We start from the raw sequence: 125,051 nt of genomic DNA, 5'->3' as shown, positions 1-125,051 counted from the left end.
CTACACTACTTATGGTGCTCACTCACACTATTTTTTTACCCCATATCAGTTAATGGAATGTGCTCCATTCTTCAGAATATCCATAATGTGCAAGGTACTGAGAAAACATACAAAAACAATTTTTTAGTTACCTGTAACTCTCATTACAATGATAGGAATTGAGGAATATCAATTCAAACTGCTTTCTTTTAAGATGCTATAAACAAAGCTTTATTGTGAGCAATTATTTCTCTTCAAATGTTCATAGAATTAGTAAAGGTGGACAAGGAGAGTTAAGAATAAATAACATGCCAAGCACTTTATATAAATGATCTGGTTTTAAAAAATGATTAATCGGTGAGCAAGCATATTTGATGAAGTAGAGAGCCTTTGTCCACAGGTCTTTCTGACCTCTTTTTTACTTTCTGAACAAAATGTCAGATCGGATGTAGAAAGTGACTTATTGCCATTTCTAAATCCTTCCCCTGAAGCAATGGGCTCCAGATATTTTAGAGTTATTTCCAACTAACTGGACCACGCTGTGGACTGCTTTGTAAAAATGCATGACTTTCCGATGAATCCGGAGGGATTTAAGCTGTTATGTTTTAAAGATGCTAGATAAGGATTCTAGTCTGTTCTGGGAGCCAGTAACCCAACCTAGTTTGGACCAAACATAAAGGCTGCTGCAGTTTTTACTCAGAAACCTGCACATATTTTAAATGTCCTAGAGAATTACACCACACCTAAAGTCCAACTTCCCTCCTTAATAAACACACCCCTGACTAAGCAGAATATAATAGAGGTATAATATTGATCTGCCACTCCAGTGTATCGGTTAACACACATACCCAGGGAAATTCAAGCTCTATACCTTATCAGTTAAACAGCATCTTCATTTGGCCCCAAACTACCTTTCCAGCCTCAGCCTCACCTCCCTATTACTCTAGCCTCCACATATTTTCAGAATTTTTACTATATCATGCTTATCTGGTACCCTCTGCCTTGAAGGCTGCTCCCACTCACTCCCACATGGGCACCCATAAACACACATGCACACACAAGCACACACATTTTTTCCACCTGGAAAATGTTTCGTTCTTCAAGATCAGATGACATCTTCTGGTGATTTCTTCTCCAATTTCCACACCACTAGCTTATCACATATTTATTTATATAGGTGTCTAACTGAAGTCTAATACCTCTCGTACAACAATCACATCTTACTCCTTTGTATCTTCAACAACTAGTTTCAAATCCTTGTTGTTCAATTTTCTACAAAACAACAAGATAGTGTTCACTGAGGCTGGCCAGATGATGGACAACACTTGGATTTACTCTGCAGCTGTAAGTCCAATTGGCATGTTTACAACCCCTTATTAAGCAGAGCTGCTAAGGAAGGGAGTAAAGGCAATTAAATAAATTATTAAGTTAAAAACATCTATTTTTTTATTAAAGAGCTACTACATTTATACCAACACCATCGTCATTCGGCTTTTCACTGTTCCAGCGGCCAATAACTCAAGAGCTGGGACCATATTCTACTCCGATTGTATGTAATAAAAACAGGGAACATACTGAATTGCTAACAGAGACATGACAGCAATGGCCATGCTAATTGAAACTACTTAAGTCTGGTTTCAAATCGAAGAGGAGAACAGAAGAGAGGGATAAGGAGGAACCTAGAATAAAGAGGAAAGGGGGGAAAGGAGAGATTGGATTGCTGTGAAAGACAGCAATAAATTGCTAAGAATTCATTTTTACCATTTTCGTCTTTTTGAAAGTGGCAAATACAGACATTCTTATGAGCCATAATGATAGACGATCAAAGATAAATACTACCCAGTGAAAAAGTTGTTCTGTCTCTAGAGCTTCGTACAAAAATGATTTTAATAGCATCCTGCTTTCTCTCAATATGTTTAGGAAGGTTCCTTTCATTCTCTAAATTTGAACTATTGATATCTGTTTCCTAAATTTGCCCCAAACATTTCAGAAAGTCAGTAATTGAGGAATGTTGCTCTGTACTTTTTTGTAATTCTTATGTGTACTGTGAGTGAGTGTACTCTTACATGAACCTATGCATAGCACATGTTTAAAACCTTACACTTTTAATGAGCACGGTGAAGTGTTTGCACATATATTATCAGCTCACTTGATCCTCACAGTAACATTTTAGGGTTGGTATGGTGAAGAAACTGAGTCTCAGAGAAATTTAGTATCTTGCAGAATTAACATATAAACACCAGCAGCCTGACAGTACCCCCAAGTTTCTTTCTGTGTGAATATTTTAAAAATCATTAGAGATGAAAAGGGAGGGAGGTGGGGAGGGCTAGGAGGGTGGGCTTACATGGAAGTAAAAGGCAGAAAACTGTATTTGAACAACAATTAAAATGTAAAAAATCATTAGAGATGCAGTTTTGATTCTTTATATATATGTATATATATGTATATATACATTTAACACGCTGGCACTGCATTTTTACACCGTGTTTACTGAGCAAGAAGTATATTTATGGTGCAAAACAATATTTTTCCCTAGACACTAAAAATCCCCTAAGAATCCACATGTTACTTAGAGGATGCATTTCCAGGTTAATTAGCCCTGACCAACCCAAACACAAATATTTACTTTCAGATAAAACCAAAAACTTCCAACCGTTATTAATTCCTTAGCAGGCAATGCAAATTCGCTTTTTCTGCCAAATCCAGCAGAGGGCAGGATGCTCCCACCAACGGGCAGCCAAACGGGGCCACTCCCTGGTGGAGCTTGTGGCAGGAAGGCAATCTCCTGTTCTCGCCTGCATCTGCAAACAGGCGCAGGCCTGAGTGGAGAGTAAGGGCTCCGTGCCATGGCCTGGGAAACGTCAGAAAAAGTTTTGCTTCTGAGGCTGCCTACATTTTGTTTGGAACTTATTTTGAAGATACCCGAACATTAGCCAATTCCAGTTCTCTCTCTGGAATATTTTGCTGAGGAGGCTACACTGGGAAATTAATTTAAATATAGCACATGATTTTCTATTTCTAGTTAAGGCCATCTCAGGTCACCGCAGGTACTTACATGTCCTGCGTTGGTTCCCCCACCTCAGCCCAACCCGCACCCACTATCAGTGTGTTTTTCAGAATTTATTGTTCTGTCATCGCTTCACAGCCCCCATTGAGAAGGGTTAAAGACCCAGTGCCCACTCATTAAAATTCTTTCTCCCTCCCCAGGGATAACTCAGGAGGCATCTTCTCCAGGAACTTTCTGGAGATCTCGGCTCTAGAGGTCAATATTAAGAAACTTTCACCAACTGAACTACTACGTGGTTTTCTATCAGGTCTTGGATCTAGAGAGATACAGCCTATTCCTTCTAGTCCAGATTGTAGCATGTAAGTGCAAAATGGGGAGACCAAAGGTAAATGCCACAGTTCACAGGAGAAACTGACCAGTGCTTTTGAAAGTGGCAGAGTGGGGCCTGAGATAGGTGTGGCACTTCTCCCTGTGTTCACGGAACTTACGTTCCAGTGGGGGAACAGACATATGATTATAATTCCATCAATGCTACACCGGAGAAGTACATGGTGGTACAAAGAGCATTCTTAAACTGGATGACTCATATCACTTCCTTCATTATTCATTTGACCTCATCTCTTTGCTTACTCAAGCAATCACCTCTTCTAATAGCATAAAGTCCTTCCAAGATCTCCAGAGGGCTTCCCTCAAGCCCCAAACTGGACACAGTCCAGGGTACCACCTAGCGTTTAGTCCTCGTGTCTCCTCAGGCTCCTCCAATCTGGGACTGTTTCCCAGTCTTACCTTGTCTTTCATGACCTTGACACTTTTGAAGGGTACTGGTCAGTTGTTTTGTAGAACCCGTTTCAGACTGGTTTGTCTGATGTCTCATCATGATTAAATGGAAGTTATGTATCTGTGGCAAGAACACCACAGGAAGCCGGCCATGCCCTTTGCAGTGTGTCCTATCAGGAAGCCCATGATATCAGTGTGTCACATTATGGGTGATGACCTTGACCACTTCATCCAGTTAGTGTCTGCCAAGTTTCTTCATGGTAAAGGTACTACTTTCTCTTTGAAATAGAGATTTCAAATATTCTGGTAAAATATTTTGAGATTATACAAATATCTTGTTTCTAATTATACTTTTGCCCACTAATTTTGGCATTCACCAAATCCTCCTTAAAACAATGACTATAAAATATTTGCCCAGTAATAATTTTGTATTTCAACCATTTCTTTTACATTTACTCATTGGGATTCTACTATGAAGAAGAGCAGTCCTTTCTCCTATATTTATTTTTTAATTTTTATTTATTTATTTATATATTTTAAATATATTTTATTAATTATGCCATTACAGTTGTTCTATTCCCCCCTTCATTCCCCTCCACCCTGCACACCCCCTCCCCCACCATTCCCACCCCTTTAATTTATGACCACGTGTCTCAAGTTCTTTAGATTCTATATTTCCCATACTATTTTTACCCTCCCCCCCTATCTATTTTCTATCTATGGTCTGTGCTACTTATTTTCTGTACCTTCTCCCCCCTTCTCCTTCTCCCACTCCCCTGTTGCTAACCCTCCATGTGATCTTCATTTCTACGGTTCTGCTCCTGATCTAGTTGTCCTCTTAGTTTACTTTTGTTTTAGGTGTGGTTGTTGATAATTGTTTGCTGTCCTTTCACTGTTCATCTTTTTTATCTTCTTTTTCTTAGGTAAGTCCCTTTAACATTTCATATAATAAGGGCTTGGTGATGATGAACTCCTTCAACTTGATATTATCTGAGAAGCACTTTAACTGTCCTTCCATTTTAAATGAAAGCTTTGCTGGATAGATCAATCTTGGATGTAGGTCTTTGGATTTCATGACTTGGAATACTTGTTTCCAGCCCCTTCTTGCCTGTAAGGTCTCTTTTGAGAAATCCGCTGACAGTCTGATGGGAACTCCTTTGTAGGTGACTGTCCTCTTAGCTCTTGCTGATTCTAGGATTCTCTCCTTCATTTTAATCTTGGCTAATATAATGATGATGTGCCTTCATATGTTCCTTCTTGGGTTCAACTTCTTTGGAACTCTCTGAGCTTCCTGGATTTCCTGGAAGTCTATTTCCTTTGCCAGATTGGGGAAGTTCTCCTTTATTATTTGTTCAAATAAGTTTTCCACTCGTGGCTGTTCCTCTTTCCCTTCTGGTACCCCTATAATTCGGATGTTGGAACATTTAAAGATGTCCTGGAGGTTCCTAAGCCTCTCCTCCTTTTTTTGAATTCTTGTTTCTTCATTCTTTTCTGTCTGGTCATTTTTTCTTCCTTCTGGTCCACTCCTTTGATTTGAGTCCCAGTTTCCTTTCCATCATTATTGGTTTCCTGTGCATTTCCCTTCATTTCAACTAGTTTAGCCTTCATATGTTCCTCTAATTTGTGACTAAAATCAACCAGTTCTGTGAGCATCCTGATCAGCAGTGTTTTGAACTGTGCATCTGAAAGTTTGGCTATTTCTTCATCACTTAGATTTATTGGCTCTGGGGCTCTGAGTTGTTCTTGAGCCATGCTTTGGTCTGTTCATGCCTGTTACGTATGAGGAGTGGAGCCTTAGTTGTTCACCAGGGTGGGGCCACCCAGGTCGCTGGTTTGTGATCGTGTATGTAGGGGCAGGATCAGAGAGGGACAATGGAGGTTCCCTCTGCCACTTCCTGCTGCTGGGTCCTGTGCGGTCCATCTCACTGCTAGCTCCTTCACTGGTTTATCTGCGCGTGAATGTGTGACCGCAATCAGTCCTCAGTGGGTCCACCGCCTTGTGCCCTCAGTGGGTCTGCCCACTTCTCCACACCTGGGATCCGCCCACGACTGCTGGCGCACCTTGGTCGCACACCCTGGTAGATCCGGTGGATCTTTCCTGCCCAACCCCCCTCTGCTTCTGGCTCTGCCCCTCTTACTGGTTTGGCTGAAGGGTTTGTTGTTGTCAGACTTCCGTGTAGTTCAATTTTCTGTGGTTTGGCTGCGTTTTTGTTGCTAAAACTTGTTGTTTTTAAACTTAATTGTGTGAGAAGGTGCAGTACTTCCACCTATACCTCCATCTTGGCAGAAGTTCCCTCTCCTATATTTATTTATTTAGTCTGTTATCTGTTTTTATCAGCACAGACTCAGATATTTATTTTTTTCTATTGCTTATAATCCAATATTATCATTATTTGTTTTGTTGCCCAAATTGTCCTAGCTTTAGCACTTGCGGGCTACTGCAGGCAAGTTTCTAATCCTCTCTGTACACTCCCATCATTTACTGAACACTTACTTTCTGGCATAAGATGATACAGGCTTATACTGTACTTTCTGCACAGCCCTGGATTCAGCCATTTTACTGAAAAGAGGTACTTAGAACTTGAGTTCTAGGTATTGGGTACACTCATTGCTACTGGGGTGCCAATGCTTCCAAGGTAGCAGAGAGAAGAATTATGTACATGTGTACATACACAAATATGTGCACATCTGTATCTGTTTATACATATACATATGTAGAGCTATGTGTACACAAATAGATACAGATGTGCATGTGTGCAAATAGATGGATAGATAGACAAGTAGTTGAAGCAAATACCCTCCATTGTAACCCTTCCGTTGAGTTCATTTTGGCCTCCCTCTTTCCTTCATTGTAACTCCTTTCTCTGACAGTGATACATTGGCTCTTATTATATACAATTGATTTGTTTATTTACTAAAATTTATAATATGCATAAAGTACTTGCAGAATTGTTAATATAAATCTCTATGAAAAACAAACTTACTCAAAAGAGTGCAAGATCTGTATGCAGTTCTTTTGTTTTCAGCCTTGTAGAATGTATTCAAAATACTGTTTTCCAATATTGCTTGGTTTATTATTTTTTAATCCCATTTGTTGTGGTTGTGGTATTCATTTTTAGTACAGTTAAATTCATTGGTTATCATTCATATTCTGTTTTGATTCCTGCACTTCCGGGTTAACATTATCTATTTTTAATATCTAAAATAGTACTTGGTTGTAAAACTCAGAACTGTACAGGAGGTGTACTTAAAGTAGTGACCCCAGATGTCTTCTGCCCATACCCACTCACTTTTGTGGGTAACCAGTCACACTAGTTTCTAATTTATCCTTGTCATATTCCTTTTTGCATAAATGAGCAGGTATATGCATATTTTCTCATATTTCCTTCATATTTACTTGAAGAGCACCACACTATAGACATATTTTGGCACTTTGCTTTTTTTTTCACATCAAAGTATATCCTGGATACCCCTGTATATTGGTTTGGGATGGTCTTCCTCATTCTTTTTTATAGCTACATAAGCTCTTTATTGTGTGGACATACCATAGTTTATTCAAGCACTGTCCTGTGGATGCACACTTAGACGGTTTCCCATAGTTTGCATTTACAAACAATGCTTCAGTGAAAATACATTGTGCATATGTGATTTGTATTCCTGGAGGTGTATCTTCAGAATAATCTCCTAGAAACAGGATTACTGGGTCAGAAGGCAAATGCCTATATGCCTTTGTTAGATATTTCTAAAATTTTCTTGGGAGTGTTTAACAACTATTAATGTCTAAGACCTACCTCCAGAAGTTCTACTACAGTTGACTGAAGAGTGGGGATAAGAATTGATATCTTTTTTGATACTTTCTACCCCTTCACTGAGGTATAAATTCACACACTCTCAGTGTACAGTTCAAAAATTTTTTAGTAAATTTATAGAATTGTGCAAACATCACCAGAACTGGTATCTTTTCAAAATGCTAAGCTGGTCCACTATTGTTGGTGCTTTTTGCTTTGGAGGTAATGTGCTTTTCCCACACTCCAGGCTCCTGTTGGTGTAGGTCCAGTGAAACGTGTCTCACACTGAAGAAAAGCACGCAGCTCAAAAAGCGAGTCCTTATTCTTCACAGTGTAATCAGAATCACTGGGCTCCCCAGGCTGCATCTGAGGGAGTTCCAGCTAAAGTTACACACTTATCCAAATCAGTTCCTTTCCACTAGACTCTTGTGCTGAAACCATGTCATTAACCCAGCTTTCATTTGTGACATCTTTAAGGGTTTTCTCTTATTCATGTGAATTAGTCCCTTCTATCCCAGGAACCAGCTGAGCAGAACCCTAGACAAAGAAGAATTATCTCCCTTATAGGATCGTCCTTGAATGGCCCCCTTAAGAAGCACCCATACTCTTCCCTATATGAAGGGTCTAGCTAGCATAGACTCAGACGGGAAAATGTAGGGAATGGTTTCCCCAGGCAGGTGATATTTGAACTGAGTCTCAACCGATGACAAGTAGCCTGGTGAAACACACGAAGATAAAGGAGAGCACACTTCTGACAAAGCAAGCAGCACATGCAAAAACCCTGAAGGAGGATAGGCTAGGAAGTTAGTTGTGACTAGTGTACAGAGTGGTCATGGGGGAATATTATTTCTGTTGGGTTAGCTAAAAAGTTTGGTTTTTTCCCATAAGATGGTGCTAGTAGAGTTTAGTTGTCTTTAACTTCATTTAAAACAATTGTGTTAGATCATATTGTGACAGCTGTCATATCAGTGTGCATTTAAGAAACACTTATCAAAGTTAGTGAATTTTTGTGTAGGCATTTTAATTTTGAAGATGGAAGAAAATAAGCAACATTTTCATCATATCATGCTTTATTACTTCAAGAAAGGTAAAAACACAACGGAAATGTAAAAGATTTGCGCAGTGTATGGAGACAGTGCTGTGACTAATCAAACATATCAAAAGTGGTTCCTGAAGTTTCTTGCTAGAGATTTCTCTCTGGACAATGTTCCACTTTCGGGTAGACCAGTTGCAGTTGACAGGGACCAAATCGAGACATTAATTGATAACAACACGCAGAAGATAGCCAACATACTCAAAATATCCAAATCAATAAAGTTATTGATGAAAATGAAAAACATGTCTTTTATTTTACGGAAAAAAAAAACTAAAGGGCTTTTTGGCCAACCCAATAGATAAGACTAGACAGGCAAACCTGAGGCCAGATTATCTGGGTCCTTTTTGGCCTGAAGGATTTTGCTCCTAATCTTAAAGGCAGTGGAGACCCACTGGAAAAAAAATTGAAGTGCTGAATTAGAGGAAGATAAGGGGAATGGCATGTCATGATCACATTTCCTGAGGGAAGTTCACTGTGTCTGCAGCAAAGAAAACTGACTGGCAAGAGTGGCTACTGGAAGACCAATTAGAAAACAAATGCTTTGAAACAGGGAGAAATGATTTTTAAAACATCAGCTGGTGACTGGAGTGATGCTAATACTGAAAAAAGCAAGATTGACAGGACTTAATGACTGGCTGACTCAGAGGGCTAAGGGAGAAAGATACAAAGGATGACTCGAGTTAACAGACTACACCACCCACTTGGCCTCCTTCGTGCAGTTATCTGTGGCCCTCCCCCTCACCATTTCATATTAATTGTTTTATCTCCTAGCTCTCTGTTGCTCTCTGTATCCTGAGACAATTCTCGATGATCTCAAAATATGTGCAAATAATCCTTCTATTATCCTCATTGCTTAGTATTTGATTTCCTCTTCTTCATTCTTTTCATCATTTATGTTACCTTACCCACCAATTCCCATGGACATATACTTGATTTTCATTAGTACTAACCAAAATCCCTCCATAGTTTCATTTGCAAAACCCCCTCCTGGTACTCTAACTCCAGTAATCTTTGACTCTATTGGGCCCTGTGTTCTGTTGATCCTACCACAATTTCACTGTCCCTCATCTTATCATATGCTCCCTTTCCCTACTAAACAGCTTCAATTCTGTCTCATATACCCTCAACTCCCTGAGGCCCCTCTCAGTCTCTAGAATCTCTTGGTCAAGCCACCATTATATAAGTAAATGATGCCCTTCGAAGCTGTGTGAGAATAAAGTGTATGCCAAATATCTTCTGTTTTCCCCTTAAGATCTAGTCTCTTTCCTTCTCCTCCCCACTATGCCATAGGAAGCTGACCGGTGAGGACCTCATAGAGAGAGCTCCTGTGCCCTCTGGCTTTTTAATTGTTCAGCAAATGGAGAGCCCTGGCATGAAATGGAAGGAACACAGGATAATTGAGTTCTGGTTATTTATTTCACTGGCTTCATCCCTACAAATTCACCAAAGATAGTCTGGGTCTCCTGTTAAAGTCAGCTCACTGGCCTGCTGCCGGGGACTCATTCCCCTTCCACATTTTGGAAATTCCTTTTCCACCCAAGCTTTCCCATCCAGACATGTTAGTAGCTCCACTGTTGGTGGACCTGGGTTTTGACTGCACCAACCCAGAAGTTTTGTTTTATATTTATTATTAAGGTATCACTGATACCGTGAACCAAGCAACTTTTTAAAATGTACACACCTGGAAATCTCACATTCCAATCAAGATACCAAACATTTCCTTCACACCAGAATGTTTCCTCATGACCCATTCCAGTTAGCACCCTCTCTGCTAAGACAAACACTGTGCTGATATCTAGCACCATCGATTACTTTTGCTTGTTTTGAACTTCTATAAATTAAGTCACATACTTTTTTTGTCTTGCTTTTTGCTCTCAAAATCTTGTCTATGAGATTCATCATATAATTGTATCTGTACTGTCTCCTCTTATTGCAGATGTTATTCCACTGTATGATATACTACATTTTATTTCTTCACCTATTCATGGACATTGGGATGGTTTCTAGTTATTGGGTTTTATGCATAAAAATATGAGTATTTTTGTACAAACTTTTGGTGAGCATATGTTTTCATCTTTCTTGGATAAGTAAAGATGAGTAGAACTGATAAATCACAGGGATAATCTATGTTTATATTTGTAAGAAATTGCCAAAGTTTTCACAGTGATTGAATGTTTTATGGTCAGTAAGCATTATAGCCCTAAATTGCTCCATATTTGTGTAACATTCAGCATTGTTATATTGCCTTTATACTTTTAGGCATTTTACTGAGTGTGTAGTACTGTCTTATTGTGGTTTTAAGTTGCACTTTTAATATTGAGTACCCTCGTATATGCATGCTTACTGGCCATTTGTCAACATTTTTGTGAGGTGTCCCAGTCTCTGGCTCAGTGGCGAGGGGAGTATTTAACTTTTTGTAACTGAATTATTACAATTCTTTTTATGTACTTGCCAATACTTTATTCAATTAAGTGCCTTATCTTTCTCATTTTCTGTGGACTAGAGGATAGTATTGTATCTATGTTAATGTCTTATTTTGAACGTTATGTATATGTATATATGTGTATATAATATACACATACATATATGTGGCAGATGGCACAGAGAGAAAAATATAGAAAATATAGTAAAAGGTTAACATAGAGAATCTGAGTGAAGGGTAATCAGAAATTGTTTATATAGCAACTTTTCAAATTATTTCAACATAAATCTAAAAAAAGAATTTATGATCTCAAAAAAACGACCTTAGGAAGAAAGCCTTTTAATAAGAAAAAAGGTGTTATGGATCAAATGGCTGTATCTCTCCCAAAGCTCTAACATCCAATGTGATGTTTTTAGGATGCAGGGCCTTTGGAAGATAATTGGGTCTAGATGGCAGGAGAGTACAGCCCCCATGATGGGATTGGTGCCCTTATAAGAAGAGGAGGGGGAAGCAGAGCTTCCTTGCTCTACCACATGAAGATACAGAAAGAGGGTCCTCACCAGTAACTGAATCTGCCAGCATGTTAATCTTGGACTTCTCAGCACTTGAAGCTGTGAAAATACATGTTTGTTTTTCAAGCCACTCAGCCAATGGTATTTTGTTACAGCAGCACAAGCTAAAATAGAAAGATTCATAAGACTTATTTGCTATTGAGAAGTCAAGTCAGATAAGGACTGAAGTACATTGAACAGGTAAGTAGAGGATAAATTTTAGAATCCTTAAATGCTAGACTAAAGATAATTGATTGTTTTCCTGAGAGCAATAAGGATCCATTAAGAGTTATTACACATTGAAACAACTTGTGTGATGTACTATTTTAGAAAGATTAATCTGGTCGAGTGCTCCGGCCGGCAGAGCAGTCAACTGGAGCTCAACCACCTTCCTGGAACAAATGAGTTGGGGGGACAAGAGGCACGAAGAATGGCAGCAAGACAAAAGATTCTGATCAAGCTGCAAACTTTATTTTTCCGTACTGGGTATATATATAGGGGAGGAGGGAGAGATTAGGTTGCTTGCTATTGGCTAGCTTGAGACAAAGAAGGGCCCGCTTATTGGTTACTTGGGTGCAACTGGTACTCATGGACACCTCATGTGCCTGTAGCTGATTGGCTTGTGGAGTACATGCGCACCTCATGTGCCTGTAGCCGATTGGCTTGTGGAGTGCACAGGTTCCTATAATCAACTCAATGTTTTTAGCTAGAAGCCAGGTGTAAGGTTCCCAACAGTTGAGGCATTCCGGGGGACACAAGAGACTAGTTAGAGACACCAATTAGTGTATCATTGCAACAACCCAGCAAACAGATTTGGCCTTCATGGTAGTAATGAGAATGGAAAGGGAGAGGCAGATATGAAAAGCATTATGATGAAGTAGCTCTGGACAGGCTTTAGAAATCTACAATTTTCAAAAGCCCCCCAGAAAATTCTAAATACAGCCAGACATGGGAACTTTGAGACTAGAAGGTGTACTGGCACCATATGGTGACATTAATGGAGACCTGAGCCCTGAGCACAGGAATTAGTGTGCAAAGGAAACCAGACTGAGGCTCAAGGAAATGGAAGGCTACCATGATAAAATTATAGGTTTGGTTATTATAAGACAGAATACTTGAACAAAATGAAAATTCCAAATAATAAATCTGAAGGGAATGTAATAAAATGGACAAGTCTACATCGACTAGAAATAGAGCCAGGAGTTTGAATAGAACTGTTCAACATTGTTTAGTATAAAATATCATATATTTATTAAATTATAATGCATTTTAAGTTTTATTTTGTGTACTTTGGGGATTCAAATATTTGTAATACAAATTCTTTTTAGTCCTATTCTCTTTTTTTATCTCCCTCCTTATGCTGAGCTGTAAAGATCTCCCTTCCATATTTCCTAAAGAGTGAATCAAATGCCTGTTCAAAGTTCCTTAGTGATACACTTTGTTCTCCATAGTTTCTATGTTTTGAGCCTCCACAGCACCGCATAGAGACATGCTTCAGTGTCAGACAAAATGGAATGAAGACACCCTGCCATCGTCAAAGGAACAACATAATTATCCTCCCCTCTCTCTCTCTCTCTCTCTCTCTCTCTCACACACACACACACATTGGATACAAATAATTACTAATAGTGAATATATTTTTAAGAAATTAAAGTGTGGCTAATCCAAGCCATTAAACATGAGCATGGTATTAAATGAGAGCTACAACAAGCACTTGCTGTGCCAATGAATGGTTTCCTGTTCTCCCACCCAACTCTGTCCACTATTTGAAAAGGATAGGAGGAAGAAAAAAACTCACAACCTTAAAATAAAACTGATCTGTGTTTTGCCGTCAACCTCAGTTCTCTCACAAGGCAATGAATTCATTTCTAATGGGCCGTGTTGGGATATACAGTGTGAAGCAAAAGGAGGTTCACAGTTGTGAGCATTTAAAATATAGTTTATTCTTGTATTATGACTTATTAATTATTTTCCATATGAAGAATTGTAAATCTACTTTGCCCCACCCTGTACTACAATGCATAGTGTTTTACAAAATGGGTTTAGAAAGGTTACAAAGTAGATTTCAGGAGTATTTTTTGCATATTGTGGGAGGAAAGAAAGAGTAGGCAAAGAACTCTGTGAACAAAAGTGTCTCTCCCACTAAGTCTCTCAATTAGAGATTTCATAGTAGTTAATAAGCTGTTATTTTAAAGTCAAAGGTCTCCTTAGGTAAAGTTTATTTGCACCTCATTTGCACCTGAACATCATTAAACAAATAATCAGTTTGAGTTAAAATTCAAGGCAGAAATTTTGTGGCGGGGAAAGAGGTGTTAGCGCCTTTCTGGGGAGTGGGGGACTGGTAGCTGGATGCCCCAGGGGCAGTGAGTATCTGAAACCAGGGGAAGAGATGGCAGGTGGCAATGGGATTTCAAAAGATAAAGGGACGATGATCAAATTCGTGTTGACACTTTGGTCAGAAGTCATAGAACAATGGATATGTGCCCCTCACATTCCAGCAGGACTTTCAGATGACTACGTTAAGATATTCAGACTAATAGCAATAGTTTCTCTTATTACTACATAAAAATTGTAATCCTCACAACAATTTTGCAAGCCATAGTGCATTATTATGTCCCAACTGAGGAAACTTATACATAGAAAATTTGTGTAGCTTGCTCAAGGTCACACCAAATCTCTTAAATATAAAGAAGAATTTGACCATAATTTATTTTTGACTGCAAAGTGTGCCTGTTGTTTAGAAAAGGCCTCTATATCTGGCAAGCTATAAACCTCATCTTCCTTCTTCTGGGCTCAGTCCTTTCAGGCTGAAGCTTAGTGTCTTTCTAGTCCAACGCAATGTCTTTCTGGCCAACCTATGCCCTCCTGCAGGCATGGGTCAAGGAGAAGAAAGAACTCAGACTGTGGATTCAGACCCCCTCAGACCCCCCAGCTCCCCTCTACCACTGACATGCTATGTGCCAGCCAGTGTGTTTCCTCTTCTGTACAATATAAGCGTACTGTCTTACAGTGTTCTCGGTGGTCATTTGCACTATCTATTGCTGTGTTTAAAAAAACTCATCATTTAGTGGGTTGAAAAAGTGATGTGTATTTTGCTCTAGTTCTGTAATTTGATCAAATTCTAACAGAGAGAGCTCTTGTCTGCTCCATTCAGTGTCAGCTGGGGCAGCTTGAAGGCTAAGGGCTCTGGGGCAGAATCATGTGAAGGCTTATTTACTCACAAGTCTGGAATTTCTCTGGATATTATCTGATACCTTGGCTGGTACTGTCAGCCAAAATCTATACATGGCCTTTCCCTGTATCTTTAGCTTCCTCGCACATGAGTTCCAAAGGTAAGCATTCTGAGAGAAAGAGCTGCAAGTTGGAAGCTCTGTTTCATTTATGCTCTAGCCTCAGATGCCACACAGCATAATTTTAGAGCATCCTGTTCTTTGAGATGGTCAGTACAGTCCGTGCAGGTTTAAGAAGATGAGATAGCTATTCTGTTAACGGAAGAGTGGCAACACACTGGAAGAGCACTTGGGACCAAACATATTGTGGAAGCTGTTCTTGAAATTAAAATCTGCCACCATCCACTTTCAGGCCACATCAATTCACCTTTTTTCCACATGAAAAATACACTAATTTCTTCTCCATCCTTCCTCTCTCAAGTTCTACAAGCATGAGCTTGAGGGCCAGGAAATTGTCATGTAAATCATGTGAAGCTTTTTGGGTGTGGTTCTTTGGGTTTAGTGCTTTGAGTGCCTTTTCTCCTGATCTGCAGATCTGTGAACTAAAAAGGTTTTTCTAATATTCCACAAACCCCTGACAAAGATGTTGTAGAGGGAGAAAGATCATTAAACGTATTCACATTCAAAAAGGGGACAACAGGTGGAACTGAGCTGTCTCTGGTTCATACCAGTCCCGAAATACAGACAGGTACATAGTACCAGGTTCTTGATTGCAGCTCATCCTACCACCTAGGAATTTTCCATGGCTCTTCACTCTCTCTTCCTTTGTCCCCTTTTGACCCATTTACTTATCTTTTCTATTCCATAAAATGTGGGTTATCTTTGCAGTTGCTTTGTCTACTCACTACCCACAGACTTTTGGGAGTAAAAGTGCTTTTTTAAAGTTTTATACTGTTCTCTATCTTTTTCAGTAGAAGGTGAGAAAAATTCCCTAAAACACTTGTGGGTTTCTTATGAATCAATTTGTAATCCACCCCGTTAAACGAATGCAGTACATCCAAATCCCACTGAGATAAGCTTCTAACTTGAGGTCTCTTTAAGGACATCTCCCTTAAGATTTTTAGAAATGTTGTTGTTGCATAGAAGGAATCTGTGAAGCACCCTTAAGATGCTTGGAGGGCCTTTTGTCTGTTTGAAATGGTCTGTAAGGTACTATCTTAAAACTTCATGAGGCCTTAACAAAAGGTTTTATATTTAGACATGTTTTCCTGACAGCAGCCTGGATTTGATCTCTACTCAGAAGCCATATCTTAATTTTAGCATCATTTGCCATCTGGAGAGGCTGGGAATGAGAAACAGTTTTCTTTTCCAACCCAGCAAGTCTTGAAGACTTTATATATAACAGTTCTTTCTTTAGCTCATATCCCTTCCTTACATTTTACTACAGGAAGCTAAGAAGCAGATAGAAGGCAAAGCAGTTTCGATCCTCTTTCTGCAAATTTTCTTAGCTCAGAAATAGGTATATTTCTTATTTTCTACCTTACTGCAGGAGACATTGTTGCTAAACTTCCCATCACTACGTAAAAAGAGTCCCCTTTCCTCTAGCTTCCAATACCAATTTCCTCTCTGAGTCCTCACCAACAGTATTTTCAAGGTTCATGAGGTCTCCTGTAATAGTCTCTTTGACCCCTTCAAGATTTCAGCAACAATGCCTTCTAGTCTTGAAGCTGCTACCATGTATATTAGCTTGATTTTTAGATACACTTTACTTTCTGAAATCAAAATGTGTTTCAGGTATCTACAGCTGCCCATAAAACCACCCTGAAACTTTCTGGCCTAAAAGGATGATATTTATTTGCTCAGCAATCTGCAATTGGAGGAAGCCTCTGGGTGTTTGCTCCAATAAGCAATAAGACTCTTGTTTACTTCTGCTCAACTCAGCCTTATTAGGGGCAGCTCAAAGGCTAAGGACAGAATTCACATTTTGTTTCTGCTCCATGACATGTTTGGGACCTCAGCTGATAGACTGAGTACCTGTGTGTGACTCAGGCTGGAGCCTGGAATCATCTGAGGGCCTATTAACTCACATGCCTGATGGCTGACACTGGCTGTTGTTGGCTGGGATCTTTGCTGGGGTTGTTGGCCAGAACACCGACACCTCCTTGTGTCCTGAGCTTCCACCATGTGGCTGAATTCCAAGAGTGAACATTTTGAGGGAAATAGCAAGCCAGGATATGATGTATCGCCCTTTATGACTTAGCCTCAGAAGTCACATATGTCACTTTTGCTACATTCTTTTCATTGAGACAGTCACACAGGACCCATAAGCTCAAGTGAAGGAGAAATAGATTTCGCAGATGGGGCAGTGGCAAGATTCTGGATGAGCATGTGAGGCTAAAAATACTATTGCCTCCATTTCTGGAAACTACAGTCTACCTCAAAATAGTTAAACATAATAATTTACATTAAAAAATGCTCAGCTGGCTCCTTTCTCAAAACCTCTGGAAGCTACAGTTGAATGTGTCATGACCCTCTCCCTCTCTGATGGCGGCATCATTGAAGCTGGCATCACTGGAGTCTCTTGTTCTGTTGGCGCACTACATGGAAAATCCTTCTGTCCTGGACAAGAGGAATTGGAAGAGCATTGTATGTTTTAAGAGCAGGCTGACACATTGCAGCTACAACAACAGCTGAGAAAACTTAATAAATGGTGCTAAAGGAAAAAATAAAACAAGAAAACAAAAACAAATGCTCAACACATGTCAGTTCCCTGTCTCAAGCAAAACATACATTTTTATCCTCATCCAAAGTATTACCTTAACATGGAGAATATTCATGATCCTTAGAGATACCTTAGATTGAATGTAAAATCTCATGAGTGTATATGTGTGGATAATTTTTTTATGTCAAGAGAACCCATCAGATTCTTAAAACATGAGGAACAAATACAACTAAAAACTATTACTGTGGTCTGTATTGATATTTAAAAATATATATATTATTAATAATGCCTGTAATTCTACAGGTCAATTCAGCTAGAATTTTTTGTTGGTCACCATTTAGAGGGGACCAAGCCATACGAAGTAGAATTTAATGAAACAAAACCCTTTTCTAAATTAATTCTCACTATATAATTTCCATTATCCACTGCTTTTTGAGTAATAGAGTGGGAATGTAAGAGCATAAACAATCACAAAGAAAAAGAAGGAAAAGTGATGGTTAAAAACAGGAGCATAAGTGCCACATTAGGAGCATGTCCATTATCTACCATTCCAGTTCCAACTATTTCAGAGGAGGCAAAAATTGTAACTGTTAAAAATTAGATAAAAGTGTCAAAATAATATATAATTACTTACACCCATTTAGAATAATAATCAATGGTTTTGCTCTAGAGTTTTGTAAAAATTGTAAATTTCATAGATAACTAACACTAAAGATGCCAGTAATTTAGGTGCCATACAAAATAGTTTAAACTATGCCTATGGTGAAACTGAACATTGCAGGAACAATCTGTGGGATGTTTGTGCTGTTGAGAAGTTTTTTATCCCTCAGATGTTACCATCATTTACCATCTCCCACCATCAATCTATACCAATGATTTTCAACCACTGTGCTACAAGAATTTTTAAAACATGTAATACCTAACTATTTAGTTGGGACACTGACCTCTTTTTTCTTCAATTTTTCAAATGAAAAAATCACAATAATCATTCAGTGTAAATGCCCTGTCTTGAACCATAATTATACAGGCTATATAAGAGTTGTATCTTGTTGGTCACGCTACATAACAAGATTGTGTCTGACTGGTTAATTCTTGGTACCAGGGATCCTTATATATAAATATAGGCACCCAGTTTTATTTTGAAAAAAGTCACTTTGGACGAAAGTGTAAATAATTACTATTATTTTTGTAAATCAATCAAAAGTATACCTATCTTTGTCAGATTGAAAATATATATATATTTTTGGTGTGCTGCAGAATTTTAGCAGTTAGTTTATGCATGCTGTGAGGTGTAAAAGGTTGAAAACCACAGGTCTATGCCAACCCTTTAATATGAACAAATGACTATGAGGGTATTCTGGTCTTTTTCTCATTGTCTGTCTTCCAGCGACTCTTTATGCTATTAATATGTCATAATCAGTTAAAGGAGTCCAAAATTTTATTTTAGGTACTATGGTGTTGCATTTGATTTTATTCAATTTCAGATACCTAGTACATACTCAAGATGTATTTATTTTTTAAAGGATTTAAAATAGAGATCTGTTTCCATCTAGGACAGACTATCAATACTATAATTGCCCTTCTGCCATAAAGAGTGAAAAATCTGAAATAAATAAACTATAGGTGCTATACAGGGTAAAATAGATATATGAAATATGCATGGAATATTATATATTTATATTATATAACATATTTATATTATATAACATATTTATATTATATGTTATATATATAACATATATAACATTATATATGTTATATATTTTTATGGTCTCCAGACATACAACCATAGGAAGCACAGTATTAGTATCTCTAAAACCAGGGAAATACATGAAACAAGCATGCTACTATTGTTCCAGGATCTTTCCTGAAGGATTGTGAGGCAAAATAAGAAACCAAGGTAAGCAGAAATTGGGGTTAAGAAGGCTCGGATAACTCATATTTGCAAAAACAGATCAAGTTTTGCAGAGAAATGGCTTCAAAAGTTCACATTGAGGTACCCTCGAGTCTTTTGCTAAAGGCTAGGTAGTACCACTTAGGTGAATCTTTATGAAACAAGGCAAAGAACAATTTTTAAGAAACTGCAAACTGGAAGTTTCCCAGAGAGCCCATGGGGCTGGGCGATGTTTGAGTACTGACCAGAGTGTAGAGAGCTTATTAAAACCTGGGGCTTTCAGATGAAATCCCAGGAAGGTCACAACATAATTAAATTGGCCCTAGAGTTGGGCTACTTTAGACCTACTCTAACAAAGTTTAAAAAAATAAGACTTGAATGGATAAAACTATTCTTTAAGCCCCTTAAATGCCTTCTAAATCAAACTTCAACTCTCCAGAAAGGATGACAAATAAAATCTAGACACTTAATAAGATAACCTTGCAATGTCCAGCATCTAATAAAAAATTACTAGATATGCAAATAACAAGTAAAATATAATCCATAAATGAGATAAAACAGTTAAAAGAAACAGACCCAGAGCAATGCAAAAGACTTTAAAACAATCAAGCTACCATACAATCAAGAACTAAAAGTAAACATTAAAACAATGAGGAAATAAACAGTATAAAAGATCTAAAAGATACTTCTAGAGCTAAAAAATAAATTGATAGTGAACATTTCATTATAAGGGCATATCAGGAGACTGGAAAATGCAAAAGACGGGAGTAATGACCTTGAAGTCATTAAAAAGAAAAACCTATTAATCTAGAATTCTATGTCTAGTGAAAATATTCTCCAAAAATGAAAGGCATTTTCACATTAACCAAACCTGAGAAAATTTAGTGCTTCATAAGGAATGTTGAAGAAAAATCTTCTGACTGAATAAAATAATATCAGATTAAAACAAATATATACAAAGAAATAAGAGCACTGGATATAGCAAATGTAATAAGAAAGTCTTCATTTAAAAAGTTTAATTTAGCTGGACTTCCGCCAAGATGGAGGCATAGGTGGATGTGCCGTGCCTTCTCACACAACCAAGTTGAGAGACAACTAAATATTAGCAACAGAAAACACAGCCAGAACACGGAAAATTGAACTTTTCGGAAGTCCGTTAACAACAAATTCTTCAGCCTGACCGGTAAGGGGCGAAACCAGCAGCTGGCGGAGCAGGGTTGCACAGGAGGACTCGGCCAGACACACTCAGGCCCGCGGAATCCAGGCGCAGGGTCAGACCTAGTGAGCGACCCAGCGAGCAACCAGGCGAGCGACCGCTGGGGAGACAGCCGGGCCGGGGCTGCGTGTTGACTGAGGTCGCGCATTTGTGCGAGGGTGGACAGGCGAGGGAGTGGGCGGTTGGACCGGGCCCCCACGGCAAGCAGCAGTGGAGGGCGCCTCCATTTCCCTGCTCTGACCCCACCTCCACATACAGCGTCATAACCCAGTGACTCTGAGCGGCCTGGCCCAGGTGAACCACCTAAGGCACTGCTCCTCCGCACCCAGCTGTGAGAAGCGGCAGAGGGGGTCGCCATTTCCCCGCTCTGGCCACGCCCCCACATACAGCGTCACAACCCAGCGACCTGGGAATCCAAGACACCGCTTCTTAAAGGGCCCGAACAGACCAAGAATGGCGCAGGAGGATCTCAGAGCCCCAGAGCCAATAAATCTAAGCGATGAAGAAATAACAAAACTCACAGACGCACAGTTTAAAACATTGGTGATCAGGATCCTCACAGAACTGGTTGATTATACCGACAAATTAGACAAATATATGAAGGCGAAACTAATTGAAATGAATGGAATTGCACAGGACACCAATAGCAATGAAAAGGAAACTGGGACTCAAATCAATGGAGTGGACCAGAAGAAAGCAAATAATGGCCAAACAGAAAAGAGTCAAGAAGCAAGAATTCAAAGAAATGAGGAGAGTCTTAGGAACCTCCAGGACATCTTTAAACGCTCCAATATCCGAATTATAGGGGTACCAGAAGGGGGAAAGGCACAGCCACCAGTGGAAAACTTATTTGAACAAATAATAAAGGAGAATTTCCCCAATCTGGCAAAGGAAATAGACTTCCAGGAAATCCAGGAAGCTCAGAGAGTACCAAAGAAGTTGGACCCAAGAAGGAACACACCAAGGCACATCGTAATTACATTAGCCAAGATTAAAATGAAGGAGAGAATCCTAGAAGCAGCAAGAGCTAAGGGGACAGTCACCTACAAAGGAGTCCCCATCAGACTGTCAGCGGATTTCTCAAAAGAGACCTTACAGGCAAGAAGGGGCTGGAAAGAGGTATTCCAAGTCATGAAATCTAAAGACCTACAACCAAGATTGCTCTATCCAGCAAAACTTTCATTTAAAATGGAAGGACAGATAAGGTGCTTCTCAGATAAGATCAAATTCAAGGAGTTCATCATCACCAAGCCCTTATTATATGAAATGTTAAAGGGACTTATCTAAGAAAAAGAACTTAAAGAAACATGAACAGTGAAAGGACAACAAACTCACAGTTATTAACAACCACACCTAAAACGAAAGCAAACTAAAAGGACAGCTAGATCAGGAGTGGAAACATAGAAATGAAGATCTCAAGGAGGGTTAGCAACAGGGGAGTGGGAGGAGGAGAAGGGGGGAAGGTACAGAAAATAAGTAGCATAGACAGTAGATAGAAAATAGATGGGGGGGCAAGAATAGCATGGGAAATATAGAATCTAAAGGACTTGAGACACATGGTCATAAACTAAAGGGGGGGTGATGGTGGGGATGGGGGGTAGGGTGGAGGGGAATAAAGGGGGAATAGAACAACTGTAACAGCATAATCAATAAAAAAATTTTTTTAAAAAGTTTAATCATTTAAAATATAATTGACAGTTTAAAGCAAAACTAAATCAATATATTGTGAAACTACATATATAAAAGTATATTGTATGACAAAAGCACAAAGGACAGGAGAAAGAAAATTAAAATATATTTTGTAAAATATAAATATAAATTTACATTTTAATAAATTTAATAAATTTAAAATTTATACTGTAAAACCTACAACAATCACATAGAGATATCACTAATACATATAGAGGAAATAAATTTGAGTACTAAAACTACTGAACTCATTCAAAATAAGAAGAAAAAAGTAGAAGGAAAAGAATAGACAAACAAATACAAAAATAATAAGGTAGTAAATTAAAATCAAACATAATAATTATTAAATGAATATATATACTCCAATGTCAAAGATTGTCAGACTGGATAAACATATAAGATCCAAATATATGCTATCTACATGAAATCCACTTTAAATATAAAGACAGATATGTGAAAGTAAAGGAATGCAAAAATATATATCATGCAAATACTAATCATACAAAAGCTGCAGTGACTCTATTAATACACAAAATAGACTTCAGAATAAGAATATTATGAGACATAAAAAGAGACATCTCAGAATAATAAAGGGATTTATTACCAAGAACACATAAAATCTAAATGTTTATGCACCTAAAACAGAGCATCAAAATACATTAACAAAAGTTGATTGAGTGAAAGAAGAAACCAACAAATCTAGTTACCTTCTTTCAGTAATTGATAGAGTAGAGAAAACACATAGGATAAAAAGACTTGAAAACTCTATCAGGCAACTTGACTTTACATTTATAGACTACAATACACAAAAACTATAGAATACATGTATTTTCAAGTGCAAACAGAATACTCACTCACCAAGATAAACCATGTTCTAGGTCACAAATCAATTCTCAATAAAATGAAGAGAATAGAAATCTTTTGGAATATGGACAACTCAGGACAAAACTATCAGTATACAGAACTAGATTTGGGCTTAGAAGGCTGATTCCAGTAGCCAGGACAACCTACTGTCTGCAAAGGGGAAATACTGCCACATTCTGGGAAGATGTTCTTTTTTCCAGGAGTCTATTGGTCAAAATATATAGAACTTACTCATCCTATTTGATAAGTACGAAAAAAGAGAACGGGATTTTCACCACCCTATTTTATATTATTTAGAACCATCATACTTATTATTGAGGACAATTGCTAATGTTATCTGCAAGAGAAAAGACATGAATGAGTGGAAATGAATTAAAACAGTAGTGGCATAAAGATGGAGAGGAGTGATAGATATACTAAAGAAGTAGAAACAGTATCATTTGGTTTGGGGTGAAACAAGAGGGGATCATAGGCAAGAAAGAACAAAGGTTTCTCTTGAAGAAAATACTGAGTTCATTATGACAAAATAATTGTATCCATCATATATAAAGAACACTTACAACTCAAAAATAAGAAAACAAAAACCAATAAAAAACAGGCAACATATTTTATCATACCTCACAGTATGAGTCAATATTCACAGGATAAGAAGCAAAATATCATTAGCCATCAGAACAGTGCAATTTAAAAAATTACAGTGAGATACTGTTTCCAAACCCAACCAGTAGGGGAAGGAGACCTACCACTCACCACCTACCAGGCAAATCTCCAAGGACACAGTTAGGTGGAAAAGAAAAGAATCTTTTATTTAATGGCAAGTTTCTGCCTAAAATATCTGGATAACAAAAGTAAGGGGAAAGAAAAGTCAGAGTATGACACACTGAAAATAACACAAGAACAAAAATCTGTTCACAGTGCTATTATCATCAAGGTCTTTGGAAATAAGAGCAAGCTTCTGCCTCAAAGCCCATTCCCTCAAAAAACAAGCAAAGAAAAATCACCCTGGCACCCTCTGCCAGCTCAGTACAAGGCTGCACCAAGGCCTTGGCGGGTGTAGCTCAGTGAATTGAGTGCCCTACTGGGAACCAAAAGGTCGCCAGTTCATTCCCATTCAAAGCACATGCTTGGGCTATGGGCCAAGTCCCCAGTAGAGGTCATGTAAGGGGCAACTATACATTGATGTTGCTCTCCCTCTCTTTCTCCCTCCCTCACCTCCATCTAAAAATAAATAAAATCTTTTAAAAATAAAGTTGCACCAGTAACCTCTTTTCCCACCCAAAAGTATCATGAACTTAGGTGGCTTAGCTGGTCTCCAGTCACTGTTCAGGTTCAGGCGTCTCTTGGAGGCTGCACCTTGAGGCCTCCACTCATTAGCCCACACACGCCACCCCATGCCAGGGGGAGGGGAAAGAATCAAAAGACTTTTTGCTTTCCTGCACTCTCCATTTCCAAAAGTCCTTTCCCAGAATCCCATGTGTGCTGAAAACCAATGGGAGTGTCCAGCCCTCCCCACAATGAGAGCATGTTGGCCATATTTGTCTTTGCCCCTCCCCCAGCGGTGTTCAGCAAGGGGGCAAGTCTCCAGTCACACATGCACGGCGTACACCCTTCCCCATCCCTGGGCGGGGGGGGGGGGGGGGGGGCGGGGGGGGGGGGCGGTGTCTCCCCATTACAATACTATCACATTCCCACTGGAAGGTTTAGAATGAAAAAGTCTGGAGCAACTATTACTCTCATTGATAGTGAAAGTGTAAAATGGTACAAATACTTCAGACAATAATTTCCACTTACCATCTGACCCAGAAATTATTCACCTAGTTATTTACTAAAGAGAAATGAAAACATATATCCACGAAAGGCTTATACACGAATAGTTAAGGCAGATTTATTGATAACAGCTCCAAACTGGAAAAATTCAAGTGTCCAACAGGTAAATGGAAAAACCAAATTGTAATATGTTACTACATTAGAATTGTACCCAGCGATACAAAAGAACAAGTTACAAGCCCTGGCTGGTGTAGCTCAGTGGATTGGCGGCTGTTGGAGGGGAGGACCATCTTGATGTTTTTTTTTTCTTCCTTAGATAAATAAATAAAATATTAAAAAAGCAGTGACACATCAAACAATGCGAATAAATCTCAAAAACATTATGTTAAGCCAAAGAAGTCAGATACAAAAAGTACATGCTGACATTTGAGTCTGAAGAAACTATGGTACATTCAAGTACCATCCTAAGTACCTGATGATACACATCAGGAAGCAACTGAAAACTGGTATTGGATCTTAGAACTTGGGAACAAATAACATAGGTTTGTTAAAGACAAAAGAGTAGATGAGCTCGCTGTGAAGGCAAGTTTAGGATAAAGAGAGCTACACACAGAATTATGAGTAAAGATTAGCATTTTAGGGACACACAGAAAAAGGAAAGTATGTGAAGCATGCTGAGTAAAAGAGGGAGAAGGAAGAGGAGAGCCAGAAGAAAGTGATATTTCAGAAATAACAAAAATAATTCTGGGAGAGGACATTCTCTGTCAAAGATCCTAGGGGGAACCAAGAAAGAAAAAGTTAAACTGTTCTTCACACTGGGCTCCGTCAATTGTGAGAGTCCAGAAGTCGATGTTAGCAGGGCAATGGGAGCAAAAGGGCAATTGCGGTGGATCCAGGACTGAGTGGGCAGAGAGGATATGGGGACAGAGTATGTATCCTACTTTCACAAAAGTTTGTTTTGGAAAAAAAAAGAAGAAATAAAGAAATAGCCAAGTCTGCGTTTTTCTGTAATTTTCCTTCCTACCTGCTTGTAAATTTGGGGTATTTAATACATACTCTGTAGCAGGTGAATCCTCAGTAAGAAGTTGATGATATATCTATCACCCATAGGTGATATCATGATACCTGGTAAAGGGAAAGCTGACTTAGAGAAAAGTAAATTTCATGAACTAATTCATGTATTATGTAAAAGCAAAGATCCAGATTGCACTATAGACTTGAAACGTGCTTTTGAAAAGTTTTGCTTTTGCTCTGAGCAAAACATTAAGCTGTACTTCCCTGTTCTGGTTCACTTATGTCTCATGTGATTGTGTCACCTTGTGTTTCTCCATTTAAAAATAAAAGACAAACTCAGCAGTCCGTTTCTTAAAATGCTTCAATAACCAGCAGTTGCCACGCTAAAAGCTTTAGATGGGAGATTATAAAAACAGTCTAATGCTCCCTAGCAGGTAACTACTTTTGAATGAATTCTCCTTCAGGGTTACAGTGATGTCAAATCGAGTGGCCAAGGAAGGACAGACTAAAAGCGACAAGTGAAAGCTGTGTGACTTTCAAAAGGCAAAAGTGCATGTTTTGTGTAAATATCGAACAGCACCCATATTTAACCACCGGCTTCTTGTTTAGAAGAGTTCAAATGAACAATTTCAAGCACAATTAAGTTAGACTCAAAAGAAAATCAAGCATGATTTCCTAAGTTGCTGAAGCAAGAATTCTTCTATGAAATCACCATTAGTAGTTTCAAACTCAATTTGATTATATTTAAAAATTACTGCCCAATGTTCAGAGGCATCTGGAAATTTCTTCATGCATAGACGGAATTATGAGGTAGACCTTTTTAAATAATATTTTTTCTCCTCGTGTGCACTTTAAAAATCCCCCAGCCGTATCTTTAATAATCTTTCTTTTTTCCTCTTTGTTGTGAATATATTTTGCTTTTGAGACATGCTACAAAAGTAAAGGAAAAGCACCATATAAAGACACCTACTGCACAGCGACTGCACAGCTCACCTTGAAATTCTTTACCTGCCTGCTATCTCCATATACTCACCAATTAGGGGGAAAAGGTAAGGGTGGAATCCTCAGAGTTCTTTAATAAATCTCCTAAGATGGTAACTCTTTTACTGCCTTTATCAAATACCAAATTCACATTATCATTGTTACTTTAAAATCTTCAGTCTCCCTCGAAGGCAGTTCAAGTTCAAATGCTGTAAGCAGAATCTTTCACAAGCTCTTCATTCTCCTTCTGTAGGTTATTCATTGCCATGAGTATTCCTACTTCGTTTCAGACATTTTTCTAACCACAGACTTCTTTTCTGTCTATGTAACACATAAAAATCTTTCCTATCCTTCAACATCAACATGTTCATTGTCTTGAATCTTCCACCTTAACTCATACCTCAATATCTTTACTCACACTCAGCCTTAATAATTTCTTCCTTATGATATGTCTTGAATTACTAGCTTCTAAAGTTAGATAGCTATTCCTGTGCATGCTTTGTCTCCCTAGATTATCTTTTTAAATGTGGGAGCCTATTGTTTTCTTCATACCACCGGCAATGACTAGCAGTAGCAATGCTTGATAAAGATTTGTTGGCTAATATTTGAGAGGGAAAGAATTTTAACCTGTTTTAATAATAGAAGTAATTATAATTATAATTTTTGCTAAATATGGCACTAATAAAAAAGCCTTTATAAAAAATGTTTCTCATTAAATGGATTTTAAAGAAAGTAGTGAAATCAAAGTTCTAATAATTATCCTTAACCACGGCATGTGTGTGTGTATATATATATATATATATATATATAATAGAATAGCCTGGATTTAGCGGTTTCCCCAATCTCTAGGATGCTATCCTAAGGGGGAATAAAGTAACTATTCAATTTCAAGTTCACTCATTAGGTAAATTATGTCAACAATGTGAGGTTTGCCAACTTTTGCACACTAGTGTTAAAAAATCAAAATGCTGGAGAATTACTACAAAATTACAACTGAAGAAAAAAACACTACTAGGTTGTTGCCGAATCTACAGCATTTTTAAAATTTCATGCATAAGTTCCACAATGTAGATTGACGTAAAATAAGTATTTTCTTTTTCTCTATAACTCCAAGAAGAATCTAGTGATGAAGCCAGATGAGAACCGGACTTCATGAATGTTGAGCAAGAATACCTGGCTTGTGAATCTGGTGGTTAGTACTCACTTAAGATAATGCAAGATAACAAGAGCACAGTAAGAAAACTGCCCTCCAAAGTAAAATCAACACAGTGTTAGACCTCTCATACATTGAGTCCTAGAGGAGCAAAACCCATCATTGTAGGGTTGAAAATATAAACCAAATGACCTAATTTTTAATAAGTTTATTCTGGATGAGCCACTATGAATTTGGTTAATCTATTCTTGGTTGCACTTATAACTATCCCTTAAGGTTTACTACAGACTTTTGGTGGGGGTCGGGGAGGTAATGAGTTCCACTCAGTATTTCTCACTGTGCAAAACAACATATAATTCCTAAAGTTTTAGAACTACATGTTCAAACTTAGATGAAATAACTCCTAATTCTAGTGCTGAAGGATTTAGTCACTGTGATACTATATATTAGAAGACATATGATATATTATGACAGTTAATGCAAAGTGCTATAAAGAAAAATAAAAGACTAAATGGATAGTGAATGACAAACAGCACTACTCTAAAAAGGGTGGGAAGAAGGTCTGTTTAGTAGGGTGGTGTTCTAACAGAGACTTAAACCATGAAAATATCTGGGGGAAGAAAACTCTAGGCAGAGGACTAGAGCAAATCTCCTGAGACCTCATGTGTATGGCAAGTTCAGTGACAGCAAGCAGCAGAACAGTGGGGGCCGAAGGGGGGGGTACCAGAAATGAAGTCAGACAGGTGATCGGGTTCCACGTGCCTAAGGCACTTGTAGAGCACATGAGTGTTTAGAAATTTAAATGCGAAAGAAGCTATTTTAGGCTAGAGAGCAGGTCAACCCGGTAGTCTGAATAAATGCTTAAATAAATGCAAAAAATGGTTACTGTGCAGGAAAAATCAAAGATTATCATTCTAAGTGCCCTATAGAGAAATGGCTGTTGAAGAAGAAAGTGTCTCTTCCAGGAAACAAGTAAGTAGAATTCAAGTGCCCACATAAGCCAACATTTAAATTTCCAAAACTCCCTCCAAATAATGCATGCAAATATAAATACAATTTTAAAGTAATAGAACATAACTTCATAGAAACCAAAATATGACACATTTCTTTTTATTTAAAATAGAACTCTATATGCTTCACAGAAACAAGTGCAAGGAGTGCTTAATTTATTATCTTTACCACTTTACAAAACAATACATTTTCAGAAAATGTATACATAAAAATATTACATTTAGGCAAGTAAGTACTTACAGCTGAAAGTTAGGTTACATTAAAAAGCTTTAAAATAAATACTTTCATGACTTGCTGTTGGTAAAGTTAAACATTTTGGTATGAAGGCTACCACTGAGTTTTTACTAAATTTAAAACACTATTATTTCTAAATAAAATAAGTACATATACTTATAATAAGTTATATATACTTAAACTTATATATACTTATGTTATATATACTTATAAGTTATGTGTGTGTGTGTATATATATATATATATATATATATATATATAATGTATATTTCCATAGACTAGAAATCAATGAATCATCTGAATATCATTCATTTCTCTTTGGAATTTAGAATTCTGTCCAGCTTCAACAATTAATTTTAACTATTAAAATTGCCATCTGCTTATTTTTTGATACCATTTATTGACAAATCCTCATTTTAAAACCTATTGCTCCATATTCCTTATATACATTCATTTGAACCTGTCTTTTAAAAGGTAATATCTTTTACCTTTTTAAGAGTATCAGCCAGGTTACACTAAGTCTTTACAACAGTGATTTTTTTCACAGTAGTTCAAGAGTTCAAAGCATGTTTTGCAGTGTCAAACTGCAATGGTTTTGACATTTGTAATATGCTCTTAGATATGAGAAAAGTCACATCACCAAAAGTATAATTAATATTAGTACTTTGCAAGTCAACTGAAAATTCCTCTCTTTTTTTTTTTTTGAGATCTGAATCTAATTTTCTGTTTTTAGGACATTTTAAAACCTGAAACTCAGATTAAGTTTGAATAATTTTCTCCAGTCTAGGATCGAAGACTAGAACACCTTGATACTAGTTATTGTGAAAATGAGCTGGAATTTAATATTTTGGCTCAGGTACCCTTACGGTATATAAAGAAGAAAAAAGGACCTGGATTTTAAAAAAATATTTGTTTACTTGTCATTAGCCTACTGGAGGAAATGGAAACATGGGAAATATCATTCTGTACCTGCATTAGAACTTAGGCATGCAACTGCTTCTTTACAGGCAAAGTCAATGAATAAGTTTGCACATGAAATGAAAACTCAATAGAGATATCAAAATTAGGGTATGTGTTTTGGTGCAGAATGTTCGAGTTGAAAATTTTAATCAATAGGATAAGTTGTATAATTTCTTTTGCTCTCTTAGGAATGCTAGGATGAAAATCTAATTTTTCAAAGTTTTCTATTGTATTTTTGGATGCCAAGAACCACTTCGAAGTTTTAATCTTGTTTTCTGAAGATGTATAAGCAGGGTACTTTTCTGAAGATATATAAGCACACAAGGTGATTTCCTGCAAAATATAAAAATATTTCCGAGTTGAGTAGCCAGTTGCAGCTTGGATTTCAGCCCCTGTCTGCCCCTCAGCTGACGGTGTTTGTGCAGAGCACACCTGCCCAGCCGGACCTGGTGATGCTCAGTACAGGCTAACTCCCTCACCATTCAGGTTTGCAGTACCTTGGGGTAAACATCTTGCAGTTAAAACTATTAGATTCAGAGAGAAAAACATCACATAACATGATGGACCAATAATAAGAAAATATACTTATATCTGAAAATATTAAAACCTAAGATGAGATACTCTCCCAAATGTTGTATTAAGTCTACAACTGAATTAAAAAGTATCCTTACAGCCTTTATTAGTGGGATATTAAAATGGGGATTATTAACTGATTTCAATATAGTATTATATTCAAACTATATGGTATAATGGTTTAATTTTAAAAGATGGCCCAAGCAAAACAAAGCAATAGTACACTGCATAGCAGAGATAACTTTTGCGATCACATTATGGGATATATATTTCACATTCTCCGTTCAAGTTACCATCATGTGAAGTTCAGCATTAAGGAAAATGTAGACACATTTCTTATATGTTAGCTCAAAGCTAGAATACAACTAGACTGATATTTTTTAATTTCTTTTTAAAAGAAAGTGTTCTCTGCCTTTAACAAACACCCTGTTCATCATGTCAAATTAAAAATTACTAGAGAAAGCATGAGATGCAAACTCTCGTATGTAGGTATGGGAAATTAAAATCTTGTCAAGTTCAGTGTGCAGCAATCTAACAAAGGCTAGAGTACGAGAAGAACAGGAATTATAGAGTGTTTAGAATTGAGGAAATTCAGCAAAGAGTTTTTTAACATGCTAAAAAAAATGAATGCCAAAGATACACTAATGAGAAACTAGGAGAGAGGTAAGATAACATGCTATAGATATTGTTTCGAATTAAACTACCAAATCATCTTTCAGTCCCATCCCAATGCATAAAGAGGAACAACAGTCTGAAAGAAAGGAGAGAGAAAAGTTAGGAGGCATCTTTTATCATTACTTGCCCTAAGAAATTTCACGTTCTCACAATTCCTAAATTTTATTCAGCACTACCTGGCTTTTTAAAATTCTTCCTTAGCTTATTTTAGTTTTTCTCACTGACCTCACCATGAGTGAGCAAATTACTTCAGCAGAAATAAAGAGTAGGATTTAATCATCATCATTAAATGGCACATTATGTAGTATACATTAAGGTAGCTTTAGATGTATTTTAATCATTTTCAAACTAGCAAATGCCAGGCATGGTGGGGCACATGGTGGCTGTTCCCACTGGGGTCTCGCAACAGTTCTGCTAATAACTAGCAATCATTTCATCTCCGATCCTTGGTTTCTTCATCTATAAAATATGGAACTGAATTATAAATGTTTTAATATCCTTTACAAATTCCAAGGTCTGGTTTTTGTTTTTCTCTGTGACATATCTGAAATAATTTAGACCACCAAGAGATTCTCCATCATTAGAAGGCTAAGTACTAGGATGATTAAATGAATAGCTGTTATTTTTTTAAATTAGAGACTAAAGATAATTTTGAAAGGCTTAGGGAAAAGGAGGTGTGAAAAAGAATGAAACATTAAAAAAGCTAAAGGGAAAAAAGTCAGATATCTGAAAATTTTCATTGAAAGGTTTTTGAAAAACTGCCTATTATAGAAATTTTTTAACCTTAACACTTTAATAATTTTTTTAATTTTCCAACTGACATTTTTTCCTATTTAGAAGAAGCCCTCAGAAGCAAAAAGATTACTGCCTTCACTAAATAGTGCATAAAGTCCAGTTTAGGTATTAATTTATGAAGGGAGCCAATATAAGGCATTGTCAAACATAGAAGTAGTGTGTTTCACAAAAGAACTGATATTTAGAATATCTTCAAAGACCACGACAACAGCATGTTAAGATACTAATTCTCAAACATTTCCAAGTACCTTAAAATGTTGTATTTGTAAATTTATTTAAAGGAATGATTATTGAAGACATCAACTGCCATCAACTCTACAGTAGTTATTTTCTTAATTTCATAGTGGAAAATAAAATGTCTATAATTTAAATAAATTTATTTAAGCAAAATACATTCCCACATTTATGTTAAATAATTAATCAAAAGCTATTTCCTGCAAAGCAATTTTACAATTGAGTTTTGTATAATGGCAAACGTGGGTTCCCCGCTTTCTGGTGATTTGCGAGGCAGTGCCCTGGTCCTTTTGCATAAACTCTAAAATAGCCCTGAGTTCTCTCTGCCCCATAAGTTACATGGTGGCAAAATTCCAGCATAGCAGTAGTTTTGTTTCATTTTGTTTAATGATTCTACTAAAGTAAAAATTAAATTACTATAAAATTTCTAACCTAATGAATCTATTGTAGATCTTCATTTTAAAATAAAGCTTATTTTTAAGTCTTCAGACACTGCAATTAGGATATTATTTTCATACAACCATAGAATTTAAAATGCAAAGTTAATTGAAAGTGTAAAGACAAAAAGCAAGTGCTACACCTAAATTAGTGCATGACACAGTCATATTTCACTTAATTTTCAAGTCAGAACATAAATTAACAATTCTAGATGTGACATGCCAAATATTTCAGACATAGGAGAAAGCACACAACAGAATCTGTACCAATTACACATATAGATGATAAGGCAACAAGTTCATGCTGAAATATTGACAACAAATTATGTTTCTCTTATTTTAAGGAAGTGATTGATGCTGCATATATATTCCATCACCACTTTATACAGTACTGAAATTTCATAAATAGCATTTTCCCAAGCTTTGTATTATACCCAAAGCCAAAATATTTGAAAGCAACAAAGAACACTTTCACTTTGAGTTTAAGAACAACATTTTTTAAAAATTCAAAAGAAATAAATATTACACAAAAGGACTCCATCAAGAACACATAATATGAAATTTTACAACATATATATAGTCAATTTGCCTTAACACTCTAAATTTCACCCTATTTTTGTGGAAATTTTCTGCTTCTAATGTTGAGAGTTTAAAAAAATTAGAACTTCTAACTTTTTCTAATCATTTATGTGAATCTAACCCATTTCTTAAAAAAATATACTTGGTAATTGAAACATAAAGCTATTCAGTTAGGAATTATAATTAGCCAACACAAAAACAAGAAAAACATCTCAAAACTGTACAGATTTCTCTGGAGTGAAAGTTGAACCAATAAAAATATGAAATTATATTTGGACACATCCAAATAAATTATAAACATAATGGTAAGGAAAATGGAGATGTTAAAACATCCTCACCCAACATGTAAATAAAAAAGGAAATATTATTCTTGTTTATTTGAAACTATAATACAACCATAATAAATAAATAATTTCATTCTCATATATGCAAAAACAATCTATGAGAAATAAACATAACAAGCAAGATCATTCTCTATATAACTTTTTAAAAAGCATTCACATATGCAACTTTAAAAACTGATTACATGATTTAAATTTTCTGGAATATCCAAATAAAGGTACTTTCTCAATGTGTTGCAATTTGAAAATAACTTGTCATATAGAACTCAAAACATTCTACTTTGTATTATACTTATTAGTCAATTTACTTTCTTTCCCCCCACAAAACTGCATTTCTGTTCTCATATCCAAATTAGACTTTAAAATCCCTGAAGGCAGAACCTATCTATCTTTTAACTTCCCTGTTGGGCCCCATACTGTGCCAAGTAAGATATGGGATGCCCCACATTAATTAAAGAATGAATAATTGCATGAATGAGAATGAAAGTATATACAAGCCACAGCTATCAGATTTTGCCTTTGATATCTCATCCAAGTCAAATGAATATGGAAGTTCAGTAATGTATTTGCACAGAGGAAGAAATTATAAGCACTACTGGTCTATGTGTATCCCTCAAAACCCTGTTACCCAAGTTGTGCTTTGCAGAACACTAAAATGTGGGATAGTAAAAGGTTTCCTCTTTTTTTAATAAAAGGGTCCCATGGTCAAATAATTTGGTGAATTCAGTCTAAAGAAATCCAAGTAACATTTCTTTACTCCTCAAAGCACACAACACACTAATATGCAGTATCATCTTCTAAAAAACTATTGAAAAGTTCTTTGGGTCTTCAATCATCTCAGTAGTGATGTGTTCTATGGAAAGGAGTTTAGAAAACAGTATTTTAGAATGATAAAAGATACCATGTTAAACTCCTTTACCAAAGGAGTTTATAGTTCTATAAATTCCATGTGCAATTATAGTTTTGTAGGAAATATTTCATGTTCCATGTATTATTCAGAATTCATCACTTCTGTCTCCACAGGAAGTAGAATAAACACTATATTATCATGAGCCTTGTGCAAGCACTCACTCATTTTGAAAGGGTGGAAAAATATCTATTTACAGTTACTGATGCTCTCTGTAGAACATGGTTGTTTTACTACATTTAAGATTCTAAAAATTTTTTTTCTCAAGATATCTCCTCTTCCTTTTCTGTTCTTTTCCTTCTGAGTGTGTATACAAAAGTAATAGGCATCTGAAAGACATCTTCTGGCAATGGATCTTTACGTTTGATTAATCTCTGGAAGTTTTTAGAAAACATTATTACTTATCTAATAAATAGGGTGACTATGAAATTTCTATGAAGAAAACATCAATGGATATTGTCCTAAGAATTCATGCAGGTCCATTATGATTCTGAAAAAAATAACTCAGTTTGTATTCTGTTTTACTAAACCACATATCATCATGAACAATGTTGTTCTGGCACACAGAGAAAAGTAGTTGGAATTAAAAGGACAGGAGGATGCCAGCTAACTCTACGGTGTGGACTGTCTCAAGATTTAGACCTACAACCACCCCACCACTAGCACTGTGACTTTGACACATTACTCCATGTCTCAGAATGTCAGGTATTTCACTTATAAATGAGAAAGTATAGCAACTTTAGTGGCTCCCAAACTGTTTTCTTCAGGGGGCACCATGTGATGGATTATAAAGAGTAAGGGAAGGGGGGGGACTGAGGGAGTGGCATCCTGACCTGGCTTCCATCCTCCAACTAAGCAGCTCCACTTTTCCATGTTTTATATACTAAAACATAGGACAATATTTAATTTTTTAAAAGATCTGCTTAATTAAAAAAATAGAGGATACCACAGATTGTATAATGGAAAGTTTTGGTTAGACGCAAAATGCTCTAATTCACATCTTTGATGAAGATGTTTGTTTTCATCTCGCTTTTCTCAACACATTTCTCCATTCATTCATACACTCCCGACTCAAGTAAAATAAAGCCTAAATGACATTTATTATTTTTATAGCTTATTTTACACTTTACAATAGCTTTCTTATTAAATAGATGAGTTGATGTGCTGCTTTTAAAAATATATTAAAAGACAACATGAAGATTGGATAGAGTCAACTCCTGCTTGATCTTAGTTATTTTTTCATGCTGCCTTTGAGCACTTAAATACTGAACTGCATTATCTTTGAGGTAGACAACAACAACAAAAGAGGGGCAAAAACATTCACATAAAGAGGAAAAATGAGAGAGAAAGCTGCAAGAGATTTCCTTTCCACATGGTTATCATCATTAGGCTTTGCAGTCTTCTTTGACACAAAGTTGAGAAATAGTCTTCTTTATACGGAGGGCCGTTAGGCGGGCTGCCCCGTTGGCATACCAACACTCGCGCATTATTCTCCCCATGACTCGGAGTGCCTTTAAGAGAGAAAAGCACAAAGACTTTACTCACACAGAACACACTACGAGAGAAGCAAAACCACACACACCCAGGAATTGATGCTAAGCTCTGATGAACAAATAGTATATTTAAAACAATATGAGGAGGTTAGGACATTTACACAATGGAATACTACTCAGCCATAAAATAGAATAAGATTTTTACCCATTGCGACAAAATGGATGGATCCAGCTCCTCTCTTCTTTTGACCTAAATACCTAAAAACTGTGTGTTGGAATAGCAACCCAAGACCAAAGTTACTTGGATTACTGAATCACACAATGAGCACAGATGTTGTTGAAAGTTGCCTAACCTGTAGGGGACTTTGAATAGCAAGAAATAAAGTCTTGTTGTGTAAAATCACTGGGATGTCAGGGTTTGTAAATGCCCCATAACTTTCACCATATATATATGAAAAGCGATATATATATGAAATGCCCCATAACTTTCATATATATATATATATTTGTATTTATATAATACGAATACATATAAATACATATTTATATATAGAATATATATTATTCCCTTTGTCTACTTCATTTCATACCTATATATATGAAATGAACTGGACACCTGTATTAAAGGAGAAGAACTATATGGTCTCTGACAATCCTCCCTGATACTTACCTCAAAATTGTAATAGAAAAAATATGCATAAGAACTTAGCCTTACTTCACAGCTTTGCCACTGGTTTGGGATACTTGGTCGAAACTTCTGGTCACAAACAACCTTCCTCATTTCCTCTATTGAGGGATCTGAAGGCACCATGTCATAATAAGGCAACTGGTACTCCTCAACAATTCCTATAAGAAATTTGTACAATAAGTATCCCCATGTGAATAATACACAAAAATGCCTAGTTTAAAATAATACCAATTAAATCTTCTAGGCACGAGTGTCACCACAGAAAACCAGAAAGTTGGGGTTATTAAAATTATGTTATCACTATGAAACTAAATATATAAATTTAAAGCACTCAGTTGAATAGTTATCATATAAGTTTATAAAATTTTATATTATAAAAAATTATATAATTTTATACATAATTCATACAAAAATTATATGTAGTTATTTTATGCAATACTTTTATATAGTTATCTGCCACATATCATATACAATTTATATGTAAATATATTAAATATATAATTTAATAATTATATAAAATGTATTTTATATTATGAAAGTTATGCAAATTTTGTTTTACCTAACATTCTATTATGTAATTTAAATGTAACACCTAAGTGCAAAATTTATAGCATGGCCTCATTGCTTTAGGAATAAAGTATATTTCTCCATTAAATAACTTTTCCAAAATAAAATAGCTTTCTCTTTTTGAAAATTGTTAGGCTATCTTTTAAAAACTAAATTTCTTACATTTGGATTTTAGAACTTCTTTACCTGAGACTGTTTCCAAGAAGCAACCAAAGTATATGAAGGTGGATGGTTCATCATGAAGGTTAATATTTAAAGAGTCTCAAATACAAAGACTAAACCTCAGTTACCAGAATAGTACTTGAATTCAAGAATTTCCTTATAAAATCATTTGAATTAATATAGTCTTTTTAATTGAAAATATTTAAGATGTAGCATAATATTAAAAATGAACTTCAAATCATGTTTAATTATGTTACTATTCTGACAGTTGAAGGAAACTTAAGGACAAAAACCAAAAAGCAAATCTAGACAAACAGCAATAAAATTTTAAAAAATAATGACAAACCTGTTTGAATCTTGCTATTTGCCAAGTATGTCCTAAGCCCTTTAAATGTTTTAACTAATCATTTCCCAAAACCACTGACTAAAGAAGGTACCATATTATCTTAATTTTACAAGGCAAGGAAACTGAGGCACAAAGAAAGGCATGACTCTGCTGAGGGTCACACAGCTAGTAAGTGGCTGATGCGGACCTGAATCCCAGGCTCGGGGACACCAGTGTCCATGTTCCACACCACTGTACTTGGCTTCTACAGATAGTTTCATCTCCCAGAATGCTTTGTTATCTCATCTATAAATAATGGGGAAAAGTTTGTCTTCTCATTCAAATACAATTTTAACTTGTAAGTTTTCCAATTTTTTAAAATGAGATCGATGTAAGACAAAATGAGATCAATACAAAATACAAAAAGTGACAGTATCTTAATAACGACAGTTCTTTCACTGAATGTTTGACGAGGAGCATGCTCTGTACTAAAAGCTTCACATAAATTAATTGAAGTAATCCATTAAATCCTCAAAGCCAGTGGAGTCAGTTTTTATTATTTCTTCATTTTACAAATGAGCAAAATGAGACTGAGTAACTTGCCTAAAGTCAGATGTTCGGGAAGGTGTTAAGCCATGTCTGTCTCAAGCCCTAAGTCTGTCTCACTTGAAAGAGAAAATTCTACCAGGGGTGTCCAACATTTTGGCATCTCTGGACCACATTGGAAGAAGAGTTGCCTTGGGCCATACATTAAATACACAAATACAGATGAAAACTAAAGAGCAAAAAACTGGTTTTAAGTAAATGTACAATTTTGTGTCAGGCCACCTTCATAGCCATCCTGGGCCACATGTGCCTACAGGCCAGAGGTTGGACACCCCTGCTCTACCACCATTTAACCCCAGCATTTACTTTTCTCCACTGATGGCAACAGTTCCATCAGAATGCAATTGTAGGGCTTCATTCTCTAGGATTCTTCCTCTCATTATTCATCTCTAACCTGCTGGGAACCATAGTCAGAAACTTCATCTTTGCTCACCACCAACCTCCACTTTATCCCCCACACATTACTCATCACAGGAAAGAAAAGAAAAGCCTAAGAATCAGAAGACTTCTGTTCAAGTCCTGTGGCCTTGACAAGCCATTGAACTTCTTTGGATTTCATTTCTGGCATAAAATAGGAATACAACTAACTGCATGCAAACTCAAATAAAAGTTTCAAGTGCTTCGTAAAGTGTCATTATGAAAATTAGAATATCAGGAGAACTGTCAACCCCCACCTAAGTGGTAATCATAATATAAAATCTCCGTTGTATGTAGGACCCTCCATTTTTACCACTTAAGAGTTATGCCAAAAGGTATTCTCTCAAATATTAAGAAACAATTCAAAATAGTGTTTAGGAAAAAAAAGATCACATCATATGTTGTATTCAGAATATCAAGGGAAGACAGATTCAAAGAATACGTGCAAATTCTTACCTCCAACTGAACACCTTCGGGCTATTTCCCAGTAAACTAGACCAACAGAATAGATGTCAGCTCGTTTGAAGGACTCAAAGATATTCACATTCATCGTATCATCAAGCATTTCAGGGGCCATATACCTTCAAAAACACACACTATTCAGATTCTGTGTATGAATTTATGGCAATCCAGTAAAACACAACCTTAATAAATCCTGATATAAAATATAAGTTGAGATAGCTTATATTAAACTTCACACAGGAATCTGAACTACAATAATAGAAAAAAATTAAATAATATAGTTATTGAATCAACCATAATTTAAAAAATATTTTAAATAGAACTAGGGGTCATCCCCTCATATTAGAGCATGAGTGCCAGGAGCCAAATACTTGGAAAGTACAAGCTGGAGGGGATTCAGTAAGCAAAACACTCAGCAGGAGAAATGAAACTCAATTTCCACCAGTAGCTTGTTGCCAAGGAAAGCTCCTGAGGGCAATGAGTACGTTTTATTCACATGGGCCCAGAGCTCCAAGCCAAGCAAGGCTCAGCAGCATTCCACAAATATCTGCTCTGAAGGAGCAATTTTATCACATATTGGCTTCAAGCAATATATACATCTCATATATTGGCTCCCACAAGATTACACTTTTGTTTTAACAGGACCAAATCAAAGTAATCTACAGTTCATTGAACCTGACTGAGCCTAGCTGTCCCAGGAAGATTTTGAGAACTTTTCAGAATATTCCAATGAGGATGCAGCACACTCCCAAACTGTTTTTACAAGGTTTAGATCCCCTAAGGGAATCCAGCATCCAAGGCTTTCCTGAGGGTCCCCAATGTGGGGACAGTCAGATAAGGCAAGTCAAAGCTTGCTTTTTATAAGGAAAAGAAAAGAGTTCCCTTCAGGCTGCCCAGTCTGAATGAACTGTCCTGAAGTGTTTCTGGGGTCTTACTAAAGTCTCCAAGGAAACAAGTGAAGGGACTCGGAGGAACTGGCCTGGATTCTCAAATATGGCTTGGAGGCCAACTATGCCAGCTTAGAAATTCTCTACCCTCAAGGGCCTTTAACAACTCCAGGAAATGTTTTGGTTGCTTCTCATTTCAAGGTCAAGAAATCTGGAATTGTGCCAAAGTGGAGCAGAGCCTGAAATACAAATAAAAGGAAATGGAAGCATGTTGGCCCTACAGCCACAGGCTGGCCATAGCAAGAAAACACCAGACATGCCACTACGAATGGACTTGTCCTGACGTGTGTGGTATACTCAGTTTTTTACCAACTTTCAGAGAGTTGGTTCCCTGAGAGTGGGAACTGCGTCCAAACTCTCTTTATCTTAGTACGCACCAACCTGGGAGACTTAACGGTAAATACCACTATAGGTAAATACATAAGTTGTTACATATATTTTCAATTTTTCAGAGAACACAATAGAGCATACATATATCAATATGGTGGACTAGCAAGGTGAAAGACTATTAATAATATTTATTATTGTTATGTATATGTTATACACATATATGTATATATACATGCTGTATATATGTATGTACATATATACCTGCTGTATGTATGTATGTACAGATATACACTTGTGTGTGCTCTATTGTGTTCTCTGAATATATATACATATATATGTATATAATTAATAGTCCCTACCTCTCTAGTCCACTATATGGATTCTGTATCTGTTGTTTAGAGCCTGGGCACCTGGAACTAGCCCTGAGTTTCACATTTATTAGGTATAAAGGCTGTAGAGGATGTACGCTGCATGTGGCACACTAAAAACAACACACCACCATCTTACTCACCAGTCCTCACCATCGGCCAAATTCGACTTTCTATATGACCAAAGTGTCAACTCTCCTTGCCCTTTAACCATTGTGCCACTAATTTTCCAGTGTCCCAGAGAAGACTTTTTGTCTTCTTGGGCCTGATGACTTCCCATTTGGACCTGCTGCCCCCCTCGCTACACAGATCCCAGGCACTCATGCTCACAGGGCAGTCATAAGTCTTACTGTGCTACCACAGTGAGTTACCCCACCTTTTGGTTCCCACTTTAGGATTCTGAGGTATGTCAATAGTGTTCAGGACTGAGTCATGCTTCACAGCCAGTCCTAAGTCTGCTATGGCACAAGTTTCACATTTCTTCACTAAGATATTCTTTGATTTTATATCTCGATGAGCAATGGCAGGTTTACCTGTGAAGCATAAGAAAAGCATATTCACTTTCTTCATTACCGAAGATGCAATCTCTCCAAAAGGATTTGAAGACTTGGCTCGAATGTTACCTAAAGAAGTCTTCGTGGACCACCCATTTGTTATCCTGGTCATTCTCCATCAGAGTGTCCCATTTTGCCTTCTTTATAGCTCTTATCACTATCGAAATTGTCTTGTTTTTTTTCATATGCATGTTTAATTATGTGTCTCTCTCAGCTAGACTATAAACTGCATAGGGGCAGAGACTGTCTCTTAGTCATCACCATGTCCCCAGTGCCTAGATCACTAGGTAACATTTAGTAGCCACTAATATATGTTTGCTGAGTGAACAGAGAAAAAATTAGCATTACTATGTCCACATAAAAACAGAGACTATTCTCTTATAGAACAAGTTTCAAACTACTACCTAGATCAGCCGTTGTCAGAGGAGACCCTAAAATCCCTGGGAGTCCTTGAGACTGCTTTCCAACTACATATCTGTGTGAAGTCAACTTTTCTTCACATACTTCAACCAAAACAACATATTAGAACAGACTGAATAAAGAACAGCTATGAAAATCCAAACAAAGAGATTCACAAAAAAATGCAAAACAAAACCATAATTTTTACCAGACTGGTTTTTGTGTTACAAAGAAATTACGTAAATTTTTAAAAATTGTTAGTGCTACTATTTAATTGGTTAAATAATGATTGTTGCTTTAAGTAAATTGGCATTTTTTTAAATTCTTGATTTTAGTTCTAATACAGTAAATATTAATAGACATAATTCACATATATAAAATCTTTCATGAGTTTTCAATAATTTTTAAGAGATTAAAAGGATCATGAATCCAAATTTGAGAACCATTACCCTGACTAGGCTAATGACTTTCTAGTGCCAATTCCCTATTAACTTAATAAATAGAAAAGACAATGAGTATCACTTGGCCTTCAAGTACATAATATGTAAATATTTTTTTCAAGATCACATTACTCTTTCCAATTATTTTAATTATCAAAGGTAAACATTTACACTATTTGTATTTTCTGAATATAAAGCACTTGCCACCAAAGCAAGACCTCCCGGGCATACACGCTAAATGGCAAAGATGGAGTCACCAGGAATAAAAATATTATTATGGATGATACACAAAACGACATGGATGCTGATGAGAGTTGGTGCTGTGATGACAAAATCTTCAGCTTTATAAAGTACCTTCAGTGTTTCTTTACATTTGATCATTATACTGAAGAAAAGTGCAACTAAACACTCAAATACAACTTAGTGTTTCTATCTTGATATTGAAGGGGAAGAAAATGGAAAGAAAATACAAATACGTACCTTGTGTACCAACAATCTCCATGTGAAGGTGGGCCAGACCACTAGCTATTGAAAGTGCCAGTTTGATCATCCCAGCCACGGTCACTATGTTTCTATTCAAATAGTCATACAAGGAGCCCTGTTCGTGATATTCCAAGACAAGCCAAAGTTGAGTCCAAGTTCCATTATCTAACAGGAAAAGAAATTCGTTGCTATAAATATACATTGAGAAAGAAGCCAAAGGCTTTTAATAAATGTCAGTATTTAAAGTAAATCTATATCATTAATGAAGCAAAGTTAATTCCTTCATGGAAAATGCTTACATTTTGAGTCAGTAAAGTAAAAATTCTTAATGAGTTTCTGAAGACATTGATATATTACAACCAGTCACATGTACCCACCATAGCTACCAGAAGCAGCAAGGCAGAGATTCTAACTGAGCAACTCTTTCATATTCCCTCTGTATCAACACTTTGCTGGTAGTGGCAACCAGATTACAGGAGGAACTACAGAGAGATGCATTAAGGCATAGTGTTGAGTTATAAATTACTCTTGAGGTTTTAAAAAAGATTATACTAACAAAAACGGGTCAACAAATTTACACAATGTATGCTTACTGTTCTGGGAGTTCTAACATTCTAAGAATCTTCATGTTGTTCGCTTTTCAAATATGAAATTGATGATTTCCCCCAAAAGCTTCCATTAAAAGCCAAACACAATGACTAGACATTTTCAAATAATTCACCCCATTTAACCAAAAGCTAATTGAGCTTATGAAAGATTTTTAGCAGAAGAGAAATGAGCCTAAAACTTCTCTAGCTCTTAGAGTTCCTGCAGTTATCTTTAGTTCCCAGATAAAGTGCCTACAATAGACCTGGGCAGTCCTGACCAGTTCTGATGCCCAGAGAAATGAAACTGTAATGAATATTTGCTAAGGAAATTTTTATGCAGTGTTTTATGTACACAAGCTCCTCATTATCCAAACCTTTAATCTCCAAATCCAGTGGTGAAAGAATTTCCTAGTAATGAAAAAATCAACACAGCATGGTAAAGTTCACTGATACACTGACCTCATATAAAACTAACCCTTACTCACACCTCTCTCCCAGACTAACACCAGTGGCTATCTTTGCCTTCGCACATCAATGTCTTTGTCAGACAGTTGACTAAAAAGTGAAACTGTAAGTGTTACAAAAGATACAAAAATGCGTGATGACGAAAGTGATAGAGACATTTAGAATCAGGCACAATGCCACTGACAAGTAAGCCATGGACAGAGACAGACCAGTAACTGAAGAAGAGAAAATCAAGAACACTCTTTCTTGTGTATATTATTTTATAATCCAATAAACATTATGATTAAATTATTCCATCAAGATAATCCATATAACTACAGGTATTACTGCTTTTACCATATTGCTAATTAATTTAACCCTGGAGTGTCAAACTCATTTTCACCAGGGACCACATCAACCTCACAGTTGCCCTCAAAAAGCCAAATGTAATTTCGACTCCTTAACTGTTAAGGAGTAGTCACACTTATGCAGTCCTAAAATTATTTCGGCCCTTTGAAAGCAACCGTGAGGCCAATGTGACCCCCAGTGAAAATGAGTTTGACACCCCTCAAACCAGCAGGGAGTTTAGTAAACATTAAGAAGGAAAAGAACTTCTTAACAGTTTAATAAGAAATGTTTCATTTTCAACAGGCTGTATATATTTTGAAAGAATTTGAAAAGAATCTCTTCGTTAAGCTCATCTTGGCTTTACTCAGTTTCTCTCTGGCAAATCAGATAAGACAAATTATCAGCCAATGAAATCACGGACAAAATGTACAATAACTAGGCTTCTCTTTTGCTGCCTAATTAATAATGAGTATTTTCATGATCCTGATTATATAAGATAAAAATAATCATAGATTTTCAATGTTCATAGGTATTGGTGCATACTGGATATCCAGAGATAGTTTGTTTTTTAGATAAAGGTCATGAGTTCTACCTCCCAAAGTTCTTCATGCATTACTGATTCGAATTAAAAAAAGTTGACTGGAGATTTGCTCACCTTTTTTCCCTGTGTCCCTGTAAAGAAACTATCTCACAGTTAAATTAGTAAAAGCTATGCAAAAAGAGAAACAAGAGCATGAGTAATCCACAAAGTTTATATCCAGTCCCTGATTATTTAGGTCTTTTATCAATATTATTTAAATACCAGAAAGTTGACACTCTGTCTTGTTCCACAAAACTCAAAAAGTAAAACCATTTGGAGCTGTTAATATTAAATCTCAAGATATAAATTATACTCAGAGTACATTAATAGAAAATTTCACTAAAATTGTCTGGCTTGCTACCATTCCCATAATGTTCACAGAAAGCTTGAGACCTGGAGTTTAAGCCTGCTGTACATATGAAAAAGCATAGTCCTAGCAAAGGTGAATATTCAGCTAGCATTTACTGATATATTTGTATCAATTATCGAACTACTGCAATATTTCTGTCTTGATTAGTTATGAGCTGCTATTGAAAACTCACAGTGTTTCAGGGTTCTTAGGGTATAATCTCAGCAGTGGAATTGCCAGGTCAAAAGGCAGTTTCATCTTTAGTTTTTTTGAGGAAATTCCATGCTGTTTTCCACAGTGGCTGCACCAGTCTTCATTTCCACTAACAGTACACCAGGGTTCCCTTTTCTCCACAACCTTGTCAGCACTTGTTTGTTGATTTGGTTACGATGGCCATTCTGACTGGTATGAAGTGGTATCTCACTGTGGTTTTAATTTGCATCTCTCTGATGGCTAGTGATGCTGAGCATCTGCATATGTTTCTGGGCCTTCTGTGTGTTCTCCTTGGAGAATTGCCTCTTTGGGTCCTTTGCCCATTTTTTAATCAGGTTGTTTGTCTTCCTAGAGTGAAGTCATATGAGTTCTTTATATATTTTGGAGATCAAACCCTTGTCTAAGGTATCATTGGCAAAAAAGGACACATGGACAAAATAAAAGGCAGGTAAGATCAAGGGTGGGAAGTGGGAATGGCTGGGGTGGGGGAAAATGGAGACAATTGTACTTGAACAACAGTAAAAATAATGTAAAAAAAAGAGACAGAGAAAATTTTCCAGTGTCATTCCTTTGACCTGGACACCCAAAGCAACCCCCCCAACCCAGCACACACACACACCCCAAGACACTTCTAGATCTCTTTTTTTATATATTTTATTGATTATGCCATTACAGTTGTTCTATTCCCTCCTTCATTCCCCTCCACTCTGCACACCCCTCCCCCACCATTCCCCCCCTTTAGTTTATGACCACGTATCTCAAGTTCTTTAGATTCTATATTTCCCATACTATTTTTACCCTCCCCCCTATCTATTTTCTATCTATGGTCTATGCTACTTATTTTCTGTACCTTCTCCCCCCTTCTCCTTCTCCCACTCCCCTGTTGCTAACCCTCCTTGAGATCTTCCTTTCTATGGTTCACTCCTGATCTAGCTGTCCTCTTAGTTTGCTTTTGTTTTAGGTGTGGTTGTTAATAACTGTGAGTTTGCTGTCCTTTCACTGTTCACCTTTTTTTATCTTCTTTTTCTTAGAGAAGTCCCTTTAACATTTCATATAATAAGGGCTTGGTGATGATGAACTCCTTGAACTTGACCTTATCTGAGAAGTACTTTATCTGCCCTTCCATTCTAATTGAAAGCTTTGCTGGACAAAGCAATCTTGGATGTAGGTCTTTGGATTTCATGACTTGGAATACTTCTTTCCAGTCTAGATCTTCTTTCTAGATCTCTTTATGACCAATCAACTAAAGGGATGAAGCCCAGTACGGCATGTTTCTCCCAGGACTCTGTTTCAGTTGAAGCTTCTGATCTGATTGGGTGGTTCACCAGTCAGTCATCAGGTATTTCAAATATCAACCTGGCTACAGTAACCTCGGGATCTCCTATCACAGGTTTGCTCTGTTTTATTGTATGGTTATGCACATTTATCTGTTGAGAAGAGGAAAGAAGTTTTCTTCCCTCAATAAAGAAATCAGACTTTTATGTAGACATTACCAAAACAAAAAGATGATTTATTCTCACCTGAGAACAGACATAACACTTTATTTGTTGAAACCAATGAGACTGAAAATACCTTTGTTGTCAGCAGCAATGAAACCAAGGATGTTTTCATGTCTCAGCATCACCGTCTGATAAATTTCTGCCTCTCGAAACCAAGATCTTTCATCCCTGGAGGAGAATATCTTCACAGCCACATCTTCCCCACGCCATCTTCCATGCCAGACCTCACCAAATCTGCCTTTTCCTACTATTTCCTGAAGCACAATCGTCCTGGCAATTGTTCTTTGAACCAACAGAGGTAAACCTAACCAAGGAAAAGATGGAATTGGTGCTTAAGAACAAGAAGTGCCAGAAAACAACTGTTGGGATGACCATGCCTTTCACATAAAAAAAAGTGAAATTTTAAACATTTTAATAATTTTACTAATTTTTAAGAAATAAGGACCCTTATACCAAACTTTAAATGGCAAAGTATACTGAAAGAAATATTCCAAATTCTTAATATGAACTTCTGTTCTCATATCACAAATAAACTTTTCTTGAACATAACCGGCTGCTGCAGATATCTGATTTTAAAAGTTGCCACAGATCTCCCTGATTTGTGCACTAAAGCCAGTCAGGTGACTAAGTATACAAAAGTATTAAAAAATGCTGGTAGCCTTTAAAATAAAATATATGGTTCCTAATACAACTGGAAATTCAGATGAATTCTTTGAGCTTTTTGTAAACACCAAATTAAAATCAGAAAGTGAAGAATCAAATTCAACAAGCAAGTAAGATATCCATGTTATACTAAAAGCAAGGTACCATCATAGAAAATATCAAATGGATATTTTCTGTGGAATAAAAAATTCAAAGAGTGCATGTAAATATTATATTCTTTTAATTAATAACTCTACCTCTATAATTCTATCCTAAAGATTTGATACAAATGCAAACCAAATCATCCCAAAATGTTTAATGTATCATTATTTATAGAAAACATAAGGAAAAGTGTCTGACAATAGAAAATTGTTAAATATAGTGCAGAGATTAAGAGGACAAATAAGAAGACCCCAGGTTCAAATTTCAGCTTTTCATTGGTAACTAACCATGGGCAAGTTTTTTAACTTCTCGGAGCTTTCGCCTCCTTGTCTGGAAAACAGGAGGCAATAACATCACCTGTCTCACAGGGACACTGTGAGAATTAACAAGCATGTTAAGTACATAGCACAGTACTTACCATATCACATACTCAGTAATCATTAGTCCTTAATATTACATCATAGGCCAAATAATTTAAGGCCAATAATAATGACGCTTCTTATGAAGAGGCATTTCTTAATGATATGGGAAAATACTTTTGCTGTGTTATATAAAAAAGCACATAAATTATACCCACCTAACTAAGTGTACCTAGTTATTAAACACATGCACAGGAAAAAGACAGAGAGGAAAATATACTGAATGCTATTTCTATATAGTGGAATTGAGGTAAATTGTGATAAGCTTCTTTCTAACTTTTAATTTCTACAGTGGGTATTTATGACTCATAATTAGAGGAAAATAGTTAAAGAGGTTCCAGTAGAATGTATTCTGGAAAGTCATGTTTAGTTGTTGCCACTGCCCTCGATAGCTCGGAAACCCTCAGAGCAAGACTGTGTGAGCTCCTGCAGGACTCACCCCTGCTCCTGACATGAGCCGTGGTTTACTCACACGTTCTCATCATCGTGAGAAGCATCCACCATGACTAAAGAAGCACAGACCACAAGTTGGCCATTATGAGTCTCAACAATTAGTCACAAAGCCCCACAGCCAGAAAGCATCTGGTTCAAATTTGTCACTTTAGGGAGGAGAAAATTGGGGGCTTGCAGTCATTGTGGACTGGCCCGGGAATAAACTGCTAGTGGGAGGCAGACTCACAACTAAAACAGTGATTTTAGTCCAAACTCTTGCTCCCTCGCCGTTTAAAGGATATGATGCATTGCTCCCCTGTTGGGAAGATTTCTAGCAGCAAACTATATGCACTATCTTTGCAGGCTACAGTCAATTTTACCACTTGCCCACATACAATAAAAGTGGTACTAACAATCATTAGGCCAAATCACAACTCCAATCTCTCTCCTCCTTTCCCCAGCTTGCACACACACTCACACACACACACATCACCAACAGCAACCATTACCAATCACAAAGCAACAATATTTGGCTGGAGAACTAGAGAAGCCAATGTTTGCAAACTGCAAATCGATCAAGCACATGATCAATGCCATGGACCAGGGACAAAGAAAGACATTACCTAAAGTACTCAGCATAGCAATTAAGGTGAAACAGTAAAACTCAATGAAAGTGGTCTCAGTATCTTTCAAAGTAACCACCCAAAATAATTGAATTCTTCTGTTACACACTTAGAGATTTCATTTGAAGATTCACACACATTGCTTTTCCTCATAGGTTCATTTTATACTCTCATAGGGGCTGCTGTCTGATGGTGCCTGTCTGATGGAAAGGCACCTTTCACAATGTCACCATCCATCAGAAGTGTTACACCATGAGAGAAAAGCAGCAACCCATCCAGTCTCTTAGCAGCCACCTGAGACACAATCCACTCTCAAAGGCAGCCCAGGAAAACACCAGTCCATTTTCTTCTCTTACAGGCATTACATGTCTTTGAAATTTGTCCCTGACCAGGTCAAGGATAAGCTTCACAATTTTTGTTTCTCGACATTTGACAGAGTTGCCTCTCAGTTAAGGTCACTGGCCAATTAAGAGAAGCAGAGGGAAGCCAAGCTGCCCGATCCCCTCCCTAGGGGCGAGCATTTGTGACAGAAGCCTGAGTGCAGATGGAGCCATCTCTGGTTATCGGAGGCAGTGCTGCCGTCACTGAGTCTAAGACGAGGTCACTGCCAAGTATATGCAGCTGACTTAGGGAAAAAGTGCCTAAAATTTTTTCAGATTGCTCATTTAAAAAGTCATGCATGCATGGGTACATTTACAGCTTTCTTTTTAGGAGAGATCTTAGACTAAGTGAAAGAAGAGAGTCCAGTAGCCAGTAAATCCAGAGTTGGATTTAAAGATGCACAAAAACAGGAAAAAGTTAATGTTAATTTTTTATTTTATGCCCTGGCTCATGATTACTTTCTTAAACTAAATATACAGTCCCCTGTTATAAAATCTCCATTACACGTACTTGAAAGGAAAATCCTTGGTCATATTAAAAGTATTCAAAGAGTTGCTCTAAAATACACATTTTAGCCTAACATTTCAGATGAACTGAAATGCCTTGGTGGTAATTAAGTAGCTGGTTACTTAATTACTTGAACCTCAAAAAGAAATTATTTCAGGTTTCAAGGAACTTGGCACAAATCAGAACTCTCTGCGCACATAGTCTGTGCCTGGAATGTTGCCAGTGCTCCAAAAATCATGGCACAGCGGGCTTCAACATGTGATACCCAAGGAAGGGAAGGGGACTGAATCTGAACAAGTCTGACTTTTAAAGAAAGAATGCCATCTTTCTATTCAATAATTTAATTTTGACTTTAGTTTTATAAACTTTGCAATTTGGAGACATTTTTCCAATACTCTTTCACTCAGGATACACCACCAAATATATGTGGTAAGAGCATAAACAGTGAGATCTGGGCTAGAGAGAGAGCAGGCAACCTTGCCCAGAAGCAGCAAACTGGCTGGGCTCTCTGGGCGACATGATTAGGCCTCTCTTTCCTGGTTTCCTTGGTGAGTCCATAGCTGCATCATGTTACATATGAATGCTCATAGAGATGCTAATAATGGCCCTCTCTTGTTTGCTCCTGTCATTCGTGCCTGCCTAGATGCTCCTACAGACCAGGGGGAGCTCCTTAAAATCTGTTTGGGATAATCATCCTTAGTGATCCTTCCAAAGCAAGGGGGGAAGCAAGAGTGTATGAAGTGGCTCACCTAGGCTCGCCCTAATTCGTATTTCTGCAACACCACACGCTGACAGGATTTCCGGGAGTATACCTGAGAGCAAGGAACCTGCTGCCATTTTAGGGAGCTTGTTATTACAGGGGAGAGACTCTGCTTCATCACCAGAAACCCCAAAAGCCCTCAGATGCTTTGTGCTATGAGAAAGGCTCATTTAGGCCAACACGACCTGGTTCTGGAGTTGCTTCACCAGGGGTTCTGGAGCTCCGTTAAAGAGGAAAAGAATTATCGCACAACCTTGGCAGCAAAAGCCAGCCCAGGGATGCCAGGCTGTTCCCTTTCATCTTTTGTTTCTATGCTTTAAGAACATATTCTTGACTTTGATTTTGGGCCAGCCCCCTGGTAATTCCACCCACACATCCCAAGGGTGCCTACAGATTGTGAAGACCTTCATAACCACAAGCAAACATGCTCTTTGCATAACTGAGTTCTCTTCCCCAGAATTCAACTCCTTAAACACAGTAATTCCTTCATGCCCATAAAACAGTATCAGAAGAGCAACAGTAATTATGGCTAATCATAATGGAGGGGAGGAAAGAGCAGAGAAACTCTTTCTTGCTTTAGAAATAAATTCGGAAGGAGTGCCAGAATGAGAATCTGAATACCTAAAGGCACAAAAGCCAATTGAAACAACTTAATTCTTTAGGCCACGATGGGTTTTTTTCTCTTCAACAAATCCTACAGCAAGCTTCTATGCCAGAACTCACCTTGTAGCACAAGCGTTTTAAACGATGGAACTCGTAATATGGGGGCTCTTTCTGTTAAAAAAATTCTTTTTATTTATTTTGAAATAAGAGCTTCCTTACTGGAAAATGAACCACAGGCACATACCAGATCCGGATCCAGAGGCGGTCACATCGTAAATCAGATCTTTCAGAGTTTTCCCAGCATTTACCAGATTGCATTCAGACAGGGCCTCCTCCACATTCTGTCTCTTTTTCTTGCGGCGTGTGCACTGTCGGCCTTGGCGTGCCCAAATGGTCAGCACTGCAGCCACGGACAGGAGGCAAACTGGCACAGTAATGACAACGGTCAGCTCCATGGGTCCGAGTTTTGGGGCATTGGGTGATGCTGCAGTTAAAAAAATAAAAGAACATGACTATAAATCAACTCATTAAAAGCATTTTAGATATTGGAGATGCAGTCACCAAAATTTCACATCTACGGTGTGCAGTAAACAGTGTTCACTTATGTCAGTTGACAAAGGCTCTGTACCATAAGCAAAGATGGAGAAAGGGAGCCAAGATTATGCCACAGCTAGGAATGGTTATGCTGCAGCTAGGAATGGTTGTCGACAGAGCGAGGGGGATGCCACTTTAGATGATGTGGTCAAAAAGATACTGGGCCATTCGAGGGAGCAACAGTGGAAGGTGTCTCAGGGAAGTGCGTGCTGGGAGAGGGACAGCAAGTGTGAGGTGCCCAAGAAAGAGCCCTACTGGTGTGTTCAGGACAACCGAGGCCTGGAGTGCAGTCAACAAGGAGAAAGAGAGAAGGGAATGGGGCGAGGAAGTAATAAAGAGAAAGATCACGTGAGGTCTTGCAGGCTAAAAGGACAGTGGATTTTACTCTAAATGGAAGCTGTTGCAGGATTTTGAGCAGGCAAATGAAATATGATCCAACTCGTATTTTCTGTGGCTGCTGCATGAAGACACTAGGGGCACAAGAGTAAAAGCGAAGAGACAAATTAGAAACCTAATGAAATAATCCTGGCAGGAAAGGATGGTCTTGGCTGACAACCCTATCTAAAATAGTCCTTCCTTCTCATTCCTCATTCATTCTCTATACCCTTTTCCTGTTTTATTTTAATTCCTGGATCTTATCACCACCTGGCACATTTTATAGTCATTTATCTATTATCTGATTTTCTCCAAAGAACATATGCTTCGTGAGGGGAGGGCTTAGCCTGCTTTGTTCCCCACTATACCCCATGTTTACAGCAGTAGATGGTCAATACAGAGATCCTGAATAGCAGAGTCATTTAAAGTTTTACTACTTTTGTGCTTCGTAAGTAAAGGATGTGATTTTTAGTTTGAAAAAAATAAATGATCATTGAAACCAAATAACATAAGGATATAATTAAATTTGTCATTCTAATTTTAAAACACATACAGCCAAATTTTTTTAAGTTCATTCTACATTAAAAAATCTTTTTAATTTCGAAAAAAAACAGTAATACATGAAAAATCTATGATGTCAGATATTTCCTGTGTTTTTCAAAAGAAGTTATTTTGACACTTGAAAAAAAGCACATAGTTCTTTTTTCACTTATTACTGTGGTAAGTGAAAAGTCTCACCTAGGCATCAATGTCACTTTATCCCCAGGTCCGAACATCAGGCCTGCCGATTTCTGTTGTCAATAATCCTTGGGGTGTATTTGATAGAATGTGGGCCCAGAATGCTAGGGTTCTAACCTAATTCTAGGTTCTCAAACATCAAGGAAAAGAAGAAAAATGCAGGCTCTGGAGAGAGAGAAGCAGGTTATACGAGGCTACGGTGCCTTGGGCAAACTGTACCCCCCCACCCCACCCCTGCAGAGAGTTAGAGAGCAAAACCTAACACCCACACCTTAGAGTCTAGATGAATTACACTGCCAATGGACCCTGTGAGTCAAGCTGCTCCTCAGACTTCTTTCTTTGTAACTGACAATCATGCAGTTACATTAAATGTACTTACATTTTACTTACAGTTTCAACCAGAATATATGAATATAATTTGAAAACAAATATTATTTAATTCTAAAGGAAAAAATAATCCAATTCCTCAAAATTGTGTTCATGGAAATTTCACGCTAGCCCTAAAAACTGTCAACTATCTACAACCAATGAGTAAAAGACTTAAAGTGAACTTTGGAAATACACATAATCTATGTCCTAGTGAAAGTTGGCAGATCACCAACTTGCCTTCTCCTGGATGTATCAGAAAGCCTTGCGGTCATTAGAAGTTGAGCAGGTGCATATGAGGAGAGCTTGGCCCTGAGTGTTCTTATAGTAAGGTGTAAAAGAGTTCTCTAACTTGGCGTGGCTTCAGAATCATTGACCATGGTACTTGCAACTTCTGGAGTTTGCTTAGAAAAGAGTTTTATAATCCATTTTGCATTGATTCTTTAACTTTACATTTCAAGTTGTATATATATTTTTATGGGCTCACAAAGGTATTGTAAGAAAGCCACAGGATACACTTGATCATTTGCAATTCATAAAAACAACTATTTAAACACTTTATTTTGATATATGTTATTAGCAATTATTAATATATACATTGCAGTTAAAAAGCTAATTGAGCCCTGGCTGGTGTAGCTCAGTGGATTGAGAGCGGGGCCTGCGAACCAAAGGATCACAGTTCAATTCCCAGTCAGGGCACATGCCTGGGTTGCAGGCCAGTTGCCAGCAGGGGACGCACGAGAGACAACTATACATTGATATTTCTCTCCCTCTCTCCTTCCCTTCCACTCTAAAGATAAATAAATAAAAAAATCTTAAAAAAATAAAAGACTTAAAAAAAAAGTTGATTGATTCCCTCATTTTGGTAAAGCTCTTTTAAGCAAAGCTCGGATCATCACCATGGCAACCAATAAGGAGGCAAAAGGTCAGCAACCCTGAAAATAGAATAGTCTCCATAAAAGTGCACTGCTCTAGTAAAAGCTCCCCACTCTCAGGGATGTTTATCACAGATGGGTGATGTTTCTTCTTTTGTGGATAAATTTACTGATACAAGTTAGCAAGGAAAATAAAAGATTACTCAGCTGGAAAAGGTCAGCAACACCATCCAGAAAGAGCTCCTTAAACACCGAGCAATTTTTAAAGCAAACATCTGTAAAACTATCTTCTCAACCAAATGTTGAGTGTAATCTCCATAGGAAACAAATAAAGAAAAACTCTAGTCTACACCTCATCAATCGTGGTAGAAAGAGACAGTTGTGCAGTTAAGATCTTTTAATAAGTTACCTCTGATGAGCATATTAATTTTTCTAACAGGTTTTATATTTTTGATCATAAGAGAATTAATTATTTGATCATTTGTAATTTTTGAGATGATCAGTGAAGATGCATTCTTCATGGGAGGATATGTCAATCCCAAAAGTGAGGTCTGGGAAGTGCTGCTTTGCTAATTCAAGTTACCTCCCTCCCTAGTAAATTAAATGGAAGAGGATGGGGAACAAAGAGAGAAAAGTACTAGTGTCTGTGGGTGAGCGCCTAGCTCACAAACATCTCCCCTATGTAAGTTCCACATACACTAAACCAAGACAATGCAGGGGAATAAAGTAGTAACAAATGAACATTTTTATTTGTACAAAACAGAATGACACATTAAGCAATGAGACGTCTCCCAAATCTTCATGATGAACGTTTTACAAACTATTTCAAAGCATCCTTCAATATGGGCACCACTGTTTCTAACATTTGCTTGATGATAATAAAAAGACATTTCTAATTGGTTTCTTGTTGTTATACCAACTTGGTTCAAAGACTGCATCCAGATGGGCTGGTTTGTATTACATTGCACTGAGGACAGCTCCCTAAGGGGGGTGCCGGAGAAGTGGGGCACAGTCCACATCCTTGCAGAATTTAAACTCTACTCAGGAATATGTCACTTACTAGGGAACAATCCCAGAGCAACTTTGCAAAGTAAAAATATAGAGGAAACTTTATGTAAGATCAAGGAAGGTGGGAGAAAGGAAAAATCATCACGAAGAGTTCCATTTATGATGAATTAATCCAATATTAAAAAATGTGTAACTGACATGTGTGAAGTCCACACATGTGAAGCGAAATGGGTCAAAGGAGCCAAGTCACAAGCACTGGTCTTATTTATCTAACACCCCATGTAATCCTGTACTCCCGGAGGGCAGGCAGCCCTTCCACACCCTGAGCCTGTCCTAGCCTCCTATTTCGTCACAGGCAGCCTTCCAAATGTCATCAGGAATAATCCAGTCAGAAGTTAATATGGTTAGATCCCTCCAACACGCTCCACTGTAAGGGGCAGCAAATGGTCTCTCCCCTTTTCTCAGAATGAGAATAATCATGTCGAACAGGTTGGTTTTGGTCCATATGGACCTTATATACTGAAGAATGTCAAAATACTTCCTAATCTAGAGGTTCAACTGAGCCATGACAGTGATAAAAATAACATGAAAGTTATTTCTGCCTTTCGACAGTATCAGATGAGCTATTGATGGGTCAGTCCATTGTTCAGTGCTCATTCTGTAAGTGGCTGTTAGCATCCACTGTCTTCCTCTGTTCTGATTCCGTGAGTGCACAGCAAACAGGGAGCAGCACACTGGAAAGGGTTTCCTACACAGTTCTCGTGGCTGGTTTTCTGGGAGTGAGGAACACTGAGAAGCTTCAAATCTTTTTCTGCCCACTAACCTCTGAGTTTAAGTATAGTAATGTCTCTACATTTTAAGGAAACAGAAATGTTGGATTGAAGAAGATAGTTTTCAGCACAAGGGGTATGAAGTACTTCGACTCAAGCAGAAGTGAGATTGATACAACATAGGAAAGAGAATTTAAATAGGCTCTACCATTTCCTCTTAATTTCAGAGTGTGGACCCAGAGATTAGTTTCTAAATCTGTCATCAAAACACATATCCTCTGTGAAAACATTAGGTGGTAATTCCTCAAGGAAAATGTTAGTTTTTCCTTAAGCCAAACTTCTACATGGGAAAAATGAGAATTCCTTGGAAGTCACAACCATATCTCGTATCTGTTTTCCCAGCTCACATTAGAGAGCCCTATTCAGAGAAAACACTTAAAAATCTTGACAACAAAAGAAAACTTACACTTTTCTGTCCTAAATAAAGTTCATGCTGATATAATTTCTCCCACAGGTAACACATTCACACAGAGCAACTTGTTCACTCAGAAAAGATTGATGTGAGGGAATAGTATTTTGACCCAGATCAACATCCTGTGTGAGATAATCACGCAAAAAGATAATTGAATAAACAGGTAATAGTGTTTACAGAAGTAAGAGAGTAAGAGCTTACGTAATGTAAAACCCTTGATTTAAAATTGGTTACAAATTTTACTTTCAATTTCCCACTACATCCCTGTGAACAAAATTTCACAATTGAAATCAGTGTACTTGTTTCTGGAGACAAGAAATGCTTCCCATCTTCCTACATTAAACTTTTAAAGCACAAGTTCGACTTCTTTGAATGCTTGTATTTCATATCACTTTCCAATATATAAAATTCACAGCATCTTTCATTTTATGGGGAAAAACCCATCTGGCACACCTGTCAGGTGCGCAGTGAATTCTCAGAGAATGAGCTATAAATGGGTCTGCTCACGTGATGGCAGAACAATTCCACAAGGGGCCCCGGGAGCATTTCTCAGCACGCACATGTCACCTTGCACTGACTAGATCAATGAAGTTGTGTTTAAAATAGAAAACCATAGAAGTTAAAAGACAACCACAAATTTTTTTAAAGAAATAAAAATAACAAGACTTTTAAACTCCCAAAAGAATATTACTCACTACCTAAATCCTCGGTTTTTATAACATGCTTTAACATCATTAATTTTTGATAAATCCAATTCTAATGTTTTGGCAGTTTACCTTCCTTCAGTTTGGTTTATGTTGAAGTCTAACTGAGACATGTGCCTAATCAATATGCATTGTTCACCTACTCTAACTGATACAGATAATCAATTTTCTTTTTTTCTTTACACAACTGAGAACAGAACATTGAAGGTGGAAATCGTACTGAGATTAATATGTACCTACATTTTAATGTTGCACATGTGTTTTCTTTACTGAAACTACGTGAATTAGTTGAAAATATAATAGCATTATTAAAATAGCATATTGAAATCTAAGAGGAAAAAATCAGAAATTATTACCACACTTACCCTATCAAGCAGTGTATGTTTTGGTAGCAAAATGGGAACAAAGATGCTGGGAACTTGAATGGTTTTGTTGAATAGTCTATTTCCATATGAAGGGTAGTAATTAGTGCAAGTATGAACTAAACAGCAATTCCCATCAAAATTAACCCCCTAAGTAATCAGATTCCCTAGCTCGGGTTTCCTGACCTTATCCTGGGTGGATCTGCATGGACAGTTTGAGAGCACCTTTGCATCTATGTGACATCACTGTTACTTCTCTGAGCACATCTCTGATGTCACCTAGAATCACCAGAAATCATTTAGGTTACAAACCAAAATGCAATCCAGCTATAAAAGAAACAAGCAACAAAATATGATTCCCTCACATAGGAGAAGGTATATGTTTTAATAGTAAGGAAGAAAAGTCAGGTAGAAAGTTATATTAAACAGAATAACTCAACTACACTAAAATAGAAAATATACCAAACTATTACAATGAGAACTCGAGGCCAATGCGTATAAGCTCAATACATATTGAATGAATGAATGAAGGGGGAAATCCCATGCCCAATAAGGAAGAGATGGTCACTTCAGCTTCAGCCAACTGGTAAGAGAGGAAGACACTGAGGATGCCAAATCTGATTTTTCATAACAAGCCACATGTCAGGATTTTCACATTAAGACTCTTAATCTTTAACATTATAAAAATTTCACTTTTATTTTTCAGAAACTGTGTAGATTAAACAAAACTTGTCTGCAAGCCAGATAGCATAAATAGATACAACTTTGGATGACCTATTTTGCTGTTTCTGTGTTCAGTAGAATTGGGTTTAGCTACAAATAACAGAGGAAACCAAATGGACGTTTTCTCTTCCCTTTCATGAAAAAGGAATAGGAAGATGGGTAGTCCATTGTGAGCAGGGCAGCTCCATGAATCGTTCAGTCATCCCCCTTGTGGCCATCCCTGTGGTATAGCCATCATTCCCGTGGTCCGAGGCAACTGCTCAAACTCCACCCTTCACTTCCAGGCAGTGTGATGGTGGATGGCATAATAAAGTGATAGTTTGTTTTAATGAGTGTTCTCAGAAGTTCTCCAAAACAACTGTCATGCATCTCAGCCAGAACTCAGTCATATGGCCACACTTACCTGTGTGCGTAGCTGAAAATATTGTCTGTTAGGTGGGTAGCCATACAACCAGCTAAAAGTCTAGGTTCTGCTACTAAGTGGGTATTGGGAGAAACTGGACATCTTTGAAACATTTACTTACAGTCATAGCAAACTTTGATCCATCCATTAGAAAGAGAACATGTGTACAACAAAACCAGTCAGTATAAGAATTTATAAGAAAAGGGTTAAATAACATCCTTAGCCTCAGAGCTCTCCAGTATTAACTCCAGATGTTAATAGAATGTGTAACTTCCATAAATTTACTATACTCAAAAATTACTTTAAAATGATGTTGTGTTCTTCTTTTGTTGTGGAATATAATATATACATAAAAAGGTACATAAAACATGTATATAGTTTGAGTATAGAAATACAGTAATTATATATTCCCAATTCCCCAGCCCTCTTACCCTTCCCCGAGATAACCATTACCCTGATTTAGAGACTACTTGTTTTCTCACCCTTGTACGTCTGGTTCCCAGAACCCCTTTTCTTATGTGGTTCCAAGTTGAAGTTGGGATATTTTCATACATGTTCATGAGTGAGAATGGCTAATAATTTCTTTTTTTACAATGTCTTTGCTGGTTTTCATATCAAGGTTATATATAAAAATGAATTAAGAAGTGTCTCCTCTTTATCTATGTTCTAGATGAATTTGTATGAGAATTATCTGTTCCTATAAGTTTAGCTGAATGTTTTGGTACAGCCTTTTAGGCTTTAAAATTTTCATCGTGGGTATATATCTTCACTACCATTTAAAAAAAGTACTCATTCAACTTCTTAAATGTCACAACACTATTCAAGTTTGGTAAATTATAATTCTCTAAAAAACTAGGTGGTTATTATCATGCTTGTTCAACTTTACACAGTCTTACTAATTTTTTTAATCTTCTCGTATCAATTACCAATGCAGTGGCATATTAAAATCTTCTTTTAAGATTATGGACTTCTCTATTTCTCCTTATAAATCTGTAAATAATTTTCTTATTTTTGAGATATGTACTTAAGCACATAGAAATTTAGATTAAATTCCTGGTAAATTTAAATTTTAATCATTACAAAGTGATCCCTTTTTACTTTTTTTTTTTGACATTGAAGTTTATTTTGTCTGCTCTTAATATAAACCAACATTTTTTGTTTAATGTATGCATGGGATATCTTTTCCATCACAATAATTTCAACATTTCTATAAACTTTCATTGTAGATATATTAAAAATTGTTGATTTTTAGATTATCATATTGGATTATTCCATATGATAACCTTTGGTTTTTAACTGAAAATGCTTTGCCTATTTATTTTAAATTATTTACATTCAAGTATTATGACATATTTGGATAATTTATGTTATCATTGTTATATGCTCCCTTTTCTTTCCTCTCTCTCTTTCTCTCTCGCTCTCTCTCTTTCTTTAGCTTTTGTTGGATTTTTTAAAAATTATTCTGCTTTTACTTATCATCAATTAGAGGGAACCTAGTCATAGTCTTTTCTTTTGGAATTAACCTGGAAATGACAATGAGTCCATTTGAAGCATAAAGTTGAATGATATCTTTATCCTCCTTCTAGACAAAACAAGGCTCCTCGAAAATTTTAACTCATTTAACCTCATCCTGACATATATAATATGCTACTTTACATGGAATGACCATTTTATCACGTTTTTAAAAATCCCACAAAACACTGTTGTAATAGACTAGTGTTCTTTACAATTAGTCACATAATTATTACTTTTCTTGTTTTTCATTCCTCTTTGCATGTCAAAACTTTGGTATTAGTTTTTTTTCTGCCTGAAGTATATCCTGTAGAATTCTCTGTATCAAGGGGTCTGGTAATGTCAAAATCATCTATTTCTGTTACTCTGAAAATGTCTCTTCCTTTACCTCATTCTTTAAAAATATTTTTGCTGGGTATAAAATTCTGATGACCAGTTATTTTATTTTATGATATTGAAGATATAAATCCAGTTTTTCTCTGTGTACTTTCTGCTATTAAAACAATCTCATTTCTTTTGTAACTCCCTTAAATTTTGTTTACCTTTTTGTCTGTCCACTTTCAACACTTCCCTCTGTCCTTGGTGTTCCATAGTCTTACTATGCTATGTCAAGGTTTGCATTTCTTTTTATTTATTCTCTTCATACTCACTGAATTTCCTGAATTTATAGATTCATTTTGATCAATTCTGGAAATTTCTGAGCTATCATTTCTGAAGATACTACTTTTGCCCAATTTTTCTCATCTCTCCTTAAGGGCTACTATGTAAAAGGACAAGTTAAACCTTCTAATGCTTTCCTCTATTTGTCATTCTCTCTTCCGTATTTTCCATTATGTAGTCTCCATATACTGCATAGAAAATTTTCTTCTGACCTGTATTCAGATCCCTAATTCTTTCTTCAGTTGTCGTTATACCCATTGATAAACCTATCCATTCAGTTTTAAGTTTTTTGCTATTGTATCTTTAATTTTAAAAAGCTCTTTCTGTTATTATTTAAATATGCTAGGTTACTTTTTTATAATTTTTAATTTTCTAAAAATATTTCCAAACTTGCTTTTTGGGGTTTTCTTAACCAGAACAGTAATTGATCTATAATTACTGCCTGAATATATGAAAAACTTTGTTACCTTTTTCTGCTGTGTACTCTATTTTGCTGGTTCATGCTCATGCTGACTTGTACCCCTGCATTCTTGGAGTGCTTATTCTTCACTACATACTCTTCATATCCTTGCAAAGTGTTTGCTGTGCCTTTTGAGGCCTAATATTAAAGTGCCTTCCTCTAGATCAGCAACTTTCTTTTCTTATTGACCATTTTTTGTTAGTTTCAGGTATATACCCCAGTGATTAGACATTGCATAACTTACTAAATGATCATCCCTATAAATCTCATACCCATCTGACACCATACATAGTTATCAGAATATTACTGACTATATTCCTTATTCTATATTGTACATCCCCATGTCTATTCTGTAATAAATTTGTACTTCTTAATCCCTTCACCTTTTCACCCATTCCCCCCAACCTCACTTCTGTTCAGCCAGATTTCAGGAGCTTCTGAATGATGATTGCTCTATAGTTTAGTTGGAATTTTGATATAGTTGTGGCAGGAGGCCAGTACTGCATTTATCTACACTGCCTTCTTGACTGAAAGTCTGTGCAATGATTTTCAATCAGCATGCTGCAAGAAGCATACTGGGGTGCTGCAAGAATTTTTAAAACATGCAATCTCTGACTATTTAGTCAGGGGCACTGACCTCTTTACCCTTAGATTGTCAAATTTGAAAAATGGCAGCAGCCAACACAAAGCTGTCTGGTTTGAATAAGTCAAAATTATAGCTATCTTTATAGTCAAATCAGCAAAAAATATAATTTTTGGTGGTGTGCCACAGAAATTAAATGATTAGGATGTGTGTGGTATGAGATGGAAATGGTTGAAAATCGCTGCTCTAGTGAATTTGCATTTTTCTTCTGGCATGCAGCTGGCAAGACTAATAGTCTGGGCCGACCTTAAAGGAAGCGTTTTTTCCCTCTGGCAAGTCTCTGTACTAATCAGCCAATAGGAACTCAAGGCTAAAATCTGTGTGATGTCCAGGCTATGTTCCCAGTTTCTCAGAAATAAGGTTTTTTTTCATGTTGTTGTCTTTTTTATCTTTCTCTCATTCTCTTGCTTTCTCTCTTTTACTCTCCCTCACCCTCCATCCTGCCTCCAACACTTTCTTTTCCTGTGATACTTAATAATAAGCCCAAGCCTCCAGAAGATGGGCTTATACCTGATTTAAACTTGCAATAAGGAAAAAGACCTTTGATATATCTGCTAAACATGGAGGTTGTCCAATAGAAATTTGAGTAAACCATGTTTCTTAACTTCTGTCTTCCTTGAAACTTGACATACATTACAAAACTAAACTTTTTTTTAAAAAAAAAAAGATACACATAAGAAAAAAGGATCAGATAAAATTATCAGAAAGTTAGATAATAATGTGTTCAGTAAGAAGGGTATTCACTGATTTACATAATAAGAAATCTAGAAGTAGGTTAGAAACTTTACTGAGTCTCTTTGTTAATAAATCATAGAACCAACCTTATACATAGTTACCATTTTTCAGTTATATATGCTACAAGTATTTCTATCCCATATTTAATTTATCTTTGGTTTTATTTGTTATCTTTTATTATTCATTTTTATTTTAGTTTTCATATAGTCAATTATATTTGTCTTTTCCTTTTATAGCAGTTGGATTTCCTGCCTTATTTAAGAACAGTCTTCACACTATAAAGTCACAAAAATCTTTTTTTTTCTAAATTTTCCTCTGACATTTAAATTGTTTTGCATTTCACAATTAGATATTTAATTGAGCTGTAATTTATTTTTGTATATGTTATGACACTGTTGTACAGCCCTGTCTTCTTCCAGATGGATAGATAATTATGCCAGCATCATTTCAAAAATAAGCTGTCCTGGAATTTCCATTTCTGCCAAGTTACACTTAAATGTCCACAGATGCCCTTCTTGGTATAGCACAAACAAAAATGCTGAATAAAATATACAGGAAAAACTTTTTTCTATTACATGATTAAGCTGGTGAGAAAATAAAAGAATTGTCCAGCAGGCAAAAATAAAGTGCAAATTGAGAGCGGTGCTTGAATGCTAGGGCTGCCATTTACCCTGGAAGTGTCAGCCAGTTCTTGGTGGTTAAGTGTTTAGTTTACCAGACTGCATCACAAGATTAGGAGATGAAAATTGGTTCCAGAAATAGTGAAAGGTCAGATTGGAGATCCTTGTATAAGACAGGAACTATGAATGGCATTACACCGAGAACAAAACCAAACAGGGAGCAGTGTGCAGAGACAGACAGTGGATATATCCATCTCTGTGTTTCAACCTTGATTTTCGTACAGAAAAAAAATCTCGTCAAGAGTTCCTTAGCACAAGTGTGTACCAGTACAGGCAGGCTTACAGCCAGAATGCATGGTACATGTTGGCAAAACCAAAATCAAAACAACCAGAAAAACCTAAACCCACACACTTAATCCATCAATACAGCACCTTCATCTATCTAATAGGAGCTAATGTAAATCTTCTCTAGAGGAACACATTTTAAATGCAGGTTTCAAAAGTTTCCTCCAGATACGTTCCCCCAAAACATGACCTTATAGTCAAACATCACACAAGAAAAGCAGCCACCAAGAATATTAGTCAGCAGGGGGGAAAAAAACAACAGCAGATTCAAACTCACAGAAGCTATAGATAGTGAAATTAAATATGAGGAAAAAGTTTAAGAGGCATGGAGAATAGATACAGAAGGCCCAATTTATGCAAAATCACTGAAAAAATTGTGAGAAGAACTAAAGAGAAATTGGTAGAGAGCTCAGAAACAGAACCCATCATAGAAACTCACACCCAAAACATCTTACGATGAGAATGAAACTTCTTCACTTGTTATTTGTGTACCCTACCTGGTGCCCCGCCCCCACACCTTGCAAGTGCACATTATTTGTGTAAATAATTGTTCTATTTTTGGAAAGGAAATATTCTTGAAGAGTTAAGAATACATCATTTACTTTTGGAGGTCAATTTTTCCCACCAACGCGGCTTCCCCACTAACTTCAGGGAAAGCTGTGAGTGGACAATCTACCCGAGTTATCTTGTATGTGAATGATGCCCGTGAGTACTAGATCAAAGGTCACTGGAGTCAGAGCAAGAAAAGTAGCATCAGAAAGGTGGGCAGATATTTTGGCACTGAAGGAGCTATTTCTCTCTGGTCTAACAATTAACAAGAGGAAATGAGATAGGTTACACTACATAAAGTATGCATGCTTGCCTTAATTAACTGGTTTGCATAGTCTATATTTAATTTTCAACATTCAATACTCCATGTGCTTTGTAAAAATAATAATATATTTGTTGTTAGTAGAGACATGAATTCAAAGTATTAGTCAAATAAATGGCTGTTTCTGGAAATGGTCATTGTCTTTCAAGTTTTACATAGGAAAAAAAAACCTCTAAATATTTGTGGTAAAGTTGAGCTTGGAAGGTCACTCCAGTGGCATCAAAGATATCTACTTCAATAAGTTTTTCAGGGGATCAACTTGTTATATTTCTTTCAAACTATAAAATTATACTTCCATCAAAAAATTTTTAACTTCTAAAAACTAAGCCTACATGCTAGTGATTGAATTTAATATGATCTAAACCAATATTGATTACAAAGCTCTGAGTTAAATAGACTTTAACCCAATATTGTATTAAAAGTAAATGGGTAAGAATGTTTTTTAAAAGGCTGTTTAAAAGAAAAAACAGTATTTAAATTAATAACTAAATTGAAATTAAAATTGTAACTAGATTCTTAATAGATTTTTTACTACACAATTAAAATAATAAATATCCTTGTTTCATTTAAAATCACATTTAAAAAATCAACTAAAATGGTGTTTCTTAAACTGTAAACATAACTATTAGTGAAAATGTTCCCCAACATTTTTACTTAATGAAGAGTATACAGTACCTCACACTTTTAAGGGTAAGAATATTTTATAAAATTTTTGCTTCAGTTGTGGGTGAATGCAAGTTGGGGAAATGATGTAAAAATTTATGTCTGTGTTTCACAATGAGAACATGTATAAAAGTCACTCATCTAATGCTTTAGGAAGTAGTCAAACACACAAGAAGATTTTTTAGGAGTGCAAGAGTGAGTTCCTACAGTTGTCCAATCACCAAGTTACTAGAGAACTAGCAGAACCCTAGAGGAGTGGGGAGAAAAATGCCACAAGCTATATTCAAGGTAAAAACTTCATCACAGAGAAATGAAGCAAGATCCCAATCACTACATACAGGAGCTAAGGACACCAGCGGGCCAGCTGATACATGACAAGACTGAGTTACTGCACCTACATCAAGAGAGCCACCCACAAGTCTTGGGCGATGAATGAATGAGCCAAAGAGACAAGGATCCACTTGGCTTTCATCTGGAATCTCAAAGGAAAGTCTTATGTTTTCTACAACCTCTTCTGATTATCTCTTTAGCCCATGAAAGTGCTGCAAGGTATTAAGTACTGTAAAAAATGTCACAGTGCCTATTTTTTCACACCTGGAGATTCCCAATGCTTCTCCAAACAGCTGCTGTTCCAAACACAGCTAAATAACCTTTTCATGCTGCCTCACAGAGAGAACGACCTGCCACAAGATGACTGCACACACAAGCCTGTTCCTTTTCATGTCAATGGACCACACAATGCCTTTGAAAGAAACAAATCCTTGCTTTAAGTTAAAAAAAAGAATTCAATCAAATATCACATGGGGTTAATTACTGGATAAACACATATCTTACCTATTATGAATTATAGTTAAAAATTAATTCATGTAGTCCATAATATCAATAAACTAAAAAAGAAAAATCATTGGGTAATCTCAATAAATTCATGAAAATATTTGAAAAAATTAATATTTGTTCATGATAAAAAAAGTTTTCCCCTAAACTAGAAGTAAAATTAAGTTTCCTCTATTGATGACAGGCATCTCCAGAAAACTAAATAAAGAGTGGGGACATCCCTGCTAGGACAAGAAAAAAGGCAGTCTCACCATTCCTAGTCATCTGATTGACAGTCCTAGCCAGTGCAAAAGGCAAGAGAAAGAAATAAAATACATAGAGATCAGAGTTAAAGATGTAAAACTGTCTGTATTCACAGGTGATTGTAAATGTAAAAATGTCAAAAAATCTGGAAAAAATCTACTAAAAATAATATGAGTTATTTTACAGGCTTGTAAGAAATATGGTGAATATACAGCATTAATTTTTTATATAATAGCAATTAACATTTAGAAATTAAGATATTAATAATACCATTCACAATAGCATCCAAAAGTATGCAACACTTAAAGATAAAGTCAAAGATCAATGTATAGGACCTGTTTGCTGATGACTATAAACCACCACTAAGAGTAATTGAAGAAAAACCAAATCAATGGAAAAACATACTATGTTCATGAACCAAAGATTTATTGTTAACATGACTATTCTTTCTAAATTAATCTACTGTATATATTCAACTCATTGTAATCAAAATCTCTGCATGTGTTTTGTAAAAATTGTCAAGCTGTTTCTAAAATTTAAATGGAAATGCAAAGGATGCAAAATACCCAAATTAATTCTGAAAAAGAATAAAATTGAAAGGATCACAAGACCTAATTTTAATACTTCTTATAAAGCTATGAAAATCAAGAAGCTGAACATAGACCTGAATATGAAAACTTAAATGTTAAAATTTTTATTAGAAAATATTTTTGACCTTCAGATAAAGACTCCTCAATTAGGATACAAAACAATGAATCATGATAATAATAAAAAGGGTAAAATATACTTCACAGAATTTTAATCTACAAAAGATACCTTTAAGTAAACGAAATGTCAATTCACAGGAAAAATAGTCATAATATACACATCTGATGAAGGACCTGTATTCAGAATACATAAAGAATTGTTAAGTTCAACCATAAGAAGATAATACAATTTTTTAAATGTGTAAATGACTTGTTACTCTATAAAGAGAGATACGCAAATGCCCAATATGCACATGTAAAAATAACGAATCATCACTAGTTATCAGGGAAATGCCACAACTCTATATATCACTTGAACAGTTCATATTTTTTTAAAAAATTGATTATACCAATCTTGACAAAAATATGGACCAACTGGAACTATCGTACATTTCTGTTAGAGATGTAAGATGTTATCAGCAATTCAAAACTCATAGGAAAATTATATTTCTAAAGTTGTATATCATATAACCCTGCAATGCCAGTCTTAGGTTACTTTCTCAAGAAAAATGAAAACATCTATCAAAAACCTTGCATGTGAATGTTCATAGCAGCTTATTTATTATTAATAACAGTCCAAAAATAGGAATACCCTGACTGCTCATCAGTGGGTGGATAGATAAAACAAAAAACAAAACAAAACAAAAAAACAATAGTATATTCAAACAATGGGATATTACTCAGAGGTAAAAAAAGGAACAAGCTATGGATATACCCAGTGACATGAATAAATCTCAAAAAACACGCCAAGTGAAAGAAACCAAATGCAAAATAAGTACCCAATGACTTCTTTTATGTGAAATTTTAGGGAAAAAATCTATTGACACAAATAGAAAATAAATCAACTTCTGGCCAAGATGGAGGCATAGGTAGATGCATTGTACCTCTTCACACAACCAAAATTAAGGACAACAAAAGTTTAGAAACAAAAAAACAACCAGAACTGACAGAAAACTGAACTGTGCAGAAGTCCGACAACCATTCATCCAGACCAGTAAGAGGGGTTGGGTTGATGGCCAGCGGAGAGGGGTTGTAGCAGGAAAAAGCAGCGGCTGGTGGACCTGGGCACACTGGCGGAGGCTGGCAGACCTAGGCACAGGGTGGCAATGAGCAGACCCAGTGAGGTGCGCAAGGTAGCTGGCTGACTGCAGTCACACATTCACATGCAGATAAACCAGGCGAAAATGGGCAGCAAGATAGACCACGCAACCCAGCACCCCTGGGATGGCAAATAAGTCCTAAAAGCACCAACTGAAAACACTTGTGGAGGTTCAGGTGCTTGGAGAGACTCCCAGCCTCACAGGAGAGTTTGTTAGAGAGACCCACAGGGTCCTAGAATGTACACAAGCCAACCCACCTGGGAACCAGCACCAGAAGGGCGAGGTTTGCTTGCAGGAAGTGGCAGAAGGGACTGAAATCCAAGAGAGAGCAGAGCAAGCACCATAGCTCCCTCTCTGACCCCTCCCCCAGTCACAGCCCAGCGAATGGGCTACCCCGCCCTGGTGAACACCTAAGGCTCTGCCCCTCATACATAACAGGCATGAACAGAACAAAACATTATGGCTCAAGCAGAAGAACAGCTCAGAGCCCCAGAGCCAATATTTCTAAGCGACAAAGAGATAGCCAACCTATCAGATGCACAGTTCAAAACCCTGGTGATCAGGATGCTCACAGAATTGGTTGACTGTGGTCTCAAATTAGATGAAAAAATGAAGGCTACCCTAAGTGAAATGAAGCAAAATGTCACGTTCACGGAGTCCATTATCACTAAGCCCTTATTATATGAAATGTTAAAGGAACTTATCTAAGAAAAAGAAGATAAAAATATGAACAGTGAAAGAACAGCAAACTCAGTCATTAACAACCACACCTGAAACAAAAGCAAACTAAGCAAACAGCTAGATCAGGAGCAGAGCCACAGAATGGAGATCACATGGAAGGTTAGGAACAGGGGAGTGGGAGAAGGAGAGGAGGGGAAAAGGAATAGAGAATAAGTAGCATAGACGGTAGGTAGAAAATAAATGGGGGAAGGGCAAGAATAGTATGGAAAATGTAGAAGCTGAAGAACTTATGACACATGGACATGAACTAAAGGGGGGGAATATGGGTGGGAGGTGGTGTGCAAGGTGGAGGGGAATGAAAGGGGAAAATGGGACAACTGTAATAGCATAATCAATACAACATATTTTTTAAAATAAAAGAAATCAGTCATCTAGCTTTAATGAAAGTGGGGACTGACAGATCATTCTGAGGTAATAGAACTGTGGTAGTGGGTGTACATATGTGTCAAAATTCACCAAATTGTTTACTTAAAATGTGTGTGTTTCATTTTTTTTCATTTTCTAAATTAACCTCAATAAAATTGGTTTTAAAAATGAATGGTTCCTGACCATACTTGAGAGAGGGTATAGATTTCTCCACAGTAAGGCTGAGTTTTTGTTGGGCTGGGAAGAACCTACATAGAATATGCTCTAAGTACCTTCAATTTGCCCAAATTCCCATGAACCATTTTGTCCTCCAAGCCCTCTTATTGCAGTGGAAGTACTGTCTTATACCCCTACTGAGTGGCAGACTGTGGTCTTGTAATTAATTTTTTTATTTGGAAGGCATATTGAAGAGACTACTACCACAGACTAACAAGGAGACATCCTTCTTCTACTTAATCTTTTGGATCCTGGTCATGGGTCAGACTAACATCAAATATAGGGAGCCTTCCCTTTAGGGTGTCTGTGGCCCACAGGTAACCAGGGGGCAAATATAAAGAAAAAACTGTATCCAGAATAGATGCCAGATCACCACCACACTGAGGACTCTATGGAATCTGAGAGAGAGTAAGTGTAGGCCAAAAAGCAAGATTGCAGGTAGCAGGATGAAATAGGCCAAGTATAACTTCTGAGGTTGCAATATATAAGTAACGCCTCACAGCACAGTCTTTCCCAGAGAGCTGGGCAAGTGCCAGTGGCAGTGCATGAAAGGAGTTTAAGGATTCTGGAAATGAGTCGGAATGGTAAACCAGACATGACAGTACACAGCATGATCACTTTTCTGGTTCTCTTAATTTTTTCTGATTAGGAATCAAAAAGCCTCATTCCATGCTTGTATGCATTTAAAACCTCTTTATTCTCTCTTTTAAACAACAAGGAAATACAAAATATACCTACCTGTAATGCAGAAATACATTTAATTTTAATGTAGTTATCTATTTATGGCAAGTAAACTGGCTTTTCATTTGTGGTAATGATTCCAAGGTCCTGAGTAAAACAAATGTTTTTCAGTAAAAAAAAAAGGGTGGGGAGGATAACCCCTTTATGTTAAAAATAGGTTAAAATACTATAATGGAATATTGATATGGAGATATACAAACACCGGAGATTGGATAACAGTACCTTAAAATGTTAATTTATAAGAAAGAGTATGTGTCCATATATAGATACTAATATATCAATAAGCTCTGAATTATTACTATATTAATAAATATTGAAAAGAGTCATTAACATGATGTTTTCATGTCATAAGTTAGTTGTTAGTTTGAATTATTTGCATTTTAATATCTCCCCAAATTTTTGATTCCAGGCTGCTGACAAAAGGTGAGATTAAGATTTTTGGCATCCTACAAATTGGGATAAAACACCATGAAATTGGGGGAAAGCAAAAATACATCTGAACAATAATATCTTTCTGCTAATGAATGTTCTCACATGAATGTGGGCACATAAAGAAGCCATGCAATTGAACAAAAATTTTTAAAAGTGGGAAAAATAAATAATAAATAAAATAAAATCTTGAAAAGAGGAAGCCATGCAGAAGGTACCCATAAAAAAAGATTCTGTCTTCATAAAAGTTGTAAATCTATAATTTTTTAAGTTTCATTCTTTTTTCTCTTCCTGGTGTACATTAATATGTCTTTCCTTTAAAAGAGGTCATAAAAATTTACATTTACTTTAGGTCCATTAATCACTGCTAAAAATGCAATTAACACGGACAAATTTTTTCAAGACTATAATGCTGTGGTCAAGGTTTTGACAGTCTTGCACAATTTTAAGAAATCAACCTCAGCTAGGCTTTAGAGAATTTTACCAGTCCAAAGGAAAAAAATAGTGAGAAAGAAAGAGAATTGTAAAATAGATTATATTTAAAGAAACATAAAACAGGTCAATCTCTCCCATGTGCATGATTTCCAAAGAGCATTTGGAATGAGCAGAGATAAACCCCTCACCTGTTGGAAGGTGCAGTGTTATGTTGTTGCAGAAATCTGTGAAGCAGCATTCAGTTTTGGTAACATTGTTGGAGCTGTGACAGAAGACTTGAGCATTTAATTCTGGGAGAGAGACACAGGATTTGATCACCTGTTCCTTTCCATTGGTTAGCATAACTGAAGCCCAACATGCTCCTTCAGTTTGGCAGGTAAAGTTTGAAGAGTCACACAAGAGACATACACACTTCAGCCCTGAAAAGTATAAGGCAAAAAAGCTTTAAGATACAAAAGATCTTCATCGTGCAAATTTGTTTCATAATAAGTGTAGAAATTCAGTCTTAATGAAAATTGAGATAGGGATTAAATGAACAACACTGGATAAGCACATGCTAAACATATTAACTTCCAGTCGCGTGTTTTGATAAACAGGTTGCCCAATCATCACTCTGCTTGTATTTTTTTGTGAATTTATTGCTTTTATATTTTAAAACAACTTTCTCATCCATAGTCTAAATCCCTTCTCCTTAAGTTCAATCAGCTCATTCCTAAATCACTAGCTCCTATGAAACACTAGAAAACAGTGACGCAGAGACCAAGGGGGCACTAAGCACAGCAGCTACAGAACCAGGCAATCCAATTCATTGTGTTCATTCTCTCTCACTGCTGTAAGCAAGTGAATGTGCTAAACACAAGCCTGACCACAGATATTCACAGCTCTAAAAAAATAGTGTGATTCTTTAGATGCACATTCTGTGATGTTTAACATAGTTGTTATTCTGATAGTACCTTTAAGACACTGATGAGTCATTACACTCCCCTTTACGCTTAAAGAACACATATTAGAAGAAGAGTCCTTTGAATAGAGATCATGACCTTCGGGCAATTTTCTTTAATGAGCACATCTATTCAATAAAGCAAAGCACATCAATTGTAGAATTTTATATATCTACTGCAATAAAACTTTCACAAACTAGATTGTGCTTTTTAAATTTGTTTGTTTCACAAGTCTCCTCCACACTCCCCACTACACACACACACACACACACACACACATATTAACTCACATGTTCCAAGTGGTACAGTAATTCTGTTTTGATGTAAAATATCTTTCAGCCAGAAAAGTCCTGAGATTGTGAGTAACTTATTTAAATTTTATTTAATCACATTGTTTTAAAATAGTACAATCTGAATAAACCTTTTGTATTTTTACTTTAATAAATTTTTTCTTAAATCATAACTATCCCCCTCTGCAATTACCTGGGTATCCAAAGTTTTACCATGCAATCATTTTCATTCAGATAAAAGTCTAAATTATTAGTCAAATTGGAGCTGATTTTATACCTACAGAATATTTTATACATAAGTGGCAATTAATATACTCAACTTCAAATACCAGTGTAAGAACAAATATGGGTAACATTTCTAAATAAGTAGGTGACTAAGAAAGAAAAAATACAAATTAATTAATAGAAATTATCTCTTGTTTTGATAATTTTTCTTGACTACTGAAATATCATCTCCATAAACATTTTCATTCTTACATGCTAAGAGAAATACAATCATAAAATAAAATACAATTTTGCTATGGACTTTAGATGAAGCATAATGGCTCATTCTTCTATTTATTCCAATGGTGATCAATATCAATATATGATGTTGTTGACATTTATGTGCTCTGAAAGAACTTTATTATCTGAATTGGGAGTCAGTAGAACTAGATATATAAAATCTGGGTGATTTGCATTTTAAATCACTTTCCTTGCATAAAAGTAAGTTCATACAATGTGGATCCTTTCACCCAGGTGTCTTTTGAAATTGAACTCTCTCTGGCATCTTCCAATTCCAACCAGACTAAGGCCTTCAAAGCTAGTTACCCTAGCTTTGTAATCTTGGGCATTACTGGCCCCTCTGGGCCTCCATTTCCTTATATGAAAGATAAAAATATACTTCTTCGTACAGTTGTGATGAAAAAATTAACCTATATTATTATGAAGAATAATTAATGTATGTAAAGTCCTTAGAACAGTGTCTGGTACATATAAAGTGCTATGTAAATATTAGTGACTATGTCTTTTCCTACTGGACGAGGTAAAGCTTATTGTCCTATGCAAACAATCAAGATATACTTGTAATCCATAAGGGAATGGCTGAATAAACTAGGGTGCACGGATCACTTAAAAGGTATAACAAGGAAATACATCTCCTTTTGCTCTGCCCAATGAGTTCAGTTTTATCGTACTTTTAATTGTTCTTGCAGGAACCTAGATAGACACTCCCACAACAGGGCAGTGTCTGGTGATGGTCCAGATAAAGGTCCAGGGAGAGATGAAAGCCCCAGGCCCAGCTCTGTCTCTCACTCTCTGATTGACTCTGGAGATGAATAACCACACAGGCTCTCACTGCCCTCCTCTGAAAATGAGAAATAAACTGGGAACAGGGACGTGGATTCACAAATCTTGAAGTCACACATGGTCCCAAGATTTGATGACTTATGAATTTACAATTTATGGATTTTTACCATTACAAAATACAGAAAACCCTTTGATATAAAGAAACTGACTCCACTGTGGTTATTCTTCAATCTCATATTTTAAGGGGCTGAAGTTGGGAAGAGTAGGTCTTCTTCCATACTTGATCCATTTATTACTAGACTCATCAGAGTCTCCTGGAATTTTCTACTTCCAAGAGAAGCCTAGCCTGGAAACCAAGGCAACTAAGGAATACAGACCCACTTAGTGACTACGACTGTAAATAGCAACTAAACATGTGTTAGTTTTTCATGTATTTATCATTGTGTATATTTCCCAGTGCAACTGTGGGATTTACCTGTCACTGTCTCCATGTTATAGGTCATGAAATGAGGCTCAAAAAGATCAAGTGACTGAATCAATGTGTGGCCACTAGACTACTTGAGCCATGTTGCTTCTATTTTACCAAAGCTGGTATTTTTTAAATGGGGACAGAAACCATTCTCCCACCTCATTAGTTTCTAGAAATTGTGAATACGATATAATTATAAGACAGTAGAGAGGAATTAATAGTTAACTAATAGTTGAGATTTTGATCTGTATTGTCCTAATAACCTTTTGAAGCATTTGATATATTTTTTTAATTTTATTTAGTTATTTTTCAAGTACAGTTTTTTGTTTCTGCATTTGATATTTTTAAACAAATTTTACCTACCTATTTTCTGAGAAGACAGGTGGTCCAATAAAAGTGTTGAGCACGTGCCTTGCATCAAGCATAAATAAGCTTATCTTTTGGGTTATCTGAATTTTGCATTGAGTGGACGCTTCTAAGTACCTAACGTGATACTTTCTCTTCAAAGCAATATTAGCTCCTTATAAGAATGATGACATACCAGTTTTCATCAAGGAATAATAGGAGCACTCACTGACTGTTTAACAGGCTATAAAATTTCCTTCAGTTTAAAGTAAAAGATATTAATCAGAAGAATACAGACCTAAGTAATATAGCTAAGACATAGTAAATGACACCTTACTTTAAATGTTGTGCAATGGAAAACACTGGCAAAATGGAGAATTTGTCGACGATTATCAAACATCTGCTACATGTTCTCATTTATTCCAGGTCAACTGGCAGTACTATAGCCCGGACAGAACAAACAGCAAATTAAAAGAGCCTAAAGTGTACATCTAACAGGCAGCATATTCAATCTTGCCTTTTTCACTTCCCACTGATCCACTAGACAGTCACATTTTGTACATAATTAAACCATATTTATGTCAACCATCCTCATCACAGAACCCTTGTGTTGCCAATTAAAAGATAAGTTTCCATTAGTGATTACACTCAGGCTTTCATGGTTTTTTTTTAATCTGCTGTTAAATTAGTCAATTATACTAGAATATTCCATGACAGGATAAACCTGGTTGCTATCAGACTAGTCCAGCCTTATGTTTCTTTATTTTATACATTCCTGGTATACTCAACTTGAGTCCTATGGAAAGAGACAGCAGATGCAGTTGAAGAAAGAGGTAATTACCCGTAATAAGGAGGTCTGTTAGATTTTCCCCCACAGGAAGGTTGCACTTTCCCTGTGTCTCCTCCCGCCCCTTTAATTATCCCCTTTCGCCCCTTTTATCAATTAGTCTGTAAAAGCCAAGACATCTGTTACCAACATGAAACCAATGGATGTGCATATTCCTAATCAACCAGAAACTAACTTTTCATACATATTTGCAGGTGATGGCAAGCATACTCAGGTGTCCAGTAATGTAAAAACTATCAGACTGCAAGAAAGAACCAAAATTATTGATTTGCATGTATGTGCTATTCCTATTAAAAAGTCAAATGTTTGCTTGAAAAATAGTAGTTGTTTTGAATTAGATATGATTTGAAATATATTGATTTTCTATTATCTAGTTTTCCTTCATTTGGGGTCTGTATGATAAAATATCTATTGACGAGGGTGTTACATAAATTTCTAACACATACCCTTTCCTCTTTTTCATCAGTTAATTCAATTTCCCTAATTTTAGATCAAGCCAGGCAACAATATATTTTTTTCATTTCAAAAAATTCTCAGATTTGACCTGCTGAATATGTAATCGTCATTTGCAGGCTTCTGAACTAACAAGATGAACAGTGTGCTGCATCTGAGAAGTACGGCAACAGGAGAGAAGCCAGACAACTGGCACTCGTTGAAGTGAGGCAAAGCCAGACATCCACAAGAATTGCAAAATCTGCAGGCTGGAGACCCAGGGAAGAGTTGATGTTGCAACTCAAGTCCAAAGACACTTTGGAGGCAGAATTCCCTCTTCTTTAGGGGACCTTGTTGTTTTTTTTCCCTCTCAAGGGTTTAAACTGATTTGATGAGGCCCACCCAATTATGGAGTGTAATCTGCTTTACTCAAAGACTACAAAATCTAATCCTAAAAATAGCTTCACAGACATATCCAGACTGGTGTTTGACCAACTATCTGGCTACTGTAACCAAGTAGACACATAAAATTAACCATCACAAGCAGTGACAGGCAAATACTATGGTAAGAGATAAGGAAGGGAGATAGAAAGGAAAGCCAAAAGAGCACTCCCTAAAAGTATTATAGAATTAAAGGACATTATAGTAGTGTGGCAAACCGAGCCAGGGATGCGTATACAGTGTTTTTGGACAAAGAGGCTGAACACTGGTTGATCCAGCTGGTGTTAAGGGCAGAGGTGGTAGTACAGGCTTATTTGTGGTGTGTCTTGTGGAGCACAGTTGTTCTTTGTCACCCTCAGTCCCCTTCCCTCACCCTTTCAAAGTACCAGCCCCACCCCACAGTCTTCAAAGACCTCCCAGTGAGTCCCCACAGCCTGGGGAGACCTCGGCAGTCCTTGCCCTCCTTTCAGTGAGAGATAGTTCTGGCTGTGGGGCTGAAATGTATGGGCACTAACCTGCTCCCAATTCACCAACGAGTTCTTGTCACACCCATTCCCCAGGCGGAACTCCATTCCTGGTCCCAGCAGGCATCTTGGTGCCCTGAGCCACCTTCCTGGGGTTGCAGGCTGGGGCTCCGAGTCCTCCCCAAGTGCGGAGCCTGTGGGCATCCACCTCTTCATTGCCCGGTTGGTATGCAGGCCCTCCCTGAGGTCCCCAGGAACCCCCAGACTTTCAGCTGAGCATTGGCATGAGTGAACTCCAACCCCCAACCTCCAACTCCAGCTCCTGGCTGGCTTCACTCCCTAACCACCCTAGAAAGACTTACTCTTTGGATGATTTCCCAGCACACCCAGATACTATCTATCGATAGCAAAGACAGGACTCTGGCTACATTTTACAGAATGACCTCCACTCTGGGGTAGCATTTCTCAAGCATTTTTAAAATTTGTGTCTCCTTAAAATAAACATAAAAATCGCACATCCTTCCTTTTATTTGAGATTTTGAAATAAAACACATAGCATGGCCCTGACTGCTGTGACTTAGTGGGTTGGGCATTGTTCTGCAAACCAAAGGTCACAGGTTCGATTCCTGGTCAGGGCACTGCCTGGGTCGAGGGCTTGTGAGAGGCAACTGATAGATGTTTCTCTCACGCATGGATGTTTCTCTCCCTCTCTTTCTCCCTCCCTTCTTCTCTCTCTAAAAACAGATAAAATCTTAATAAAATATATAGTTTTTCCAGAAACAAATCAACCCAGTGGTCATTTGAATGTGCTTTTTCATTGGTAAAGTGTTCCTCTGCTCTCCCAGCCCTTGAATATATCACTGTTCTAGCCTTGGGGAAAGGCTCTGAAAGTCACTGCCTACTGGATTGGAATTTTTTTAAGAGAAATGTTTTGCCTGCACCAATGATTCTAGCTGTCCAAATACAGTTGGTGAATTCTTTCCAAATTAGAACAAGAAAAACTGGTAAACCCATAATACTTATAACAATTTGCCTATTAATTTAGGTCCTGTTATCATGTTGATCTTCACATAAAATCATACTTGATTGTAGTATTACCAGATTTGGGGATTTCACTGACCAATTCAATTTCAAAAATAATTTTGGAACCCAAACGAGGGCTGTGCTACATTTTTGTCCTCCCAAGGAGAAACACAGGAGGGGGGAAGAAAGAAAGCACCCTCTATTATCTTCACTTCAAAAAAGAAAGGGTGTTATAATTCCAACCAAATACGGAAGAGTATAAATCTCATAATTAAGGACTGACTCTACCAAGATCAATGAAAACTTTTTAAAATTTCAAATGTTGAAAAACACAACTGTCCTTATAATGTTAGACTTCTTTTATGTTTTAGGATAGAAACAGTTCATCTGGGGACTGACGGTGCACCCAAAAGAGGAGTTTCAATGTCCAACCTGTTCCTGTACTTAGTTTTGTTCACACTGAATGGCCACAGTCCACATATGGAATGCTCTCTAAAATAGAAAAAGGCAATCTTCCACAGTGCTGGTTTTACTCAATACGGAATATTCTGGAAAATGTAAAAGCTGAGTATTAATAGCCGCCCACCCCAAACTACAAAGAAAGCTAACAGTAGCAGATTAGGTGTTTGGCTAACAAGGAACTTCCCTGCTTCACGATTGGCAGCTGGGCCTTCTAGGCTTAGCCAATGAACTCACGTTGCACAAATGTTCACCTCTCAGAAATTCACTCTGTGATGCCTCCACCAGTATTAGGGCTCAGAGCTTAACACTGTAATTGATCAGCCTGCTCATTTTGGTCTATTTTATAGGACTTAGAGTATGAGACACGATTTTTTGGATTATTACAGATTTAGGCTCAATACACTGCTTGTCAAATCTACAATTTACTTGATGATATACTCCTGATCAGGAACATACCATGCTACTTTCATATTCTTTCCATGGGAAAGTGTGACCATTATAACCAACACTTGGAGGATACAGTTCCCAGCAATATCTTGAATTCATGTAAAGAAAAGAAATATGCAGGAATTCTGACCCAGTCTGGTGTATTTAGGGTCCATGTTTGGAGACCTAATGTTCTTTACTTGGCACTATTCAATGTGAACTTTGAGGCTTCTGTGCCCTCAACTAGTCCAAAAAAATAATTCAATTAGATGATCTCTAATTTTTCTGAGGTTCTATGATCCTAAGAAATGAATGTACCGATGGCCACCGCACAGTATCAGAAAGAGCACCCTGACTGCATACACAGAGAACAAAGAAGTCACTGTCCTGAAATTAGAGTTTACAGTGAAAACTGCTCAGGACAGCACTGTATCACTCTGCCAGAGAGTGAGGTGAATGATCTGTTCATACTTGGGAGGTCCATTACATCACCAAAGTCTAGTTTTATATGTTTCATCTCCATAAACTAGGGAAGACAGAAACCAAATGAGAGAGGACCACAGAGAATTTGGTGATGAAAGGAGAATGTGAAACTGTCCATCTATTTGGGAAAGATGGAAGGAAATACAACAAGTTAATGGTTAAAAAAACATGAAGTTTTAAAAGCTAAGGAAGCTCTGACTTGTTTAAAGGAGATAATTAAAAATAATAAGTAGAGAAAAAATTAAGCGATCAACAATTCTTTGTCAAACTATGGGACAAAAAGAATATGCAGATAGAAAAAGACACAAAATTATCTCAAGTTTATAATAAAAGTAGCAAAGAAAATTAAAAAGTTAAAGTCCTCAAGAGTTCTCAGGGGCTCACTTGTCAGAAATTTCTCTCACAATCTACAGTTATTCATTTATATAATCAGATATGGTAAGGAATAGATAATTATTAATCTAGAAATAAAAGGAAACTATCCAAAGTCAGAAGATGATCTAACTAAAAATAGAATAGAAAGTGAAAAGTTGAAAGGGAAGGAGAAGGGCAAATGCTATAAAGGAAAGCTTTTTTTTTTAAGACTAGTTCCAACTGGGCCTCTTTCCAACACCAACCCCAGGACCCAAAAGTTTGGCTTAGATGCTCTGAAGAACTCGTACTGTACAAACACAAGAAGGGCAGCATCTCTTGCCCCTCTGTTCAGAGAAGGTGGGTTGCAGTGGGAGCTGATAGGAGATAACATTTTTAAAACCATAATTTTAAAAAAATATATCACTCTCAGACTTCTAGAATTATCAGAGCTGCTTTAGAAGTTGGGTTACATGTTTTTTTTAGAACTGTATTTTCCTTTTCTTTATTATAAAACAAAATAACTACTTTTCTGCAGCAACATAAATATATTTCAGTACATAAAAATGAGAAAATATAAAAAGAAATGGGAGGATCTCAGCGAAGTTTCAAAGAATTCATATAAGCCAGAACAAAAGGCAAGTCAAAGGCAGGTTGGCCTATCTGAGTTTTGCTGCTTCTCTTGTAATAAGCCAGTATAAAACAACAGAGAACAAAAATAAAAAAAAAAACAATAGCGAAGAGACAAACAACAACCTCATCTTTGCAGCTTTGTTCGGTTGAGCTTAATAAGCTTGTGGGACCTCAGCAAGCCTCCTGTTGTTCAGGAGACTCTGCATTTGTCGTTGGAATCCTGAGCCACTGCTAGACTAGCGGTGTGGCCCAGAAAAGCGGCTCCATCTCTTTGAATCTGACTATGCCCCAGTAAAGAACAGATAATTCCCATCTCCCAGGAGTCTTATGTGACTAAAATATATTTTAGATACACAGCAGACATTAAAAAATTAAGCTCCTTCTCTCCCTCTCTTTCCCTTACCCTCTAAAAATAAGTGAATAAAATCTTTAAAAAAAATTAAGCTCCTGTTATCACAAGTTATGAGCAGTCAAAAAGCTCAACATTCAAGCCCCAAACAACACTCCTTAAAAGTAACTTTGTTTCTGACAGTTCTTTCTGTCTTTGATGAACTTTTTCTTTGATAATGACATTGTCATACTAAAGCAATAAAATCCGTATCTCCAAAACAAACATTTTTGTTTAAAAAAAAACTCCAAAACAACAAAACTTTGGCATGTGAGCATGATCAGAGAGTAGGCGTAGCCAAACCGGTAATTCTCGCATTGCCTACTACACCTCTTTTCACTTCGAAGTCATTTCTTGAGTTTGACAAATAAACTTGGAAAAGACAATTATGTCAATAGAAAAATGGACTAAGTAGATGAACAAAAAAGAAAAGCTGCCGATAAACATGGAAAGCTTAAATTTCATTAATAATCAAGGCAGAAATTAAAACAAAGACATAATTTTCATTTGCCAAACTGGAAATTATAATACACAGAAATGGCAAGGGAGGATCAATTAAATTTTACTTTATACACAGTTGGAATATCAGTTAATTAAACTTCTAGGAGTTTAGGATCTGATGTATTTGTCTCCAGTCCTTAAAATATTTATAATCTTTGGGTTGTATTTCCACTTCCTCTATATCAAATAATTAGAAAAACAAAATTTCATTTCAAATTTCTACTGCAGAATTATTATTCACAACAGTCAAAATGGCAATACCTAAATGTCCCCAAATAATACATTTAAATTAATTTTGATAATCCATATGATGGCATCATATCCTGTTTTTAATAATATTTAATTAGAGTGGAAATTGCTTACCATATATATATGAAAGATAGAATTGGATAATACACATGATATGATCTCAATTTACATATATATGCATAGAAATAAAGACTAAAAAGAAATACATCACAATATTAATAGCAGTTATCTCTGAGGTATCAAATGAAAATAATTTTTACATTTTTAACACCTTTCCCTATTTTCCTATAATGGGCACACATGAATGGTATAATCCAAAAGTAACAACAACATTATTTTGTTGAAGTCACTTTATTGCTTTTTCAAAATATTTAATTCATAGGGAGTCACTGAGGATATCACAGGGATATTTTCAGTTTACTCTTCTACAAAGGCCTTTAAAATAACACCGATGATGGAGTCTGATAGACACCCACAAGCTCACTGCCATGTTGCCCCATAGCTCACAGCAACTCTCTTTTCAAGACCAAGAACTCGAATTTGTGGTCTCAAAACAGGCTAGCATATTGGAAAGCAGGGCTGCCCCTGAAAATTCAGATACATGAGTATCACAGAATGGTTCCTCCTCTACATTCAAAACCCACCTGATCTCTGGGACAAAAACCAACAGACTAGCCACCATGATGATATTTTCATAACTTCTCATCTCATTTTGTAATTTGTCTTGGAAGTGGGTTAAAACAGTCATAGTGACTTTCCCTGACTGTGTAGAAGACAATCAAAAAAATGCTGACTGCCCACTTTATGCATGACACTGTACTGGATCAGGGGTACCTCAAATCTGACTCAGCATAATGAGTTTTCTTAATGCATTAATGAGCTTGTGTATAGACTGCAGATGCAAGCAAAATTCTCCATAAGCAAGCTTAATGCTATAGTAAACCAACTAAAAGAGCCCAAACAGCCCATAAGTGCACCCTTGTAGGTGATAAATGACCTTTCAGGTTGAACCAAATGCTTTTTACCTAAAAGAGCAGGTGAGTAATGCTGTATTTACAATGGGCCTTATCTAGGTATGGATAATGTCCCTCAGTTGTAATTTCCTTTACTAAGAGAAGACATTACTACTCCATGCTAATGATCAAAACATAGCCTAACTTACCATATTTTGATTTCACTTCTGTCTACTTTGTGTCATTTTACAGACTGAAGACCATGTATGCAAAAAAGCATTTTAATATGTACAGAAATCCTTTATATAGAAGTTATATAACAAAAGTAAATCAAGTATTTGTATTTTTTAAATATTTGTGTTTGTATAACCAATGTTTTAAATGTAAATAGTAAAAAAAAATGTATAGAAAGAATTACAGTATAAAGCATTTGTCTAGTGACACACAAGTCTCACTTCCCAGAAGCACCCACTTTTAAGCATTTTTGTTGTTTTTTAGGACATTACCTAAGGACAATACCTCTAAAAATACACTACTGTTCTTGATAAACCAATTTGAAATATAACCTGCTGACTTCCTGATTCATGTAAGGCTAGTTCACACACATGCACTCCAATTATGGGAGGAGGTTCAAGCTTATTGGGATACAACTTACACATGGTAATATTCATCCTTTCTGTATACATCTTATGAAATCTGACAACTGCGGTTCAGCCATGCCTCTCCCCAGTTTCCTCAAACAGCCTTTTACACAACGCCTCCTGCCACCCCAGCCTGTGGCAAGCAATGATGTTTTCTGTTTTGATAGGTTTTTCTTCTCCAGAATGAGAAATGAATGCAGCTTGTTGATTCTGGCTCTTGTGACTTGCCTTAAGGCATCTGAGATTCATTCATGTTGTTGCATAAATCAATAGTTCATTGAATAAATATACAACTGTCTGTTGATCCATTCACTAGTTCAAGCATGTTTGGTTTTTTCCCACATTTTGTGGCTTAAGAATTAGCCTGTAAGAAAAAGTAATATACAGAATTTATATTAAATAAGTTTCATTTCTATTCACTAAAAATCTAGGAGTGAGATTAGTATGTTTTATAGAAAGCATGTATTTAATTTTATATAAATCTATCAGTATTTTCCAAAGTGGCTATACCATTTTATATGTCACCAGTAATGTGTGAGGGTGCCTGTTACTTAGCATTTCTGTCAGCACTTGCTATTGTTATCTTTACTTTTGGCTTATTTGTTGTTTGAGGGTTGTTTGAATTTCATCTTAGCCATTCAAATAGGTATCCAGTGGCATGTCATTGTGGTTTTACAAAGCATTTGCTTAACGCCTAATGATACTGAGTATTTTGGGGGGTTCCATTCGTACATCTTCTTTATCTGTCTAAATCTTTTGCCCACTTTTTCCTTTTTTTACTCACTACTATATTTTTCAAGTTACAGTTTACATTCAGTATTGTTTTCTATTACTTCTAGGTGAACAGCACAGTGGTTAAACATTTATATAATTTACAGTGTGATCCTTCCAATAATTCTACCTACCTAGCATCATACATACATAGTTTTACAATATTAATGACTGTGTGACCTAGGTTATATTGCACATCCTCATGACTTTTCTGTAACTACCAGTTCGTACTTCATAATCCCTTCACCTTTCATTCAAGCTCCCAAAAGTCCTCTCTCATCAGGCAGCCTTCAATTTATTCTCTGTATTTATGAGTAGTCTCTGTTGTGTTTGTTCATTTATTTTGTTCTTTAGATTCCACATATAAGTGAAATCATATGGTATGTATCTTTCTCTGACTGATTTCATTAGTATAATACCCTCTAGGTCTATCCATGCTGTCCCAAATGGTAAGATTTCACTCTTTTTTATGGCTGAGTAGTATTTCATCATATAAGGGTACATCTTCTTTATCTACTCACCTATTGATGGGCCCATGGGCTGCTTCCACATCTTGGGTATTGTAAAGAATGTTACAATGAACATAGAGGTGCATATGTCTTTTCAAATTAGTGTTTTGAGTTTTTTTGGCTATCTACCCAGAAGTGGAATTTCTAGGTCATAAAGTAGTTCTATTTTTAATTTTTTAAGGAACCTTCCTATTGTTTTACACAGTGGCTGCACCATTCTGCATTCCCAACAGTGCCCTGGGCTCCCTTTTCTTCATATTCTCACCGGCACTTGTTGTTTGTTGATTCATTGATGGTAGCCATTCTGACAGGTACAAACTGATATTTCATTGTGGTTTCGATTTGCATTTCTTTGATTACTAGTGATGTCGAGCATCTTCATGTATTCCTTGTTTTGCACACTCCTTACTGACTTTTTTGTTTTCCTTATTGTGTTCTGCAAATTATTTATATATTCTGATTCAAGTGCTTTAATATGTTTCACATATAGTATCTTCCAGCCTGCGGCTTGTCTTTTCATTCCTTTGACACCATCTTTCAAAGCCTTTCATTTTGATGAAGTTCAATTGATCGATATTTTCTTTTATCAAATATGCTTTCAGTGCTGTCATCTAAGAAACTGCATAACCCAACATTAAAAGATTTTCTTTATTAGAAGTTTTTATAGTTTTAGATTTTATTTTCATGTCTATGAGTCATTTTGAGTTAACATTTATAAACATGTAAGACATGTTTATAGGTTCTTTTTTTGTTTGCCTATACCAACATCATTTGTTGAAAAGACTACCCATTAAATTGCCTTTATATCACTTTTTAAGTGAAAAGAACAATTGATCATATATGTATGAGTGTATTTCCAGTCAATGAATCAATACACTGTTCCTTTTGCCAATAACACACTATCTTAATTACTGTAGATGGATGGATTCAATTTGATGAATTTTGTTGAAGATTTCTGCATCTGCATGGTAGAAATTAATCTGTAGTGTTATAGATTTATAAATATGCTATATATATATTTATTATTGAATTTATTGGGTGATGTTGGTTCAAAAACCCATGTAAGTTTCAAGTATACAGCTCAATAAAAATCATCTGTACCCTGCATCATGTGCCCATCACCCTGAGTAAAGTATCTTTTCTATCTCCATTGCCCCCTCTTTGCACACCTCCACTTACTCCCCTTTCCCTCCAGGTATCACCACACTATTGTCCTGTTGTCTGTGTCTATGTAATACATATACATATATGTGTGTGTGTGTGTGTGCATATAATTCGTTGCTTAATCCCTTCACCTTCATTCATCCAGCTCCCCAGCCGCCTTCTCCTCTGACAACTGTAAGTCTGTTCCATGTATCCATGCCTCTATTTCTATTTTGTTCATCAGTTTATTTCATTCATTAGAATCCAAGTGTAAGTGATATCATATGGTATTTACCTTTCTGAGACTGGCTTATTTCATGTAGCATAATACTCTCCAGGTCCATCCATGCTGTTGCTAAATGTAAGGTGTCCTTTTTTTATACATTCGAGTACTATTCCATTGCATCAATGTACCACAGCTTTTTTATCCACTCATCAATGATGGGCACTTGGGCTATTTGCAGATCTTGGTCATTATAAATAAGGCTGCAATAAACATAGGGGTGCATGCATATATTCTTTTGAATTAGTGTTTCAAGTTTCTTCAGATATATTCTCACAAGCAGGATCACTGGGTTAAAAGTCAGTTCCATTTTTAATTTTATGGGGAAACTCCATACCGTTTTCCATAGTGGCTGCACCAGTCTGCATTACCACCAACAATGCACTAAGGCTCTTTTTTCTCCACATCCTCAACAGCACTTATTGTGTGTTGATTTATATATGGTAGGCACTCTGCCATGTGTGAGGTGATATCTCATTGTGGTTTTAATTTGCATCTCTGACAATTAGTGAGGTTGAATATTTTCATATGTCTACGGGTCCTCTGCATGTCCTCTTGGAGAGGTGTCTCTTCAGGTCCTTTGCCCATTTTTTTTTGACTGGATTGTTTGTCTCCTGGTGTTGAGTTATATAAGTTCTTTATATATTTTGGAAATTAAACCCTTACCAGATATATCACTGGTAAATATATTCTCCCATACAGTGGGTTCTCTTTTCTTTAGCTGTGAAGATCGTTTTTAATATGATGTAATCCCATTTGGTTTTTTTTCCTCTGTTTCCCTTGCCCAGGGAAATATATCAGCAAAAATATAGCTATGCAAGGTCATCTAAAATGTTACTGCCTAAGTCTTCTGCTAGAATTTTTATGGTTTCACACTTATATTTAAGCATTTTATCCATTTCGACTTTATTCTTCTGTATGATTTCAGTCGGTGGTCCAGTTTCACATTCTTGCATGTACCAGTCCAGTTGTCCCAACACCAGTTTTTGAAGAGATTGTCTTTACTCCACGCTATGGTTCTGCCTCCTATGTTAAATATTAATTGACCATACAGGTGTGGGTTTATTTCTAGGCTCTCTGTTCTGTTCCATTGATCTATATGCCTATCCTCATGCCAGTATGAGGCTGTTTTTATTACAGTGGCATTAGAGCAGAGTGTGATATCAGATAATACCTCCAACTTTGTTCTATTTGGGGTCTTTTTTGGTTCCATATAAGTTTTTGGAATAGTTGTTCTAGATTTGTGAAATATGCCATTGATATTTTAATAGGAATTGCATTGAATCTATAGATCACTTTGGGTGGTATGTGCATTTTAATGATGTTAATTCTGCCAATCCATGAACACTGTGTGTGTTTCAACTTATCCGTATCTTTCTCACTTTCTTTTTTCAGTGCCCCATCATTTTCTGAATAAAGGTCTTTTGTCTCCTTGGTTAAATTTATTCCCAGGTACCTTATTTTTTCTTGTTGTTTCAATAGTAAATGGGATTGTTTTCTTAGTTTCTCTTACTGGTAGTTCATTACAAGTGTATAAAATGCCAGCAATTACTGAGTATTTATTTTGTATGCTGCTACTGTACCAAATTCATTTATTAGGTGGAGTAGATTTTTTGTGGAATCCTTAGGTTTTCTAGGTAGAACGTGATGTTGTCTGTGCATGACAGTTTTACTTCCTCCTTTCCAATTTGATGACTTTTAATTTCTTCTTCTTGTCTGATTGTTGTTGCTAGGACTTCCAGTATTATGTTGAATAAGAGTGGTAAAAGCAGACATTCCTGTCTTGTTCCTGATCTTAAGGAAAACACTTTTAGTTTTTGCCCATTGAGTGTGATGTTGGCTGTGGGTTTTTCATAGATGGCCTTCATTATGTTGAGGTATAATCCTTCTATTCCCCCTTTGCTTAGAATTTTTATTATAAATTGGTTTTGGATTTTATCAAGTGCTTTTTCTGTATCTATTGATATGATCATGTGATTTTTATCTTTCATTTTATGTGATGTATCAAATTTATTGATTTGTGAATATTGTAGCAACCTTGCCTGCCCAGAATAAATCCCACTTGATCATGGTGTGTGATCTGTTTAATGTATTGCTGGATCTGGTTTGCTAATATTTTATTGAGGATTTTAGCATCTATGCTCATCCGGGATTTGGCCTATAGTTTTCTTTCCTTGTAGTGTCTTAATCTAATTTTGGAATTAGAATAATGCTGACCTCATTAAAAAAGCTTGAAAGTCTTCCCTTTTCTTGAGTTTTTTGGAATAGTTTGAGAAGGATAGGTGTTAATTCTTCAAATGTTTGGTAAAATTTGCCTCTGAAGCCATCCAGTCCAAGACTTTGGTTTAATGGGAGTTTTTTTTTTTTTTTGATGACCGCTTCAATTTCATTAGTTGTATTTTGTCTGATCAGGTTTTCTGATTCTTCCTGATTCAGTTTTGCAAGACTATATGTTTCTAGGAATTTATCCATTTTGCTCAGGTTGTCCTATTTGTTGACATACAGTTAGTTGTTCATGATTCTTACAATTCTTTGTATTTCTATAATGTCAGTTTTCACTGCTCCTGTTTCATTTCTGATTTTATTTATTTGGGTCCTCTTTTTTTCTTGTTGAGTTTGGTTAAATGTTCAACAATTGTCTTTCTTTTCAAAGAACAAGCTCTTGATTTCATTGGTCTGTTCTACCTTTTTTAATCTCTATGTCATTTACTTCCACTCTGACCTTTATTACTTCCTCTTTGATGTTGTTTTTCTAGTTCTTTTAGGTATAGGGGTAGATTGTTTATTCGAGATTTTTCTTGCTTCTTGAGATAGGCCTGTAATGCTATGAACTTCTCTCTCAGAACTGCTTTCACTGTGTCCCATTGATTTGGGTTGTTGTGTGTTCACCCTCATTTGTTTCCAGGTAATTTTGTATTTCTTCCTTGATCTCACTGACAACCCATTCACTGTTTAATAACATGCTATTTAGCTTCCATGGGTTTGAATTTTTTGAAATTTTTTTATTGTCATTGACTTCTAGTTTCTTACCATTGTTATCTGAGAAGATGCTTGATATGATTTCACTCTTCTTGAATTTGTGAAGACTTATTTTGTGTCATAATACGTAGCCTATCTTCCAGAATGTTTTGTCTGCACTTAAGAATGTTCTGCTGCTTTGGGATGGAATGTTCTGTAAATATCAATTAAATCCATCTGATCTAGTATGTCATTAAAAGTTGCTGTTTTCTTATTTTTGTTTTTGTTTGGGGGGGGGGGGTTGGTCTGGAAGATCTATCCATTGATGACATTGGGGTATTAAAATCCCCTACCATGATTTTACTGCTGTCAATCTTTCTTAAGGTCAACAAAGATGTTCTTTACATAGTTAGGTGCTCCTATGTTGGGCACATAGTTGTTTACGAGGTTTATAACCTCTTGTTGTATCAATCCCTATAGTATTTTGCAGTGATCTTCTTTGTCTCTTGCTATGGCTTTTGTTTTGAAGTTTATTTTGTCAGATATACCAGTATTTTGCCATGAATAATGCAGACTTCTTTGCCCAAATTTTTAAAGAAAAAATATGTGCATTACATGTGGGTATTACTAATCAGGTATCTATATAAATGTGTTTTAATGCTTTTATTTATGTTTATGTGTTAAAAGTGTAACTCTAGAAAGCCAGAATCATACCTGTATGAAAAACAAAACCCCGAAATATGATCATTGGTTTGTTTCTAAGTATAAATAAATAAATAATTGATCATTGGTTTGTTTCTAAGTATAAATAAATAAATAATTGAATTAAAAATTAAATTATTTTTATCCTGAAAGTTCGGACCAATAACATGGGTGTACATTATACATGGCAAAATATGGTAAGTATTGCTACCCCAGCTTTTTTCCATCTCTATTTGCACAAAACATTTTCCTCCATTCCTTCCCTTTTAGCCTGTGTGAATCTTTTGTTCTTAGGTGGGTCTCTTGTAGACAGCATATACAGTGTCTGGCAGAAGTAATGCCTGCTTGAATATGGTTGGTAGAGTAATAACATGGGTATAATAATTTATACTTTTAATTTATTTATTTATTTTTTTTTAACATTTAAAAAACTTTTTATTTTGAAATAATTTGAATATTAACAAAAAGTTGCAAATATGGTACAAAGAACTCCCATATATCCTTTGCCCAAATTTCCCAGATGTTAACATTTAGAAACACTTGATTTATCAAAGAAGAGTTTTTTTTAATTGATTATGCTGTTACAGTTGTTCTATTCCCCCTTTCATTCCCCTCCCACCATACCCCCCATCCCCACCATTACCCCCCCCTTTAGTTTATGACCATGTGTCTCAAGTCCTTTAGATTCTATATTTCCCATGCTATTCTTGCCCCCCATCTATTTTCTATCTACTGTCTATGCTACTTATTTTCTGTACCTTCTCCCCCCATCTCCTCCTCCCACTCCCCCTGTTGCTAACCCTCCTTGAGATCTTCATTTCTATGTTTCTACTCCTGATCTAGCTGTCCTTTTAGTTTGCTTTCATTTTAGGTGTGGTTGTTAATAACTGTGAGTTTGTTGTCCTTTCACTGTTCATGTTTCTTTAACTTCTTTTTCTTAGATAAGTCCCTTTAACATTTCATATAATAAGGGCTTGGTGATGATGAACTCCTTGAATTTGATCTTATCTGAGAAGCACCTTATCTGTCCTTCCATTCTAAATGAAAGTTTTGCTGGATAGAGCAATCTTGGTTGTAGGTCTTTGGATTTCATGACTTGGAATACCTCTTTCCAGCCCCTTCTTGCCTGTAAAGTCTCTTTTGAGAAATCTGCTGACAGTCTGATGGGGACTCCTTTGTAGGTGACTGTCCCCTTGGCTCTTGCTGCTTCTAGGATTCTCTCCTTCATTTTAATTTTGGCTAATGTAATTATGATGTGCCTTGGTGTGTTCCTTCTTGGGTCCAACTTCTTTGGGACTCTCTGAGCTTCCTGGATTTCCTGGATGTCTATTGCCTTTGCCAGATTGGGGGAAATTTTCCTTTATTATTTGTGCAACCATACGTTTTCCACTGGTGGTTGTGCCTTTCCCCCTTCTGGTACCCCTATAATCCGGATGTTGGAGCGTTTAAAGATGTCCTGGAGGTTCCTAAGACTCTCCTCATTTCTTTGAATTCTTGCTTCCTGACTCTTTTCTGTTTGGCCATTATTTGCTTTCTTCTGGTCCACTCCATTGATTTGAGTCCCAGTTTCATTTTCATCGCTATTGGTTTCCTGTGCAATTCCGTTCATTTCAATTAGTTTCACCTTCATATGTTTCTCTAATTTGTGGCTATAATCAACCAGTTCTGTGAGGATCCTGATGACCAGTGTTTTAAACTGTGCGTCTGAGAGTTTTGCTATTTCTTCATCACTTAGATCTATGGGCTCTGGGGCTTTGAGATCTTGCGACATTTTTGGTCTGTTCTGGCCCTTTAAGTGTGAGAAGCGGTGCCTTGGACTCCCAGGTCGCTGGGTTGTGACGCTATATGTGGGGGGCGTGGTCAGAGCGGGGAAATGGCGGCGCCCTTCACTGCCACTTGCCACGGGGACCCACCGGGCCCGGGCCAACTGCCCACTCCCCTCGCCTGACTGCCCGTGCACAAATGCACGACCACAGTCAACACGCAGCACCGCTTCCCCGCTGTCTCCTCCCGGTCGCTTGCCTGGTCACTTGCTCAGTCGCTCACTAGGGTCCAACCCTGCGCCTGGATTCCTCGAGTCTGGATTCCGCGCCTGAGCCAGTCTGACCGAGTCCTCCTGTGCAACCCCGCTCCACCAGCCACTGGTTTCGGCCCTTACCGGTCAGGCTGAAGAATTTGTTGTTAATGGACTTCCGAAAAGTTCAATTTTCCGTGTTCTGGCTGTGATTTCTGTTGCTAATATTTAGTTGTCCCTAAACTTGGTTGTGTGAGAAGGCACGGCATCCACCTATACCTCCATCTTGGCAGAAGTCCAGAAGAGTTTTAGAGTGTACAGCTCTCTCAGTTGTTGACACGCGTCAGCCGTGCCTCAATCTCACGTGTGAATTCCCGGGTGTTAGGCTCCAGTCCCTGGAGTCTCCGGAGTTGCCCGCGCTTTTCCTAGAAAGCTACGCATCAGACTATAGAGGGTGAGGGCCAGAGTACAGCCAATCCTCTCCAGCGCCGGTGCTCTTCCTGGAAGCCCGACCCCTCCCGGGGCCCAGGTAAACCTGCGGCCCGACCCCTGCTTGCCCTTCCGCTGCGACGAACCCCCCACGATTCTCTATACTTTTAATTTAAATATTTTTCCTAAATTGTCATATGGTATGCTTGAGTGTGATATTGTTATGTTACAGAATTACATGCCTATAATTTTGTAATAAAAGATTTTGTGCCCTGGCTGTTGTATCTCAGTGAATTGAACACAGGCGTGTGAACCAGAGGATCATGGTTTGATTCCCAGTCAAGGCACATGCCCGGGTTGCAGGCCAGTTCCCAGCAGGGGACACACAAGAGGCAACCATACATTGATATTTCTCTCCCTCTCTCCTTCCCTTCCGCTCTAAAGATAAATAAATAAATTTTACAAAGATTTTGTAATAAAAAGGGCATTATTTGTGTCAGACCCTGTATATGGGTCATGTTTTCTTATCCATTCACCTATGCTATGTCTTTTGATTAGAATATATAAGTTTGTTATTAATAGATGTTTATTGCAATTTTTCCTTTATACATACATTCCTCTCTTTCTGTATTTCTTCTTCTTAAAGCGGTCCTTTTAACATCTCTTGCAATGCTGGTTTGGTGGTAATGAACTTTGGCCTTTTTTTTTTGTTGATGAAACTCTTTATTTCACCTTCAATTTTAAATAATAGTTTTGCTGGATAGAGTAGTCTTGGTTGCATATTCTTGTTTTTCATCACTTTGAGTATTTCATGTCAATTTCTTCCAGCCTGAAGTGTTTCTGTTGAGAAATCAGCTGACGCTGACAGTATTATGGAAATTGTCTTGTAGGTAACTACCTCTCTCTTGCTGTCTTTAAGATTCCCTTTTTGTCTTTAATCTTTGCTATTTTATTTGTCTTGGTATAGGCCTCTTTATGTTCAACTTGATTGGGACTCTCTGTGCTTCCTGAACTTATGTGACTTTTTCCTTCACCAGGTTAGAGAACTTTGCAGCCATTATTTCTTCAAACAAGTTCTATATCCCTTGCTCACTCTCTTCTCCTTCTGGTACCCCTATGATGCAGATGTTGTTATTCCTGATGTTGGCTCAGAGGTTCCTTAGACTTTCCTCATTTTCCTCTTTTCTTTTTGATGTTCTGCTTGGGTGCTTACTCTTGGTTTGTCCTCTAAAGCACTGACTTGATCTTCCGCCTCATCTAAATTGCTGTTGATTCCTTCTAGTGTGTTCTTCATTTTAGATATCGTAATCTTCATTTCTAACTGGTTCTTTTTTATGGTTTCTAGGTCCTTTTTAATGCTTACTATCTCTCTGTTTAAGTCCTCACTGGGATCATCTTTCTTTCCCTAAGGTCCTTGAGCATTCCTATAACCATTGTTTTAAAGTCTGCATGTAGTATTTTTGTTGCTTCCATTTCATTTAATTCTTTTTCTGAGGATTCCTCTTTTTCTTACATTTGGGGCATATTTTTTATCTCCCCATTTTATCTCTGTATATCAGGTAAATCTGCTATAACCCCCAAGCTTGTTATGATGGCTTTATGATATAGATGTCTTGTTGGGCTCAGTAGCACAGTCTTCCAAATCACCTGAGCTCAGTGCTCCAGGAATGTTTCTCATAGGTTATGTGTACCTTCCTGTAGTAGTCGAGTCTTAAATGCTATTGGCCATTTCATAGGTGGAGTTAACCCTTCAGGCTGGCTGACTATAAAAATAAACCCTGATCACAATGTATGAATCACTTTGCAGGGAATACTCCCAGAGACTTCGTTCCCAGCAGGGTCTGGTGTCTGCCAGAAACCCACTTTGGGTGTACCATGTATATGGCTAGTTGGCTCAAGCTCTGGCGTGTTCTGAAGCCCACCACTGGTTGTGTTGGTTCCGATTCAACTTGGGAGGTGTTCAGGTACAGTTCAATGTCAGATGTATCATGTAACTGGCCTTGGGTTACCTTTCTAGAGCTTTCATGCTATTTATTGTTTGTGGCTGCATCTACTGGGCCTGGGTGTGCTTGGAAGGGGCCAATCTGTATACAAAGATCAGCTTCCTCCAGCTTAGAGCTGAGAACAGATCCAGAAAAGGTCCAAGGCCTCCTGAGGTCCACCTCCACCTGTCAGCTACTCTACCTCCCCCTGAGGTTTGCTTGGTCTTCCTCCAAAGCCTTTAGAAGTCTTATAAAAAATATTGTGCAGTAGACCCATACACAGGTCATGATTCCAGTAGGGTGACCAACAACCAGGTTTAAGAGGATGGGGTTTATTGGTCCCCTGCATGGAGGCCACATGGTCAGGCACTCAGTAAGCATGAAGTAACCCCTCCTCCAGAACCAAATCACTCAGTCTCTGCTAGAGTCTCCAACTCTAGCCTCCTCTGGAGGAGTGTACTACAGTTCAGGTTGGGTACAGTGAGCACCCCACTCTGCAGGAGCAAGCTCAGGAGGTCAGAGCCACTGGGAATCAAGAGAACAGATCATTGGTGGTGCCAGCCAAGCCCCCAGGAGGGAGCCAAGCACCATCCCAGACAATAGCCTCTGAGAAAGACACACTCCAAATGTCCCAGCTGTGAGCAATCCTCTTTCCCTACTCCCACCACAAAACCGAGCTCATCAGGTCAGGGCCACTGGAATTGGGGCAGAGGAAGATCCAAACAGTCTTCCATTGGGGGTAGTGCAAGCAAGACTGTATGTAGGAGTAAGGTACTTATTCCCCTTCCTGGGATAGCACAGGCTGAGCTTGCAGGAGGGACAAGAATGGCCCTCTTGTGATGTAGCCACACAACCCAGCACCCATCATTCCTAGACAAAGGCCTCCCCATGAGATGGAACTCTAAAGCTCTGCATGGCAATGTGATCCCCAAAGCATGACTGAACTCAGCAGCATGGGGCCACAGAGTGGCAGGGCAGGTCAAGTGATTCAACAGGGTCCGGCACTGGCTGTGCACTTGAGGTGGGGAAGAATGATCCCCTTTCCACACTACCCAATTCAATGACTGTCTAAGTCTCCACCAAGGGCCTCTTCAGAAAAAGAGCACCCAAAAGGTCCCTGCTGGGTGCAGCCAGTAAAACCCTCTGCAGGACCTGTGAACAACAGAGTGGTGTCACCAGGAGTTGGAGGAATGGGCAGTGCACTCCCCAGGCTGGTGCTCTAACAACAGAAGGGCTTGACCCTAGAAAGGTGATATCTGGGTCTCCAGTAGACTTTCTTGTTCCCCAGGTGGACTGAATCTCCACTAATTTTCACCACCAGATGCAATGCCGGCTTGTTTCCCCATTTCTGTTGCTCTTGGTTGGGAAATCCCCATGTTGGGTGGATAGACCAGGCTGATGTGTAGAGTTTTGCAGTCAAGACATCCCTCCAGCTTCTCAGCTGCCATACATGGGTGTGGGGACAGCCCTTTCCATGTATCTGTCCATCTCGCTAGTCTCTATGTGGCTTCTTCTGTAAATTCTTGGTTATGATATTTTAGTTCAGTTAGCCCTCAGTTGGTTATTCAGGTTGATTGCTCTATAATTTAGCTGTAAATCCAATTTGGTCCCAAGGGCAAGTGAGTGTAGCTTCGACCTACTCTGCAGCCATCTTGGAATCTCCTATAGTTTTCTTTCATTGAGATGTCTTGACCTAGTTTTGGTTTCAGTGTAATGCTAGTCTTGTTTAAAAAATGAGCTGAAAAGTGTTCCCTCAAGAGTTTGGTTAGAATATACACTATTTCTTCCAAAAATTTCTGATAGAATTCACCTGTGATGCCATCTGGGATTGGCATCTTCTTCAATAGAAGTTTCAAGCTTTAAATTATGAAATGAATTTTATATATCAATATAAGTATGTATGTGTGCTTATGTGTTCAGGTTATCTATTATTTCTTGAGTGGCCTTTGGTCATTTGTACTTGTCAATTAATTTATACATTTTACCTAAAGTTCCTAATGTGGGATAAAAATGTTCAAAACATTCCTTTATTTTTACTTTTATGTGTATAGGATATGTACCGATGTCCTCTCTTTCACTTCTGATAGTGCTAATTTATATATTACCTCTTTTCCTTGATGAACCTAGATAGAAGTAAATCAATTTTATTTATCTGTAAAAATATATAGTTTTTTGTTTTCTTCATTTTCCTTAATATTTTATGTTTTCACCTCCATTGAGTTCTTTTCTCATTTGTATTATTTTCTTTCTCTTGTTTGCTTTGAGTTATTTGCTGTGTCTATAAATTTCATTATGATAACTACTTTAAGTGTATCCCGCAGTTTTTGATATGTTATGCTTTAATTTCCTTCAGTTAAAAATATCTGATTTTTCTTTTTACTTCTGCTTTGATCCATGAGTATTTAGAAATTTGTTGCTTAATTTCCAAATATTTGGAGGTTTTCCAGATAGAATCCAATTGTTGATGTCTAGTTTATTTTCATTATGTTCGGAGAAAATATACCATGTAGTTTAAATTCTTTTAAATTTATTAGATTTGTTCTGTGACCCACAATATGACCTATTTTGATTAACATTCTATGTGCACTTTAAAAAATGTATATTCTGTTGTTGGTGGTTTTAAGCTTACATAAACATCAGTTCAGTCAAGTTGGTTAAAAGTATTTTTCAGATCTTATATACCCTTGCTCACTTTTGGTCTACTTATCAGTTATGGGAGAGGAGTGTTGAAAACTCAAAATCTAATTATGAATTTGTCTGTTTCTTCCTTGAGCTTTATCAGTTGTAATTTCATGTACTTTGAAGCTCTGTGGTTAGGTGCACACATTTAAATTATGGTATCTTCTTGGTGAAGTGATCCCTTTATCATTGTGAAATATCCCTTGCAACATTCCAAGTTCTGAAATCTATTTTGTCTATTATTAAGTTAGCCAAACTTAATAACCCCAGCTTTTTTAAGATGATCGTTTGCATGATAGAACTTTCTGTACTTTTGCTTTTAACTTATTTGTGTATTTTTAGTTAAAGGGCATTTCTTATATTGAATGTGAGTTTCCTATAGACAGCATAGAGTTAGTTCTTGCTTTCTTACTCAATACAATAACCTTTTTTTTAATTGTTGTATTTAAACTACTTACATTTGATGTAATTATTGGTAATTATTGATGATATGGTCGAAATTAAATCTACCATCTTGGTAACTGCTGTTTGTTCTATCTATGTTTGGTGCCTTTGCAATTTTATCATCATGTTTTTGTATTTGAATATCTTAAATTTCACTTCATGCACATTATTGGCTTATTTATACTTAAGATATTAATTTGTATTTTAATATTTAGGGGTTGCATCGGTTGCACAATATTTTGGGCTGGCCAAAAAGTTTGTTTGGTTTTTCCACAAGATGGCTCCAATAGTGCTTAGTTGTCTTTAACTTCCGTCAAGACAATTTTACATTGTATTGTGACGGCTTTCATTTCAGCATTTTTAAGAAACATCAATATTGGTGAACTTTTGTGTAGCCATTTTAATATTGAAGATGAAAGAAAATATGCCACATTTTCAGCATATTTTGCTTCATTATTTCAAGAAAGGTAAAAATGCAACTAAAACACACCAAAAAAAGATTTGTACAGTGCATAGAGAAGATGCTATGACTGACTAAATGTGTCAAAAGTGGTTTTTAAAGGTTCATGCTGGAGATTTCTAGCTGAATGATGCTCCATGGCTGGGTAAACAAGGTGAAGTTAAAAGCAACCAAACTGAGACATTAATTGAGAACAATCAACATTATACCTTGTAGAAAATAGCCAACATACTCAAAATGTCCAAATCAATGAAGTTACTGGTGAAAATGAAAAACATGTCCTTTATTTTATGGAAAAAAACATACAGATGTTTTGGCCAATCCAATACATCTTTACTAAATCACAGTATAACTTCAAATAATACTATAATCCTTCATTTGTAATATAAAAACTTAACAATCATATATTCCCAGAATTCCTCCTCTTAATTCTTGATGCTAAGATGTCATACATTTTATCTATATATATCCTATAAACTCATAAAGCATTGCTATTATTTTTGTCTTAGAGTCAGTTACTTTTAAAGTGATTAAAGTTAAAGAAAAATAAATTTTATATTTCTCTTCATTTTAGCCATTTCCAGAGATCTTTATTTATCTGTGTGGATTCAAGTCTCTGATAATTGTACTCATTCAGTCGAAAAAGTTCCTTTAACATTTCTTACAGTGCACATATAGTAGTAATAAATTCTCTGTTTTTGTTTATCTGAAAATATTATTATTTCTCTTTCATTTTAAAGGATAACTTTATGTTGTATGGAATACTGGGTTGATAGTTTTCTACTTGCTGTACCATAAAGTTGTCCATTCATTGTTTTCTGAAGGTCATAGCTTTTGATGATAAGTGCACTATGATTCTAACCTGGTTCTTATGTATGTAATGTGACTATTTGGGCTGTCTTCAAGTTTACTCTTTACCTTTGAGTCTCATCAACTTGTATATGTTTTGTCTAATGTTATGGGGTTTGCAAGGAGATATATTTATCTTATTTTGGCTTCTCTGAGCCCCTGCGATTTGCGATTTTATGTCTTTTATTATATTTGTAAAATTATTAACCAATATCTTTTCAAATAATATTTTATTCCAGGATTACACTTACATATATGTTATAACATTTGATACTGCCTCATACCTCTTAGATTCTCTGTTTGGGTTCTTTTCACTGTCCCCGCCTTATTGCCTGGAACCTCCCACTTTAGTGTAATGACTTTATAATAGTACAATTACACAATTATAAGGTAATTTCTATTGATCCATTTTCAAGTTGAAAGCACAACATAGCTAGGGGACAATTTTCTTCTAGACAGAAAGGTAGGTAAAGGCCATTGTCCCTTTTCTCAACCCTCCCTCCACAGAACCATAGAGCCAGCAAAGTGGGTACCACATCTGAAACTCCATCAAGCTAGCTATCAGTGTTTGCCCTACCATGGAGATCCCCTGAGGCTCATCCCACCCAAGCTGTCAACAGTGGCTTTTTCATGTGAATGGCTTGTCTTGGCTCATGCTTCACAACTTCCCAAATACTTTCAAACAAGCAGTAATCAGCCTCAGTGAGCCCCTAGTCACCATGCATCTTGCTAAGTGGCCCCTGTGATGGCACTACCAACAGTCAACCTGGGTTCACAGCTGGGCTTCTACTGAGAACCTCCAAGACCAGCACAAGTAGCATCTATCTGCAGATTGCTTTACAGCTCATGGAGAGTGGCCCTGGCCTGCACCACTCAGGAAATCCTAGAGCCTATGCACCCAGCAGACAGCTACAAACCATGTTAGAGCATCACCACACTGCCCCTGCACAGCCGATCCTCCATGGAAGGCAGAGGTGGGTGGTCAGTAGTCACAATCAGTGCTTGCAGCTGACTGGCCTGGGTAAATCCCTCCCACTGACCTGCCAATAGCAACCAAGGCTTAACTAGAAGAGGAGGGTGTGCTCAGCTGACACAGAGGGCACAACTTGAGTACCCAGCTTGGGTGATAGATGAGGCTGTGCTGCTGGACCCTACAGGACACCTACTATTTTAGGCTATACCACCAGGCCAGGGAGTCATAGCAGCTCTACCTAATACATAGAAACAAATACAGGGAGGTTGCCAAAATAAGGAGACAAAGAAACATGGCCCAAATGAAAGAACAGATCAAACTTCAGAAAAAGAGCTAAACAAAATGGAGATTAGTAATCCATATGATGCAGAGTTCAAAACATTGGTTATAAGGATGCTCAAGGGACTTTGTGAGGACTTCAGCAGCATGAAAAGATCTAGTCAGAAATAAAGTATACAATAATTGAAATATAGAACAATTTATAGGGAAATGACAGTAGTGTATGAAGCCAAGAATCAAATCAATGATTTAGAATATAAGGAAGCAAAAAACAAGCAAACAGAACAATAGGAAGAAAAAAATAACCCAAACAAAATAAGGATAGTGTAAGAAGCGGTCTGGGACAACTTCAAGCATTCCAACATTTTCATCATAGGGGTGCCAGAAGGAGAAGAGAAGGAGCAAGAAATTGTAATTCTATTTGAAAAAATATTGAAAGAAAACTTCCCTGATTTGTCACCAAATAGTTAGTAGACATGAAAGTCCAGGAAGCAGAGAGAGCCCCAAACAAGATGGATGTAAACAGGCCCACACCAAGACACATCAAAATTAAAATGCCAAAGATTAAAGATAACAAATCTTAAAAGCAGCAAGAGAAAAGCAGCTAGTTACCTACAGGAGCATTCCCATAAGGCCATCAGCTGATTTCTCAAAAGAAACTTTGCAGGCTAGAAGGAATTGGCAAAAAATATTCAAAGTCTTAAAAAGCAGGGACCTATAGCCAAGTTTGCTCTACCCAGCAAAGCTATCATTTAGAACTAAAGGGCAGATAAAGAGCTTCCCAGACAAAAATAAAAATAAAAAATAAAAATAAAAAAACTAAAGGAGTTCATCATTACCAAACCATTATTCCATAAAATGTTAACGGGATTTACTTAAGAAAAAGATCAAAACTATGAACAATAAAATGGCAATAAATACATACCTATCAACAATTGAATCTAAAAAACAAACTTAGCAAACAAAAAGAACAGAGACAAAATCATGGATATTGAGAGTGTTTTGGTGGTTGCCAGATGGGAGGGTGGGTTGGGGGAATGGGTAAAGAGGTGAGGAGATTGAGAAGTACACATTGGTAGTCACAGAATAGCCATGAAAATGTAAAAAGTACAGTACAGGAAATGGAGTAGCCAAAAAACTTATATACATGACCAATTGACATTAACAAAGGTGTGGGGATTACCTGAGGGAGTATGGGGTGCTGGGTGGAGGGGCACAAAAGGGAAAAAATTGGGACAACTGTAATAACATAATCAATAAAATATAATTTTAAAGAGAAAGTGTCAGCAAACTATAGCCCATTGGCTGGCTCATGCATAAATCAAGTTCTATTGAAACACAGCAACATCTGTTTCTGTATTTTCTATGGCTACTTTTATACTACTAAAATGGCAGAATTAAGTAGTTACAACATAGACTTTATGACCCAGGAGCCTAAAATATGTACTTGCAACCCTTTCAAAAACAGCCACTCTAATTTTTTTTAATTGTTTTATTTTTTTATTTTAAAGAAAGTAGAATGGAAGGAGAAAGAGAGGAAGAGAAACATTGATGCGAGGGAAGAATTAATCTGCCTCCTTCCTAATGCACCCCAAATGGGGACCAAACTGCAACCCTGAAATGTGCCCTGATGATAAATCGAACCAGTAGGTTTGGGGGACAACCCCCAACTGAGCCACACTGACCAGAGCAAAAGTTTGTCCCTCCTAATCCAAGGTAGCAACTTAAGAAGCTAGGGTAATAAAAGAGTAAGTTAAATTCAAAGTAAGTAGAGAAAAAAATGCTAATTATAAGAGCAGAAAACTATTTAAAAAATAACAAACAACAAAGAAAAATCAATAAAAGATGAAGTTATTTATTTGAAAACAATAAATAAAAATGATAACCCTCTCAGTAACTAATCAAAGTAGAAAGAGAGAAAATTTGAATTTCCAGTGTCAGGAATATAAGAGGTAATGGCACTACAAATACTATCAATATTAAAGAGATAATAAAGAAATATTATGCAAAACTTTATGATAATGGCAATACTGAAAGCAGAGTTTAGTAAAAGCAATTCCAAAGGGCAATCTTAATCTTTATTTGGCACAATAACTCTCAGTCCTTTTAAAGAGGTCTAGTTGTTTTAACAAAATCAACTTTCTTCTGTGTCTAGAAAAGCAATGCCCTTTAATATAATATAGATAATATATTATAGCTAGGGAAAAGCTGTAGATAAGAGAGCTAAAAAAAAAAGGAGAGTGGTTCACTCAATTGTGCATTTTATTATTCTGTAAGGAATCTTCTGCTAATCATACAACTACTCTTTATTCAACGTTTCAGATTTACAGTGTATTATCTAGTTCCTGGGGATACACACTGCAGATTGTAAATGGAAGTTGAATGCAAACACTGTCTCACTGTGATTATTAAAGTAGGCAAATGTTCACAGAGTAGATCTTTACTCTTAGAAAGCAATAATGGGGACGAAGAAATGAAAAAAATCACACACACTTTAGGAAAGCAGGCCAGAAAAAATGTCTTCAGATAAAATTATGAGATGTGATGAATTAATACTTTTTAATATATACTGGCTCTGTTTTGAAACAATTTAGTTCCTTAAAGTCATATTAATGTGAATTACCACCCTCTGAGTCAACAGGTCTTGGACCAGCATGCATTTATGAAACTTAACATTTTGCATTAAAATGATCATTGTCCAGATCTGGGTGGATTAGATTGTTTTCTAGTCTGTTTTTTTTGACACAGAGTATTTATTTCAGGCAATTACAGCTTTAAATAAAAATTCTATGAAACAACATGTAACATGGCATCTATCTCTGTCATTTTATCTTGTCATGAGATAAGGATGACAAAATAGATCAGGAGAAAATGTGTTTCATTTTCAAAATTAGAGTATACTAATCATTTTCTTGATGTGAGAAGTTTAATGAAAAGTAGATTGATCTATTTTGGGACACTTGAGTCCCTGGCAAATTTAAATTGTTTAAAAAATAATAAGCCAAGTTCTTGAGTCATACTGAATGATTCACCCATGAATTCTTGAGGGGATTAATTTAAAACAGTTCCAAAAAAACAGCATCTTTACATACCTACTCTAACAACAAAAAAATAAAGAACCCGCAGAGAACAACAGAAAAGGAAAATTAGTCTAGAGGAAAAAAAGTGAAGGATCAGGACAGAGAAGAACCTTCTTAGCCTGGTTGACCAATCAAAGTAGATGAAGTCAAGAGCCACATGATAAGGCAAAGGAGTGTTCCCTGAGAAAGAGCTGAGTGTTGGCTTCTATGGAAATAAAGTATTCTTTGTCTATTTCATACTCCTACTCACCTCCTCCCTCCCTTTTACTTTTTAATGGATCCCCAAGTGAGAGGAGAAGTGATTTGTATTGTTCAGATTCCAGGGGACCAAGAGGCCCACGTGCTTTAGGGATCCAAATTTCAAAGAATGGAAAAGGCACAGGACTCAAGATCATGAGGTCTTCTGCATCTATTCATAGAAAGTATGGGAATAACAGGACCTGCTTCTTCACAAAAGAGATCCAACCACCTTTCTTCATAGACCACCTTCTTTTTCTCACTTAACAGTGACCCTTGAGATTATCACCTGGAACCCTTGTCAGAGCTACCTTGGCTAAGGTGAGGTGTTGGAGATAGAGGTTCTCTGCTCTGGCATCCTGGCTTCATTTTGCCAGGCATAGCATAGCCTTTTGATGGTATCATAGTATCAGGATCCAGGATTCTGACTTATCACACATATTTCCTTATTGTTAGGCTATTTAATTATTAAAAGTTTAGAAAAGTAAAGTATTTTTGAGTTCTGCCAGGTAATTTTAGGCCAACACACCAGGTAACAAAAAAAATTACTTATTTTGCCTCCCTTTTTAAGGTATCCCTTAGTAACCCCTCTTAGGCTAGAGTGAGGCACAGCTGAGCAAAGGTAGAATTTAGGTATTCCAAGTTGCCTTAGGAAAGGTAGCATTTCTATATCACTTATGAACATATACTAATATTATCTCAGTTTCTTAAGCAATGTAAGAATAACCATCCAACTCTGGCCTTTTCACAATAAGCCAGGTGGTGAAAGAGACATACCACATGATCTAACCTTTAACAGGAACCTAAACACAAAACAATCAAACAAGCAAAATATAAGCAAAGACACTGAAATACAGAACAGGCTCACAGTGTCCAAAGAGGAGAGGGGAAGAAATTTCAGGGGAAAGAGGGGAAGGGTTTACAGGAACAAATATAAAGGACACATGAACAAAAACTAGGGGGGGTGGAAATGGGAGGGAGAGGGGAGGCGTGGGTGGGTGGGCTGGGATGGGAGTAAAAGACAGAAGACTGTACTTGAACAACAATTTAAGCCCTGGCTGGGTAACTCAGCTAGCTACCTGATAGCTACCCTGGTTGGTTAAAGTGATGTCCAGATATGCGAAGGCAAAAAAGTAAGTGGAACTATACATTGATGTCTCTCTCTCTCTCAAGAGGCTGATATTTACGTGTTCCTACTTCTCTCCTAAAAGACTTGTGGCGGATCTCTAAGAACATGCTCTAAAACTTCAAATTGTGTCAGATTATCAGGTCCTATGGGGCTTCAGACCTTCCCAGCCCTTACTCTATCCATTCACCTCTCCTCTTAACCTTCTCTTACTTACAATAAGCAATGCAAGCACTGACTAGAAAAAGTCAACAAACTGGACCTCAGCTACTGCCTGGAAGCATTTCCTCTAAAAGAAAAACATACAAATGTTTATACAAAAGGAAAATACTCTAAAAATACACTTGAAAATAATAACCACATCCAAAAGACAATAAATTTCGGCAAAACCAACTGCTTTCACATAACAATTATTTGCAGAGAGTCTAGAGTTATTCTTGTCTTTTTCACACATCCTTTCCTGCTAAGATACTCATGTAAGTACAGGACAGGTTGGGCATCCCTCCCTGTTTCCGCAGAAGCAGTGGAGATAGTGCACAGAGCTGGCAGTGATCCATTCAGAGATGCATACGGGACAGCAGCAGATCTAGAAGAGAAGTTTTAAGAGACAAGGACTAGAAGAAGATAGGCCTATACTTCTCTTTCTAGTGCAAGTGTTGGAAATACATGTGTCAGAAGCTCATCATCTCACCACAATATTTCTTTAATGTTGGATTGCCAGATAAAAAAAGTACAGAATGCCCAGTAAAAGTAGAATTAAACAGCAATTAATTTTAATATATGTATGTCCTATGTCATATTTGAAACATACTTACAATAAAAATTATTTGTTTTTCTGAAGCTCAGTTTAACTGGGTGTTCTCTGTTTGCTAAGTCTATGGCCCTAGGTAATATATATATCTTTTTTAATTATCCACAAGTGCCCTTGGCTCTAGGTGCTTTTTATCTTCAGGCCAGTCCTATACCCTAAACTCCAGGCACATAAACCCCACTGCTTACTTGATATCTCTACTTCAGTGTCTAACAGGCACTGTTAGACCACCTTAAACTCAACATAACCCAAACAGAGCTTCAGCCACCTGCCGCTGCCCCTTCATCTCTCCAGAACTGCACCTCCTGCAGCTGGCCTCACCCCTCTTAGGGGTCTATTCCATTGCCTGGGTCAAAAATGTGATGTCATACTTTGCTCCTCTCTTTCTCTCGCTCCTCCAATCCTTTATTTTTCTATGATTGCAGTGAATCAGAGGACTCTCTCTCTTTAATACTTTGTACATTTGAGGCTAGAAAATGGGCTGAAGCATTATAGTCAATGAAGAAATGTGCCCCCAAGGACTTCCGCACAAAGTTTGTCCCGGGCTAAAAAAGTTTGTTCCTTGGAAACAGGGAGCCTCTTGCCACATTTGTGTCCATTAACCAACCAATGATTGTGCTTAAAGAAGGGCAAAGGTGACAACACCTTTTGCATTTATAAACTCAGTCAATCCGCAGCTTTTGCTTTCACTTCCAACAAAGCTTAAAATGTATAGTGGGAAGTGTCGTTGGAAGGGCGCAGCTCACTCTCTGAGACCCCAACCCCTACCCTGGTTATTAAATGAAACAGTTTTCACTTCAGAGTATCTAGCTTTCCAGACTCTTAGTAATCCTTTTCCAACCAGAAGACCAAGGAGTTTCATAAAAGAAATGGGGAATGTATAAATCTATATAATATCCGAATTATTGTAATATCTCAAACTTATAATGGGAGACATTTTCTGCCAATTTTATGTTTAGTACACATGCTAACTGTTGGGGGGTCACATCAGGTCTTCTTTGTCATACACCCAAAAACCTAGTAACTAGATAATTAGAGTAACTCAGAGGAACCTAGTTTTTTTTACCCAGTCCAGACCAATAAATGTTTTCCCTAAGTTCCCATCAGGATTAGCCTCTGAGATGCGTAACAAGTGGCAATAGTTTCTATTATGCTGTCAATGCACCACGTCTAAGGTGACAGAGCTGTTGGAAAGAACAAGCAAGGCAAAAAGCGCTGCTGGTTTGTCAATGTCTTCAGATATTTACGGTCCTAGGCCCGGTGCTCAGCAGAGCCAAATTGGAAAGTGTTTTTTTCTGTCGTGCAGTTTTGCTGTCCTTGTGTCAATAGCAACTTCTCAGATAACATGTCAACAATGGCAGGTATATTTTGAAAAGTGGCCAATATGATGAATCATACAACTTGTAAAAGTGACCAGGGCAAAAATAATGTAGATAACCATATGAGAAACAACTTAGAAGGCTACATATGAACAATCACAAATGCTACCAACAAATAAACATTTGTACAAAAATTAGGAATTAAAAATGTAAATGGCAACAGGCTGTTTTTCTTGTGGAGAACAAAGAAAGGTAAAGTTTCTGAAAGACATTTGAAAATGATTTATGTGACATTCAAAAGTTCATTGTAAAAGTTCAATTTTGGTAAGTACTTCTCTCTCTAGTATACTGACAATTATCTCCATATCAGGCATTTTTCTTGCCTTCAGATTTTGAGGAAACAATCAAATTTAAATGGATAGTCTATTTCTTTTTTGCACATTTCAATGTCAAAAGTTCCCATTCCTTTCAAAAAACATAGCAGGGCTTGTCTTTCTATGTCACTTTACCCAGGGTCTCTAAAATTTTATAAAAGATTTGTCATATAACAAGACATACTTTTCAAGCTATATAAAAGGATGGTTGAGTCTTTTATAAAATCTTTGCATCTAAATGTGGGGCTGTATGGACAGCCTGTGGAGGCAATTTCACTGGTGTCTAGTCAAATATGTGGAAGACTTTGTATTTTTTGGAAACTCCATCAGTCAAGAGTACTTTGAGTGTTTCTTTCAAATTAGCAGAATTTCCACCCATTTCTTATGAAGACTCCCATCGTCAGTTTTCTTCCCATTGATGAATTTACTAACTCTGAATGCAAATATTTCACTTTATCTCATCATTTTCCTGACAACCTTTGGGTAACTGCTTTCTTAATTAATCCCTTCCAAAAATCAAATTTTCACTTAAATATATTTCATGATTCTCTTAGACCATCTGAAACACTGAAATCTGTACACGACAGCAATCATACTATTCAGCACATGTCACTAAGAGGAAAACTACCCACCCTGGAGGATCTAGTCAAACAGATCTGATATTAATGTCAAACAGATTGTCATCTGGGAAAACAAAAATGCATCAAAATTGGCTTCGGGCAAAGTACAGTTCTATGGAAAAACACCAGGTTTTTATGTGCAAATGTCTTAAATGTCTGATTGAAATGTTTCAAGAATGAGTTATCAAGAAATCCTACTTCTGGTCTCCATAACCCAGGAAAATGTTATAATCAAAGTAGTTTCACAGTTAAATGGATTTTCATCTCAGCACACTGTGATTTTACCAAAGATGCATTTGCCCCAGTTTCTAGTAAACATTATAAAGAAACGTTTGGTTTCTAGCTTGGGCCCAGGGTTCTGTTTAGCCTATCAAGGAACAGACCTGTTATAAACGCTGGGACGCTTGCCAGAATTTTTTTTTTCCTGCAACTCTTAGTAAAGATCGTACCTCGAAAGCAATGTGTGTTGCAAACCACGCAAATTGAAGCTCCCACTCCCGCCTACATAGCTTGGCAACAGAGGCTTTTGAGGTATCCCTGGCCTCCTCAAACTCAGGCTGAATCTCCACTACGTCTCCCCACCTTCCCACCACCTTGCTCAGCTCTCCAGAGCTCAGCACAAAGCGTCCCCAAAGCACTTGCAGAGTGAACTAATAGTGCCACCCAACTCCCAGCCCTGCGCATACCCAGAAACACACTCCCTCCCTCCTCTGCAAACTGCCCCAAATTTGTCACCCACCTACCCAAACCTCCACGTTCCTATTGCTTTTCCCCTCCTCCTGGTGGTTTCGCCCTCAAACAGCTGTCTGCTCTTACGACTACCAGATGTCAGGTGCCCACGTCGTGCCCTGTCCAGCGCCCCTTCATTCCAAAAAGCGCTTCCCCACTCCGCCCCGCTGAAGGTCAGTTTGCTCGGAGCACCTTCTTCCACGCTGGTGCCCACCTGCAGATCAGCCCGATTCCCACCCACGTGAATGCGTAGGAAGCGGTGCCTGTCATACCTGCCGAGAGCGCGGCGGCTGCGGCGAGCAGCAGGAGAGCCTGGTGGAGGGCAGCGCGGAGCGCTCGGGTCATGGCCACCCAGCGGCCAAGGCAGGGCAGCGAGACCGTAGAGCGGAGCTAGGCGGCCCGCCGCTTTGAAGTTCCCGGGGCGCAGGAGGGAAGCGCAGCCCGACAGCCGTTTGAAGTGCGCGGTTAGCTCCGATCTGTGAGGGCACCCTCCTCCTCTGCCTCCCCCATCCCACACCCCTCCTGGCTGGCTGTGCGCAGCGCTCCAGCCACTGACCCCAGCAGCCAGCCGGAGGGGAGTGGTGGGGGTTGGGGGCGGATGAGGGTGACAGAGCCCGCCCCTGCCGCGCCTCCGCCCCCTGTGCCCTTTGGTAACCGCCTGTGGCCTGGCGCTGTTGGGCAGGCGGGCAAAGGCAGCACGAAGGCAAGGAAGGGAGATCGCTCGGAACTTGGGGCGGGGGATGGGCCAGGGGTGTGGCGCGGAGCTCCCAAGACTGGAGGTGGGGGTCCCGACGGGAGGGAAAGCCCTACAAAGACTTTGGGAAAACTTAAGCCCTGCAGTAACTGCTTCCTGGTGGTCAGCTCTGTAGTGCCCTACAGAAAATCCAGCTATCCGGGTCTCTTGACATTCGTTTGTAGTACAGTGCCCTAAAGGTTTCTAACTAAACAGCTAAGACACACACCTGGGTATTCCTGCCTGGCTCTTCCCACCACCAAGTCCTAGCTGTGCCTGGGTCTGTGGAAGGGCGCCCTCTCTGTTCACTCCCGGAAGCAACCTATTGTTCGCCTGCAGGGGCTACCCATTGGCTTTGGTTTCTCCAACTTCATTTCTGATGTCTTCCTGAGACCCTCCCCTATTTAAAATGGCGACTCCTGCAAGACCACCTGTACCAGGTAAATGAGGTTGAGGGCCCGTCCCTATGGAAGATGTCTCTGGCAACTACAATTTTAGCAACTGAAAAATTGGGGGTGGGTAGAGATCATACTCAAGGATTAAGGGGAGGTAAAGAAGGATTTAAAGTATATTAGAAACTTGTTTGAGTGTTGTTTAAATTTCTGGAGCTTATTATTTAATGGTTGTGTTTCCCATGTGGATTGTGATTGAAAATGCAAAAGCAACATTACCGATTAACAAAAGTTAGCCTTAATTAAATTCATATGTGTAACCTATATGTACATTGACGTGAACTGTATTATTTTAACCTAAACAACACAAAAAGCCAAGCATTCAATACTAGTGTCATTTCTACTGTTATGGGGCACCTTGAAAAATGATTGCCATATGAATTAATTGCTCTAAAGTAAGGAGATTACTTGAATCTTCACCTGGCTCCGCTATAAATAATGCAAGTGTTCTGAGGTCTATGAATGATATACACAACTGACTTACCATCCAAGGACTGCAGTATCTGGGAGAGGGGGGACGTTTGTTGCACTTTGATGCATGATGGTGACAGTCCTGGGCATCTCACCTCAACTAAATGCCACCACCTTGAATACATCAAGACATCCCTAAGCATAAAAAGACTTCGTTCTCATTTTATCCTGGATCCAAGTAAACAACAACAATAATAACGGGTATGTGGGACAAGCCTGAGCCCTTTCAGACACCCACAAAACAGATGCTTTTTTATTTTTTTTAAAAAAAAGCAACAAATTGCTAGGACACATATTTTGGCTGACTTGGCTTGCTCATTATTTGGTAACTGCACCCTAGATTGTAATCTACTCTTGCATCGTGAGATTTGGAGCTGAAAGAGCAGGATATAGTGTCCTCTATTGGCCTGCTTCTTCAGAAGCAAATGAAACTTTGATACCCTACCCCTATTTCTCAGACTCACAACCAGGGTTAAAAAGGGAAGTGATGTGACCACACTGCCAACCATAAAACATTAATAAACACTCATGTCAGGTATTTATTCCCACATATTTATTTTGTCTCTTGAAAACAGTAACGTCCCTGCAAGTTGGAAAGCTCTCATCACCCAGGAAAGCAAGATTATTATCCTGAGGATGTTGATGTTGAATAACTTTAATATTGCAACAAATTCAATGCTTTCCTCTTACTGTAATGGCTCATTGTCTGCTGTGGTATCGGTAGCCTCATGGTACAGTATTCAGTTAGCCACAACAGGATAGCGAGCACTAGAAATGTGGCAGTTGAAACTGACATGTGCTGTATGTATAAAATACATGCTGGAATCCATACACTTAATACAAAATAAGAATGCAAAATATATTGCTAATAATTTTTATATTGCTTATATGTTGAATTGTAATATTTTGGACATACTGGGTTAAATAAAGTGTATTACTGAAATTAATTTCACTAATTTCTGTTTTGATTACAGATATTAGAAAATGTTAAATTATATATATATATATATATATATATATATATATATATATATATATGGTTCACATAATATCTCTGTTGGACTGTACTGGTCTAATGAATCCTCACCACATAGAAAGATCGTTGTCTTAAGCACAGTATAAAAATCAAAAGAATTGTTAAGTGCCTTGCCAGTTAACACATGGCCAGCCAATGAAGGAACCATGATCTGAATTCTTGGTGCCATATTCTATGATACAACCAAAAAAAATAATTATGTCAAAAATCTAAGGTCTTAATTTGCAGGAACATTTTAATCTAGGTCTTCAAATATGATTTCCCTCTGTCACTTGTGCATGTTCTTCTCCCAACATTAACACTATAGAAGCTCTGAAGTCATAGTACATTCTCAGGCAATTACAAATATTTCTATATTCTTGAGTCCTTAAGGCCACCTTTATGGCAACAAAGAGAACACCTTCATCCTTATAACATCCCAACTTTTACTTAAAAAGTATAATTTGTTTATACATACACTCGCTTACTACAAGGAAATTAATTCAACTTTAATTCAATATATTTTAAAATAAAATACTATTAAGAAAATACTCTTTGGAGCATATTAACTGACATCTGTTGCTTAATATAAGCACTACAAATGCATGATTCAAGATGTAGTACAACATCTTTCATATTTTATGTACATAACAGAAAAAATTTACATAGGAAACTTTTTATTTCACTAAAAAGAAATTTACATCCTACTGTCCCTCAAGATTTAAACTTCCCCTCACCTTAATCATCTGTTTGTACATGCTCATTACCATTACCACACTACATCACAACTCCTGATTCTCATAACCAAAAAAAATGTCAACAACAAATAATCGAGGAGTTCATACCATCAGCAAAATGGAGTTTGGGTGAGTAACTCTTACATAAGCAAGGAAATCAGGACTTGGGATTTGAGACTATAAAGATCTGATACATTTGCATAATAACATTTTTAATTAATAAGGCAAATGCTGTAAATGTGTGTAATAACTGAACTTTGAGAATGACTATTTGTTGGATGTGGTTGTTTGGGATTTTTTTATCATACAGGTTTTCTTCATTATTCTTTTTTAAATTTTATTTTTAATTATAATACAGTCAATATTGTTTTAGATTAATTTTGGGTGTACAGCATACTAATTAGACAATTATACATGTTACAAAGCAATCCCTCCAATATTTTCAGTACCTACCTGGCACCATACATAGTTATTACAATATTATTGACTATATCCCCTATGCTGTGTATTATATTCTCTTGACTATTGTTTAGCTACCCACTTGTACTTCTTAATCCCTTTACCTTTTTCACCCTCCAATCCCCCTCACCTCTGGCAACCTCAGTCTGTTCTCTGTATCTCTGTTTCCATTTGGTTTATTCATTTACTATTATTCTTTCCAGAAACTCCAGTGTCACTCATCTTAATTCTCATTTCACCTTGGAACATCAACTTACCAAGGAATGAGCATATGGTGAGGAGGCAGATGACAATAATTTGCTATATGCTATCAAACTCTGATCTGTTCTCATTTTACTGCACTTTTCCTTCCCTCAACTCATATTCTCTCTAAAGAAGTACATGACACATTCATCTCCACTCATCTCATCTCATAATCCCAGAAATCTTTGCATTAGGAAATCTTGGCCTTTCCTTTTCCTTCTCCTTATTCTTTTGATTAACCTTTCCATTAAAAATACAAGTTTGGGAACTTTCACTGAGATCCTACCATAGGTACCTTCACTGTGCCTGTATTATGGGACAGCTTCTTCTTCACAAAGAAGAAAAATAATAACCATTCTGTGTATATGAATAATAGAGAATATCAAAACAGTTTTTTAGCTCATCTGCCACTGCTAAAAGCTTAAAGTCCTTTTTCAGTATCTATGTTATCTGTTTACCCTACCTTCCAAGTGGCTGCCCCTTTCATTGATTTTCATATCCTTTTAAAACTATTAATATGGTCTTTTCATGTCACTCGAACTTTGTTTCTTTCCCCTTCCAGTGACCAATGGCAGTGTGCTGGGAGGCAGTCAGTACAGGCTCTATCTGTAAAAGGCAGGTCAGAGAATCAGTTCCAAGTAAACAAGCCACCACCACATCGGTCACTTCCTTAGAATGGTCTTACATTTATACTCGACCAGAGTGAGATGACTAAGTGATAAGCCATCCCTTTCTGAATAAATAACCAAAAAGTACAGAGTTATATTTACCCCAGACAAATCAGCATTAGGGTTCTGATCACCTTGACTCAAACAACAGAGGAGTCTAACGCTGCTGTGTCCACAGCTGGCCTCTTGTGGCTGTTGAGTACTTGAAATGTGACTACTTTGATGTGATGTGTTCAGTAAGTGAAAGATATGCACTGGACTTCAAAGACTCAGTAACCCCCTCAAAACCCTTGAATTTATTAAAGATTTTGAAATAATAATATTTTGATATATTGAGTTAAATAAAATATATTATTAAATCTAATTTCATCTTTTTACTTTTTTAATGCAACTAGCAGAAAAAAATTAGAATTATATATGTAGCTCTTATTATAGTTCTGTTGGGCAGCGCTCATCTCATGAATCCTAATCAGATGTCAAGGATCATTTTTCCTCTGATTGAAATGGTAGGAAGAGCAAGACCTTTCTTTCATCGCATAGGTCCAACTTCAGTTATCTTCACTCCTTTCATCTTTCCAATAGTGACTCATATTCAGTTAATAATAAAGTCACATTCACTTTCCTTTTGTGTTGGCAATTGTCATTCACACTCTTATTTCCACAGTCCAAGAAAGACCTTAGTAACTTCATACCTGAGTTGTAACTAAATTACCTCCACAACATTATGTCATTCCCATCATCATGTTTTCTCAAGGCTGCCATCAGAACAGTTTTCTACTAATATGACTCTGATGTTCTCCCAGCCCAATAATCTTTAATGATCATCCTGTAGAATCAATGCTAAATTCTCTAGCACACTGCTTCTCAAACTTTCTGATATCATGTCCTCTTTACACTTCAGAAATTCTGAAGACCCCCAAAGAAATTATGTTCAAGTGGGTTATACCTATCTGCATGAATCATATTAGAAATATAAACTAAGAAATTCTTAAAACACAGGAATACACAAGCACACATTCCATTAGCCTTCAAAGTGATGACATATTTACACATCATATAGCCTCCGAAAAACTCCATTGGACATTTGTGCCAGGATGAGAGTGGAAAAGACAAATTACATCTCAGAGTTACTTATGGAAGTTGTGTTCACCTTGTAGACCTCTGAAAAGATTTTCAGTGACCACAGGGTCCCTGAACCACACCTTGAAAACTGCTGCACTAGCTCATTTCTCTACACTGTCCCCAGGTGTTCTCACCCACTCTCATGGTGTCAGTGTTCATTTATGTGCTGTGTGCTCAAGACACCCAAATCTTTGTCTAGCACCCTGACCTGGCTCCTGAACTCTGGATTTGTGTGTCCTATCATCATCTCTATCTATATAACCTGATCCCCAATCCTGCTCCTTCTCCAGTCTCACTTATCTCAGTAATTGTCACCACTCAAGCCAGATAGCTTGGCTTTTCCCCTCATCTCTTCTCTTTCCTTTATCCTTCACATCTAATTAATCAGCATTTTCTATGGATTCCAACTTTCATAAAAACGTCTCAAATTTTTTCACTTCTTCCCACCTTACTGCTACCATCCTGTTGAGATCACAATCTTCTTTTATTTGAAATGTCAAAAAGATGCACAACTGGCCACTTTCCTTGAGGTTCACTCCTCTCTGATCTATTCCCCCTGATCCTTCAGCCAGAAGGATAATTATTTTTATTTATTGAATTTACTGGGGTGACATTGTTTAATAAACTGTGTAGGTTTCAGGTATACAATTCCATGATACATTATCTGTGCACTGTACTGTTATTTCACCACCCAAGTCAAGTCTCCTTCCATCACCACTTATCCCCCCTTTATTCTCTTCTACATCCACCCATGGAAAGATCTTTTTATAACACAAATCTGATGATACCACTAAAAGCTAAGACATATTTCCGGTTCTAAACACTGGCAGTTCTAACATCATCATCTGAAATCAGCTTGGCACATAGTAAGTACTCAGTAAATGCTTGTCGGATGAATGAGTAAATGACATTTAAGACTTTCCATTATAAGGCCCCAACCCTGCTTTTCCAAGCGTTTGTCCATCCTTCCCTCTGCTCCCCACACTCCGGCATTACATTTGTTGAATAAATGTATTAGCTCAACACAGCAGCATCTTTATAACTAAAGATTTAACCCCTTTATCATACTGCTAAACTAGAGATAGTGGTTTGGATAGAGAGTGAATGATAAAATCGAGAGAGAGTAACCAAAACAGTGACCAATCTACCAAAGTGACCAAACAGTGTTTGCTAAGGAACTCTCTGCCTTGGGAGCTAAGTCATGCCAGTAAAAGAAGTTTGAGCTCTATATCAGTCAAGGTTCTTAGCTGCAAATTTTAAAAAGTCACCTTAATACATTTAAGTAGAAGTGAACTATATTAAAGAATATTAAGTAGCTCATAGCCTCTCCATAAAAGCCCATGAACTAAGCGTGGAAGTTACACAGCCAAGGACAATATTCCACACCCTGACACAGAACTTGTCTCAGACATGCTCTGCCCCTGTCCCTCCACTGGGCTCAGACAGTACATCTTGCACCATCAGTGCCCTGAAGCTGGACAGCAGATGATTCTGCTAGAACCTCTCAACTGCTGGGTCGGAACACTGGCTTTCTTCACCTTAACTGCAGCTGCAAGGGAGGCATGAGAGCTGAGCACTAGGCTTATAAATTGAGAGGTAGGTATTCATAAGGTTAGAATGACAAGCTGTGATATAGAGGCACAGGATTCTAATCTCACTTTTCCAGAATTTAGGCAAGTTAATTAATTTTTTTCAAAGTTACCGTCAGAAATTGAGGCTTAAAACCTCAATTTCTGTATGCCCTATATAGCTACAACTTTTACCACTTTACCATTTTATATTCTTCATCTATAAAAAGGGGGAAATTAGCTTCAAGGCTTATTTTGTGAATGGAATGCTTTTAGACTTTTGTGCAAATATAATGTTAATACTATTATTAGCACAAATGAAGATAATAATACTTTCTCATGCACAAAACCTTTGATACTATGATGAAGAATATATAAAAGTCCTTTTGAATTTTTAAAAAAGTAGGACAAATACAAGGAACCAATTTTGAATCATTTGTGTGAGAAAGAAAGAAGTTGAATACTTAAATATAATTACAATTTACAAGGATTAAATATCGTTGGTGGAATTCTTTGGAACATACAGGATCTTTGTTTTGCTTTTCTGTCATGATGACAAATGAAGCTTATGTACAGATATTGGTTGCCATGAGTGACCTGTTTCCACATGATTGCGTTCATTTCTTTCTATGTATTTGCCTGTTTGTCTGGCAAGGCCTTGGTTCCCCAAGTTTTTCAGAACAAAATGTAAAACATAAAATGTACAAAATAAAAAAAGATCACAGATGACGAAAGCCCTGAAAAATATTTATCAGAAATTATTACACTCTATTCCCTCAAAATACACCACCTGTCTCTAAGCTCTGAAGTCAGGAGTTCTTTTAGGATGTAATAGGACGAGAAACTGAAGGGAACAATGACGGAAAGTACTTCTGCCTGAAGCTCCTGAGGTACAAATCTGAGAGTGGAGAAGTATGTTGGGAGATCTCAATAAAATCTAAACTCAATTATTTCCTGCTGGACTGTCTACATGACCCAATAGCTTTTACTATCCTGCTGCCAAGCTAGGTACTGGTGATAAAGTCCCTAAATGGGTCTCTGCTCTTAAACGTATATAATCAGTCATTTTCAACACACCCATCTCCTTAGAGATGACCCCTATGTCATCTCCATGTCATCTCTATGTTAAGATGACCTCTATGTTAAAATTATTAACTATAGAGCAAACCACAACATTTTGGAAAATGTGGTAAGTTATTTCCTTGATACTCCCTTTCTTCTTATCTACTGTATAGAAAAATGTAAAATTTATAGGTACCTCTACTTATGAATTCTAGGGCTTCCGATTTTTCTTAAGAAACTCTGCTGTAGTTGAAAAAAAGGTCACCCAATTCTTGGTCCATCACTCAAAAAACAACTTGGCTTACAGCTTTTCATGTCCCACACACAACAAAAACACACAGAACAGGACCTGTTGGCCTACAGCCAGTTAAAAGTAAAAATGCCTTGCTCCAGGAAAAAAGGCAAAGTGACCCAAGCTTGTCTTTGATATTTCTAGTCTCCCTCATTTCTCACCCTTTTGTTCCCTCTTTCCTACACAAGGTGTTCCTAGTCATCCACTCATTCCTCCCATTCAAAGAAGAAAGGCTAGGAAATCACAGATTTGCTGGTTGATAAATTATATTTCAGACTGAATGAAATTCCATCAGGCTACTACTATAGCTGGCTATTTTATATTATGTATTTAAGCTTTTGTACTTTTTGAAGAAAAAAAATTGTTCCGAAATGATTTTCAGGTAAGAGAAATATGATTAGAAAGAAATCTGAGAGCTATGGAGAAACTCCAAATCTCAAAAGAAAATTCTACAGATAAACCTTGAATATCAGGGTTTGCCTTCATCAATCAAGTCTATTATCATCTGAAGTTTCAATGGAGAGAGTATTGTCATGTAGGGGACAGGTGAATGGATAGATTTCTCAATAATCAATTCTGCTCTCACCACATGGCCCCAGAGAGTGGGTACCCAAGGAGTGCAAGTTAAAGAAAATGTTCACCCTCTAATGCTCCAGCTCAAATGTAAAACATAATTGTTTTCTAAATGCCTAGTGTGAGAGTTGACACAGGGCTGGAGCATTTAAACAAATTGCATTTAAAAACTCAGATATAATAAAAAGGAAAACAAAACCAAATAGGAACATAGAACCAGGCAACATAGTTCATAAAGTACCATTTGCTAACATTTCATCTTGTGGTCTCCTAAGCGGGTGTTTCCCTCCAGCTCCACCTCATTTTGCCACGGTCCATTGAGAAGAAGCCATGTTTAACAAGGAGAAGCTGACTCTGGAGAGCAGTAGACATTCCTTCCTTCTTCCACCTTTCTAAAGCCTACCTTCTAATTGTTCTGGGGTTTTTTTCCCTCCTGAGAATCCTCCTCTTTAGCACATTACTGACTCCAGGAATATCCAACTTTTGAAAGTGAAATCCTCACTCTCCTCCCACTCATATAGGTGTGGATTGATCACTTCACAGGAGAACCACATCAGAATCCGAAGGAAACAAAAGACAGGCCTGCGTGAACACACATATGTACACATGCACACACACATACACAGTAGTGAGGGACCCAATCACTGCAGTACCAGATTTACCTTTGTGGATGGCTGGCAGTCAAGTCTTTGGTCAAAAGCACCAAAGATGAGCTTCCCTGAAGAGACTGGCCTGTCCCACTACCCGGTACTGCTCTGTATTAAATGAAGAACCTCAGAAAGAAGCAAAGAAGTGAACAGCCAGGTGTCATCTGCTCCTTCAAGGTCCTGGAATATGTCATGCTATAGTAGAAACCCATCTAGCAAGTTCTTTTGTCTTCACGACAAACAAAATGTAGAACAAGGATTTTTTAATTATTCATTTATAAACTTCAAAGGTCAAAGTATCTGATGGCACATGGCATAGAAACAGATAGAAAACTTGCATTTTCTACTTTGATTTGATTAAAACTCCACAACATCCCAAACTTTTACTTAAATTTTGTTTTTAGGTCTTAATATGTCTTTATTGTGTATATCAAAATACTGCTGCTAATTGCTGTCTTTTTTTATTCATTCTTTCAGCAAAGTGACCATTATGTGATTAAATGGTTTCTTAAGCCCTGGCTAGTTTGGCTCATCTGGTTGGGTGTCGCCCTGCAAACCAGAAGGTGGAGGGTTCGATTCCCAGTCAGGGCACATGCCTAGGTTCTTGGTTCAGTGCCCAGTCAGGGTGTGTAAAAATGTTCAATGTTTTTCTCTCACATCCATGTTTCTCTACCTCTCTTTCTTCTTCATTTCCCTTCTTTCTAAAAAATAGAAAAGATTTCTTGACACTGAGTCAAACACTCCTAGATCTCAGCATCTCCTTTTTTAACAAAAATTTAAATAAATCAATGTAATTGTTCGTTAAATACTTATTAAATGTCTTCAACATGGAAGTAATATTCCACAGTCCTGTAATGCCCAAAATGATAAGTCTGTTCCTGTTGTTTCAAAAAAGTGAACTTATTTTGTAGAGACCTTTGAATTATTGCCATCTCAGCCATTTGATAACTGTGCAACTATTGTCAAGTTAGTCCTTGGGTCTCTATTTCCTTTCTCATGAATGTGATTTGACCCAGCGATCTTAATCCAGAAATTCTATTCTACAGAAGTGGAGGTCCAGTACTAACTCATTCAGGGTAAGGGGGATATATGTGTGTGTATCCCCCTTACCCTGAATAATTCCTGTACCATTTTTCTGGAAATAAGTTAACACATGCACACAATTCAAAGTATGGAATAGTATGTAACCAATAAAAAGAATACATTAGCTGTATGTAGATCTATAGTGCTTGTTTAATTTTTCAATTTATTTATTTATTTATTTCTGATTGTTTTTTATTATAAAGGGTATTATTTTGCATAGAGATATTGTTATTGCTTTCTAGAGTTATAATTTTAATGCATAAGCATAAATAAAAAACTAAAAACATTTATTTAGATAATGAATTAGTACTACCCATGTATAATGCACATCCTTATTTTTTCCTCAAAAATTTGGGCCACAAAGTGTGCATTATACATGGCAAAATATGGTACTTGTATGTTGGAAGCACTCAATAAATTAAATGCCCATCCTCTGCTTTCCTATTTTTTCTAAAAATTGTGTTCAGAATTAACTTCTCTCAAAATAATTTAGGAATAGTTAGTAACATTAATTTTTAATAATTTCCATATGGTAAACCACATAACTATTTAGAGTGACATTTTGCACCTAACTCATGCAGCTGGCTCACCAATTGTTACTTCATTCAGTACCTACCATGGGCGATGCACTATACCAGACACCAGGTACATAGTGTGGAAAAGAAAAATGTCATCCACTTTTCATGAAATTTATGACAAAAAAAAAAAAGAAAAACATCTTGAGCAACTAGTTACATAATTAATTAAATTGTGGTAAGTATTAGGAAAGGGCAAATGTGGGGTACTGTAAAAATTATAATGGGGTGGATCTGTCAGGGGTATCAAGGAAAATTTCTGTTAGAAAGTATACTGAGTAGCACTTGAAAGCAGAACAGGAATTAGGTGTTTTGTGTGTGTGTGTGTGTGTGTGTGTGTGTGTGTGTGTGTGTGTGTGTGTGAAGGCACTTGGTTTCAGAGGAGCCTGGGTATGGCCTCTGCGGCAAGATGTGAAACACACTAGAGATGAATCTGAAGTATTCAGATCAGGTCAGTGTGTTTTAGATCATATTAAGGATTTTAAAGTTCTAATGTTTATAGTAATGGGAATTCACTGAAATTTTTTAATAAAGGGAATGACACAGTCAGACTGAAGTGTTAAAATATCATTCTAGCATCTAATGTGAACAATGAGCTGTGCCTAGGCAAGAGTGAAATCTAGGTCAGAAGCTGGGACAATTATCCAGTCATCCAGTGAAGAAAAGATTTCTGGCAGGAACGAATTTTGGCAGGGTAAATGGGAAGAAGAGAACTGTGTTGAGGTCAAAGGATACAAGAAAGGAGATAAATGATCCATGATTTCCCCCAGGGTTCTGATGTCTGCCCTGGGTAGGTAAAGATGCCATTCACTCAGAGAAGGAATACTGAGAAGTGTCGGGTTGGATGTGTATGAATTCCAGTTCAGATATTAGTTTGGAATGACTGTGAGACACCACAAATAAGCTGAGGAGCCAGTAGTTCTATACTTCTATGGTTTATAAGAGTGGACTTGGCTAGAAGAAAAAAGTTTTCTTGGTATGCAGGAGGTAATTAAAACCAAGGCTGTGGATAAGATTTTCTAGATACATGCTTTCAGACCAGACATCCACTGGAGCTGTCTTTAGGATTTTCCTGACATTTTTATAATCTGCCAGCAGAACTCACAATCGGTTCAATTGACTTAAAACATTGTTAAGACCCATGTGCTAGGGCACCAAGGCTCTTAACCAATTACTTATCCTAATTGCCTAAGAAAATACAAAGTTCTTCCCTGAGAAAAATGTTGACTCCGTGTAGAAATTTTAGGCTGCTGTATTGCCCTAACTGGAAATCATCTCCTTGTATCTTTGAAGGTGAATGCATTAAAGAACAAGTTTCTGCAAGATTTCAAAGCTCTGCCTCTTTTTAAGCATGGTGTGATAAAAAAAGGAAGGAGAAATTAAAATTTTTTATTTATATTATTCTGTGTTCCACAAAAAAATCTGAGATGCTTTATAAGAACGCACAGAAATATACATAAATATTCAAAAAAAGCAAAAATACAAATTAGAATAAATGGTTATAACTTAAGAAAAAGTAAATTGCAAATATGTAGCCCAAAATACCCCACACAGGTACAAAATTTGCTGTCAATTTAAATCTGATATTTTAGCTTTTAAGTAAAGGGATATGCCATTACATTCTTTATTACACATGAGGAAGATATGTTTTATTGCATATCATTCTGTTTGATTTCACAGATATTGGTTACACATGACACATAACCTTTTACTGTTTAAATACCTAGAGATAAATTAGGAAAGCAAAATAAACATTTATGCATTTGAGAATCTAGTAGTGAAAGACCAAAAATACTCAATATTTAGTAATCAATAAACTAAATAAGCACATTTTTCTTAGGAGCTAATCGGTGTGGTGGGAGAATAAAAGAAAAAGTAGAGAGAATTAGTGATTAGAGAGAGGAGTACCTAGGGTCAAGCTGGTTGCAGCATAGGGAAGGCAACTTTCAGAATATAGTATTAAATAAAGACTTGAAGGTGAGAGAGTTACACATAAGGACTAGGAGAATTATGTCTCAGTTAGGAGAATAGTTACTGCAAAGACCACAGGCAAAAGTATGACTAGCATGTTCAAGGAATTAAAGGTAGATGGAATAAAGCAAATGAAGCATAGAATAGTAGTAAATTGGTCAAAGGAATAAAAGAAGTCATGTAGGGCCTTGTAGATATTGATGAGAAATTTGACTTTAAATGAATTTGTTATAGGTATCTTCAAGCAACATTTTTAAATTTTCACTGTATTTGGCACTTGGGTGTGAGATAGACTCACACACATACACAGTGTTCTTGCTATTCTTCATTGAATGAACAGAACAAAGGCCAATAAGGCAATTATCACTCACTCTTCTAGCACATCCTACGTAATACTCTTTTTTAATCTTCACCAGAGAATGTGTTCATTGATTTGTTTTAATTTTTTATTGTTTATGCTATTGTTGTCCCAGTTTTTCCCCTTTGCTCCTTTTTCCCTTTCCATGGTCAGTCCCCACACCATTGTTCATGTCTATGGATGATGTATATACATATTCTTTGTCTAATCCCTTCACCTTCTTTCCCCCAGTCCCAATCCCTCTTCCCACTTACAGCTATCAGTCTCTCCCTTGTTCCTCTGTCTCTGATTCTGTTTTGCTTGTTAGTTTATTTTGTTCCTTAGGGTCCACTTATAGATGAGATCACATGGTATTTGTCTTTCATTGCCTGGCTTATTTCACTTAGCATAATAATCTCCAGTTCCATCCATGCTATTGCAATGGGTAAAAATTCCTTCTTTTTTTTACTGCTGCCTGATATTCCATTGTGTAAATGTTCATTTTTCATCCACTCATCTACTGATGGGCACTTAGGCTGTTTCCAAATATTAGGTATTATAAATAAGGCTGCTATGCACATAGGGGTGCATATATTCTTTTGACTTGGTATTTCAGGATTCTTTGAATATATCCCCATAACTGGAATCACTGGGTCAAAAGGCAGTTCCATTATCAGGTTTGTGAGGAAACTCCATACTGTTTTCCACAGTGGCTGCATCAGCCCGCATTCCCACCAATGGTGCACTAGGATTCCCTTTTCTCCATTTCCTTGCCAGCACTTGTTGTTGTTGATCTATTAATGATAGCTATTTTGACAGATTTGAGGTCATATTTCATTGTTGTTCTAATTTGCATCTCTCTGATCACTAGTGATGTTGAGCTTTTTTTCATATATCTGTGGGCCGTCTGTGTGTTTTCCTTGGAGAAGTGTCTGTTCAGGTCCTTGGCCCATTTTTTAATTGGATTGTTTGTCTTGCTGGTGTTGAGTCATATGAGTTATTTATCTATTTTGTAGATTTATCATTGGCAAATATGTTCTCCCATACAGTGGGTTCCTTTTTCATTTTGCTACTGGTTTCTTTACCTGTGCAGAAGCTTTTTAATTCAATGAAGTTCCATTTGTTATTTTTCTTTTGTTTCCCTTGTCCTAGGAGATATATAAGAGATGTACAGAAATATTGCTGTACAACATATCTGAAACTTTATTGCCTATGTTTTCCTCTAGAATTATTATGGTATCACAATATATAGTTAAGTCTTTTATTCATTTTGAATTTATTCTAGTGTATAGTGTAAATGGTGGTCTAGTTTCATTTTTTTGCAAGTGCTAATCCAGTTCTCGCAACACCATTTATTAAAGAGAAAGTCTTTACTCCATTGTATGCTCTTGTATCCTTTGTCAAATACAATATTAATTGACCATAAAGGCTTGAGTTTATTTATGGGCTCTATTCTGTTCCATTGATCTACATGTCTGTTCTTAGGTCAGTACCAGACTGTTTTTTATTACAGTGGCCTTATAGTATACTTTGATATCAGGTGTTGTGATTCCTCCAACTTTGTTCTTCTTTTTCAAGATTGCTGAGGCTATTCAGGGTCGTTTATGGTTCCATATAAATTTCTGGAATATTTTTTCTAGATTTGTTGAATACAGCATTGGTGTTTTAATAGAAATTGCATTGAATCTGTAGATTGCTTTGAGTGGTATAGACATTTTAATGATATTAACTCTTCCAATCCATGAACATGGTATATGCCTCCACTTATTTGTGTCTTTCTCAATTTCTTTCTTCACTGTTCTATAGTTTTTCAAATACAGGTCTTTTACTTTCTTGGTTAAATTTATTCCTAAGTACCTCATGTTTTTGTTGCAGTAGTAAATGGGATTGTTTTCTTAATTTGTCTTTCTGATAGTTCATTATTGTTATATAGAAATGCCATCAATTTCTGAGTATTGATTTTGAATTCTGCTACTTTGCCAAATCATTTATTAGGTCTAGGAGTTTTTTGGTGGAGGGAAGATATTATGCTTCTAAAAGTAATTTATTGCTTGGAATCTTGTTCAGAAGGCACTAAAGATAAATTTTTTAAAATACACTAAAAATACTTCTAAAGTAAATGCAGTACTAGATCTTAAATAGCTATTTTTGTAGTATTCTTCAATTTCAGACAAGAACATAATTCCAAAAATAACTCAGTATTAGCAGTTCTGTGAGGTGAGAGAAATACAGGAAGGGTGGCCCAAATAGGTGGCTTTGTGATGGCCTGACCTAATGCATAGCTAAAGTCATTAGAAAAGTGGTGATCAATCCACAAAATACTCTGCTTATATGTGAAAGTAAACTATTTTTCCAGGAAAGGAATATATACATTTTTTCAGATTTTCAGTGAGGTCCATGAATGAAAAATATAAAGAACTACAAAAAGGCAAAATAAATTGCCTTGTCCCTTGTGAAGAATGTACTGACTCACAGACACTGTTCCCCACACTCCATTTTGAGAGCTACTCATGAGCTACAAACACATATTTATATAATATGTTGTTTTTCTAAGACATAATAGTAGCCTCATGGGTCACTAAATGTCATTAAGCTCTTTCATTGATCTGAAACTATTTCTGGACACTCAGTCTCTGACCTTAATGCTCTAGACCCAATCTAGACACTTGGATGAGTCAAAGACACATTAACATAAGAAATAATAGAAAACCTCCCAGGTAAATTACCTTAAGATCCAACCAAAAGTGCCAGTAGTCATCACTGCTTGCCCTGTTTTGGGCCACTCTCTCTTTTTCCATTCCTAGTCATTTCACCTAATGCCTCTACTGTCTTTTTTCCTTTTCCTTTCTTTTCTTTTCCTTTCTTCCATTTTCTCCCCCTTATTCTCCCTTGCTATCTCTCTCTCTCTCTCTTTTTGCCTAACCCAGATACCCTATTTTGGGCCTTTTAAAAGCTAGCATTTGCAATAAGTATTTTCTTGTTTTCATTGATCAAAAATCAATTAAAGTAAATCTCAGATCTTAACTTTTCCTTGATGTTTACCGCATCATGTTCAAAGATCCTTTTTTGTTTGTTGCTAGACATATGACACTATTTTATTCTTTTCCCAATTCGGGACACTTTTGGACACTTGAAAGAGTCTCCATGTTACCAAACAAGAGGTCCAAGGGAGGGGCAATACAATATTTGGCCCACCTAGGGATGCCCAAAACTGCTATACAACAGGGGCCCCTCCCAAAAAACAAAACACTAATATCTACTGGGCCCTTC

At 37.0% G+C, this 125,051-nt stretch overlaps 1 protein-coding gene across 2 annotated transcripts; it reads right to left on the bottom strand.

Moving 5' to 3' along the window:
* Positions 1 to 34,080: 34,080 nt before the first annotated feature.
* Positions 34,081 to 108,339, bottom strand: ACVR1C (activin A receptor type 1C). Of its 2 annotated transcripts, none has more exons than XM_037138328.2 (9): positions 108,046 to 108,339; positions 71,565 to 71,795; positions 51,871 to 52,110; positions 47,171 to 47,401; positions 43,075 to 43,242; positions 41,578 to 41,734; positions 39,551 to 39,675; positions 37,000 to 37,175; positions 34,081 to 36,347 (listed from the first exon to the last, which is right to left on the bottom strand). In XM_037138328.2, the coding sequence occupies exons 1-9, from the start codon at positions 108,116 to 108,118 to the stop codon at positions 36,222 to 36,224; spliced, it is 1,527 nt and encodes a 508-aa protein (XP_036994223.2). In that variant the 5' UTR covers positions 108,119 to 108,339; the 3' UTR covers positions 34,081 to 36,221. The 2 variants fall into 2 exon arrangements, with proteins under 2 accessions (XP_036994223.2, XP_036994224.2); XM_037138329.2 differs by having other exon boundaries at positions 34,082 to 36,347; positions 37,045 to 37,175.
* Positions 108,340 to 125,051: the final 16,712 nt, after the last annotated feature.

Source organism: Artibeus jamaicensis, unplaced genomic scaffold (genome assembly GCF_021234435.1).
Source record: "Artibeus jamaicensis isolate MK-2021 breed Jamaican fruit bat unplaced genomic scaffold, CSHL_Jam_final contig_1832, whole genome shotgun sequence".
Lineage (NCBI taxonomy): Eukaryota > Metazoa > Chordata > Mammalia > Chiroptera > Phyllostomidae > Artibeus > Artibeus jamaicensis.
Note: the sequence above shows the minus strand (reverse complement) of the source record. Positions and strands in the feature narration are given on the sequence as shown.

Bases quoted from the DNA above. Each gene is read 5' to 3' on its own strand.
- ACVR1C (XM_037138328.2), bottom strand. From the start codon at position 108,118: ATGACCCGAGCGCTCCGCGCTGCCCTCCACCAGGCTCTCCTGCTGCTC. The intron at 71,796-108,045 runs GTATGACAGGCA...TATACTTTTCAG, and splicing joins AGCCGCCGCGCTCTCGGCAG to GGCTGAAGTGTGTATGTCTC. The intron at 37,176-39,550 runs GTAAGAATTTGC...AATTTCTTATAG, and splicing joins CCGAAGGTGTTCAGTTGGAG to GAATTGTTGAGGAGTACCAG.